Source organism: Protomyctophum bolini (genome assembly GCF_963924005.1).
Source record: "Protomyctophum bolini genome assembly, chromosome: 7".
In the NCBI taxonomy this organism is placed as follows: Eukaryota; Metazoa; Chordata; class Actinopteri; order Myctophiformes; family Myctophidae; genus Protomyctophum; species Protomyctophum bolini.
This window is the reverse complement of record NC_137868.1, coordinates 39,562,920-39,707,098: the sequence shown is the minus strand read 5'-3', so window position 1 is coordinate 39,707,098 and position 144,179 is coordinate 39,562,920. Positions and strand designations below refer to the sequence as shown.

The window sequence follows — 144,179 nt, the reverse complement described above, 5'->3', positions numbered from 1 at the left end:
TTGGTTCTGGAACCACTATTCACTATCACTATTCTACAGGTTGGAACATGCAGATGCAGATATAAACAGTGCATATTAGGCAAGCAAAAGATTTACACTTTGACCGGTCTTATTCAACACATTGCTGGCCAGGCCTGAAATCGAACCTGGGGCAACTGCTGCCACTAATTATACAATGGCTCTTTAATGGTAGAAACATGTTCAGCTTACTGTGGAATTATGTGCCAATCCAGTGTGCCAATCCAATACCAGTGTGTACCGTTGGCGTCTTTGGACTGAACCCATGCGTGTGTGGAACTCGGAGCTTCTTCCCTCTGGTGTTCGTTTGTTGAATTCACTGAGAACCTCCGTTTGTTTGTTGCTGCACTGTGGGAAGTGTTTTGAGCAGGTGCCGTGTTGAATAATATGCAAGATCCTTGGCAATAAAGCGCCATTCCTGAGTCTTAACGCAACGATTTCCCAGGAGCAGTGAGCAGCTGTGGGTTGTAGCAGAGTCGTATAGCAGAGTATAGCTGAGAGCATTATACGACAACTCTGTTCACTTCATGGGGCCAGTCCAATGGCGGCTCTTTCTACATAGACTTCTATTGGTGAGGAGTGACAAAGGACTGACCCGGGAAGTTTACGGAATGCATTGGAGCCTATAGTGGCTTTAGAGTGACAAATGAGTTGAACCACGTGACTGGGCTGTGTTCTGCCCCCTCATTGGCAGAACTCTCCTTTCAATGGCTCTGGGTTGTATAGCGCTCAGGGAGTAGTTAGGGATACAGGGCTGTATTTTGCGTGTCTTAAGTACCAGGTCTTATTACTTAACTTAAGACCTGGAGGCGTGGTCAATGCTCTTTGGCCACTCAGAATAGCCAAATGGCATTGATCACGCCTCCAGGTCTTTAGTTTACTCAAGTTAGGTAATAAGACCTGGTACTTAAGACACGCAAAATACAGCCCTCAGTTTGACACATCGACACATTGCTGAGGCCGGGAATCGAACCTGTGACCTTTGCCTTCCCAGGCAGGCTCTCTTAACAGTCTAACCACAACGCGTCGCGCTGAGCTTGTAGATCGGCTATTTTCAGCAAGTGTAAAATCAGCCATTACGACGGCCTCAAGGCCCGCACCAACATACATTTTAGTCGACTAAATCAACTGTAGATTTAGTCGACTAATATCTTATGACATTAAAGTCGACTAAAACTAGGCTAACACTAAAACATTCCAGGTAACTAGAATGTGACTGAAACTAAATGAAAACTATTCAAAAGACTATTATGAGTCTGACAAACTAAAATCAAAATTTGCTGTCCAAATCAACACTGGTTAGAACCGCCAGAGAGAGAGAGAGAGAGAGAGACACTGCCGTCATAACCCGCCTGCTATACCTACAGATCAGTCCAGAGTCTGGAACACAATCTGGATTCTGAAGTACATTTACTTAAGTCATTTTACTTTCTACTCCATTACATCTCAGATCCAAATATTGCACTTTTACTCCACTACATTTATTTGAAAACTTTATTTACTAGTAATCTGAGTTCCCAGAAGTTGTTTTTTTCGCCACTAGGCTAGTACAGTAGATTTAGATTACTATTATAACATAGCCCTATATATATACACATACACATTTTGGCCGTTTGACAATAGCAGATGTACAAGATGCGACGCATTGTGATCTTGTAGGTCTGCTGTTTTCAACAGATGATTATACATTTGGAAACTTTAAATGGAACATTCTGCACAATGAGTATACTTTTAAGTATGTTTTGAATCAAAACATCGGCTTCCTTCAATCAAAACTTTTGATTGAAGCCGATACTTTTGTACTTTTACGTCTAAATGTTGAATTCCGGACTTTTTTTTACTTGTAACAGAGTATTTCTATGTTGCCGTATTGATACTTTAACTTTTTCCACCACTTGGTTTCAGGCATTTTATTTAGTGAGCTTGCTCTGCAGCTACCTGCCCTGCAGGAGTTGACCAGTGAGTTAACAGCCCTGTGGTGCGTGTACAGTACACCGCGGTCACGGTAGTCTAGCTGCCTGCAGGAGCCTGCAGGAGCCTGCAGGCGCTGAAGCTGTTTTGGATAATAATAATAACATGGTTGATGCTGTCACTTCTTCACTAAAATGTAAGTTTTCTTTAGAGGTTATACTCAAGTGCTCAAAATTAATTGAAAATGTAATTTGGTCTGGAGTGAAGTAGTATATTGCCAGGCAATACTATAGCTTGAAAAGTAGTGTTGCCATGGCAATACTGATAACGACGGTGGGAACAGCGCATGCGAAGTGATGCAACTTGTGTTTTAGAAGGAAAATGGTCAGTTACTATACATGATTTAACTTGCAAACCAACAATGAAATCATCCCTCACAGACCTGCATAATTCAGTGTACTGCTTGTAATTAAGCGGTGTACACGCAAGTCACTATTCTCGCCCGGTTCATTTGCCAAATATGCATGCATATTATGTTAATATGTAGCCTACTCGGGCATAATTATTGAATATACACAACATTTTCATTCTTCATTTTTTGTCTGTCTCCAAACTCATTTTGACCTGAGACCAGATTCTAAAAATGTCTTCTACATCCTGACAGTTTACTGAAAAAGCTATGTTTCTATGTCAGTCGTTCTTCGATTTAAACAATAATAGCAGACTTACAAGCTCGTAGCGCGCCACTCGGTGGCGCGCTATGAGCTTGCAGATCTGCTATTTTTCAATAGCTAAAGCATAACATAATGCTAACACCAAAAGGGGTTCCCCGCCCAAAATGCGTTAAGTCTGTATTTTGGGTGTACCATAGTCTTTCAGCGATTACAAAAAGATCCAGTACAGTACAGTAAAAAAAGTATTTCACATAAACAAATAATTGGGCAAACACTACTAGATCTAGATGTATTGTGTTCATGCATAATTAAGGCAACCGCCGACCCAAATCTTGGGACTGGAGTGAATGAGTCTCCTTTAAAGATGTTGTTGGTGATTATTCCGTTTGAACAGTGCATGTATAGGCTACGAAAGAGCATAAAGTGTATTTTCATCATTCTGAAGAGGCTTGTGGAACTTCTGATGCTAATAATGTACTGTAGACTATACCCAAATGCATTATGCATTCATTATTCAGCGGAGCTTGGTGCTGATTTAAGCAACAATGAAACAAAAACCCCATTGCTAATCCCACATTTAATGTCGCCGTGTTGCATAAATACATGTAGTGAATGTTGGTTTTAGCATACGTTGCTGTCTATTAGCATAATGTGGTCGTGGAAGAACTATCACTGTTTTAGCGCGTTAGCGAAACTACAATCCTCTGTGTTAATTAAATTGAACCAAATGGACCCTTATTATGGGTACATTTGGTTCCAATTGGACACACTCGGGTGGGGTTGAATAAATGCTGAGGGATTTTTGCGGTGTAATAACTTTGTGTACACCCTTAGTTTTTCTCATGCATGTTTGAATGCTGAACTGTGTTACTTGACCTTAGCCCGGGTTAGACCGTAGGCCAAGGACATTGAGGGCAAACATGCATAAACAGTTACGCCACACACAATCATGCATTATGCATGCGTGCATGCCCACACACATCCATGGACGTCTATACTTGTTAGGAGTCGGACTTTGAAATGATTTCAATTGACTTCATTAAGTTCCTGCAGTAGTTCTCAAAGTTGGGTCCTCGGACCCTCAGGTCTGAGGCGACTTTGTGCTTTGCGCTATAGTTAGCTTGTAGATATACTATATCTTTTTTTAAATCATGAAAACTATTGGGGTTTTTTTATGCGAACATTCGTAACTTTCTTCAGGGGGTCCCTTTGTCACCTGGTGTCACCTGGTGTCACCTGGTGTCACCTGGTGCCTGAGCTGTAATTCCGGGCGCTACTGCTCTCCCTCTGCCAACCTGGGGAGAGCCTGAACTGAGCTCATGCTTCCTTCAATGCATGAGGAGTCGGAGTGAGCAGGCCACTCACAGTGAGGGTATACCTCCCCTAGTGGACAAACTCCACACAGAAAGGCCCTTTCGCCAACCCCACCCCACCTATAGGGTATGTGAACACGCCCCCAGGCAGGAATCAAACCCGGGATCTTCCGGTGTAGCTCTGAAGCGACAGCGCTATACCGTCTGCGCCACCGCGCCCCTCGGGTCTTAATGGGTTAATAGCACAGCTCCTGTTGGACTCCTCTATCACTACATCTGCGTTCCAGGGCTGCTCTCCTGCTGCACGGGGCTGAAAGGAACATGGTTTATGTAGTGACTTGAAAAGTCCTTTAAAAAAGAAAAATACAACCAATTTCGAGTACTCATCTGCACTGATGCGAAAGAACATTAAGCGTTGATGTAAAGGTTGACTCGACGCCCAGATACCAAGAATTTATTCGTCTTCAGCCAGCGGTTCTCTTTTTTTTTTTTTTCTTCATTTAATTTTAAATAGGGTTTTTGTGTGCGTGCGTGTGCGCGCTACCCGTGACATTTTCCTAGGGCCGTTTTCTTTAATATATACGTATAGAGTAATTCATTCAATTATTATCCCCTCCAACGTGTATTTGTAAAGAAAACAGCCGGTGGAATTACGTGCGGAAGAGTTCAATAACCTGGAATAGCTTTACATTCTGTCAGCCGGCAAACTCCTCACTGGCAGCAAAAAGAAGAAGAAAAAAAAACTCATCACATTTTTTGTGATATACTCGCGGGTTGTATCTCAAAGAAAAGTTTTATGTTGAAGAGGCGTGCATGAACCTCTGGCAAAAGAAAAAAGATGCATCAGCCTTTCAAAGCAGTGTTGTGAGACCGCGTGGGACATGCTGTGCATTCGTTTGTTATGCTAAGTAGCGTAACCTTCTCAGTATACCGAGACTCTGTTGCTGTATGACTGAAGTCCTTTTCAGATGTCTGAGAGGCACCGAGATAGGCCCTTATTGATGGGGGGAAAAGGAAAAGGTGACTTTTCTTGTAACAACCTGCGCTCTGACTTCTGGTGCGCTATATCAAAAGGTATTGGGTCGCACAAGTGAATTTTTATTTTTTTTATACAAATGAGTCAGTGATGAAGGCTGGATAGCCAAAATGTCTGTCAACTCATTTTTGATTATAGGAAAAGCCTTAAAGGGACACTTCATGACATTTAGAGGATTTAGCACACTTTCCTGGGGGTCTTTATGTGTGTAATATGTGGTTCTCCCTATTGTTCTCACTCTTCTCTTATAGCTTGTTGATGTTTGGTACCCAGAATTGGCTGGGTTGTATGGTATAACTAGCATTGGCTGGGTTGTATGGTATAACCAGCATTGGCTGGGTTGTATGGTATAACCAGCATTGGCTGGGTTGTATGGTGCCCAGCATTGGCTGGGTTGTATGGTGCCCAGCATTGGCTGGGTTGTATGGTGCCCAGCAGAGACAAAATGTTTTTATAATCGTCATGGAGGCCCGCCCTCTCCCCCCGCTTATATTACCCCCCCCCCCCCATTTAGGTCCTAAACACTTATAGTGCTACTCCTTCTCATTGTGAACAAGTAGCCTATTGCAGAGTACAGACTACAGTACTATGCATACCCTACCTGGCAGGTGAAAACAAGCCACTAGATTAGCATTTGAATGTCTGATCTGCATGTGTACAAGTGGACAGGCAACGCGGTCCACCCCCCACCACCCCTCTGCCCCCGGGCCAGGACAAAAGAGGTGTTAAGGTGCCAGACTTGGATGGTTAGAGCGGCGCGATCACATACAAAGTCAATGCAAAGACGAGAATTGTGCAAACGGTCGCGACGCGACCTGGCGCGGTACAAACGGGACGGACCGAGGCGAATATATTCCATAGAGTAATGATATATTCAGGTCTAATTCTTCATGGGGGCTCGAGCCCCGCCGCCCCCACGGAGTCTACGTTGATGGTGCCCAGCATTGGCTGGGTTGTATGGTGTAACCAGCATTGGCTGGGTTGTATGGTGTAACCAGCATTGGCTGGGTTGTATGGTCTAACCAGCATTGGCTGGGTTGTATGGTGTAACCAGCATTGGCTGGGTTGTATGGTGTAACCAGCATTGGCTGGGTTGTATGGTGTAACCAGCATTGGCTGGGTTGTATGGTGTAACCAGCATTGGCTGGGTTGTATGGTGTAACCAGCATTGGCTGGGTTGTATGGTGTAACCAGCATTGGCTGGGTTGTATGGTGTAACCAGCATTGGCTGGGTTGTATGGTGTAACCAGCATTGGCTGGGTTGTATGGTGTAACCAGTGTTGGCTGGGTTGTATGGTGCCCAGCATTGGCTGGGTTAACGCCACCTGAAGTAGCAGGATTTTGGGGCGGAAGTATACCGCTCAAGGAAATGACGTTGACGCTTTACAAATCTGTTTACATTCTCTGTGTATGAAACAAGTGTTGTGTTTGATGGAAAAATATCGTATCCACCGGGGGGAAATAAATCTGACGGATGTTCCGGCTCGACATTTCCGGCTATGTATACTCTATATATGCCTTATATTGTGACCAGGCTTTTCTCTTCACAGATGAGTGAGCCTTGCATGGGACTGAGGCTACTTACTGTAACCACGTAGTGACTGTCTAGTCTACTCTAGTGACTAGTGTCTGTCTGTCTGTCCTTCACACATCTCGAGAAGCGTTAAGCCCATCTACTGCCAACCTGCCGCGGGTATTGCTCGGGACCCAGAGGGGCATGCATGTGTCCACGAAGGGGCTGTTTTCATTAACATAATAACATTGGCACAAAGGATTGTGACATTGACCAAGTCTCTCAGTCTGTGCCCAAGGGAATGTCAGTCTGTTCCCAATAGACGATATAAGTCCCTTGGGCAAAGAAGGACCCGAGTCTTAGTGAGTGTTGATGTGGACAGCAAATTCTGAAGTGGTGGAAAAGTACTCAAATGTTTTACTTAAGTAAAAGTATGAATACTGCAATGTAGAAATAATTATAGAGTAAAAGTCCGGAATGCAAAATGTAGGCCTGCTTGAGTAAATGTACAAAAGTATTCATATCAAAATGTACTTAAAGTACCAAAAGTAAAAAGTACTCATTGTGCAGAATGTCTTATTTCATGTTTTCAAATGTATAAAAGTAATTTGAAAAAAGCAGATCTACAAGCTCAATGTGTCCCTCCGTTCACATTGTAAGCTGTAGATCGGCTATTTTCGAATAGCCAAAATGTAGGGCTGAAGTGGTTACTGTATGTTTTGTCATACCAATCAAAATCGGGTACAGTACTTAGTTTAGAGTCAGTACTTGGTCTAGTCATTTGGTTAGACCAGTCATTAGTCCTACAACTACAACCTATCTCAAACCCTCACCCTAACCCTAACCTCCCACGGGGCAGCACACCTAAACCTAAGTACAGTAAATGTACTTACTGTATTTTCCTCCCACGGTCCCACCACTGCTGCTCACCGGCTAACGTGACAGGCTGCCCTGCAGTCTGACACACTGGGCTCTGCACATGGGTGAAGCAGTGTTGTTTTTACCAGCACATTTTGATTTTAGTTTTGGTCATAGTCTCTTGAATAGTTTTCATTTAGTCTTAGTCACATTTTAGTCACCTGGAATGTTTTCCTGTTAGTCTAGTTTTAGTCGACTAAATATCATAAGATTTTAGTAGACTAAAATCTACAGTTGATTTAGTGGAACAAAATGTGTTTTGTCGGGCCTTGATGCTGTCGCAATGACAGATTTTTTCACTTGCTGAAAATAGCACATCTACAAGCCCACAACGCGTCGCGGCTTGTAGATCTGCTATTTTCAGCAAGTGAACAGTGTACCGTGGTTCTCTTGTCCACTAGTCCCTTGTTGACAAAATTGTCAGTATATTTAGTCTTAGTTTTAGTCATCATAGCTTAGTTTTCATTTAGTTTCCATTTAGTTTTCCTCAGTGGAAAAAGGTAGTCGACGAACACTTTTCGTCTTAGTTTTAGTCGACGAAAACACCACTGGGGTGAAGGTATAGCGCCATGTGGATAGATTTACTCACACAAACGTAACCGTGTTTCTTATGCAGGAACCGAGCCTGTCATTTTCCTCTGACCAGCATGACATTATTCACCAAAGAAATGTCAGTATACTGCTGCCTGGCACAGTGGCACTAGCACAAAGTAAAGTACCGCAAGCTATTCTGGCCACAGCATGAACAAATACATTTATTCTTCATTCATGTCTCCGGCCACACACAGCAAGTTGAGCTGTCGAGTGGTTGTCAGACGGAGCAAGAGTTACCGTAGAAACAAAGTAGATGGTTTTCGGCTTCTTTATTTAAAGCTGCAATTCCTGGGTATTATGTCCTTTCCCCCGAGTCCCGGCGAAGATAAGTAATTGCAACTTGCCTATGATTCTAAATGGTAAATGGTGCGTTTATATAGCGCTATATGCTTCACAATGATTGTGCATAACATTCACCCATACGCATTTATACACCGATACACAATGCAAGCCACCAACCTGCTCACCGGAGCAATTAGGGGTTCAGTGTCTTGCTCGTTATTCGTTAAAAAGAATATTGCAGCTTTTAAATAAAGACCCACCCACCCACCCACATCTGCACTCAATGAAGTTATGGAAGCATTAGCAGGAGTTATTCTTTCCTAGGCCCCATGGCTTTAGCTGCACAATAAACAGGCCTACTTAAAAGATAGACGTTCCTAGTCTACGCATACACACTTTTATGTGGTTGAGCACGATGCGTTAATGCTTAGCATCATCGTCATAACACTTTGTGACACCACCTCAACACTGCACTTTTAGCAAGCTCATCCATTCTGCTACCTTTATGGGCTGCTCACAATCCTAATGCATTTTAAACAATTATGTCATTAATCCTATTCTATTCTAAATTAAGCGTTTAATAAAGCTGATGTAAGTGATGTTTTATTTGTTTTAATAATTGTTAAATAGCTCTGTAATCACTGCCGTTGAGTGTTTGTACAGTACAGTGTTTGTACAAATGTAATCCAAACCAATTTTCTGTTAAAACTCAATCCCTGCTGGGATTAATTAATAACATGCTATGATATCGCCCCGTTCAACCCTTATTTTGAAGATCCAAAACACCGCGACCGGATGTTGTGTCAGCTTATTGGTGTGTGTGTGTGTGTGTGTGTTGTCGGAATCGATTACTACACTGTTTCACAAGCTGAGGAGAAGTACAGGCCGGCGCCATTACTGCGACCGCTAGGCTCCGTGCAATAAGCCTTGTTTTGACCAGAAATGCCGCCTGGGAGGGGGATTTGGAGACCAAAGCGACTGAAAGCGTGCGTGCGTGTGCACAATCAAGATGCTTCAGTCCAATGTCTAAGCTAACAACCGAAGCTAATGTGAGCTGTAGCCTTTCCACTAGATCGGTAATCAAACACATTTATACAACTGAATAAACGTCTATAGCAGTAATTATTATTATTATTATTTACAAAATAGTACATCACTGTTAATTTGTCTGCAGGGGAAAATATTGATCAAATAAACACGTACTTGAAGTAACACTTGAAGATGTGATGAAGTGCTGCAAGTTGCACAAATCCAAAATTCATCTTATCAACATTTCAAAACCATAAATGATTCAAGCTTCAAAGCTTCAAAGCTAAGCAAAGGCTCTAGAAAGACTCACGGCTTTAATGCCAGCCCTAATGCGCATTATGTTCACAACAGCAGTTCTCATGGATGTATAGGAGCATTTCATTTGAAGTTATTTTTTTGCTACTTTTGTGTAACACTGAAGTATGGCATATAGAGTAGAGCATTCATTTACGGAAAAAAGTAAAACATGACAAAGTTACTTTTTATAACCCTGGCATGATTGTACATTTAGAACAAACTGCTGTCGTATCCAAAGAAACCATGGCTTGTTTTTTTTCCCATTGTTATTTGAGAGTGCTTCGTCTTTGTAGGTTCAGTGTGAACACTGCATTGTTCTCTCTTTGCATACTAGCTGCTCTGCCAGTGAGATGAGGTCCCTTGTAGATGTTCATGCAGCCACAGTGTGACAAATAATACAGTCAGAGAGAGAGAGAGAGAGTTTCTGTTGCCTGCAGGGTCAGTTGAGAACAAACATGCTGTTGAGCATGCTGTTTTTTCTGCAGTGCAAATTAGCAGACTTGGAAAGAAATGCCCAAAGTCTCACATGTACAGACGCTTGATGCGCAAGTGCTTTCAGCCTTTCACACTGAGCAGCTGTGCGCGCGAGTGTGCGTGTGTGTGTGTGTGTGTGTGTGTGTGTGTGTGTGTGTGTCTGTGTGTGTGTGTGCGTGTGTGCGTGTGTGTGTGTGTGTGTGTGTGTGTGTGTGTGTCCTTTCGCCTTTTGTGATTCTCTGACCTCTCCAGTCAGTCAGTCCACACACAGTCAGATATAATGAAATGAAAAGAAGATTTCGTGTAATGGACCTCAGAGCAAGGTGACTCCTCTTATAAATCGAGACAAGCAGTTTTACTTTGATATGTTGTCGCTGTATACCAGTATATCCAAGACTGTTACTTTTCAGTGTACTTTTTATTTTATTTTATTATTCACACATGCTCTTGTTAATACTTTTAATTGGTTAAATATTTTTGAAGAACCCACAGACAGACACTTTGACATTCACTGTCAAAGTCTTTTACTAAAAAGCTGTCGATGCGATTGTTTGCTTTGTGAACTCAGCAGCGATAGTTCATTGCAGAAGGCAGGAGGCTACTTCTAATTATCTCTCCCCGGATCCCCCCATTCATTCGCTAATAGTTAAGACATATATTATATTCCCACTAATCAGTCTTTCTCATTCGCTTCAAGCTAACTCACAAATGCCCACAGTACGTCAAGGTGCCGGCGGTCCATTTTAGCAGTCACTATTCTGCGTTCACTTCACATGCCAGCAGAGATAGTAGTTGTTCTGATGACAGCGTTCAAAATGTTGTGATTGTATGTGATATATGGTTTGTACCATGATATGTGGTATCTAGTTAGTTCTGTGATGGGTGATTCGAGTCGGATTGTTCTATATTTGATATGTATCATATGTATCAATGTGGTATATCATGGCATACATTGAAAGTTGTTATGTTGTTCATGTATCTAATGCTCTGCTCTGAGGGGTTGTGATCTCAGATTCTGGATGTTGCACAGGTAATCTAAATCTGTAATATCTCATGAGCAGAGCCACACTGCCATACTAAATGCAATAGCTTTGCAATAAAAGGTCAATCCTGAGCTGAAGAGTCTTAATGAAATGAAGTAGGGCATTATTTGACAAAAAAATAAATAGATGCACATCTTCAGCCTGATAGCACTTGTTTGTTTGTTGGTGACTGACAAGGGCGTCACAATGTTCTGAGTCTCTGTCACACGCGCACACTCACACACTCACGGTAGCATCAGCGAAGCGCTGCTTCAAATGACCAGTGGGTTCTACCTCTCGACTCTCATTTACCTGTTCCATTATAGCCTTCTCTCTCTCTCTCTCTCTCTCTCTCTGTCTCTCTGTCTCTCTCTCTCTCTCCTCTCATCCTCCACTCTGTTGCCACGGCAGCACAATGAGAGAGATAGAGAGAGGGAGCAAAATGCCATCTGAATCATTTAAGTCCTCAACCTGTGGACAGTGCTGTGTGTGCGTGTGTGAGTGCGTGCGTGCGTGCGTGGGTGTTTTCAGTGGGCGAGTTGGTACATCAGTTCATTACGGAGTCATGGCGGTGCTCTGTCTGTCTGATGCTAACACCCTTTTGGTGTTGGCATCATGTTATGCTTTAGCTATTGATACGAGCTTGTAGATCTTCTATTTTTGAAAAATGGAAGAACCGCTGACATAGAAACATGTGCTCTGTCTGTCTGTCTGACTGTGGTCTGTCTGTCTGTCTGACTGTGGTCTGTCTGTCTGTCTGTGGTCTGTCTGTCTCACTGTGTAGAGGAAGGCTGCTACAGTACCAGAGGTGTTGCATGTGAATTGCAGTGGTGGAAAAAGTACTTTCATTCTTTACTTAAGTAAAAGTATCGATACTGCCATATAGAAATACCTATAGGCCTCACTCAACACCCTTACAACAGACTGGTGATGTATGCTTGTTACAAAGGGTGTGATATACATCTTGCCCCAATGCATTTTCAATGGGAGTCACATGGTTTGACACAACATTTGTGTTGTATGAGGGGGAGGGGGGGCAGTCAAAACACAGCCGAAAGCCATGCAACAGCTTGTAGTCCAAAATGTTGTATCAAACCATGTGACTTTCATTGGAAATGCATTGGGGCGGCCATGACACTTACATCTTGCATGCATCAGTGTTGTATGCTAGATCGAAAGGTGTGAGTGAGGCCTTAGTTATACAAGTAAAAGTCCGGGAATTCAAGATATACTTGAGTAAAAGTGTTGGCATCAAAATATACTTAAAGTACCAAAAGTAAAAGTAGGCCTACTCATTATGCAGAATGTCCCATTTCAATGTACAAAAATCGGCTATTTTCAAATGGCAAACATATAATAATGTGAAAATCTGGTGAACAGCTGCTAATCAACTCCAAGGTCTGCTAGTCATACCGGCTTCTGGTGTCTTTTTGGAGCCTTTCTGTGTCCTGAATGTTAAGAAAACCATTAGGAGAATATACAAGCCTTTGTGTATATAATATATTTATCATGATTCATGATACCTACAGTATATCGCTATACAAATTAACAATAACGTCATTACTTTCAAAATAAGCTGATAAAGATTGTGTGTGTTTGAAAATATAAACGTATACAATGCAATCTTAAAGGTGCATGCAGATAAGAAATTCCTTGTGTTTATACAAGGATGCAGTTTGTTTAAAACGGCATAAATTTAATTGCCATTCAATGGCCTACATAAGTTGCTTTGAAATAGACGAGTAAGAATTGTCCGCTTGTTAAAGACCGAAACCTTGTCAACATGTATGAATTTTCAGTTCCTCCACTGGTCAAGGTCGTCTTACTGAGACACTTCTGTAATTCCTTTTGTCAATGTTATTTCATGACAAGTTGATATTGTAATTACTTACATCTACTGCCACATTTTGAACAAGTTGTATAGCCTGTCAGTTGCTTTCTTTGGCAGGCCCGAAAAAAGTGCATTAATTGCATTAATTTTGCATTAATTTAAAAGTGCAGTAATCAAGCCGAGAGAAAACAAAAGCGTGGTTTCGCATCGTCTAACAACAGTTGTTAGGCTGTAATTCACGTTCATTTTTCTAAAATCAGATTAAGGCAATCTTGGTGGCATGATTAATTTGCCCTATACAAAATCCAATTCAGGATCAATAATGACCCCCAGGTTCCTGACTGTGTTACTTCCTATACAGTCTTATTGATTCTCTCTGTTCACTATAGAACCAATTATGAGAACTTCAGTTTTTATCCTCATTTAAAGCTTGAGAAAGTTCTCACTCACCCAGCATTCAATGCTGGATGTACGACGGGGTCAACAGCGGGTCAGGAGCTCTGAGAAATAGATGATAAATATTCAGAGTCTGGCTCTGTATTATCCTGCAGTGCTGTAATAAAATAATGATTTGATTTCACGTCGCTGTCGGGTGTAAAACCTCATTATGTTACTTCTCAGGATTCACATTCAGGAACATCAAAAGCAGCAGATAAAGACAAGCCTAAGTCGTGCTGTGTAGTGTGATTAAAGCAGGGCGTTACTTTATGAAAAACTACAAAAAGTTAAAATATGCAGTTAAGAGGGTTATACTGCCCCCGACAGCAACGGTAATGCAGTTTTGGTCACTTACAGACTACAGTATAGAATATAGATTATACCATAGACTTACAGTTGACCCGGGGTTCCCCCAGGCGCCTTCCCCAATCCCACCGATCCAACAAGCGCTTATGTGAGCAGCATGTGCTTATGTGTAACCCTGTACAGCTTGCTTCAGAATATATAGGGACACGGTTTCACGTGGTTAATTTAAATCTGTAAAGTATTTAAATCCAGAGTTGGACGCCCCCCCCCCTCCCCAGAGCACAGCGGAGGAGATCCAGTATTTCCAACGCCTGAAGTGGTTCCTCATAATCATGTGCTATATACTGTATATAGCTATAGTGTTTATTTTATTTTAATTGTCTTTGATCCTCGACACTCACGAGGAAACATTACAGTGAGAAAAAGGGCTCAGAGCTGTTTAGTGTCCAGATAACATTCCTGTTATCACAGAGTGATTATGCACTGTATAGAGTGGAGGATTCCCTCCTTATTGTATTCCACGTAAATAAATGAATAATCGGATCCAGGGCACTCGCAGCCTCGCAGGCCGACCACGTATGAAAAGACTCGCTTATTTATTCCCATCAGTCCCGCGGACAAGCCATCTCATTAGCGGTCTAAAGTGTCTAAAGTGAGTGAGAAGAGAACAACACACACTCATGCACACACACACACACACACACACACCACTGCCACCGCAGTCGCTTGCCAATTACAGTCCAACATGGCGGTGATCGCTGTGATATCACTCTTTCCAAAGACTAAATGTTAGATCTCCCAACAAACGTGTGTGTGTGTGTGTGTGTGTGTGTGTGTGTGTGGTGCAAGTAGGTAGGTGTGCACGTGTCTAGATGTACACCACGTATGCATGCGTACTGTGTGTGCGTACTGTGTGTGCGTACTGTGTGTGTGTGTGTGTGTGTGTGTGAGCACGCGGAGGAGAATATCCATGTCCAATGAATGAACATAGACAGAGAGAGGGAGGAGGGAAAAGAGAGAGAGTGCGGGCAAGAGAGATAAGATATGGTCAGAGAGAGAGAGAGAGAGAGAGAGACTGGTCTGAGGTGGGAAAGCAGCAGTGTGCTGCAGATGAACAGAGAAGAGGAGAGATTGAAGGAGAACAGACAGCTAGGGGCACAGTGTGTTCCCGAGGAGACGGAGATAGAGGGTGAGGGTGGGGGGGGATTGAGTAAGGGGTGATGCAGAGAGGTGGTGATGAACAGAGAGAGAGAGAGAGAGAGAGAGAGAAAGAAGGAGGCAGAAGGCTGTGAGAATGAGAGATCAAAGTGTCTGCGGCGCGGCAGAGAGCTCGCCGAGGACATGAGAGGCAGCGGCGAGCCTGTGGAGAGAGAGAGAGAGAGAGAGAGGGAGAGGGAGAGAGAGAGAGAGAGAGAGAGAGAGAGAGAGAGAGAGACATGGAGAGATAAATAGAGGCAGAAGTGTATGTAGCTCCTCTTAGTGCTCACACTCTAGAGTTTGGATATCAACTGTTTTCTCACGGGTCCATTTGGTTCCATTTGTACACTCTCAGAGTTAATAAGGGGTTCCTTGCAAATGAAACAAATCCACTAGTTGGACTCCTAATTATATGCCATATTGTGTCGTAGTGAATCAGTGTCATACATTATTCTGAAGAAAACCTTGACATTTAGTTACTGGGTTTTATGATCCAAATAAGAACGTTATGCATGGTTTCCTTTGCCATGTGTGTGTGTGTGCTTTTCATTGTATAAAGCGCTTTGGAGAAAGGCGCTATACAAATGCAGCCCATCTACCATTTACCATAATTCCACCGCAGACAGAAACCCAAACCTCACAGCTAGAAGGTCCTCCTCATGCATAGAAGGAAGCATGAGGTCAGTCCGCTGCCCCCTCCAGGTTGGCAGAGGAAGTGTAGCGCCCAGGATTACATTAGATAATTGACACTGGGGCGGGGAAAAAATGGGTTACACAATCGTGGGATAAAACTTTTGAATGAAAGAAACCCAAATTATAAGAAAGTAAAAAGGAAACACAGTGCAAAGAAACATATAACCAAACAACATGTTTAAAGGTATATGGAATGTATTTAAGGGTATCTTTTATCTTGTACAGTAGCTCTATGAACCGCAGAGATCAGCACAGTAGAAGATAGTGCAGGGAATACACACGATGATTGACAGTCTTGTTTTTCTTACATTCCGTCGGTGTGCTCTTCCTGTCACAACAGCTCACAAATCACTCCGTTTACACATTGTTGTGTACTTTCACCCGGCAGATATGGAACTTTTCTTATTAGTCATGTTTGTCAAACTCTTTTTGGCTGTTTGCAATCTGTGGAAAGTGTTTGTCTGTGATGGTCTTTCTTAGTATAGTTGTAGTTCTTTTGTGTATAGTTGATTTAGTCGACTGAAATGTATTTTGGCCGGCCGTCAAAATGACATATTTTACACTTAGAAATAGCCGATCTACAAGCTCACAACATGTCATGCTGCGGCGTATTGTGAGCTTGTAGAATCTACAAGCATCTACATTCTACAATGTAGATGTTATTGTAGATGCTATTCTGAGCATGCAACCAAGTGTAAAATGACTCATACTGGATCTCTTATCCACTAGATTTTTATGTGTTGACGAAATTGTCAATAGTCTGAGTTTAGTCATCATAGCCTAGTTTTCATTTAGTTTCCATTTAGTTTTCGTCAGTGAAAAAAGGTAGTCGACGAACATTTTTCATCTTAGTTTTAGTCGACAGAAACAACACTGCTTTCTCCATGTGCTCAGTCTGTATTGTACATGCAGTAGAGTTGAGGATTTCCTTTGTTTTAGATCAGTCACAGAGCTCACAGTGCTGTTTATACTGTTGCATTGTTACACAGCTCTGTCTACAGGTTTATTCTAGTTGGAGTATACAGATCCACTTCCAACTCGATTGGAAGTCGATGCCCTGCAGGTTATATTGGCTTGGATGAGCGGTTCTTATACAGTACTCTTCTGGGTAACATAGTGGCATTCCGACGCACCGCCACTCCGACTACGTGATGGCCACACCAGTAGCCTGGACTCTTTTCTTTTTTGTTAAATGACGGGAGACGCCATAAGGATGAGGAATGGAGATGCGAGCAAGCTGCATCCTATACAACCACCACCACCACCGTTCCAGAATGCTCCCAGAGCTCTCCTTCTTGGCTATGTTCTTAATGAGAAAACATCCGCTACGGAATTATATTGCGCTAATTATTTGAGTTCTTAATTGTCACTCTCTTAACACTCTTTACTCATCACCGGAAGTCCCCTATACGTGCAAAGCATCCTGGACCTTGTAGTCTATAGCATACTATATAGCCCTACTGCCACATTTCTTTGGTTTATTAATTAATTAATATTTATTTTCAGCACTACATTCTACAAACTTCACACAAACGGTTAAGCGGCATAAAGTCACAGACTGCAGTGTCCATCCATCATGGACAGAGTACATTCAAGTACTGCACTAAGCACTCTGACAATGGGAATGTGCACAGCTGGTGTTGCATAACCGAAGGGGGCATGCATTCCCAACGGGCATCTTTAATTGTATACAGACTTGTGTTGTTTTTGTTCTTTTTTTACACTTTATTTGGAAATGTTAACATATGTTTCCCGAAGAAGCAGACAAGAGTACAGTGGACGCATGCACGTGCACGCACGCACGCACACACGCACATTGTTGCGGCTCACGCTTGAATGTCTCGGGGCTAACAAATACACTCTAGAGACGCCCCGACCATTCCGTGCACTCGCTGAAGGCTGGCCAGGCATCACCGACAGGCCCCGCTTTAGCCAACAATGACTATTAATTGTGACAGAGAAAGAATGCGTCTCTCCAGCATAATGGCTGCCGCTATACAGTCTTCTTAAGTCCACGGCTATTGAAGTCCTTTCCACTGGCAAATTCAATTACGGGAATGATTCATCCCTCCATTATGATTACTGTCAGACCCCCTTGTGTCTTACAATAAGCCCCTCTCCTCTTCTCCAATCGTCTTATGCTTGTCTTTGTCTGTATCTCTCTGTCTTCTCTGCTCTCCTCCCCGGAGTGCTTCTCAAGAACCCCCGAATTAACCCATTTAGACCTGAGAACGATTCTACAAATGCCTTCTAAATTCTGACAGTTTTCTGAAAAACCCATGTTTCTATGTCAGTCGTTCTCAAACATTTTCATGTCAAGGACCCCCACAAATATAGGTAATTGGCCCCATCTGAAAATATGTTGATCCAGGGACCCCGCGGAAGCAAAGATTTTAGTTAACGTTTGCTCTCAAAGAATATATATTTAAAGATTTTCACGATTGTTCAAAAATAGCAGCTCGTAGCGCGGTGCCGCACTAACTTATAGATCTGCTATTTTTCAATAGCTAAAGTGTAACTCAATGCTTAAAACACCAAAAGGGGTTGGATTTGGCCCAAAACATTGTGTGCCAGGGACCACCATGCCAGATGTGTCAACTCTTAACTATAATCTTAAAAAAATACGCTGATCTACAAGCTCACATCAGGCCACTTGTAGCTGTTGCTAAACTTGACTTTGTTGCTATTCATTTAGCTGGGGACCCCCTGGAACCAGTGCTGTATAGCCTATAGGTTTTTCTTCAGACAGTATACCCATAATTATTCCCTGTGTGACATGCACACAAAGATGAATGCATGCAGCAAACAGCTAAATCTCCAGCTGGGATCCAGCTCTCTCTCTCTCTCTCTCTCTCATGCATACATACACAAACACAGCGAGTCGGGCGGGGGTATTTATGTATTTTGCTTTGTGTATTTCTCAGCGGTGCCAGTGAACTGGGTGACTTACAGCAGGGTGCAGAATGAAAGGGAGAGAAGAGATGTTTCTCCTCCCCTCTGCTCCCCTCTGCTCTGCTCTCCTCTCAGTCAGACTAATGTGATGGTTGCTACAGGGTGTCAGCGGTGTACATTAACAGCACACAATCACTACTTCAGATTAAACACTTCAACGGCCTCTGTCTGTCTGTCTGTCTGTGTCTCTCTCTCTCCCCCCCCCTCTCTGGGTCTCCCAACTCCCTATCTATGTTTCTGGTATTCTCATTTACTCTCACACACATCACTCTCTCACTCATTTTCCCATATCTCTCTCTGCATCACATTCCCTTTCTATCTCACACATACTCTTTCTATCGTGCTCTCTCTCTCTCTCTCTCTCTCTCTCTCTCTCTCTCTCTCCGTCTGCCTCTTTCTCTCACTCCCCATTCTCTCTCTTTCTACGCCTTGAGGTCACACCGTCCCACATTCTCTGGGTGTCTGACATGCAAAGATTTATGGACATGGCCGTCAAAAAAAACAAGAAAGAAACAGGCCAAAGCCACTTCAGGACACACCACAGTACATGCAAATGAAAATAGCAGATATGCAGGTGCACTGCGAGCTTGTACATCTGTTATTTTTGAACATTTTAGCTAAATCTTGAGAGTGTGACTGACAGCTACTGATCTATAGAAGGCATTTGCACAGACTCGGGTCTTAACGGGTTAACTATCGCGTCTGCGGTGGCTGGAGGTGGTCTAGATCCTGGTGTTGGGAAGGACACCTATAGTGTTTGACAAGTACAATAGTATACGAGCACATCAAATTCGAGCACATCACACCCATCCTCCGCTCACTCCACTGGCTCCCTGTATCATTTCGCACCGAATACAAGATCTCCCTGCTCACACACCAGTGCATCCACGGCAACGCTCCCTCCTACCTCAAGGAACTTGTCACCCCCCCCCCCCCCCCCCCCCAACCCTCCACTCGCTCCCCCCCCTCCTCAAACACAAACCGCCTCAAACCCGTTAAGACCAACCTGCGCACCATGGGCGACCGGGCCTTCTGCTCGGCTGCCCCCGAACTGTGGAACGCCCACCTGAGAGCACCACAGTCGGTTGACTCATTTAAGAGAGGACTTAAGACTTTCCTTTTTAACAAAGCGTTTTTATAGCATGCCCTTTTGTTTTAAATGGACGTGTTCCCTTTTCCTAGATGGTTTTAATGGTGTAATGCTTCTTGTGTTTTTATTTGTATTCTTTTGCATTTGCTCACTGTAGCACTTAGTAGTAGTACAGTACTGTACCCAAAGTGCAATGCAATTGACAATGATATAATGATAATCATGTAAGACCATAAATGAAACGAAATAAGGAAATATGAAATATCCTACCAGGGCCTCTGTCTTGTCAGCACCCTGGCCTATCCTACCAGGGCTTATTGCAGCAGTGTTGTTTTCGTCGACTAATACTATGACGAAAAATGTTCGTCGACTACCTTTTTTCACAGACAAAAACTAAATAAAAACTAAGCCATGATGACTTTTACGCTGAAAATAGCAGATCTACAAGCTCACAACGTACATCGGCTATTTTCATAAAGTGTCAAAACAGTCATTACGACGGCATCAAGGCCCGTCAAAATACATTTTAGTCGACTAAATCAACTGTAGATTTAGTCGACCAAAATCTCGTGATATTTAGTCGACTAAAACTAGACTAACACTAAATCATCCACAGGTGACTAAAATGTGACTGAAACCAAAATGAAAGCTATTGAAGGGACTATGACTAAAACTAAAATCAAAATGTGCTGCCAAAAACAACACTGCATGTCAGCACTCCGGCCTATAGCCTATACCAGGGCCTCTGTCTTGCGAGAGTGTCGTATAAGTTTGGCCCCCCCATGGTGGGAGACCTGGGGTTTCAAATCCTGGGTATAGAACATCAAACGTACGTTTAGAAGCTATACCTAGAGTGGTGATTGGCCGCTAATTCTATTTCCCCAACCCTGTCTCCCTGCTCTCTCCTTCTTCCTCTCGTTCACTGTGTCTCTTGTTACTATACGTCTCCATTATGGTCTCTGTCTCCCCCTGAAACACCGCTTCTAATCTCTTTTCTCTATATTGAATTTAATCCTTTTCTTCCCCTCAACGCCTCCCAGCCGTTCCTTCTTATATTTTACTATACTATCACAGCCTTTAATCTCTCTCTCTCTCTCTCTCTCTCTCTCTCTCTCTCTCTCTCTCTCTGTCTCTCTACCAGACCCAGGAGGCATACAGTATAGAGCTATAGGTGCTGTAATCTTCTCCTTTCAACACAGTCAATAGCCCTCAATAATAATGAAATGGCCCCGGGTCGGACCAATCATTGATTACCGCACGGGGCCTCAGTCAGCATCTTATTGGCCATCGCAGCAGTCCGCGGCCCGGTAATAGCCAATCAGGTGGCTCCTGTGGAACGATGGTCTCCCTGACAGCTTCTCCATTGTTTTGATTGACTGCACCTGAGGAGCCACTTCTCTCTGCCCCCAGCCCACCCCCCCCCCAATCGATACACCATCACACTCTCACGCACAGACGAACCCCGGCACGCACGCACGCACACACACACTTATGTATAGTGTACAGACTTAAGTCCAGAATGTTATGTTCACCCTTGCCAGAAACACATACAGTTAAACACACACACCCGCACACACACGCACACACACACACACACACACACACGCACACACATTCAATGACATTGAGTGTCACGACACACTCCCACTATATGGTGAACTATAAACTGAATGAAAATGTGGACGCTCCCAGAATGCATCAGCATTCAGCAGTCGCACACGGCGCAGGGTTATTGGGCCGGCAGGGAGGCCATCTAGGGGTCAGCTCCTCCTGACTCTATAGTGTCCTTATTTATCCCAGTGGTGGAAAAAATGATATATTAAAGTAATAAACTCGCCTTGTGGTTAGAGTGTCCTGGAAGTGGGAGGTTGGGGGTTCGATCCCCGGCCGGGTCATACCAAAGACTGTCAAAATGGGACCCAGTGCCCCCCTGCTTGGCACTCAGCATCAATGGGTTGGATTATTAGGGGTCAAATCAACTAATGATTCTGGAGCGCGATACACTGCGGCTCACTGCTCCAAGAGATGGGTCAAATGTGGAGAACTAATTTAACTGCGGTAACGTGTGTGCCTAATCGTACTTTGACTTTCACACACACAGTGTGTCTGTCTGTCTGTCTGTCTGTCTGTCTGTCTGTCTGTGTGTGTGTGTGTGTGTGTGTGTGTGTGTGTGTGTGTGTGTTGTGCGTGCGCGCAATTGGAAAGGTCCATTTGTACACTCTGAGTCACAGACCCACAAGGGTCTATTTGGCTACTATTACTCATTTGGCTGGGGACCCCCTGGACAGTTAACGAGACAGTTCATATGTTGTATTCTGTAATCTCTCGGGCCGACGGCGCAGTTTGGTGACCTGTCGGTCAAATGTGTCATTCTGATGTATGGAGCATCGCCATAGTTTTAGGCAGTTTTAGTCAGGCTGCTCAGCTCTCACAGTACGTTTTAACAGCCAGACGAATTTCCCGGAAGTGCATTATTTGTCTATGGGACCCGGCGACTACTGGCGATAGCAGGCGAACAGGCGATGGTCGAAAAGTGGGCGGGTAATAAGCTAATACATATAATTATGCCATCAACCCTAATGGACAATCAAAGTTAGAACATGGTCAACTGATGCGCAATATTGAAGCTTATAACGATTGATTGATGTAATAGTTTATTCAATCAATCTTTATTCATTTTAATACTGTGGGGACTGAACAACACCAGGACACTCTGATGGATACAGGATATCGTCAATTCGGCTATTTATTGTTCACAGACCCGTGGGCATGGGCTTGATAAACGAGAGCAAACTGAAATGCACAAACTAAACACAAATGTCACTCGTTGTTGGGAGCTCCAGGCTTTCCCGTCTATCCCTACGGGTGGCGCTGGCCGGCTCTGTCCCTATACAAGAGGCTCACGGTGAATGTCTGTCATAATGTCACTGTTCACTCCTGGCTGTGACACAATGACGGGTACTTCTTTCCCCGTCTCAATCCAGCCAGGCGAGTGGTCTATGTTCCAATTCATAATCGGGAGCGGGTTACCTATGTGGAAGAGAGACGTGGGGATTAGCGATTGCTTCATATATCAATGCTGTGAGTCGTGTGTGTGTGTGTGTGTGTGTGTGTGTGTGTGTGTGTGTGTGTGTGAATGCGAGTGGAGTCGCTTACCGCCAGAGCATGGCCCGACCTGTTCCTCGTCTGCATTTTGTCTGTCTGTCTGGCCGCACAGGTGGCCTTGATGAGTAGGCATGAACTTGAGACAGAATGTAGGCGGGTACGTAGCGAGCGTCTGTCTACCAGCTGGCCGAGTGGTAGGCGTGGTCTTCTCGGCTGCACACTCTGCCTCTCTCCCACTGGCTCTCTCGGGACGCATGCTTACCTGGCGGCCTGTTTCCTATAGCGACATGCCACAATACTTTTAATGTAATACTTTATTCAATCAATCTAAGCTATTCTCAGTGCCACAACATGCATTCAGCACCATGGCCAGAGTCACAGCTAGTCCCAATGCAACAACATGCATTCAGCACCATGGCCAGAGTCACAGCTAGTCCCAATGCAACAACATGCATTCAGCACCATGGCCAGAGTCACAGCTAGTCCCAATGCAACAACATGCATTCAGCACCATGGCCAGAGTCACAGCTAGTCCCAATGCAACAACATGCATTCAGCACCATGGCCAGAGTCACAGCTAGTCCCAATGCAACAACATGCATTCAGCACCATGGCCAGAGTCACAGCTAGTCCCAATGCAACAACATGCATTCAGCACCATGGCCAGAGTCACAGCTAGTCCCAATGCAACAACATGCATTCAGCACCATGGCCAGAGTCACAGCTAGTACGCAACATGAATAGTAAATTGTGCATTTATACAGCGCCTTTATCCAAGGCGCTGTGAATTTAACGCAATATCAACGGTCTTATCTTGACAAACACTGTGTGACGGTTGAAGCGTGTGGTGTCTCCTCCCGTCCTGCAGGTGGGGGTACAGGCAGCCAGCAGACCGTTCTCCATGAGGAGGAGTAGAAGATGCCGGCTCTGCCAGCGCTGCTGCTGTCGACACACTTCCTGTCCTTCCTGCTAGTCACCATGGCGCCGCTCTCCGCCAGCCAGGCCCCTCTGCTGTCCTCCGTTCGCATGGGTGAGCACGGGACACCCAAATCTGGGTTTACTGTTTTTATCATCCGTTTTTTCAATACAATAATAATTAAAAACTAAAGGGATATTTTCTCGTGACCCATAATAATGTGTAACCTTTCCTCTGTCGCTTCCCCATATCCCCTCCCTCTCTCCCTCCCCCCATCCCTCCCTCCCTCCCTCCCTTCCATGCAGCGGCCATCCTGGACGACCAGTCTGTGTGTGGCCGTGGGGAGCGTCTGGCGCTGGCCCTGGCCAGAGAGAACATCAACAGCGTGATGGAGGGTCCGTCGAGGGCCCGCGTGGAGGTGGACATCTACGAGCTGCAGAGAGACTCCCAGTACGACACCACCGACACTAGTGAGTGGACACGTTCACTACATTATAACACCACCGACACTAGTGAGTGGACACGTTCACTACATTATGACACCACCGACACTAGTGAGTGGACACGTTCACTACATTATGACACCACCGACACTAGTGAGTGGACACGTTCACTACATTATGACACTAGTGAGTGGACACGTTCACTACATTATGACACCACCGACACTAGTGAGTGGACACGTTCACTACATTATGACACTAGTGAGTGGACACGTTCACTACATTATAACACCACCGACACTAGTGAGTGGACACGTTCACTACATTATAACACCACCGACACTAGTGAGTGGACACGTTCACTACATTATAACACCACCGACACTAGTGAGTGAACACGTTCACTACATTATAACACCACCGACACTAGTGAGTGGACACGTTCACTACATTATGACACCACCAACGCGATGCGTTGTGTGCTTGTAGATCTACTATTGTCACTAGTTTGGGTCCCGTAGAATTTCAAACGTCTAATCTCTCTTTCGAACAGAAAAGTTTGGGAAGCACGGATCTAGACGCAAGGGTTCCCAAACTTTTCAGTCCGTGACCCCCCTAAAATAATCCTATTTGACCCCCCACCCCAACCCACTCCGATAAGCACTTGAAATGGTAGCAGTCGAATTTAGTTTGACTTGGTTCTACAGATACTGTATATTGTGAAAATAGCCGATCGTCTGTTTTCACATTAATGGTCCACTGATCTAGAGAAGTGGTTCTCAAAGTGTTCGGGGACCGCAGGGCTCCCTGGCAAAATGAGGAAACGTTTAAACACTTAAGCCCTACTGTATTTTATAGCCTGTACTTACAAAAGAATGGTTTTAAAAGCTTACAATGCATCACATTGTGAATTGTGAAAAACTGTTTTGCCCATAATGAGGTTTGACGTGGTTAATTCCACAGTTATTTCCCACGGCTTAAAGTTGGCACAGTATCAGAATGACACAGCATAGGTTTAACTTTTTCCATCTACAGTAGAATTATGCGAATCTAGAATTTAGTCCAAAAATAAATCCCTTCTTTAATGTTCGTTGCCAGCACAGAATCTTTTCATTTGAGGGTCTGCGGCCTTAATAAGTATTGGGGGTCCTTGACATGAGAATGTTTGGGAAGCACTAGCCTCGCCTGCCTCGCTACCGCAGGCTTTTATTTTCGTTCAACATTTTTCTCAAAAAGAAAAGCCTGGGAAACCCATTGGGAAATCTGGTATAGGAAGTGAGAGTCAACTTGTATTTGGCGAACCAATAGCAGTGCAAAGGAGCGTCGCTCCAAGTTTGGTGACGTCAGTGTGAACCAATAGGATCCTATACGGCTGTTTCAGCCGGTACCCGCCCCTCTATACCAGAAATCACACGGGCTGGGAAGGTAGGGAAGCACTGACCTAGAGGGTCACGTGTCGAGAGTGCCACCATCAGAGCAGATCAAAGCAACAGCAGACCCAGGAGGCCAGCATACTGTATGTCTTTGATATGGGATATGGAAGGGTGTGTGGGACACTTAACAGGTACTGTCACCATCCTGGAGCCCTGGTTGTACCTCAAATCCTTGATGTCGGGTATAGTGACCTCGTGTCAACAGACGTTCCGCCTCAGAGGAAAGCTTGGTATTCGCTCTAAAAACTAGCCGTGTGATCCAGTTTAGAAGTAAAAAATATATATAGTGGTTCCGGTGTTTGGTTCTGGTTGGCGTCGCTTTGCTTTTGTTCCCCACGTAATGTAAATTGTTTAGTCTCGCTAGTATATAAGGAGGAAGAATGTTTAAAAAATACTGTACAGTATTTTGTTAAAATTATGTTTTTATGTGGACATGCCCACCAGTTCATTAAGTATGTCTGGGGAGGGGTTAGAGGAGGGGATGATAATGTGATTGTGATATCAGTTTATTTAAATTTTTATCATTGGCACGTTTGACTGTCAAGGTTTCAGCCTCCAGGAATAAACCCTAAATACAAAGAAAAGACATCATTGCACATACCAAGGGCTCTAATGAAGTACTGTCACCTCATAAACACATGAAAAATACAACAATCACGGCACTCCGTCTTTAAAATCAACACACAACACAACACACTGCAAAATCACTTTTATTCTGAGAGTGTACAAACTGATGTTTTTATTTTTTACCATATCAGAGTTCAACTGTCACCATGCATTTCATAGTGAACACGTGACTGAGTCAGCCTGCGCTCCATCGCAGCAGGTCACTGACCCTGCCACGGGCTACTGGCAGAGCTCTGCGTTAGGAGTTCTGTGTGCATTATGTGCATGCCTGAGTGGCGTGCGAAAGAAAGAAAGAAAGAAAGAAAGAAAGAAATTGACAGGCTTGTTCTCCTGTGGTTTTGTGGGAATTACAGTGGCTCAATTCCAAAATGTTGTACACAGTATTGACTCAAAGCCCTAAACAAAACAAAACTCATACCGTGGGTTGAGTTTGTTTGCACCATAATTAACTTTACCAGTTCGAGCATCAACGCAAGGCCAGGTCAAAATAACAAAAATGACAAAACATGGAAGCAATGCAACCACGATTCAGTTGATAGTCAGACACATGCACTCACACGCAGGCACATGCACACTCGCATGCACACACCCTCACACATACACACGCAGGCAGGCCAGTGGTTTGGTCTCAGTGAGGATGACTGAGTTGATCATTTGAAATGCCACCCAAATGGCATGAATTGCAAAAGCCTGATAACTACTAGAGTAACACAGTAAAGTTGCATGACCTATTTTCATTGTATCCTGATATGCTTCATTCACTGGACAGGCAGCCAGTGGCGACTCACTAGGACCGGGGTTCTCAACCCGTGGGCCGCGACCCCTCGGGGGGTCGCCAAGTTATTTTGGAAATTATTTTCAAATTTATTTTTGGCAACTGAATGGCTGGAAAATGGAAATTAAGAGTTTACAATAGTACATGGTTAATGCATACACTTTCCTTAATGATTACATCTGGTTTGAGGATTCATTTATGATATATTTTCTCTATTATTAAAGGGATAGTTCAGATTTGTTTAACTTAAGCTGTATGAAATATTTGCCATTAATATAGTGGTTGCAACTGTATTAATTGATTGCCTGAGTCCCGTTGTGGGAGTTCTGCTCTGGTTTTAGTGAAATATTAAGTAGTTTTGTGGGGGCACAGGGGACCACGCATTAAAAGTAAATAAATCCACAAAACTAACGTCATTTGTATTGTTGGCCTATTTCTAAAATATTAGTGCAACTTTCGTTCATTTTTTACCCCTCTATCACACGGAACTATGTTTTCATGTTCATATCACTACGCCCAAAAACTAGTTCCATGTGATAGAGGGGTCAAAGCATATCTGATTGCATTAAACAACGTTAAACAATGTTAAACTCACATTTGCATTTTGCTTTGCCACTAGATTTTCCACTCCATTCACTTTAAAGATGGAGTGCCACATTTTATTTTATTTTTCCAGTTTTTCATGTGTCTATGAGGTGACAGTACTTCATTAGACACCCTGGAGTCGTTTTTATGTGCAATGGTGTATTCACTTTGTATTTAGGTTTTCTTCCTGGAGGCTGAACCCTTGACAGTCAAACAGGCCAATTAATTAAACAGTAATATAGTGACATCACACTATCAGCCCCTCCCCTAACCCCTCCCCCTTTATCATACAGCTGTGGGTGCGGCTTCAGTTCAGGTGGATCACCACCCATCACCACCCACCAGGCAAACCAGGCATACTTAATGAACTGGTGGGCGTGTCCACATAAAAGCATGATTTGAACAAATACTGTACACTTATTGGAAAAAGTTCTTCCTCCTTATATTATAATAATACCTGATGATCATGTTTTATGGTGGAAAAAATCGCGGCACTCCATTTTTAAGCATGCACATACTCTCTATAATCAGCCGTTCTGTTCTGTTCACTATATATACTGACAGAAGGAACATGTTCTCCCCGTTAGTGTTAACTATACTGACAGAAGGAACATGTTCTCCCTGTTAGTGTTAACTATACTGACAGAAGGAACATGTTCTCCCCGTTAGTGTTAACTATACTGACAGAAGGAACATGTTATCCCCGTTAGTGTTAACTATACTGACAGAAGGAACATGTTCTCCCTGTTAGTGTTAACTATACTGACAGAAGGAACATGTTCTCCCCGTTAGTGTTAACTATACTGACAGAAGGAACATGTTCTCCCTGTTAGTGTTAACTATACTGACAGAAGGAACATGTTCTCCCTGTTAGTGTTAACTATACTGACAGAAGGAACATGTTCTCCCCGTTAGTGTTAACTATACTGACAGAAGGAACATGTTCTCCCCGTTAGTGTTAACTATACTGACAGAAGGAACATGTTCTCCCCGTTAGTGTTAACTATACTGACAGAAGGAACATGTTCTCCCTGTTAGTGTTCACTATACTGACAGAAGGAACATGTTCTCCCTGTTAGTGTTAACTATACTGACAGAAGGAACATGTTCTCCCTGTTAGTGTTCACTATACTGACAGAAGGAACATGTTCTCCCCGTTAGTGTTAACTATACTGACAGAAGGAACATGTTCTCCCCGTTAGTGTTAACTATACTGACAGAAGGAACATGTTCTCCCCGTTAGTGTTAACTATACTGACAGAAGGAACATGTTCTCCCCGTTAGTGTTAACTATACTGACAGAAGGAACATGTTCTCCCTGTTAGTGTTAACTATACTGACAGAAGGAACATGTTCTCCCCGTTAGTGTTAACTATACTGACAGAAGGAACATGTTCTCCCTGTTAGTGTTAACTATACTGACAGAAGGAACATGTTCTCCCCGTTAGTGTTAACTATACTGACAGAAGGAACATGTTAGACACTCCAGGCTTATTGATCAGTGACAGAGGCTGACAGCTGATCAATTAGATAAGTATGATAAGTATGGCACGCACGCACGCACGCACACAGCCTCTGGTCTACCCAGCCAGACACTGGTCTGTGTATCATTCACTGAGGGAATGATGTCGAGCAGTAATGCAGTAGTGCAGTAATTCCTATTACATTTTTAAGTAACTTAAGTACCCTACTTAATTGTTTTTTCCAATGTTCAGTACTTTTACTTCTACTGCTGATCTCAGAGGCAAATATTTGTATTTGTATATCTGTTTGTATTATGTGATGTTTATATATCAACACATCTTAGTGTTTTGCCAACTATTTGTGTGTCCTCAAGGCCACTGAGACGCTCTGAGACTCCCAATATCCTCAAGGCCACTGAGACGCTCTGAGACTCCCAATATCCTCAAGGCCACTGAGACTGAGACGCTCTGAGACTCCCAATATCCTCAAGGCCACTGAGACGCTCTGAGACTCCCAATATCCTCAAGGCCACTGAGACGCTCTGAGACTCCCAATATCCTCAAGGCCACTGAGACGCTCTGAGACTCCCAATATCCTCAAGGCCACTGAGACGCTCTGAGACTCCCAATATCCTCAAGGCCACTGAGACGCTCTGAGACTCCCAATATCCTCAAGGCCACTGAGACGCTCTGAGACTCCCAATATCCTCAAGGCCACTGAGACGCTCTGAGACTCCCAATATCCACTGAGACTGAGACGCTCTGAGACTTCGGAGATTTTAATCCCAAGCGTGTCAGCGTTTACCTCCATTATTTCCACATTACTGACATTATAACAAGACAGATTATCCTGCTACAGTGGCATTGAGGGATGAAATGGAATTGCAATTACCCGCACCTTCTTGCCGCATTTTAAAAAGTCCACATCTTATACATCTTTCCCCATCGCTGTGCATCCGCCCACGACAGCTATGGTATATATCGTTGCTGTGTCTCCATATTTCACCGTGTTTTTTTGTATATTACTGCCCTGCTTTCTTCATACAAGAGTGTCGCACGAAAGTAGTCAAAGTCGGGGGAGATCACAAGAGCTTGTATTTCGTCTATTTCCTCAATTTAAAATAATAACAAAGAAGCTGTTTTGGACATTTCCACCCGACAATATTATCAACCAGTGTTGGAAGAAGTAAAAGTCCTAGTGATCAAAATGTCACTTGAGTGGCATCAAAATATATGCACCTACTGGAAGTAAAACTTATTTTGGACAGCCTGTAAACAAAACAAAACAAACATACAATCGATGGTTTTGAGAATTGTTGCGTCCTATTGTAGATCTAGGTCTATTTTGGAATAGCCTAAGTGAAATATAAAAGGCATACATTTACATGCATGTTTTTTTTTTTTACTTGAGTAAATGTACTTAGTTACTTCCCAGCACTTTGTAGAATGGCATTTCATTTTCAATTTCCTTTAGATCACACAGACTACATAATGTGCCTACATATCTGCCTGTCTCAATATGCAGACCAAGTATGCCAGCTCTAATTTGGGCACATAAGGATCGCTTCTAATCGTTTTAAATATGTCCATTAATTTCACGTTATAATATTCACATATTCTAATCTTAAATATGGGGTCAGAGCCCCCTATGATACGGGAAGTAAAGCAAAAGTAAGTAAAGTTGGCCTCTCTTGCTAATTTACCTCTTGGGTACTATATTCCCAAACACAAAATGGCTACCTGAACAACAACTACAACTCCCAGGGTGCCTCAGCACACGCACAGGTGTAGGTGTGTGAGGCACCTAATTGAGGCAGAGAACAAACAAACGGTGCATGAAGAGAGACAAAGAGCTGAGGGCTGGACGGAGCTGGACCCAAGGATGGAAAAGGACTGAGAAAAGGACTGTGTTAAGTAACAGTGTGGACATTCTTTGAATTTAAGAATATTTCAGTTTGGACAACATCTGGGATGTTTTTCGTTGCCTTTGCAAATTGCCTCATGTTGGCCTATCTGAGTTATGAGCCTGTGGGAAAATAAACCTAATTTCAATGTATACTGTATTTTCCTTCCTTTTATTCTGCGCTGCCTCACACTATCCCACCCTCGTCATAGGCATCCGTCCGTCAGTGATGACGATGGATTGCGCCTGGGTGGTCATGTTTTCTTGCAGCGACGGCTGTGGCTGGACAGCCCCGCTCCGGAGTGGCAGTCCCTAGCGCAGTTGGTGCAGACAAAACGAGAGGGGCCTGGCACAGGAGTGCCAGGCCCCTCTCGTTTTGTCTGCACCAATACCTCTCTGCACCTATACCTCTCTGCACCTATACCTCTCAATACAAATGACACTAGTTGTGTGAATTTATTTACTTTTAATGCGTGGCCTCCAGTGCCCCCCAAAAATTTACCGGAACTACTTAATATTTCACCAAATGATATTACAGTGGTTAAACTGAAGCAAGCCCAAAATGAGCGACTTTACAGGAAAACCAGCCCAAAGTCACTTAGAAGAAGCAGGCTTGGCAACCCTGTGTGTTCTTATACTTTCCCTCTTTTCTCATCAGTGTGCCAGATTCTACCTAAGGGCGTCGTCTCTGTGATAGGCCCCGCCTCCAGCCCCGCCTCCGGCTCCACTGTCAGTCACATATGTGGCGAGAAGGAGGTGAGTGACGCACACACACGTGCACACGCACACACACTATATCAATAAGACGCCCTGAGGGCGAGATGCGTGCATACACCCTGAGGGCGAGATGCACACGGTGCATACGGCCTGAGGGCGAGATTAGAGAATGTAGAATAATTGTTACTTTGATCAACGTTTGCCTGTTATCTTTCCTAATGGTATGACATCAATACAGCTGGTCAGAATCTTATCCAACGATAACAAAAACTTTTGGGTCTGATAAGCTTATCAAATGGTGGTCCGTGGCTCAAATGCCGAATAAGTAATGAGCGTTGTTGAAAACCACTGATGTACACCAGGGGTTCTCAACCCGTGGGTCGCGACCCCTAGGGGGGGTCGCCAAATTATTTTGGAGGGTCCCCAAATTATTTTCAAAAAAATATTTTTTTGCAACTGAATGACTAGAAAATGTAAATGAAGAGTCTACATAGAACACATAGTACATGCATAAACTTTCCTAATGATTATATCCGCGGTTTCAGTATTAATTTATGATATATCTTCTCTAATAAGGTTATATTTGTTATCAGGTTATCAGTTTGTATTGGGGGTGGGGCGGGGGTCGCGAGACATGGCCAAAGAATTTCTGGGGGTCCCCAACCAAAAAGGTTGAGAACCCCCTGATGTACACTGCTGTACAAGTGCACCCCCTGGACATGACATGGCTCGTGTGTTGACTACACCCTCAATCCAACCCTTGATGCCGAGTGCCAAACAGGCACCGGGTCCCATTTTTATATATATATGACACGTCCAGGGAATTGAACCCCAATGCTCCCAATCTCAAGTCCAGACTGCACCAATGATTCGCCGGCACGCAACTCCTTGCGTGCTTGGTGTTCTCTGACCTTAAAAGAGTTTTGTTGCAAGGAGACTATAGTTGGTGTCGTTTGGGACTTATGGGCAAACACTATAGCCACAAAGGCCAGGCCACTGAGCTGTTCAGTATACTTTTAAGATCCTCATTCAATCAGCCGTTATCCTCACAGCCCACCAGTGGGAGAGAGCGTCTACAACCTAATATCATGAATTGCATCTCTCTCTCTCTCTCTCTCTCTCTCTCTCTCTCTCTCTCTCTCTCTCTCTGGCAGAGTGTGTGGATGTGGATGTAGCCTCCCCTGTGTGTTGAAGCCCATCTCATGTAATTAACCGTCAGCCACCTCCTCCGTCTGTTGGCTCCATTCGTCTCTTGGCCTTTCACCCTCTGTGCTCTCATAGGTCCCTGTGCATGCCTCTGTCTATAGCTATAACCCCTTATCACTCTCTCTTCGTGCGTGCGTGCGTCAGTGTGTGAGTGTGTGTGTGTGTGTGTGTGTGTGTGTGTGTGTGTGTGTGTGTGTGTGCTGTCTTTTTTCCCTGAGATTCATTATGCGGGTTGCGTTATCGTTCTGTTGTTTTAATTGTTTGCACGCTTCATGCTGTTTTTTCTTTTTTTTTTAAAACATGTTTATTGATTTTTCTTTACAACGTAGTATTTTCAAAGCAATTATTCACATATATCCCCCCCCCACCCCCCCCCCCCACAACCACATGGCAGCACAAATGCTAAACAAATTCTTCAAAGAAACGTCAGGAAATGTCCATGAATACAAAACAAATAAAACTAAATCTACATGCTGTGTTTTAATCCTATATACATCTCTACAGCCATGCCCTGTATTATGGACGTGTTCCAGAGTTAAAATGGATCCATGTTGATTCCATGGGCGTGGTATTTTGTAGTAGTTTCTACAGGAGTGACATATTGGCATAATTAATATAGCCTGGAATTGTTAATGAGGGTTTGCCCTCATTGACGGAGCCAAGTTCATGGTGCTATAAGACTAATTTATAGTTGACAGGGGCATTATTAATCAAACGTCTTATATTTCAGACCAAATTTGGACGCGAGAACTGAAACTTAAAGTGGGATGCCATATCAGCGCAGCATGAATATCTTGGAAATATTGTGTGCCTTGTGATGATTGGGTCCAGCATTTAGTGCAGTGACCATGGAGTTAAGGAACGGATCATAAGCTGTGTTCACGTTCACTCTCCCATTGGAAATGAATGGACTCCAACATTCTTCCTGTCTCTTAATAATGTTACCGCCCACCTCACGCAGATACAGGAAGTAATGCAAAGTTGGCCCCTCTTGCTATTGGCCTCTTGGGTGCCAAGCAGGGAGGCATTGGGTCCCATTTTTACAGTCTTTGGTATGACCCGGCCGGGGATCGAACCCCGACCTCCCAGTTTCAGGACGGACACTCTAACCACAAAGTCACTGTAGGTCATGTTTGCAAATCAATATCAATATTCTGATAAACCTGAGGGCCACATTAAGTGAAGGAGAGGGCCGCATGTGGCCCCCGAGCTGCCCATGTATGCAATATGTGAATAAAATGTCTCTCCTCTCCTCTCCTCTCCTCTCCTCTCCTCTCCTCTCCTCTCCTCTCCTCTCCTCTCCTCCCCTCCCCTCAGATCCCTCATGTGAAGATTGGTCCAGAGGAGACTCCTCGCTTGCCATACCTGCGCTTCGCCTCAGTGACGCTGTACCCTAGCAACGAGGACCTGAGCCTGGCCATCGGAGCCATCTTACGCTCCTTTAGCTACCCGTCTGCCAGCCTGGTGTGTGCCAAGGCAGAGTGTGAGTACACGCACGCACACACGTAAGCACGCACGCATGCGCATGCACACGCTTCCCACTCCCACAAAAAAAGATCCCATCCCGTCCCATTCCCAGTCACGGGCCAGAGTAAAAAAGAATAACAATCCCAGGCTATGGGGTAGCAGAAACCACACAGGCTATGGGGTAGCAGAAACCACACAGACTATGGGGTAGCAGGCTAGACATTTAGAGGGTAGGTTTGAAGGGTTGGGCTTGGACTTAAACTTTAGTTCAGAAGTTTTTAACGTACTGTAAGTTGTACATGGTTGTAACTGTATTTATTGATTTTCCCCCCGAGTCCCGTGGTGGGAGTTCTGCTCTGGTTTTAAAATCTAAAAGATGGCATTCATAAAATAGCTGTGCGACTCCTCAAATGTAGGTGGCCTACTAATGTTGTACATGCAAGTGTGTGCGTGCGTGCGTGCGTACACACACTATGTTTGTGTGAAAAACGCTTCTGTGGGAGGGCCTGGTGACTCACTGGCACATTGTGTCTGTCTGGGCGGATGCTAGGCACTCCTTCTAACGGTCTGCGTTTTGAAAGTTAGCTCGGCTGGTCAGAGTTCACCCGCATGCGTTCCGTCTCTCTGTCCTACACAGCCTTCCTGTATTACTCATATGCCCAATTTCTGTCTGCGTTCTTGTAAGTGTGCCTCCTATGCGTGCGTCACACAGGCTGCTCTTCTCAGTGATACAAAACCGTTTTCATTTCATGGGCCGCCCCAGGTTGAGGACCCCCATCAACCCCCATGTTTCTTTAACCCATTTAGGCCTGACGTTGACATTAAAAAAAAAAATCTTCTAAATCCTTTCAGTTTTCTGAAATACTTATGTTTCTGTATCAGTGGTGCTCAATATTTCATGTCAAGGACCCCAACAATTATTATGTAATTGGCCACCAACCCCCATCTGAAAATATGTTATTCCAGGAACCCCTCAGAAGCAAAGATTTGAGTTAAAAACTTTCACTCTGAAAGAATATATATTCAAACATTTGCATCATATTTTCACGATAAAAAAAGAAAAAGCAGATCTACAGGCTATCCACTCGGTGCCGGATTCGTTTGGGTCTGTACGTGCGTTTGTGCTCCCAACACTGAAAGGGTGTGAATGATGTCATAGTATTTGGTCACTCACACAACACACACAAGACAAGGTTAACCAGATCCTTAACGCGTTTTAAATCTAAACACATTTATATATGTTGGCCTACTTAAGTCATTTCTTGTATTATTGCTCATTTGTGTTTTTCTATCATTATTATTTTTGAGTGGTGCAACCACTCCAAGGAACAGCAATGTCCGTGTTCACCTATGTGCCTATGTGTTGGTTAATGAGCACTATGAGTACCAGTAGGGGCGCTGTTGTGCCAGAAACAGAGAGAGGGATAGTGCTGCACTGTTGCCTGCTAATAAGAGAGAGGGAGAGAGAGAGAGAGAGAGAGAGAGAGAGGTATACTATACAAACAAGAATGTGTGTATAGTATATTAGCATTTCATAATGTCAGATGAGTGCATGACCTTTCAGCCTGTAGTTTAAATAGCTTATCATGAAGCAAGTGAAACTGTGTGGGTTGAAATATATTTGGATGAAGCTCAACCTGTCGGAACCATCTATACGGACCTCCTGATCAGAGTTATCTCTATGATTATACTGTGCTTATCTGGGGAGAACGCTGCCGAAAACAATTCCATCGGTGACTGGAACACGGACATGCTGCAAAAACAAGCATCCATCTTCCAAACCTTCAGTAGATTCTGTGATCTGCACGGCCTCAGTCAGCTAATTACTCAACACACAAGGGTGTGTGAGTCACTCTACTCAAACCACCATAGATCTTATTCTAACATTGGACGGGGTCCAGAATCTCCAAGAGTGGGGATATTGTCTGTGGGCTAAGCGATCACTTTATCATCTTTTGTACCCGTACAAAAAAAAAAACCTTAAAAGAAAAACGCTTAAAACCTATAGCGAGGCCTTTAATCACGTTAAGACATCAAAACCAGATTAAATTCCTATCAATATTAAATGGCATTGCTCCCATGAAAAAAACCCTGTTCAGAGCCATGGATGATGGATGCAAATGCTATGAAAGTCGGTGATAAAAATTCTCTGAAGTCCATAAGATTAGATTGACAAATGCTTCAACAAGCTGGATCTCAAAACCGATCATGTGAAACTCCAAAAACAGAGCAAAAAATATATAAGGTAACTGCCATGACCAGCTCGGCTACATTTAAAAAAATAATGTGGCTGAATGCATGGGCATTGCTTCTCCGTCCATGAACACTCCCCTCATCTTCTGTATAGGGAAGGTTCTGGCCTCGTATCCTAGTAGTTAATCACTGTACGCAACTTTGAAAACTCAGGTGGTGACTGTTTGCTCCACATTAAATCCATAATTTGTGGCATTCACTGGGTCAAGGTGGCCGCAGGCAGCCTTGAAAGCACCAGGGAAATGGCAGCGTACATGTGTAGCTCGAGTCACCACCAGTAAGTGGTGCCACGTAATTATAAATAATAAGGGTACTCAGTCGGCATAAATCAGAAGAACCACCAGAGTGGTTTAATTCAAGCACCGTCTGTAACGACGTTGTCGAGGTACAAGACTTCGGTTTTGCAAAAGAGAATCAGATTGCTGATTTAATAGTTGAGTCCTCTTTAGGGTGTAATACAAGCAATAAAAGGGTGAGGTCGCGAGCTTCTTAATACGGCACAGTTGAGAAGCAGGAGTTAAACTATTAATCTGGTGTCAGTGAGGTCAGATGTAGAGTTCCTGGCCGGCTCCATATACTGTATGCAGATCTAGGCCCTCGTTTATCAATTGAGTGTAAAATCTGCCCCGAATTCGAGTGTAGGTTTTGTAGTACACTCACGTCGCCACGACAGTTATAAAGTGATGCAAACAGCTCATCCTTCCTTAATTTCATTCCTAGCAGTGATAAATGTGACGCAGACAGACGCACCCACGCACACGCAACTTGCTAGCCCAACTGGTGTGTTGTATCTTAAATGAATAAAGAACGAACACCTGCATGAATTAAATAATAGCTATCGTCCTACCTTACACTGTTTCCCTCTTGCCCCGCTTGTCTGGCTTGTCCACGCACGCACGCACGCACGCACATACTTGCAAGCAACTGTCACTGTGTGTTGTTAGTTGTGTATTTATACAATTATTTTAATTATAAGTCTTTATTCATTTAATATACAACAAGATTAGTGAACGGAAACCTCGACCTGTGATTCTGTGAAGCATTAATTAAATGACATTGCTCACGTCAATGGAATGAGTTTGGAGCGCACAGCCCGTGACAAATTCTGTTTTGCAAATAGCTGCCAGCCTGCATCTCCTCCTCCTGTTCTGTCTGTCACTGTGGTGACCTTGCATGTTTATGACAGACAGTCTATATTAGACTGCCTCCCTGCGCAGCCTAAACCTTATGTGGTACTGGTGGTGGTGGGCTGGCTGGGTAACCTACCTATAGATGTGGATGCACCGATGCGGTCCCCACTTGCGCTGGCTCGGCAGTCACATTTATTGGCATTCGATTTCGAGCGCGTCGGGTTTATCCGTAATTAAAAGGACGAGACGTAACGCGAGAAAGGCATGGCTGTAGATTGCAGTAGCCTACCCGTTGGTTGGTATAGACTTGACTATAGCTGCAGCACTGCAAATGCCTCTCGATCCATGTCATGGAAGTGAACTGGGTCGGGGGGGGGGCTCCCGACCTGACGTGAAATGCACAGGAAAACCAACGGGAAATGCACGTTTTTTTACAAATTGAGAGGCGTGTGTTCAATACACTGCTGAAGTTATATATACTGTATACGTATATCTTTTTAGCAATTGACATTAATATGCACACGGCTGCCATATCTTGCCAGCAAGGTGCTAACTAGGTGCAACTTCCCATAGACAGCCCATTCATCCAAACAGAAAGGTCCTATCTAATTGTATTAAGTACTCTGAGGAGAGACAGCGAGATCAATTCGTGGCGGTGACGACTCGCCACGACCTATTTTTTTACGCCATGGCGTATTCTTCATTTTCCGCCATGACAGAACAGAATCCGCCGTGGCGAGTACAGAATCCGCCGTGGCGGAGACTCGCCACGACCTATTTTTTTACGCCATGGCGTATTCTTCATTTTCCGCCGTGGCGAGTACAGAATCCGCCATTGTTTTTTTTTTTTTTTGCGTGCCGTTGTGCAGGTTTTATTGTCCTAGTAGTACTATTCTCGGAATTATTTCATCCTCTTCTAGCGTAATGGTTAGCGCTCTCGCCCCTATAGTCAAGGCACTGTGCCGACGCAGGTTCGATTCTTGCAAAAAGCAAAGTTTTTTTTTTTTAAGTTTTTTTTTTACCCGTACATACAGTGTGTGTGCGTGCGTGCGTATACAGTGTGCGTGCGTGTATGCGTGCGTATACAGTGTGTGTGTGTGTGTGTGTGTGTGCGTGCGTGCTTCATCGTATTTATTATTATTATTATTATTATTAATATGCAGGTAATAATAATAAATACGATGAAGCACGCACACACGCACGCACACACACACTGTATACGCACGCATCCGCCGTGGCGAGTACAGAATCCGCCATTGTTTATTTTTTTTTTGCGTGCCGTGGTGCAGGTTTTATTGTCCTAGTAGTACTATTCTCGGAATTATTTCATCCTCTTCTAGCGTAATGGTTAGCGCTCTCGCCCCTATAGTCAAGGCACTGTGCCGACGCAGGTTCGATTCTTGCAAAAAGCAAAGTATTTTTTTTTTAAGTTTTTTTTTTACCCGTACATACAGTGTGTGTGCGTGCGTGCGTGCGTATACAGTGTGCGTGCGTGTATGCGTGCGTATACAGTGTGTGTGTGTGTGTGCGTGCGTGCTTCATCGTATTTATTATTATTATTATTATTATTAATATGCAGGTAATAATAATAAATACGATGAAGCACGCACGCACACACACACACACACTGTATACGCACGCATACACGCACGCACACTGTATACGCACGCACGCACACACACTGTATGTACGGGTAAAAAAAAAACTTAAAAAAAAAAAACTTTGCTTTTTGCAAGAATCGAACCTGCGTCGGCACAGTGCCTTGACTATAGGGGCGAGAGCGCTAACCATTACGCTAGAAGAGGATGAAATAATTCTGAGAATAGTACTAATAGGACAATAAAACCTGCACCACGGCACGCAAAAAAAAAATAAACAATGGCGGATTCTGTACTCGCCACGGCGGAAAATGAAGAATACGCCATGGCGTAAAAAAATAGGTCGTGGCGAGTCTCCGCCACGGCGGATTCTGTACTCACCACGGCGGATTCTGTTCTGTCATGGCGGAAAATGAAGAATACGCCATGGCGTAAAAAAATAGGTCGTGGCGAGTCGTCACCGCCACGAATTGATCTCGCTCCACCTGACTCTGAGTACAGAGTTTGGAACCACTCGTTATCAGTGAAACTCCTCACTGTCAGGTCAAAAGAATCGTCTACTCTGCATGGCGACGCCATGTGCTTGTTTGCACCCTGAAAAAGCTAGGGATGTCCGCACACTGAGTTGTCGCTCCCAGGAAAAGTCTTTATTTAACGTTTCGACCTCTGTGGGTCTCCGTCAGGTACAGTATGATGTGCGTGCTTCCTGTCGTATCCTATCTCTTGTTTGCACCCTCCCACGTGATCAACTGTAGGGCTGTGACAGTGACAGGGACTTGAAATTGAGAGTTGGCATATAATAATAATAAGGGTACAATCACACTGTGCATGTGTACTGTACATGTCACGACTCATGCGGCTATACCGCTGTGACCTCACCCACTTTTGCCCATCCAAACGACATTTTCATACCATAATCACTCACGAGCCCCCGACAGTCCACACATCAACCCAACCAGAATTCTCAGTATTGCAGAGAAAATACAAAAAGTAGGACACTCAGCATCTATGTGCACTTTATCACTGGGAGTGTAAAAAAAAGGGGGGGGAAGGGGTAGATTTTGGTCTTGAGCATTAAGAAAACCACACAAAGCCCCATTCTGAATAATTGATTCATGTGATAGATGTGTTTTCATTATCCGCTTGATTTTCGCTTGTTTTTCCCACCCCGGAGAACGATGTTTCTGCACTTCCTTGTTTTCCCACCCCGGAGAACGATGTTTCTGCACTTCCTTGTTTTTCCCACCCCGGAGAACGATGTTTCTGCACTTCCTTGCGGGCTTGTCGCTGGCGGAGCTTTGAAAGGACATCAAACGTTCCCTTCACAGTTTTGATCATCAACTAAACGGGTCATATACGTATACTGTATATGAGCCTCTCGTGGCGGCTAGGCGCTCCATAGCTGGACACTTGTGGGTCCGTTAAACCACTTAGAGTTTACAATTTCGGCGTATACAGTAGCAGAGGCTCTTTATCCAGAGCGACTTTTACAGTGAGCAAGGTAAACGCATGAGTATACACCAAATGCAGACAGACAGTTTTGGGTGTGAGTGGTTAACTCTGTGAGTATAGTATACGGAACCAAATGGATCCCTTACAGAAGTGGTTCTCAAACTTTTTCAAGCCAAGGACCCCCAAATTGATATGCTTTTTTTGGCCACGTAGCTACGAGCTTGGATCTAAACGGGATGAACAAAGCTCTTCTCTTCTCTTCTCTTCTCTTCTCTTCTCTTCTCTTCTCTTCTCTTCTCTTCTCTTCTCTTCTCTTCTCTTCTCTTCTCTCTTCTCTCTTCTCTCTTCTCTCTTCTCTCTTCTCTCTTCTTCTCTTCTCTTCTCTTCTCTTCTCTTCTCTTCTCTTCTCTTCTCTTCTCTTCTCTTCTCTTCTCTTCTCTTCTCTTCTCTTCTCTTCTCTTCTCTTCTCTTCTCTTCTCTTCTCCTCTCCTCTCCTCTCCTCTCCTCTCCTCTCCTCTCCTCTCCTCTCCTCTCCTCTCCTCTCCTCTCTTCTCTTCTCTTCTCTTCTCTTCTCTTCTCCTCTCTTCTCTTCTCTTCTCTTCTCTTCTCCTCTCCTCTCTTCTCCTCTCCTCTCCTCTCCTCTCCTCCATTCCATGGCCCAATAGGGGGATCCTTGAACTTGAAAAGGTTGAGAATGACTGAGCTACTGTACTGTATTAGCTATACTGAAAGCCCAGTCTGTAGACCCATAAGAGTTAGTTTTGGGGCCACTGGTGGGGTCCCAGACCAGACGATGGAAAACAATGATGCAGTTATCATGACTGATGTTGAGATTGCGTGGAGTTTGTGTGTGTGTGTTATTTTTGGTTTAAAGGTGATCTCTACAAGGTTATCGCACTCAAAGACTCTGACCCACTTGGCTCATGCGCTACAGTATCTATCGCCATGGAGCCGGTTGCCATGGCTACAGAATAGGTACTAAACTGCCACTCAACAGGCTTGTTCCACAGTACGCTGAATGCTTGTGTGGGCTTGATGTGCAGGTGGTGGAAGTAACTAAGTACATTTACTAGTACTGCACTCAAGTACGATGTTGAGGTAGTATACTTTTCCTTGACTGCTATTCCTTTCTGATATGCTGCAGCAGTGTTCAACCCTTTCATATCAAGGCCCATTATTTATTCAGCATTTGGAGCCACAGACGGAACACCATTTCCTGAGATTTAACCTCTCAGACCCAAAATGTTGAATATTTTTGCCATCGTCGGATAAGATATTGTCCACAATTCCATGCTGTACTGTACCATAGAAGAGAAAACAGGCAAAATAACAATTCATCTACGTTCTCTAATCATGTAGACTTCTTGTAAATGAAGTAATGCAGATGCTTGACTCTCTCTTTGAGAGTGTAAAATGAGTTAAATATTAATAAAGTGTTAAAGATCTTATAAGGGTCCATTTGCAGCTTTAAACGGGTTAATTTGCAGCTTATATGCAGATTATTTTCAGAGCTTCCGTGCTCCAGACTGTATGACGGAAGCTTTTGAAATTTGTGGGAGGCACATGTAACTACTATATTCCACTGCAATTATTTGACAGCTTTAGCTGTGTGCGTGTGTGCATGTGCATGTGCGCCTGTGCATGCGTGCGTGCCTGGTTGTGCACATCCATCTGACTGAGTGGGTGGTGAGGGCGGTTTAACCACTTACCCACCGATCCTCTACAAAATGTTTTTAATTGTTTGTTTGTTTGTACGCTTCAACTATTGATTATTTTCTTACTGATTAGTATCGATTAGGCCTACAACATGCAAAAAATGTGAAAATGGTCAATCTAAAAGCTCACACAGCGCGTCGCATTGTGATGCGTTATCTATTTTCGTTATCATATCGTGCATGGCTTTCGCCTTTATTTTATATTTTTTATAGAGGGACAGACAGTAGGCTGACAGGAAATGGGGGAGAGACATGCAGTAAGGGCCGTCGGGATCGGGAATCGAACCCGTGGCACACTGCCAGACTCGGGCTACCGGCCAAGGTGCCTGGACCGCTGAGCCATGGCCCTGCAGGCCTCGTTATTCATTTTCTATCTATTTTCTATGTATCTATTTTCATAATTTTTGAAAGCTTTCTTCCAGTTATTGGCACTTTTCGCCTACAATAGTATGTCCAGAATAGGGATCAACTACAAAGAAATATATTGATCGTAACTGTCCCCGTTACAAATAATGCACTTGACCCCTGGGAGATGGAGTCTGTCCCCGTTACAATGCACTTGACCCCTGGGAGATGGATGATGAGGTGGAGCGCCACACCTACCATCAGCTCCCAGTACTTACCGCACGACTTGCTGCACCCAAGCCTCAGCGTATGAGTAGCACACTCGCATGCTGAGTTGGCTGTGCCTGGGATCAAATTATCATCATTTTTCTACCGCAGTCGAGATCATGGATTTCACAATGTCATGCCAAACTTCCCGGTCCTTCATTGCCATCCCTATAGTTCCTGCTTACTGATGCATGTGTCCCTAATATAGCATCATCATGATACATCAGGGAACGACAGTTTTGTACCTCTGGTCTACTTTGAGGTATAGGATACCAGAGAAGAAGGGAAGATATAACCTCATGATCAGCTCTGAGTGGCCAGTGTTCTTCTTCTGGATTGGACTATAGTGAAGAAACACGGGGAAGGTTGCCCATTATAGAGGTCGATGGGTGGCTCTTCCGAGAGAGATTTTGCGCTCTCATTAGAAGCCATAAACTTGTGGTCCAAAGTCGAGAGCTCTACCGACTGAGTTACCCGGACACTATTTGTGTTTTAATTTCCGTCCGTGCGTGCGGCCAAACTAGGGAAGCGTGCATGTGCAGTGAGTGGGAGTGTTTGTTCCTGTGATCTCCTCTGCCTTTGCAGAGGTTGAAAACAACAACAAGACAATGTTTACCACCAGTCCACTTTGATTTTACTGAAAAATGCAGTGCAGAACTTATTTAAACCATTTTGTACATTAGTCAGAAATACTGTAGCCGATCTGCAACTCAGTCCGTTTCACTAAGAAGCAGGTTTAAGTGGTTAACTCTGGATGCCAAGGAAGAAGTGTATCGACCTTTTTCTTCTATGGTTCTGCCAAAGACAGAAGGTGTTTGTCGCCACCATCTGATTGATCCCCGGTTACTATAGGACCGACCGGGTGAATGGTAGCCCCACTACCATCCACTCATAGACATGCTGTTTACAGGGGCTATTAGTATAGCCCCACTACCATCCACTCATAGACATGCTGTTTACAGGGGCTATTAGTATAGCCCCACTACCATTCACTCATAGACATGCTGTTTACAGGGCTATCTATTAGCCTCGCTACTGTATTGATTTTAAAGCGACCCTCTCTATGGTCTCTTAGAAGTCTCCATCTAAACCTTTGGGCTGGTGGGTGAGGAAGGATCCATCAAGTCGCAGGCGTGGAGAACATACTGTAGTGTATGCCAACACACAGTCATGCGTTACATGTACATACATTATGACGTTTATTACACACATGGAAGATATATAGTGCTCCCGTATTAGGATGTTGATATTCATTCTGTATTCATCTTACAGGGCCCCAAATCACACCTTAGAAAGCACGAGTGTCTATTTCAAACACAAAGTGTATAGTTGACTGGGGGGGGGGGGGGTCATATTTTGACCCCGTATCTAATCATTGTTCAGTAATAGTGCCGAGACAGCAAGATGTGCGACATAGGAACTTACTGGACAATCTATTTTTTTTAATTTATATATAATTCAAAATTGTATTTGTTTGCCAAAATCGTAGAAGATCTAGGTTCAGTACAAAGCAGCATCAACATTTATTATTATTATTATTATTATTACTGTCCAGGCTGACCTTATGGGCGCCATCTAACATAATGCCTCACATAATCTATAAAGTACAATGCAGGCAGTGAAACACATCAAAGCACACTGTATCTCAAGTTCAAGTACACAGACTTACTTAGCTGTCCATGGACAATATTCGTAACATAATGTGTCGTTTAGTCAGGCCGCTGAGGCCGCGTCGTAACCGCTACCATCCACTCACATGGTGTTTATAGGGGCTATCTATAGCCTCGTTACTAGTATCCACTCATAGACATGCTGTTTACAGGAGCTATCTAATTAGCCTCGCTACCATTAGCTGTTAGCTGATTGTGAGTGTGACACTTGGTCAGATGTTGCTCAACTCTACTGTAGTCAGTATAGCACCTACTGTATAGCCATTGATGTCGTTGGGCTGTCGTTGTTGTTTTTGAGCGGCTCTATAGCCATTCCTATGCACAGCTATGTCCGTTTGTGCACGGAATGTTTGTCTGTCTGTCCGTTTCCGCACGGAATGTGCTCATATTATTGGGCATCGTGTTGTTGACGACATCAGACATGAAAGGCGCCGCACACTTTGCACAAGTTTGATTTAATTTATTTGCCGTTAAATTTGCCACTTAAACCCTATACTTGGCTGGTCCCTCAGGGTTCTGCTAGTGACGCTTCTGTTTTCACTTTACACTAAATGCTACTGTCTGAGAGAGAGAGAGTGTGTGTGAGAGAGAGAGAGAGAGAATATGCACAATCTTTTTTTTATAGGCCTAGTTTCTCAAAGTGTTGTGTAATGTAACACAGCTCTTTTTACAACTTTATTTAATTCCTATTTATATCCAATATTTATTCGTAAATACATTGTTTTATTTTGATTGTCTTGTTCCACTTCTGCTTTGGCGATGTAAACGTACGTTTTCTCATGCCAATAAAGCTCCTTTGAATTGAATTTAAATTGAATTGAATTGAATTGAGAGAGCCAGGCATGTAGAGGATGGGTGGAAAGCCAAAAATGAACGAAAGAGTGACAGAGAGTGAAAGTATAAAAGGAGAGGAGCGTGTCCATGTGAGAGAGAGAGGGAGTGGGGGGATGTGTATGGAGAGAGAGGGGGGGGAATGTGTATGGAGAGAGAGGGGGGGGGGGGAGTGTGTAGGGAGAGAGAGGGGGGGGGAGATGTGTAGGGAGAGAACAGCAGAGTACTGAAAGAGCTGTAAAGTACATTGATTTCTCTCTCCCCCCCCCCCCCCCCCCCCACACACACACACACTTCCTGAAAAACTAATTAAAGTTTTGGCCTGGTTCAGTGATTACCCCACCGCACGCAGAGCGACCCTCTCTCTCTCTCTACCGCTGTAGGGTCTCCTCTCTTCTCCTCCTCCTCCTCCTCCCTCTCATTCCCCAGATGCCTGCCCCCCCCCCCACCACTTATGTACATAGCTACCGGCCTTCGAGGTTTACTATATAGAATTGCAATTAGCAAAAGCGTGGGGACTCCATTTCTTTTGGAACAACCAAAGGCTTGCGTGGAGTGGACTGTGTGCCTCCAGGAAGTGCAGAGCGGTCTCCAGCTGAGGTGGATGATGGAGGGTTTCAGTTGTATATAGTGCATGAATTGTCCCCAGCATACCGTCCTCTCTGTACGCTTTGCCCTGCGTCTCCTCTCCGGGCCCTCTTTTCTGTCCTTGGTGTTCTCGGGTAATCCTATACACTTTCACTACTTACCAATACGAAGACGGTTTTGTGGAGTTGACAGCCCACTTTCCCTAGTGGGAGGGAGCACTCCCCACCCCACCCCTTTTTATACGTGGGGCCGAATTGGGGGGGCTGCGATTGGCTGGAAGGTGTGTCAATCTGCACCGTGATTGGCTGTGCATTGCATAACGGAGGTGACACAGGGGACACCCTAGCCCCTCTCGGAACCCTCCGTAAAGCTTTTATGAAATTTGGATTTTAACTTGCTTTACGTTGGGTTCCTGGACATTACTAAATTTTCGAATGCGAATGTTGGAACGCGGACATAACAAACTCATTATTAAGTCGCTCTGCGCACTATGACGACGTTTTTTCTTGTGATGGCTTCTGAATGTGCGAACTATAAGTACCTATACATACCTCTGAGAATATCACCTGTGTCGCGGAAGCCGTTAAGTATTTTTAATCCATGTTTGATTAAAAATGTCGCTTTGATTCTTCTTGTTTATTTACCGTTTATTGTACCGCCTCCCGATGTGCGGTTGGCTTGTGCCGGCTACGTCATAGCTATAGCGCCACTAGCTAGCCAGATAGGCTGTACAATGAGGTGTCAATAAACAAGGTAGGAAGAAGCGACATTTTTAATCAAACATAGATTAAAAATACTTAACGGCTTCCGCGACACAGGAGATATTCTCAGAGGTATGTATAGGTACTTATAGTTCGCACATTCAGAAGCCATCACAGGTAAAAACGTCGTAAAACTGCGCCGATTCATTTCTCCGAACGTGTCTACATGTATTTCTGTGTGCGTACCTGGTGGCAGCCCGACGGTGGACCAGGACCCAATGGTGTAAAGTCTTAAAAATGTCAGAAACTTTACTACCATTGGGTTCTGCTTGTGGGGCTAGGGACACCCCATTATATACAGTAAGTGGCAGATAGAGGGTTGAGAGAGACAGAAGGGTGAGAGAGAGGGGAGCCGAGATGGAGAGAGAGATAGAGAGAGAGAATGGGGGGTTTGGATATGTCATATCCCTGAACGGGTATGGACTATAGAGCGTCGCAGTCCCGCCCCCTTTCAGAACGACGAGTGGCCCAGGAAATGATTCTCCATTCATTTTCTCCATAGGCTTTTCAAAACGTATTTATTTTGAAGACCTTTTTGTCACTACAAGAATTGGCTTTGTCCGCCGCGTAAACGTCTTTAAATGAAAATGAACAGGGATTTCTTTTCCAGGTCTCTCGAGGGGGGGGGGGCGGGACTGCGACACTCTATTGTATTCACAAATAAATTCTAAATTGTGCATTTATATAGACTATAGAGCCTTTATCCAAAGCGCTTTACAATGTGCAGTACAGATTGACCCATTCACACACCGATGGCAGGGGAAACCTTGCAAGGCACCAACCAATTAGGAGCAGTTTGGCCTTCAGTGTCTTGCTCCTTTTTTTCCTAAGTGGCCGCTCTATCTCCTGACTGAGTTACTGCAGTCCCTGAATGACACATGGTGAAATGTGCAAAAATTGTCCGTCTGTCCGTCCGTCCAGCCTTCCTTCCGTCCATCCCCCCCTTGTGTACTAGTGTCACTTGACAGTGACACTGACTTGGAACGGGTGGCTAATAGAATGGGTCACAGGTGTAGCGATGTCACTGCATATATAAATGTCTGTCTGTGAACTGAGTGGTGCAACTCCACCTCTCTCTCTCTCTCTCTCTTATTAGCAGGCAACAGTGCAGCACTATCCCTCTCTCTGTTTCTGGCACAACAGCGCCCCTACTGGTACTCATAGTCACATACTGGTGCTCATTAACCAACACATAGGCGGACACATAGGTACATATAGGTGAACACGGACATTGCTGTTCCTTGGAGTGGTTGCACCACTCAAATATGCTTGGGAACAGTAATTGGTAATTGTTATTTTTCATCCAGCACCTAGCCTATAGTAGCTTTTGGATGTGTGTGTCTTTCAGCCTCTCTTTCAACTTGAGGCACAGCATTTTTACCGATTACGTGTCCTTTTTTTTTAACACGAGTTACTCCTAAATTGAGTTCCTTCCGTCCTTCCCTCCCGCCCTGCTCGCTCCCTCCGCAGGTCTGCTGCGATTGGAGGAGCTGGTGCGTCGCTTCCTCATCTCCAGGGAGACGCTGTCCATCCGGATGCTGGACGACAACCTGGACCCCACCCCTCTGCTCAAGGAGATCCGAGATGACAAGGTGGCGACCATCATCATCGACGCCAACGCCTCTGTCTCCTATCTCATCCTCAAGAAGGTCAGCCGTCACCTGGGGGGGGGGGGGGGTTTAACCCATGTTGTGCGGGAACCCCTTTTTGTGTTTGTTATAATTTAGCTATGCCGCAAATTTGGAATATATATTTTTTCAGAACGAACATTTTTAACTCAAATCTTTGCTTCTGGGAGGGTCCCTGGAACAACATTATATTACATATAATTTTGATTATAATAATGAAATATTGAGAACCACTGATACAGAAACATGAGGTTTTTTTCAGAAAAATACATTTTAGGATTTAGAAGACAAAATGTCTTCTAAATCCAGTTTTCTGAGAAACCCTATGTTTCTATTCAGTGGTGCTCAAACATTTTCATGTCAAGGTCCCCAAATATTTTATGTATTTGGCCGCGGACCGCCATCTGAAAATGTGTTGTTCCAGGGACCCCCACAAGCAAATATTGTATAAAAACGTTGAAACTGTGAAATAATGTATTTGCACACATTTTCACGATCTTTCAAAAAGAGCAGGTCTACAAGCTCGTAGTGCGGCACTCGACGTGCATACGAGCTTATATATCTGCTATTTTTCAGCAGCTAAAGTTTAACCATATTAATATGCCAGGAATGCCTGGCATGGAACGCCGAATTACGTTAATTTCTCCACCGCCTGTGCCAGAACGTGAAATTCCGTCTTTCTTTAACGTACTTTAATCCGGTAATTAAAAATATGTTTATTTTTAGTTTTGTGCTAAAAAAACCAAACATAAAACCTTCTACTGGATCTCTTCTCCACTACTCGACGAAATTGTCAATATATTTAGTCTTAGTTTTAGTCATCATGACTTGGCGTTCTATTTAGTTTTCGTCAGTGAAAAAGGCAGTCGACAAGCATTTTTCGCCATACTTTTCATAGTCTACGAAATCAACACTGTCACAGCTTCAGCAGGAGGCAGTGAAGGAAGGAGAGAGTCACTTAAGGCTCATATTTTTGGTGATAGGTTATCACCGCGGTGTAGTTTTTAAAGGGTTGGGAAACTACATCATTACGTCAGTCGCGGTGATGATCAGCTATCACCGCGGACACAGACCCATCTCTCTGTTTTTACTATCAGACAAGTCTTTTCACTCTGGAGCTATCACCCCGTTCACTGATTGGTCTAGAAGTTGGGTAAACCACAGGGAGGCGGGGTCAATCCTTAAGGACATCACCGCGAGTATGATGGCCTCAACTCTTATCACCAAAAACTGGAGTATGTATGAGCCTTTAGTGTACAACATTGCTACATGTGGGTGCATAGCCGGAGGACTTTAGTGTCAACGGCTTGTTGTGGAGAATATACTGCACTCACAGCGCGCGTTAGAGCGAACCTATACTTCACTGTAACACAATAATGGGGGATAGCCTTGTTTATGTATGCGTGCCTGTGGGCTCCATCATAACTCATTCCTTGCTTACTAGGGGTTGTTTCAAGTAAAGTGGGTCGAGTCTACTCTACACTTTGTATTTTAGTGAATTCACGATGGATGGTTTACACACTGTTGAGGGGAGTCAGTAAACGGGAGTCACTGGCAGAATTCGATCCCTGTCTCGTTAACCCATTCTGACCGGGCACCCATTTTGGTGTTAGCATCATGTTATGCTTTACCTATTGAAAAATAGCAGATCTACAAGCTCATATCGCGCCACCGAGTGGCGCGATACGAGCTTGTAGGTCTGCTATTTTTGAAAAATTCGAAGAACGACTGACATTTTTAGAATCTGATCTCAGGTCAGAATGGGTTCATCAGACCAGTGTGTGTCCAGTGGAAACCTCGTATGAATCTGATCTCAGGTCAGAATGGGTTAAACGGGACTTATCTGGCTTTTTTCCTTCGTTCTGTCATATTATATCACAATCTCAGCTGTCCATATTCACCTAAGAGCTAATGCCAATTCTGCAAATGCCCTCTAAACCACTATAGTTCTCGCACTTTCAAGATAAAAAAGAAATACAAAGTAGCAGATGATATTTTTTCTAAAATGACACGGATGCTTTCCTCGTTTTAACCCATTCTGACCGGGCACCCATTTTGGTGTTAGCATCATGTTATGCTTTAGCTATTGAAAAATAGCAGATCTACAAGCTCATAGCGCGCCACAGAGTGGCGCGCTACGAGCTTGTAGGTCTGCTATTTTTGAAAAATCGAAGAACGACTGACATTTTTTAGAATCTGATCTCAGGTCAGAATGGGTTAATCAGACCAGTGTGTGTCCAGTGGAAACCTCGTATGAATCTGATCTCAGGTCAGAATGGGTTAATGGGTTTAAATGTGGCCAAAGTTTCAAGCGGTGATGTAAATTCACTGACGGTTCATTCCGAACGATGAAGTTATCCCTGTGAATTCTACAACAGGAGCTCTCTCCTTTCTAAATGTGTTGACGTCAACTCCTGATGGATTCCTTGATGTGACCATCTGCTCTGCCCACATTACCTCTCCACATGGTTCCCATGATCCAATCATCCAACCAAAAGAGGCAGGGATCAATATGGCTTTGTTCAGAGGTTATAGTCTTGCGTGGCCAGACTGTTGCCTCCTGCAATTTTCAAATGCTTCTGTCTGGAGCGAGGGAAGCTCTGATCATCAACAAGCGATAGAGCAGATGTGAAGCCTCCTCCCCACTTCCGCTTGACGGTCACGCAAACTTATCCTAATCGAAAACATGGGAATGGAAATGCCAGCTTCCTTGCTCGGATTTCAAGAGGTGTAGTTCCAGACTCTATATATAGTTCCAGACTATATACTGTAGCATTCAGAGATTGTGGAATAGTTTATTAAGAACAATTATGTACTTAAAGGGTTGGTTCGGATTTTTGGACATGAAGCTGTATGAAAAGCTTACCATAAATATCGCGGGTGTAAAGGTATTAAATGACTGGCCGAGTCCCTCTGCTCCTGCTTGGTTGGATATCAAGTAGTTTCCAGGGTCACTGGGGGCCACGCATTAAAAATAAACCAATCTACAAAACTACCGTAATTCGTGTTGTTGACCTATATCTAGCATTATAGACTAACTTTCGCTCAACTTTGACCCCACTGTCACATGGTACTATTTTCTTTGTGTCCGGTATCACTGCGCCGCATAGAACACCATTGAGCTGCCGCGCCGCGGAAGCTGCGGCGGGATACAGTACCAAAGCTAGATGCTATGCAGCTGCCCCAGGTCAGCTATAGTTGGCTAGCTACGGGGTTTCAACGCGACGGCGCATACGTCCGGTTACTTTATAAGTTTTGTTTTGTGTCATAGAGGAAAAAAATAGTTGTTTCAATTCTTTCAAAGTATATCTAAAAATCAGCGGGACTTCAACATGTCAGAATCAGACACTTCAAACCCAGAGTACGAGTCAGACAACGACAGTGATGAAGATATTGCTTTCACTGCACAGCCGATGGGATATATGTATGAACCGGAATATACCGATGATGAACTCCGTAATATGGACATAGAAAGGGCAGAGAGAGAGGAGAGAGCTAGGGAAGCTCACTGCATATGCGAAACTGTTAAATTTTTCTCAAGATTGTATGGACGTTCAAACCCACTGCAGCAAGCCAAAGTTGTCTCGTTCTCGTATTATTAGGGAAACGGTGGAAGAAATGTTTGGATCCAGACGTACTCTTGTTAGGACATCCCGGAAAGTTGCAACTTCGTACCATTTTGATCTATAATAAAGTGTTGTCAACACCTATAAAGTTACCGAACCGTCAATGTTTTGAATAAAAAAAATCCTCGTATGCGCCGTCGCGTTGAAACCCCGTAGCTAGCCAACTATAGCTGACCTGGGGCAGCTGCATAGCATCTAGCTTTGGTACTGTATCCCGCCGCAGCTTCCGCGGCGCGGCAGCTCAATGGTGTTCTATGCGGCGCAGTGATACCGGACACAAAGAAAATAGTACCATGTGACAGTGGGGTCAAAGTTGAGCGAAAGTTAGTCTATAATGCTAGATATAGGTCAACAACACGAATTACGGTAGTTTTGTAGATTGGTTTATTTTTAATGCGTGGCCCCCAGTGACCCTGGAAACTACTTGATATCCAACCAAGCAGGAGCAGAGGGACTCGGCCAGTCATTTAATACCTTTACACCCGCGATATTTATGGTAAGCTTTTCATACAGCTTCATGTCCAAAAATCCGAACCAACCCTTTAAGTATACTTTTTTTTAAAGTTTTTATTTAATTTACTGGAGTATTTCCCATTTTCAGTACTTTTACTTCTACTCCACTATACCTCAGAGGTAAATATTGTACTTTTTACTCCATTACAATTATTTGACATTTTGAGTTACTAAAACACTTCAGCTATTTGAAAATAGTCGATCTACAAGCTCAGTCGTGAGCTTAAAAGATTTGTACACATTTTATACATTTGAAAACTATAGTGAAATGGGACATTCTGCATAAGTACTTTTCCTTTTGGTATACTTAAAGTATATTTTGATGCCAGTGCTTTTATACTTTTACACAAGTAAACTTTTAATGACAAACCTTCTACTTATTTTTATCATTTACTTTACGTATTTCGACACTGCGGTATTGATTATTCCAAGTAGCCCAAGTCAAATACTTGAACGCTGGTTCTTCCACCGCCGGGTTCAGGCGGAGGTGGAAACAAGGTGCTGCATATATATATTTAAATTATAGGCTCCAGGATAAAGAGAAGTATAAGTGAGGGTTCTCAACTGTGAATCGCCCACTTTAAGGCTAAAATGGGTATTCAGAATCGGAGGTCTTAGCCACTTGACCAACAATAAGCCGGTCAAGTGCTGGAAGCTATTGTCTCGAGTCCTCTAGTCTACAGTACTGTATGTGTACATATACAGTATGCGTCATATTGCAGTGGCCTTTTTAATATTCTATAACCTATGGGGCCAACTCACACACAAAAAGGCTATTATGGTTTGCTGGCCCCACATGCTGTTATGGATTTGGACCGCATACACAGTACAGTATGTTCTGTGTAGTAATATTTTCAATGATTATTCACCCCCTGGGCTGGCATTTCTTCTCCAGAGAGGGCCCCCCCCCCCCCCCCCCACGCATACAGTATGAGCCGGCGTGTTGCTGACCTGGGCATTCGATGAGGCGCCGTCGCGGGAATGCAAAAGCTATCCTTTTCTCCGTCTTGTACCCGACGGGTGAAGATTCAGGCTACGTTAGTGTATAGTCAAGGGCACGCGGGCTTTATCGGACGCCAAAACATGTCTCCACGCGTCCGGAGGCTACCTGATTTGCGATTGTTTTCTTAGAAATAACATCTATTTTAATTTGTTTTACATTCAGCGCCCGCGGAGTTCTTAAGGAGAGAGAGAGAGAGAGAGAGAGAGAGAGAGAGAGGCTTGTACCAGAGGGAGTCTGCGAAAAAGCAGTAACGATGACTTACACTACAGAGTGTAGTGGAAACACACACACACACACACACACACACACATCTCTCTTCATTGGGGATGCGGTGCAGATGTTACCAAAGGACCGCGGGCTGTGAGTGATTCATGCCTGCTGGCCTGCAGTGGAGCGGCAGCAACCTGCGCCGTGTGAGTCCGTCGGCGTGGGGCTGCAGAGAATCACAATCAACATGTCACATCACAGTTTTACATGTAAAAAAAATGGGTGAACATTTTTTTTTGTGCATACCGGTAGTTCCCATCGTATACCGCACCGCACTCACCTCAGACAAAATGTCCCACCACCTGCCTGATGACGGAACACTGTGATTAACGTAGTCCCCCAATTGTCTCTTTTGTTCACTCTCCCCGTCTATCTCTCTCTCTCTCTCTCTCTCTCTCTCTCTCTCTCTCTCTCTCTCTCTCTCTCTCTCTCTGCCATTGTCCTCCTCTCTTTTGCCAATTCTTTCCATATCTCACTCAATGCTTTCATCCCCGTTCTTATACCTCATGCTTTTTGCTCTTTCTGTGTTCCCCCCCCCCCCCCCTCTCACCTTATCCTACAGGCATCAGAGCTGGGGATGACGTCAGCGTTTTACAAGTACATCCTAACCACCATGGTAAGAGCACATCAGTCCTCCTCTCCTCTCCTCTCCTCTCCTCTCCTCTCCTCTCCTCTCCTCTCCTCTCCTCTCCTCTCCTCTCCTCTCCTCTCCTCTCCTCTCCTCTCCTCTCCTCTCCTCTGACTTGCACTTCCAGTCTGCCCACTCATTCTATCAGTGCCTCTGTGAGCTGTGTCATGCAGGTGTCATTTCAGGAAATAACGATTGTGGGTGTCCAAAAAACTAAAACGTAAACCCTCTAAACTTAGTAAGCTGTACCTGAGTTGGCCCTGTGCTTTTTTTCTGTCTACACCAAATGTCTTCGGCTTCGATTTTACAAGCTCGGCGCATTGGTCTTTTCAGTAATGGTAATGGAATTACTGAAAAGTTTATTCCAAGCAAATGCTGTTATTGATAAAGCAGAGGAAGCCTGTATACCTCCATATAAACTATAACTTTATATGTATATATATATATATATATGTATATATAATTTAATTTTGCCCATAGTGAAAGTGGTTAATACATTAAGTGTATGATTGCAGACAAGAAAACGCACTCGGAAATGATCTTTAAATGAGATTAATCTGTAAAAAAAAAAAGATCATTCAGAGAAAATGTGCATAGAGAATTTTAGGGCAATGTAAATGCTAAGGGAGAGGCCGTTAGCATCCCTTGGGACCCATGCAGAATGAATGACGCCTCTGAGGTGATGTACAGAAGGAAGAGGAGAGAGAGAGAGAGGTGGTGACTGATGAGAAAGGATGATGCAAGAGAGAAGAATATTGTACTTTTGACTTCATATTTCTATAGGAAGGGACAATTGGGACCTAAAGTCACACAAACAAAATGCATTAACCACTTAAGGCCTATTTCATACTGAAAGTAGCCGATCTACAAGCTCAACTCACTGTGAGATTGTGGATATGCTATTTTCCTTGTTTCTTTCATTTTTCAGATATTAAGAAATATTCAAAATTTCAATACATTCTTTTTTTTAAACCTACAACGAGCAAAAAACACGCCAAATGGATGACACAATGAAAGCCAGAGGCTTGATTCCACTGTACATTCAACACTTAAACAAAACCAACTTCACAACAATATAGCAAAACTAAATGTACAGATAAAATTCATGAGACAGAGAGAGAGAGAGAGACACGCAAGGAATGATGGCACAAGGCTGTGTAAGTGGGCGAGTAGGGAAAGATAAATTGAATAAATGTGAGAATGAATGGGAGGTTGTGTGAGGTGAAGGCGACCGCAGACGCTCTCTGTCTCTTTTATCTTTATTTGCCGCTATGGGCGAGCTCTGTTACTGTGGGCTCTGTTACTGTGGGCTCTGTTACTGTGGGCTCTGTTACTGTGGGCTCTGTCACTGTGGGCTCTGTCACTGTGGACTCTATCACTGTGGGCTCTGTCACTGTGGGCTCTGTCACTGTGGGCTCTGTCACTGTGGGCTCTGTTACTGTGGGCTCTGTTACTGTGGACTCTATCACTGTGGGCTCTGTCACTGTGGGCTCTGTCACTGTGGGCTCTGTCACTGTGGGCTCTGTTACTGTGGACTCTATCACTGTGGGCTCTGTAACTGTGGGCTGGGCTCTGTCACTGTGGGCTCTGTCACTGGGCTCTGTCACTGTGGGCTCTGTTACTGTGGGCTCTGTTACTGTGGGCTCTGTCACTGTGGGCTCTGTCACTGTGGGCTCTGTTACTGTGGACTCTATCACTGTGGGCTCTGTAACTGTGGGCTGGGCTCTGTCACTGTGGGCTCTGTCACTGTGGGCTCTGTCACTGTGGGCTCTGTTACTGTGGGCTCTGTTACTGTGGGCTCTGTCACTGTGGGCTCTGTTACTGTGGGCTCTGTCACTATGTGGGCTCTGTTACTGTGGGCTCTGTCACTGTGGGCTCTGTTACTGTGGGCTCTGTCACTGTGGGCTCTGTCACTGTGGGCTCTGTCACTGTGGGCTCTGTTACTGTGGGCTCTGTCATTGTTGGCCGCCTCTGTCTCTGAGCCCACCTTAACATAGGGTTGAAGTGGTTTTAAAGTAATGACCTTTTGGCGTTGCGTTCCCAGGACTTCCCCCTGCTGAGGCTGGACGACGTAGTGGACGAGCAGTCCAACATCGTGGGCTTCTCCATGTTCAACACCACGCATCCTTTCTACCTGGAGTTCATCCGCAGCCTCAACCTGTCCTGGAGGGAGGGCTGTGACCTCACCTACCCCGGCCCTGCGGTCAGTACAGTATACACTCTCCCCTAACGCACGCACGCACACACGCACGAGTGATGTAAAAGCCTGGTTTACTCGCCAGACAGCAGCGTTTAACACATAATGTCTAATTACATCATTTCCACCATCAGTAATTCCATTTTGCAGCTAAGTAGATTCAGACCAGGCGTTTGGCGTGAACATAATCTGTATTGATGTACTTCTTGTTTCCCCCCCGCCCCTCTCCTTCTCTCCCCTCCACTTCTTCTCATCCCCTCTTCCCTATACCCTCTAATCATGAGACGTTCCCCTCTTCCGCTGCCGGTTCATTTTCGTTCTACCCTCCCCCGTGCTCTCCCCTCTTCCTCCTCCTCCTTCTTTTCTCACATCGCGACACGTTGAGAGCTTGTAGATCGGCAGTTTTTGTTGTCATTGTTCCGACATTCCGCTAGTCCGACCGATTACTAACACTATCCCAAAGCCTAGCCCTAACCTCAATCTTAACCGGCCACGTATAGGTTGCTAACCCTAAACTCAGTCTTAACCGGCCACGTAGGTCAGTAGCCCTAACCTCAATCTTAACCAGCCACGTAGGTTGCTAACCCTAATCTCAATCTTAACCAGCCACGTAGGTCAGTAGCCCTAACCTCAATCTTAACCGGCCACGTACAGTAGCCCTAACCTCAATCTTAACCGGCCACGTAGGTCAGTAGCCCTAACCTCAATCTTAACCGGCCACATAGATCGGTAGCCCTAACCTCAATCTTAACCGGCCACGTAGGTCAGTAGCCCTAACCTCAGTCTTAACCGGCCACATAGATCGGTAGCCCTAACCTCAATCTTAACCGGCCACGTAGGTTGCTAACCCTAACCTCAATATTAACCGGCCACGTAGGTTGCTAACTCTAACCTCAGTCTTAACCGGCCACGTAGGTTGCTAACTCTAACCTCAGTCTTAACCGGCCACGCATCAGTGTTAACCGGGCACATAGGTCGCTAGCCCTAACCTCAGTCTTAACCGGCCACGTAGGTCGGACTAACGGGAGGTCGGACTTATGGGCAGTCCCTGTGGTTGCTAACAGCAACAATATATTATGTATAGATACAGGGTATTTGCATGTGTTAGAAAAATACATACAGTATGACACATTTTCAGTTTATTGTTTTATTTTTTTATTGTGCCACTAAAAACATAATCTGTCTTGTAATTTAAACTAATTTTAATTGCAGGTTTTATTTTTATTTCAGTAAACTAAAATGTGATTTGCAATTCTATGTTTAATTATCTCATTATAGTTTCAGTGAACTACACTAACCCTGGTCTGTCTCTCTCTCTCTCCTCGTTAACTCACAGCTGGTCTGTCTCTCTCTCTCTCCTCGTTAACTCACAGCTGGTCTGTCTGTCTCTGTCTCTCTCTCCTCGTTAACCCTCAGCTGTCGTCGGCGCTGATGTTTGACGCGGTGCACGTGGTGGTGGGGGCGGTGCGCGAGCTCAACCGCAGCCAGGAGATCGGAGTGAGGCCGCTCAGCTGCACCTCGCCTCAGATCTGGCAACACGGGACCAGCCTGATGAACTACCTGCGCATGGTTGGTTTGTCTTGTTTGTTTGTTTGTTTTCACTTGCAAAGCAGTTAAAAATATCACACCCGTGTGAAGTGAGGGGCGCTCTTATCATCTTACAACATCGAGGACAAAACAAACATTAAACTCTGTCCATTGCCAGTGGCGTTTTTAATGTTTGTCTAAGGAAAAACTAGCGCCCTTCAAAAATATGATGTGAAAGTGTGAGGGAGAATGCCTGAAAAGCCTCCAGGGGCAGATATGTAAATTAGAATTATACACACATTTTACACACAATCACATCCGTGTGAAGCGAGGGGCGCTCTTCTCTCATCATACGTCATCATACATCATCTCATTGTGGCCAATTTGCGTCCTCACTTTTGTCTTGTCAATGTTTGTGTTTACACACGTTTGTCTTCAATGTTCCTATGCTTACGTAGGATTATTGAGGAATCACAGCTATGCAACATCGATCTCGCTTTGTTGATTTCTCAAAGGCTTTTGATTCAGTGGACAGAGCCAAAATGTTTGAAATATTATTATATGGTATCCCCCATAAAAAGGAGCAATGCCATAAAAGTTCTATATACAAATACCTCAGCGACCATCCTTACTCCTGACAGAGAAACACCATCATTCCCCATCCTTGCTGGCATTCTCCAAGGCGACGCGCTTTCCCCGTTTCTAGTTATTATTGTTGTTAATTATGTTCTCCGTATGTCAGTTGATTGATACTATCAATGATAAGGGCTACCAACTAAACCCTAGGTAGAAGCTCTCGAAGCTCTCATCGCGCTTATTAGTCAATCATTGGAATTCGCTCAGGCTCTCCTTCAGTCTCTTGAGCAGGCCTCCAACTGTGTTGATCTTTATCTCAACGAGACGAAAACTGAATACGTAAACATATGCAAATCCAGCAATAACCACATTATAAAAACACTATAGCAACACTCCTCTGAAACAGGTTGATGACTACAAGTATTTGGGTTCATATATATATATATATCTTCTTCCCAAAAGGACTTTCAAACTAGGAAGGGTATGGCCTGGTCAGCCTGCAATGACATGCATAAGATCTGGTCATCCCAGCTTAGTAAAAGTAAAAATATTTAGGACTACCGTCGAGCCGATTCTACTCTATGGCTCCGAGACATGGACACTTTCAAAGAAATTAGAGAAACGGTTGGATGGCCCTTACACCCGCCTTCTAATGAGAGCGCTGAATCTGTCTTGGAAGAGCCACCCACCCCCCAAAAGTATGAACATGAACAGTGAGGTAGGTAGTTATCAGCAGTAATTGGGAGCAATGTAATGTGCAGGGGGCCAATGGTTTCAAAGAACAGAGTTCCCAAAGATACAGGCTCCAGTCCAGCTGTTTACATCTGACTGTCACTTTAGAATTTAGATGTTACCTAAACCCTTACATATTCTCATCCATCAGTGTGCATGGTTGTCATGGCAACACAGAGTGTTTGTCAGGAACCAATTAGCCTAACAAAACGTACAGTCAAAGGCTTTTATTCCTGTTCAAATAAAAAACTATGAAAATAAATGATAAACTAATCAAATAAACAAAGCAAGCAAGCAATTGACTACTAATAATTATGTCTATGTATTGTCTGCGGGGACAGGTCGATTTGTAAAAAGTGTACCCCTGAAGAAAATGTATGTACCCTGGTATAAAATGCCTAATGCTCTTATGTAACTGGGGATAAAACTTACACCTGTGTGTGTGGGGGTCCCCGGGGGCAACATCCAGACCCCCGGGAACGCGCCCAGGGGGCTCTGCCCGGTTCCGGCGAGCTTTCCCCCGTCCGAAACGGTCGATAAATGACAGTTATTGTGTTGCAGCTTTCGGTGCTCATCTATGCTAGGACGCATAGTCATACATACATAGGGACACGGGCCCCCCGGAACATCATGATATAATTTTTATGTTTGTTTTTATATAATCTGTATAATCAATGTGTTTTTATGCTAATAGATAGATGGATAGATGGATAGATGGATATATGGATAGATGGATAGATGGATAGATGGATAGATGGATAGATAGATAGATGGATAAATTGTTGCTCATGGATGGATGGACAGACAGACAGACAGACAGACAGACAGACAGACAGACAGACTATCCGTTTCCATCCTGCTGTTCTATCATGTGACATTCAGTACAGGGCAGGCTGCTCGATGGTGAAGTAGTATTGTAACATTCTCTTTGGCTTTGACTGCTTCAGTTCAGACAGCATGGGACATATACAGCTACAGTAGTGGATTACTGAATTATATAGTCTGCTACGCAGAGGGTGGTCGGACAACTAGGGAGGAGGAGGAGGTGGGGGGGGACAGATATTTGACTGACTGATATGTATGTATCCAGCCAGGTCGGTCATTCGTATTATCATTCACGCTGCGCACACGCTTTTGTTTTGTGAGCGAGGTGCTATAGGCAAGGGTTGTTTTTGATAGACATCGATCCGTCCACTCCATGTGCGTGCGCGCGTGCACTCTTTGCGTGCACGCTGTTTCACCCGCGTTTGGGTAAAAGTTATATCAAGTTACGTTTGTACATTACAAACTTTGCAAATAGGGTCCAAGGCAAGCTATTCCATCTGTGCTATCATGCTGTCCTGCTGCGTTCACTGCAGTCTGCCGTTGCTGACAGGGAAGCTGGCAAGACTATAGGCTAACCTTAACCCTGAAAACATTACGTAGGCCATTAGTTTAAGAATGTGCGTAGTCTGTTGATGTACGCACTAAGTGAGACTGACACATACTGTACATACATATGTATAAACAGTAAACACATACACATTGTTGCTATCAGGCAGAAACCTCACATCTCAACTTGTAAATGAATCGCCTACTGTATGCTTCGTCATTAGGAGTGTTTGTGATTCTTATTATCAACGATTCACAATTTACTCTACGGTGTGTGATGTGTGTGTGATATGAAATATAATCTTACCATAAGCTGCGGTGCTCGTTAAAGTTACTTGCATCAAGGCACTTATGCTGTGTTTCTGCATCAAACAGACAACCTTTAGAGCCGAGAACCGAGAATCGTTTTGAATTGAATCACCAAGAAGAGTGCTATTGTCACACATTTGTGACAATAGACGATCTACGAGCTCACAATCCGTTAACGTCCGTAGAGATTGTTGAGCTTTTGAAAATAACAATATATACACGAGAATAATACACTCGCACAGGGACAGAGATGGTACGGTACGATGTCACAGGGACCTTGGCATGGTTGCTCGCTGTTTGAAGTGGGGTTTAAATGAATTCTTCACGTCTTTCTCTTCTAGTGCCATCCACATCCACTCAACACACGTACAGTAGCACATGCATTAACCTCAGCCCACTCTCTCCATATGTTCTTGTGCTGTCGGCACGCCGCTGCATGTACAAAGGGTTCACTGCAGCACTATACATGCTGGGTGACGTGCAACAATCTGAAAAAAAAACAACAGATAAATATTTTTGCTAGCTTAAGGCGGATGAGAATTCAGAAATAAAGCGGTATACTAAATATCCATCCGGTCAAAACCACGGAGAGCGCCCTGGAGTAGCGGATACGAGGCATTCTTTCTGCCGCGCTGACGGCTAAGTGAACGGGACGCTAATATGAACGAAGAGCGAAGCGTACGGTGGCCTTAGAGTCTCACTCAAAAAGAAAAAAGAAAACAAATCGGAATATTATTCTCTCGCCTGATATCATTGAAGATGTGCCATAGGACGTGTATACACACGTCATTGCAACCCGTCGGTTGGATTCCCTATAGGACGTGTGGACGCGTCGGACGGAGGGATCCTGTTAATAGGAATGCACTGGGGCATATGATACTAATGTACCACTGCTCTGCACTGGGGCATGCGATACTAATGTACCACTGCTCTGCACTGGGGCATATGATACTAATGTACCACTGCTCTGCACTGGGGCATATGCATATGATACTAATGTACCACTGCTCTGCACTGGGGCATATGCATATGATACTAATGTACCACTGCTCTGCACTGGGGCATATGATACTAATGTACCACTGCTCTGCACTGGGGCATATGCATATGATACTAATGTACCACTGCTCTGCACTGGGGCATATGCATATGATACTAATGTACCACTGCTCTGCACTGGGGCATATGCATATGCAGTAGGGGCGGATGAAGTGTGGCTGCACCAGGCTAACTGGTAGTATAGGCTCTGGAGGTAGACAGAGTGGTTGTGTAGGAATGGGAAGGCAGGCAGGCAGTGAACTGGGGAGGTAGACAGAGTGGTTGTGTAGGAATGGGAAGGCAGGCAGGCAGTGAACTGGGGAGGTAGACAGAGTGGTTGTGTAGGAATGGGAAGGCACACATCTTAAGTCAAACTACTGAGGACAAATCCAAAGCAATCCTAGTAGCCCTGGATTCAAGAAAAGCCTTTGATTCCGTAAGGTGGACCTTCCTTTACAAAGTAATGGCGAAATTTGGTTTTGATGAAACATTTATAAAAGTTATTCAGACCCTATACGACAAACCTACAGCTCGTATCAAGATTAATGGAGATTTGTCTGATGCTTTCGTTTTGAAACGTGGTTCGAGGCAGGGGTGCGCAATCTCGCCTCTCCTCTTCGACTTATTTATTGAACCCCTAGGCCAATTAATAAGACAGAGTGAAGCCGTCAAAGGCATAAGTATGGGGGGTATCGAACACAAGGCTGCCATGTTCGCAGATGATGTCCTCGTGTACTTAGGGGGGGACCCTGAGAGGTCATTTAACGAACTGATGTCACTACTAACAGGTTATGGTGAACTATCCGGTTATAAGCTCAACACTTCTAAAACACAGGTCATGGCTCTAAACTTTAATGCCCCAAGGGGACTGAGGGAAAAATATGATTTGAAATGGGACAACGAAGAAATCAAATACTTGGGAATAAATGTGACAAAAGATCCTTCAAAGTTAAGGCAAGCTAATTATGGTCCCATATCGATGAAAATTAAATCTGATTTACATAGATGGAACCTAATCCCCTTCCTAAGCCTAAACTCAAGAATAAGTTCAGTCAAGATGAACATTCTTCCCCGCTTACTTTACATCTTTAGAAATCTCCCAGTAGAAGTGGACGATAAACAATTCAGAGAATGGGACAAATGGATTTCTAGGTTCATTTGGCAAGGGAAGAAACCAAGAATTAAATATAGCACCCTACAACTGAGAAAGGACAAAGGGGGCATGGCTCTTCCCTGTTTAAGAAATTACTATTATGCAGCCCAGATAACTCCTCTGTTATACTGGAGTAACAGGGGGTATAAAGCGAGATGGAAGGAGTTGGAGCTTGGTCTAGTTGCTGACTTCCCTCTGCAGGCTGCAATAGGGGACAGGGGTTTGGCGGACCGATTAGAGAGGATCAATAACCCATGGATAAACCATACGTTAAATGTGTGGCAAAAGGTTGTGAGGTCATGTGGTTTAAAAAAAATGTTGAAACTTTTCAGATGGTGTGCCTTCGACACAGACTTTGTCCCAAATAGAGGCGACATTAGATTTAAGTCATGGATAGAGAAAGGAATCACAACTTACATGTCATTTATGCAAAGAACTGAAATTGATAGTTTCAGATCAATACAAGTCAAACATGATCTGGAACAGGCTGACTTTTACAGATACCTCCAGGTGCGGCACTATATCAATCAAGAATGCAAATTCAAAGAGTTTTCTGCAGTTGAATCAGAATTCTTTTTCATATTAAAGTCAGCTCTCACAGTGGAGCCAAGTAAGTCCATCTCTGAGTTATATGGCGCCATTTCAGATGCTAAGAATGAAAGCACGTTGTACATCAAAGAGAGATGGGAGAGGGACGCAGGAGTTGAACTCTCAGAGGAAGTATGGGGAGGGATCTGGGAGTTCCAGTCTACCTCAACTTGTTCTATGGACTGGAGAGAGCACTGTTGGAAAAATATTATTAGATATTTTAAGACCCCATACCAGGAAAAATACAAAGGGGACGATAGGCTGTGCTGGAGGCAGTGTGGGGCAAAGAAAGCCAACCACTTCCACATTTTCTGGGGGTGCCCCAAATTGGGGGTGTTTTGGAACAATATTCACAAATCACTGTGCTCAGTATTTAATACTCCAATACCTTTCAACTTCACAACCATGTACCTGGGCCACATTGAATGTCTTAACCAGTCGAGATACACAAAGCTACTGCAGATTCTCTTGGCAGCCAGCAAAAAGTCAATAACAAGAAGATGGCTATCCCCAATCACACCCACAATGGACGATTGGCATGGAATAGTCCTAGACATCTTCAAAATGGAAAAATTAACATACATGTTAAGAACTAGATTAGACAATTTCTACCAAATTTGGAACAACTGGATTGTGCATATTGCCCCCCTGAGAGCGGACTTCGTGTAATCTCACTGGTTCATTGCCTGCTGTTTGATTGTATAAATATAAAATGTATAAGACACCTCTCCTCCTCTCGTGGTCGAAGACCAAAGCTATATTGTTTTTGTCCCCCTCAGCATAAATGTATATACTTTAGTTGTTGTTGTTTTTTGTTTCTTATGTCTTTTCCGCCCACTCTTTCTTTTTTCTTTGTCCTCCTGAAATGTACCACCTGAAGTATTACTGCCGTGCCTGTCTCTGTTTGAGTGTGGACTCGATGTCTTATATAGGAAAAAGGACTATATTATACAGAGACATTGGAGATGTTGCCACATGGAGGGGGGATGAGGGAGGGAAGAGGGGTGGGGAAAAAAAAGAAAAGAAGAAAATCTTGGGAACTGCTCTTATATCGTTTGTAGAAATGCTATATGTACAATTATACTGCACTTTCCGAATAAAACAAATATTATAAAAAAAAAAAAAAAAAAAAAAAAGGAATGGGAAGGCAGGCAGGCAGTGGACTCAGGAGGTAGACAGAGTGGTTGTGTAGGAATGGGAAGGCAGGCAGGCAGTGGACTCAGGAGGTAGACAGAGTGGTTGTGTAGGAATGGGAAGGCAGGCAGGCAGTGGACTCAGGAGGTAGACAGAGTGGTTGTGTAGGAATGGGAAGGCAGGCAGGCAGTGGACTGGGGAGGTAGACAGAGTGGTTGTGTAGGAATGGGAAGGCAGGCAGGCAGTGGACTCAGGAGGTAGACAGAGTGGTTGTGTAGGAATGGGAAGGCAGGCAGGCAGTGAACTGGGGAGGTAGACAGAGTGGTTGTGTAGGAATGGGAAGGCAGGCAGGCAGTGAACTGGGGAGGTAGACAGAGTGGTTGTGTAGGAATGGGAAGGCAGGCAGGCAGTGGACTGGGGAGGTAGACAGAGTGGTTGTGTAGGAATGGGAAGGCAGGCAGGCAGGCAGTGAACTGGGGAGGTAGACAGAGTGGTTGTGTAGGAATGGGAAGGCAGGCAGGCAGGCAGTGAACTGGGGAGGTAGACAGAGTGGTTGTGTAGGAATGGGAAGGCAGGCAGTGGACTGGGGAGGTAGACAGAGTGGTTGTGTAGGAATGGGAAGGCAGGCAGGCAGGCAGTGAACTGGGGAGGTAGACAGAGTGGTTGTGTAGGAATGGGAAGGCAGGCAGTGGACTGGGGAGGTAGACAGAGTGGTTGTGTAGGAATGGGAAGGCAGGCAGTGGACTCAGGAGGTAGACAGAGTGGTTGTGTAGGAATGGGAAGGCAGGCAGTGGACTCAGGAGGTAGACAGAGTGGTTGTGTAGGAATGGGAAGGCAGGCAGTGGACTCAGGAGGTAGACAGAGTGGTTGTGTAGGAATGGGAAGGCTCCACAGTTGGATGGATACCCACTGCTCCTGGCATCATGTCCTAGTGTCCTTGGAACAAGACACTGAACCCACGGCATGGTGCCTCGCATGGCTGAATGGAACTCACACATTGTAGAAAATGCTTTGGAGAAATGAATGACGCCAAGTAAATGCAGACTGTTTAACACTAGGTTGAGGTAACAGGAGTGGCGATAAAAGCAGTACGAGTATTTAGTTGTATTCAATTGTCTTCTCTCTAGGCCAACGTTATTTAATTGTATTTAATTAACCTTTATTTAATTCTTGGAGGGCACATTGGGGGCTGAGCTATCCCAAGAATAATAACTGAGACGAGTGCCAACTGAAGATTATTCCATGCTGTGCGAGGGGCATTCTATTCATGAGCAGTTTTTCCCAAGTCTGAGCTAACTCGAGGAACCTGGAAAACGGGTCCATTGCTTTGAGCGATGGTAGTACTGTAGGTCCCAGAGTTCCTATTTACTGTAGGTCCCAGAGTTCCTATTAGGAGAGAAGTCTATACTGTGTGTGTGTGTGTGTGTGTGTGTGTGTGTGTGTGTGTGTGTGTGTGTGTGTGTGTGTGTGTGTGAATATGCAGGAGGCTGGAGGCAGCAAAATGTGTTTTTGAAAACAAGCATTTCTAAACTCTGACACTTAGAAAAATAATCAAATGCAGGGCATTTCTTGACAGAAAGTAGCTCATAACGTTTCTATGGTGGATTTTTCTGAAACAAAAACTTTCGCAGATAGAAAGAGGATATTTCAAGCTTTTCGTACAGCCGCAATGTTGGTGAGTTTAACATTGTTTAATGCAATCAGACAGGACTTTTCTTTTTGGATGAGAATGGGCTGTCAAGGCATTTTCTTTTTGCCACTCAGTGGGCGTTCCCGCATAACTTCCATGTCGATGATGTCACGCACATACCTTCTATAAAATAGGGCTTAAAGGACCACTTCACCACTTTTGCAACCAGAGCTTATTTTAATGATGTTTAGTACACAAGAAACACTTCCCTGCGGTTTTTATGTGTTTAATATATTTTTTAGATCAGTCATGATGCCATGTTCATGACCAAATACTTGTCATGAAAATGTGGTCTCACTTCCTTCTTGGACTACAATGTCACACCTCCATGCAGCCTGCCCCCTCTCCACAAGCAGGGGAAGTGCACTAAAGCCTTATGGGCATTGTAGGAATTCAGCAATCCAGTCCAACCCTATTCAAACACACATTATTTTTCTGTTCATAGTGTGCAAATTTCAAATTGTGCTACTGTTATCTACTACAAATACATTAACATTGAGGGACTGCAGTTTCTTTCAGCGGTGAAATGTCCCTTTTAAGTGGTTCATTCATAATGTATTTTTCTAAGTTTTAGACAAAAGAATATATATTTTGGGTCTCAGCTGACAAAGTTTGGAAACCCCTGTATAGACACTAGAGTGCCGATTTCATTTGCTTCTGTCCACAAAAGCCTGTCTTAATTGTGTCTCTGTTGTCATCTCCCGTGTGTGTGTGTGTGTGTGTGTGTGTGTGTGTGTGTGTGTGTGTGTGTGTGTGTGTGTGTGTGTGTGTGTGTGTGTGTGTGTGTGTGTGTGTGTGTGTGTGTGTGTGTGTGTGTGTGTGTGTGTGTGTGTGTGTGTGTGTGTGTGTGTGTCCGTCCGTGTGTGTGTGTGTGTCCGTGTGTGTCTCTCGTGGACGACCTGTGTGGACGGACTGGCCTGCGTTCCATCCCTCATTGTCTCCAGCCCACCTGTCCCACATCAGTCTCTGTTAGCCAACCGCATGGTTGGGGTTCCATTGTCATCGCCTCAATATTCATCTCACTGTAGCTCTAGCGCCAGCATTGCCTTGCATGGGGCACGGAGTGTTATTGAGTGAGTGAGTGAGTGAGTTTTGACCCACTGTGTATGTCAGTCTATTTGATTATGTCTCTCTCTCTCTCTCTCTCCCTTCAGTCTAATTCATACTTCATTGCACTGCGGTCTTGCTTGCCATAAGGGACAGATTCTCAAGCCACTCGTCATTGTCGTTATAGCTTGAAAAGCGGTTATCTTCGCCGAGTGACACCACCGCACGGCAATAAGTACAATAGGCTTTACAATCACTTTGTCCCTGGATTTCTGATCTGATATCTTTCTCCGAGAATAGGATTATCTCACCTTAAAGCCCGATTCATACGTGTCGAACATAGCCGTCCTACAAGCTCATTTTGCACCGCCTTGTGAGCATGCAGGTCTGCTATAGGTTCGGCAAGCAACACGCTGTGTGACGGAGAATAAATGAGGCTTTGGACTACACACACCTCTCTCTCTCTCTCTCTCTCTCTCTCTCATCAGACTACATACATAGTATCTGTTTACTTAATCAGATGCATGGCGTGCAGAACATTAATTGTTTGACTTCATGCAGAATGGTGCAAGTCAGGCATTTATCTTGTAATCTCTTGTCTTTTCCTTTGTTTTCCTTCAATACCTCTCTCCCTCACTCCCTCACTCACTCACTCACTCACTCCCTCACTCCCTCACTCACTCCCTCACTCCCTCACTCACTCACTCACTCTCCTCACCGCTGCTCCCATTCTCTCTGTACCTGCTTCACATACCTCTCCCTTCTGCTCATCTCTCTCTCTCTCTCTCTCTCTCTCTCTCTCTCTCTCTCTCTCTCTCTCTCTCTCTCTCTCTCTCTCTCTCTGGGTGGTGCTAGGTGGAGTATGATGGTCTGACGGGTCGGGTGGAGTTCAACAGTAAAGGCCAGAGGACCAACTACACCCTGAGGATCCTGGAGAAGCACCGTGGAGGACACAGAGAGGTGAGGAGGATAAAGTACTCACATATTATACTTAAGTAAAAGTACCAGTAAGAAGATGCCCTGAGGTGTCCTAAAGGGCGAGGTCGCTTTGGCATGGGGGGGGTCGTACTGACGACCATATATGGTGGCGTGACGGCGTGCAGGTTTTCATAGTAATCTGCGACCTATATGGTCGCAATCAATACTGTAGTCCGGCTATTTTCAATTTTCAATTTTATTCTAGTGGAGTAAAAGTACAATATTTGCCTCTGAGATATAATGGAGTAGAAATGGGGCCAAAAGCATAGTGACGAGGGGGAGGCACGGTTGTGCAGTCGCCTCAGAGCTAGAAAGAAGGTCACGGGTTCGATTCCCGCTGGGGACGCTGGTGGCCTGTTCTCTCCTCTGTCATCAGTGCCCATGCTGATGACAGGTGGGGTTGGGCCAAAGGGCCTTTCTGTGTGGAGTTTGCACGTTGAGGGGAAGGAAACTGGTTGAAATACCGCGTTCCTTCCACACGCTACTTCCTACCGGAAGAAGCGCCCTGCTCACTCCTCATGCATTGACTAGAATCATGAGCTCAGTTCGGGGCTCTCCCCAGGTTGGCAGAGGAAGAGTAGCGCTCAGGATTACATCTTAGGCAATTAATTGGCACCAGGTGAAAAATGGGTTACAAAAGTTATTATAAAAAAAACAAAAAAACATAGTGACATTAAACTCTTAATTATCTCCTAGGGTTTAACTGGTTAATCGCAATCGAGACAAAGGTATGAAATGATGGTGATTGATTGGAAGTGATAATATCCAGTCCTACCATGGTCTAGAACTATTTACTCTTCTATATTTACTCCCAATCTTCCGCCGCAGTCTGAAAACGCATCTCTTCAGACTCCATCTTAGCCCACAGCACTTGCCGTAGTACTTGCCCTAGCCTCGACCTCCTACAGGCGTATGTATGCACAGGCTCGACTTATGTAACTTAAATAACACTTTATGTAGACATAGCAATCTAAAGTGTATACACATACCGTAGTTTCCTTAGATAGATATTCCACCGTTCTTAAGCTTACGTAGGATTCACAATGACTTTTCATGGCTCTCAATGAAATCACAAACTGAATTAATTACTCCATCTATATTATAATCACAAAACTGCCACAACACTTCCATGGATACATTTAGCAAATGCGTCCACACATTCCACTACCTTATATCAACCATAGCATGTTTAAGCCATTTGGGGCGGGAACCCCTTTTGGTGTTAGCCTTATGTTATGCTTTAGCTATTGAAAAATAGCAGATCTACAAGCTCGTAGCGCGCCACCGAGTGGCGCGCTACGAGCTTGTAGGTCTGCTATTTTTGAAAAATCGAAGAACGACTGACATAGAAACAAAGGTTTTTCAGAAAACTGTCAGGATTTAGAAGACGTTTGTAGAATCGTTCCCAGGTCAAAATGGGTTAAGCCAAGAAGCATGCCGACACAAAGCTGTTGCTATGGTGATGACCATAATATAAACTCTAATCCATACAGTGTGCATGCAGTGTATAACATTAACCCCCCAGTGGAAAACAGAACCCTTGGGGAAGCCCACTGGTGGTGATGGGATCAAACAAGACATAAGTGCATAAAGCCCATAAAATGAAAAGACACATCATATGACCTGGAAAGATGTGATTCCTTGGAGACGGCTGAGGAATAGCGGTATACAGCAGAGATAAAGCGGTCAATATTTATCTCACTCATGCCCCATAGCACATCTCGTTGCTGCTGTTGACCCACACCACGTGATTACGCCAGACTAGACACGATAGATTTGATTGATTTATAGCCGGGCTGGGACTCGATACAAAAAATAATTAATTCGAGGCATTGTAATTAATTAATCAAAGTTAATCCAATTTTTATCGCATATCGGAGTTTTGTCCCATCCACTGGGCCAAGCAAAGCGGTCTTAGCGGCTTCTTCTCTCATTGCGTGCGGCAGTATGATCGGTAATAATGCCTGAACTTCGTCCAGTGAGCAAGGTTCCGTGGTGCACAAAACTAAGAGCGATTAAAATGCGTTAATTATGGAGGGGAAAGGAACTGGTTGGAATAACGTGTTCCTTCCACGCGCTACGTCCAACCAGGGAAACTCCCCCCTGTCAGGTGTAAAGGAGCAATTTGGACACTCGGCATAAGTTCAAGTCCGTTGCTCTCCCCTTGTCCCCCATACAGTATATGGGGACTAGGTTGGTGGAGGGTGTGTAGAGCCCAGGATCACATTAGATGATTGACACAGGGGTGAGAAATGGGTTACAAAATCGTGGGATAAGAAATATATATAAAAAATAAAATGTAATCACGTTATTTGTTTCTGTAAATGATTAACCAGTTAAAGTCTCAGCCCTGATTAATAAGATACGTGCGTTGATCTCACAGGATTTCAGGCGCCAGAGAAATAGCACAGCACTCTTGAATCCGAGATGGAGTGGAGTAGAAGTAAAAGTTTTGGAAATTGGAAATACTCAAGTAAAAGTGCTAGATAGCTCAAAATTGCACTCTCTCGGCTTTGTCGTGCCATGTCATTAGTGTGACGGGAACATGCCCATGTTTGGGCGTCTCCGGTCTCTGTTCGGAAAACACAAACAAACAAAGGTTTCTTATTGGCTGAGGGCCGGTGGCATCGTAGACGGCGGTGTGTGTGTATCATAATTAACTCACACGTACAGTAAGACACAGAGAAACGCTGCGGGGGTTGAATGTCACACCTCTCCGTTTCACCACGCGCATTTTCAGGGAGAATAATTATCCGGTGAAATAAGCATGTACTGTAGAGTATAATGTACGTACGGTATACTGTCAACAGGCGGAGCAGCTCGGTGAGCAGCGTGTAACAGTAAACAAGCTCCAGTGACACACAAACCAAGAGGAATAATAACGGCGCATTCGTGTTGATTGTGACGGCACATTTTGATGCACTTTTATCATCCTGCCTGGGTGGCAGTTCCCACATTTGTTGACACCAAAGCAGTTCAAATGAAACCCCACGGTATATATACTGTACTTTTTTTCCTTTTTTTTTGTAACCTTTTAATTTATCTAGGGAAAGGCTTACTGAGCGTACGCGCTCTCATTCAGCGGTGCCCCGGTTCAACCTTCACACACTCGCTCACGTTCACACCTGGGAGCTGCTCAGTACAACCGCCGTCTTCTAATGTCGCCCGCTAAGCGCCTTAACTGGAGCATTTGGGGGTTAAGCGCCTTCCTCAAGGGCATCCCCCCCCCACCCACCCACCCGCATTGTTGGCCTCCATAACTACTGAGAGAGTTACTACCAGATACCACTGGGAGACAGTAGTATATCCCCCCCTCCCCCAGATGATTTGGGGATTTGAGCCAGTGACCCCCTGACAAAGACAAAAGTTATGAAGAAATCACACCCGTGTGAAGTGAGTGGTGCAACTCCCCTCTCTCTCCCCTTCCTCTCTCTCTCTCTCTCTCTCTCTCTCTGCAGTGCGGCACTATCTCTCTCTCTGTTTCTGGCACAACAGCGCACCTACTGGTACTAATAGTCATAGTGGTGCTCATTAACACATTACATAGGCGGACACATAGGTGAATTTTTGCGTGGTTGCACCACTCAAACATTGTGAAGATATACAGTAACAGATACAAAGTGATCAAAAAAGAAACTAAAATAATTGGACGAAGGTGGTGAATTCCGTGCCGCAGAATAATTATCCACAGAGAGTCGGCTCCAGAGCAGATGAAAAGGCTTCAGAGCGCCCTTCACCCACCTGTCAAAAATAAACATTTAATGAAGCGGAGGCGAAAGGTGCACATCAGTGCACGGATGGCTTCACGCTCTGTCAGTTCTCAGAAAACACTCTGGCTTCCGTCTTACCTTAATATGCCTTAACAGGGTCTTTAGTAGAGCTATAACTGCCTATCCGTTTGACACTAAATGCCATTTGATAACAATACACCGAGTCTGGACTTCAAGAGCTCATGCTGGAGGGTTCCGTGCCAAATTGGCGACCATTAACATTTTAAGACGCAAGACACTCTACTACACCTTCCTGCCTGGCGAGCTTCCTTCCACGCCGTGGGAGGGAGGTGAGCGTTTAGTTTGCCGAGAAAGAAATACAACCCCTCTAAAATGTCAGAGGACGTGGAGGAGGGAAATGGAGTGGCGGGGAGCGTGGGGGGGGGGGTGGTGGGGGCGGGCGGCCGTGAATCTGTCAGCGGAGCTATTACCTCATATCTGACCTATTGAAAGACGTACGGCGTTATTTCCCAACGAAGTGAGTCGCAATTTCAAACACCTCCTGGTCCATAATCACACACTTGCGTTCCCTTAAGTGACTTCATTGTCCCCTCACTGCGCTGCAGAGAGATATAAATACCTGCAGTTCCGCACGCACTTTAACCACTTAAGCCCTTGGTAAACTGGACGTGAGTTGACTCTGTACTTGGTGCGTTCCTTTTTCCCCTCAACACCAAATCTCTACTGTAAGCTCACTACAATAACAAGCCCACGACGCCAAAGGATACATAATATAGTTAGGAACACATTTGTACCCTCTCAGAGTTAAGGATTCTACATATGTAGATAGATAGATATGGATCCATGGCCTATAATGCGTTTAAATGGGGGTCTTTGAAATTGGAATTATGATATACGTTCTTTTCACCTGCTGTACATTACAACATCCTCAGTGTTGATTTAACCATGAGTGTGATACTGTATAATATGATTGATTGATTGATTACTTTATTAGGAAGAAATGTAAACGGTACAGAGTCAAACACTTGGTCTAAAAGGATATCGCAGAAAAATGTCCTTGTGGTCTTGTTTGGATTCTGGTCCCAACTAAGCTCGGGTACAGGATGTATACTGTAGGTGGCGCTAAAGCAGCTTTCTTTCTACAGTAAATTAACCTGGTTGTTAGTGCAGGTCTATGCTTGGAGTGGGGAGAATGGAATCAACAGGGATGTATTGTACAGTATGCCATTGTGAGAATAAAATATGCAAAGCCAGTATTGTGCGTGCGTGCGTGTGTGCGACAAGTTAGACGAACTTGTAGAATAAGGATGCTGCATGCAGGGTTCAAGTGGTTAATAGAGCATTGTTTATTCTTTTCTTTTTTTTTTCCCCCTGTCAGATTGGGATCTGGTACTCCAACAACACTCTGTTCATGAATGCCACCAGCCTGGACATCAATGTGTCAGAGACCCTGGCTAACAAGACCCTCACTGTCACCACCATACTGGTAAGGTCACCACCACACTGGTAAGGTCACCACCACACTGGTAAGGTCACCACCACACTGCTTCTCAAATCTCAAATCTTCTATTAACAGCTAGGTGTGCTGTCGTGCTCTTTTCAGCAAGGCTGGATGGTCAGAAGAACTATACCTGTAGCCTAGTTACTGTATATAAATATTTCATTCCATTGTTGTCTTTTTTTCTCCTTTTTTGGGCGTCTCCTCTGTGTACCACCAGAGGCGGGTACTTTTTTCATTTATTTATTGACAGGGACAATGATCATTAATCAACATTTCAGTTTTCACTTCCATGTAAATGTGCCAGAGTTAGCCATAAGCTAATTTACATCTGTAGTCCCTGAGCAGGCTCCTAAAATGGTAGTAAAACTAAACATACAATGACACATATACAATGCGATACAATACAGATAAAAGAAAGACAGAGTGTACAGTATAGTGTGCCAGCATGCGTTGTACTTGAGTACCACCTGTGGTACTAGTAGTACCAGTGGTTGTTGAACCTCTGGGTTAGGTCACCACCTGTCACCACTGTCATGTTGAACCTCTGGGTTAGGTCACCACCTGTCACCACTGTCATGTTGAACCTCTGGGTTAGGTCACCACCTGTCACCACTGTCATGTTGAACCTCTGGGTTAGGTCACCACCTGTCACCACTGTCATGTTGAACCTCTGGGTTAGGTCACCACCTGTCACCACTGTCATGCTGACGAGGTTGGAGCTCTTTGCTGGCAGTGGTGGAAAGTATACGTTTACTTAACTACTGTAGCACTTAAGTACAATTTTGAGCTGTCTGCACTTTTACTTGAGTATTTCCAATTTCCAATACTTTTACTTCTACTCCACTCCATCTGGGATTCAAATGTTGTACTTTTATTCCACTATTAAAAGGATTTTGAGTACTTTTTCCCACCACTGTCTGCTGGTGACTGGCAGGGGGTCCGTATGTGACCCAGCTCACACTGTGCCGGGGTCTCTCTCTCTCTCTCTCTCTCTCTCTCTCTCTGTCATTGGAACTGATAGGAGCCTAGGAGGCTTAGGAATCCCCACTGTGTCGCTGTGTTTGAACAGTCACCGATCAGCTCCCGAAACATGTCTCCCGCCAGCCGTCATGTCATTGGGGTCACGTGTGTGTGTGTGTGTGTGTGTGTGTGTGTGTGTGTGTGTGTGTGTGTGTGTGTGTGTGTGTGTGTGTCCGTGCGCGCGGGGAACCCGACAGAGACTCTAAATACTGTATATATCTTGAGGATTCAAATAAAAGGATTAGAAAGAATAGCAGATCTATACAAACTCGAAATGCGTCTCTTTTGTGTGATGCATGTAACGTATAGGGCACTAATTTAAGTTATGAGTTTTCCGCCCGACAGAGACAATATACCGTACATACAGTGTGCGTGCGTGTAAATGCATAATGTGTTGGTGTTATGGGAACGGTATGCATGAGGGAGCTGGGGCGGCGCTGGCGGTGTACACTGTGCAGCTGAGTACCGCGGGCAGCAGCGCTGAAGCACCATCACAGCAGAGAATGTCCTCGCGGCTGTGCTATAATAGAAGGTGAAGAGGAGCTATATCAGCAGTCAGCCCCGGGAGGCCGTGGCGTACAGTGGTTTTAGAACAGCTAAATGGGGTGTTGTTTAATACGACTGCACAGCCGAGCACCTATACTGCCCTCGAAATCTGTGTAAGCCGCAGCCTTCCGGGGCTTATTGCTTTCATGAAATGGTTATACCGTCATGAAAATCATAGACTTGGCATCCAGTTTTTTTTAATACAAATGAATTCCCTTCGAGAATCACTTCTACCTGAAAGTGTATATAGTCCCCCGGCTGCCTGCGCAAACATGTTTCAGTGCTTTCTACAGTATGTACAGACTGTTAAACATTTGGAAATTGGTTCCACCCAGAGCCAGCCACCAGAGTGTAGAGCTCAATATTGTAGTCAGTGACCTTTGTTCTGCCTTGTCTGTCCAAGAGGGTCCGGGGGGGGCGGCCGTCCGGCCTTTGCGTGGTTTGCCTCACAAACCTAGCCTCACATAGCGATACTAATATCACGGCATGGATATTGTCCCTCTCAGTGTTAGATTTCTTTCTGCAATGTCCCGCCCCATATTTGCATACTGGGCCCTGGTTGGTCATAGCCTGGTTCCAGACGAACCTGGTTGGCTCGTCACCACTTAAAGTAAAAGTCCTTCCACAATTGAGAGGGGCCAGACAAGGGAACTTTCACACCGGACATGTTTGGTTCGTTTAAAACGAACCATGGTCCGCTTACCCCTTTGTTTCGGTTGGTGTGAACGTGCATGTGCATCCGAACTCTGGTGCGGATCAAAGAAACGGACCATTGTCCGCTAAAAAAGGCCGGACTCGGTTCGCTTCCAAACGAACCACGGTGCGGTTTGTTACTGGTGTGAATGCATTCGTACTTTATAGAGGACCAAATACAGGACGATAGCCAAAATAGCCGTCGGGCGTCGGCAGTTGTGAGGCTGCATTAATAATTAGTTCTAAAAGCATGTCTTTTTTTGATATGACAGCTAGCTGTCTGATTTTAATAGTAGACGCATATATGTCGAGGCGCAGCGGAAATTGAATGGCAGCGTATAAGGTTCACATGCGTAAAAATAACTGATGTACAAGTTATCGACACGGAATGGTATGCACGGTATGGTACACGATGTATGCTTGTAGATCTGTTTGTTTTAAGCATGCGCCACACAAAGTTATGCCGAAGCCTGCGATGCGACCTCTTTAAAATTTTTCACTATTTGGTTCGCTGTCGATGTCCACGTGTCATTTGTTTACATATTTGGTACGCTTTACAAAGTCCAGTGTGAACACCAAACGGACCAAAATCAAAATGCTAATATTTGGTCCTTGATCCGGACCTTCTAAGCGAACTTTGGGTGTGAAAACGGCCTTAATCTGCCTGCATCTGCATCTCGATTTGGTAGATCAGCAATGCAATGCAGCAATCTGACATAATCGATAATGGAAGCCTAAATATAATTATATAATATATCATTAAAATATAATTATAATACTGTATATAATATTATATATAATATTATTCTAAATAAAATATGTTCAGTATATCTGACTGCTTGAATTGACTGATGAAACACATTTGCCATGTTGTGCAGAAAAGTGTGATGCATTGCGATGCGTCGTATAGAATCAAATCGAACCGTTGCCCGGTGAATCGTAAATGGAATTGAATTGTGAGGGCAGTGCCAATGCACACCTCGTTAACGGCCCACCGGGCGAGGCCGGTTTCAGAGATTCAGGATGACCGCCAGCTTATTCTGGGGCGGTTGCCAGGCCTGCTGAGTCCATGCATGTTTTGGGCCTCTACTGTAGTAATCTGTCAGGGCGGCACACAGAGAGGAGAGGAGAGTGAAAACAGATATTCAGACTGTGTGAATATTCAAACTGTGTCTGGGATGGTGGGACGCCTTTTTCTCCACGCGCCGTGACGCTTGTAGTTCGGCTACTTTCACTATTTTAACCCATTCTGACCGGGAACCCGTTTTGGTGTTTAGCATCATGTCATGCTTTAGCTATTGAAAAATAGCAGATCTACAAGCTCATAGCGCGCCACCGAGTGGCGCGCTACGAGCTTGTAGGTCTGCTATTTTTGAAAAATCGAAGAACGACTTGACATTTTTAGAATCTGATCTCGGGTCAGAATGGGTTAATCAGACCAGTGTGTCCCCAGTGGAAACCTCGTGTGAATCTGATCTCAGGTCAGAATGGGTTAAACGGACACTCAACAGCGACGATGCAGGGCTTATATTCTTTGGCTCCCTTGGTGGATGTTGACTGCAGATGCCGTGGGGTTTTTACAGAGCAGCGGTGCGATGATGTATGGGATTTATATCTGGGACTTTGGCAGCATGCCCAGCAGAGGTTCATGGCTTCAGGCGATGCGACATGGTGGCCCATCGGTGACGGGCTCCACAACCAGCACAGAGGCTGGCGCAGCATGAGAAGAGGGTGATTACTAATAGAACCAGGCCTGCAGCAGAGGGCCATGCATGGATGGGGCTGTTTTGGGCGTATGAGGTCCTTAGCCTGTGAATTAAAACATTTCTTCTTCTAAATTTAAATTTAAAACAGTTTTCTTGATAACTGTACGTGCCCGTCGCATAGTCGGCCACCGGCCTACTTGGGAACGATGCAACTTGGGAACCTAATGATATACGTTGTCATAGCACCCGTTTTAACTGTCAGCCGGTGTCCCACATGGAGATCTGTGTATGTGCCTGTGTGTGAAGACTGCAAACTGAAAAGTGTACTTGGCAATCAATTATTCCCACTGGCAGAGCCTGATTGGGTGAGCCTCAATAGGCTGAGGCAGAGGCTGGAAATTGCACAGGTGAAAGGAGTTGACCTCATTAGGCCCGTGCACTGGCAGAGCCTGGCCCAGGTGAAAGGAGTTGGCCTCATTAGGCCCACTGGCAGAGCCTGACCAGAGCTTTTTGTGGTGGTTCTGGAGAACCGTAGGTCTGACCGACTCGATACCTGGCACTGGACTCCCTGTGGGGGTGTGGAACGCGTGTGTCGAATGTGAAGTCGGTGGGTCAAACGGTTCTCGAGTTACGTGCATTACAACCGTACACACACGTACGCACGCATACACGTACTGTAACGGTTTCCAGAGACGTTTGCAGAGACGTGGCGCATTATATAGTAGATATCAGATCAAGGTCATAGTGCGGCACGGAGTGACAGGTAGGAAGGCTAGAGTCCAAGAAGGCAGGGTGTTATACGAAGCCCAAAATAGGCAATCCTCCCAGGTACTCCACACAGGGGACCGCATGTAAATCCGACGGAGTATTAGTTCGACATGCGGACGCATGTCGGACTCAGTGTTGCCAACTCTCCAGTAACGGAAGTAGCTATACTGGCTCTTCGGAAAGTCTCTAGAAGTCGCTAGGCGACTAGCAACGAAAATATGGAGCCAGCCCAGAACACCATTTCCATTGCTCTGTGCACATAACCGAGCCGAGGAAGCCAGACGCGCCGAGCACTTTAGTGTTGCCAACTTTTTTGAGGCTGAGAGAGGGAAAATGAAGAAAAAGGAGGGTTTTATCTCTGACATCTATAATAATAATATAATAATATCTCAAACTTATATAGCGCTTTGTACCCAAAGACGCTTTACATGGGGGGGCTTTATAGAGGTAACAACAAATTAAAAACAGTTTGAAGGTGAGATGCTCAAATGAGGAGGGAACAGGAATATTAATTGGACTGATGTGTTGTTGGTGTATTAAGGCTATTCCACCACCACGCCGTCCCTCAGGGCGTGGTTTGTCCATGTATGCGTATCCAGGGGGTGTGGTTTTATTGAGTGAGAAATAATCCAGGGGCTTTTGCCAAGTTTCAGTTAAACAGATAAAGTCTACACGATTTGTCCCCAATTCACCAGAAAAAGTAGCTAGATTTCTCTCCAGAAGCTTTTCACTAATTCAGTCGCTAGGGGGGTCTGGAAAGAAGCTAAATATGGCGACCAAGTTGGCAACACTGGTCGGACTAGCGCCTGCTCCTGTGCTTGCGTTTATGGTTAGGTTAGGGTTTGAGGTGGGTTGTCGTTTGTCGGACCAATGACTAGTCTAACTAACTTACTGCACCCCTCAACACACCCACCCAAGGCTGATAGTATTTTGTCCTGGGCAGTGACAAAAGCTGTTAAAACTTCAAATATGTTTGTCCTTCCTTATTGAGTTCCCTCCTGCAAAGCACTGAAAGCAGCAGATGGTTTGTTTTTATTTGTATAGCTGCGGCCGTGAGAATGGAAGCTGGCAAGTAGAACACACATCCTTCTGAATTCACAGCCAGTCAGCTTAGCCTTCAGGCTACAATCAAATCCAAAGCCAAGCCAACAACAGCTATGGGCGAACCACAATCAGGCTGTTCAAGTCTGTAGGCCAAGTCAAGGGTAAAATAGGATCGGAAATTTAAAAACCTCAATTATGGATGAAATGAAAAACAAAACCTTGGACCTGAACGAACAAGTTCTCACCTGGTCACCTGTCCACTAATATCAGATTAACCACTTAATTAAGTGGACCTCAGTTGGCCACACTAACTCTCTTCTCTCTTTAGTTAGGTATAAAGTTAGCTTAAGTTTTGGCAAATATGCAAAATAATGCTTACCACTAGCTTTCTTCACAGATGTGTTCATAAAGGTGTCTACTATCACTGATGATCTGACTGATGATCTGTTTTTCGATTCATTATTAAAACACACTTTTATGTCTTTTTGGGATAAGATAAGACTCTCGTTGGGTTCCTTCCATCTAAATGTTCCAGGACAGAACTCTGCAGGGAGTGTCTGTATGATCTCACTTTCTACACTTTGGCAACACTGACTAATTAGAATTTGAAGGAGCTCCTTTTCATCTTTAGTTTCCCCAGAATTCATACTTTGTCTTACTGTAGTTTCTCAATCTTCTGAATGTACAATTTATTACAATTCATTACAATTTAATAATGCAATGCCCATCACCCTCACTGTATAATATCCAAGATAGATCTCCCCATAATGTCAAATGCCATGCCAAACTTTGCACACACTCTCCCTGGATGCCAACGACAAACCTCTGCCCCAAATATTTCCCATCTTCCATCCTGATTGGCTAAGATTGGCTTCCAAAGCTCACACGATTGGTCCGTGCTAAAAGAAAACATTAAAAGTCCATAGACTTGGATGCCACATGACGTCGCAGGTGGAATCCAGACATTGTTTAATTAACAATATTTTTCTTTCTTATCTTATGAGCGTCCCTGGCACAGTATGATACACTACTGTATGTACAATAACTGTATCAATTTGGGGGACCTTGTTTGAGGAGCACCCATACGGTCCTTTCAGACAGGGAGCGACTGACACGCCTCGTAATTAATTTTCAATGAGAGGCTATTTTGTACGCGTGGAGAAGTTGAGGGGTGAATCTTATGCAAGCGTATTTTCGTGGGTGTTATGCGCTATATGCTACATGTCCTGCGCAACTAGTCTATCAACCAATAGACGGGCACGTGACATGACGCACGTGACAACTTTCCTCACATGCAAAAACGCTGTTGTGTCCCCTGGTTGTGTGCTTCAGGAGAACCCGTACGTGATGCGCCGGGGCAACTACCAGGACTTCCAGGGCAACGACCAGTACGAGGGCTTCTGCGTGGACATGCTGAGGGAGCTGGCGGACATCTTGAAGTTCTCCTTCCGGATCAAGCTGGTGGACGACGGGCAGTACGGCGCGCCCGAGCCCAACGGCTCCTGGACCGGCATGGTGGGGGAGCTCATCAACAGGGTAAGAGTTCTATAGTGTATTAGTGTTGGGGGCGTGGTGAGACTCGTCACGTCAGTCGCTGTCGGGCGGAAACCTCCAGATTCTAACATTTTTTGTGGGGTTTTTTGTGGGGTTTTTATTGTAAATTAACACCCTACTTCACACGAAGGGACATCCACAAACTTGAAACGCAGAGCGAAGTGGCGCACGCACGCACGAACGCACACACTGTAGCCCAAAGCCCCAACTCTGCAGTAACTTCCATTGTGTGGAATTTCCCTCAGAGGGGAATAAGATATCTAGGACAAAATCTGACTTGATAATTCACAAAATGAGAGTGGTAGCGTTGCCTTAAAAAGTGCCTTATTTGCTCTTACCATAACTCTCTCTCTCGTTCGTGTGGGCGCATGCACGGAAGTCGCACACACGCACGCGCAGAAACACACACACACACACACACACACACACACACACACACACACACACACACACACACACACACACAGAAACACACAGTCACACACACACACACACACACACACACACACACACACACACACACACAGCGTCTCTCTATCTCTGTCCAGTCCCACTGTGTAATGTGTTAAGATCTCCAGTCTGGACTGTGTAATGAGAAGCCCCCGTGCTCTTAATTACCATGTGGTATACTTCAATTACCAGCCTCTGCTCCCTATGTGGAGACCTGCCACGCAGTGGCTCCCTGGCTCCCCGTGCTCTCTCTCTCTCTCTCTCTCTCTCTCTCTCTCTCTCTCTCTCTCTCTCTCTCACTGTATCTCTCAACCTTTGTAATGTCTGTATCTCTCTGTCTCTCTCTACTCTCTCTCTCTCTCTACCTCTCTCTGCTACCCGCTCGCCCCGATCACCCAGCTCTCATTAGTGGCCCGTGTTCATCAATTAGCGCATAATGGACGAGACGTGTGGCGAGGCAGCGACACCGCAGACCTGAGTGGCTGCTGTGTACAGGTGGAGCACCTCTGCATTGTAGTCATACACGTGCGTGCGTGCGTGCGTGCGTGCGTGCGTGCGTGCGTGCATTACTTCTTGAATCTTGCACACAGTGCAGTAGAAGTTGAGAAATAGACACTGCGAGGACAATTCTCCTGGTCCTCACAAGAGAAATAGATCGTTTTATTGTTTAAACAAAATAAAGATTCTACGGGGAGCAGTGGTCCTCAAAGTGGGTGCCTTTTGATGCAAGTCCAGGGGTGCCGTCTGCAGCATGCTTTTATAATATTTGGAACTTACCAATTTGATAATAGGCCGGACTCCGACGAGAGGCCGCGACCCTCGCACTTGCAAGGAAAGCCCAAGAACATGCCTGGAATATTATATTCTGCACGAAACAACAACTAAGGCAGCCAGCAATCCCATGCAGACCCCTACAACCGGACAGCAGTACAAGAGATGCTTGGTTCCGTCCCTGAGGACCTGTCTACAAGGGCATGGCCGGCAACGATACTGGAGGCGGGAATGGGAGGTGGCTGAGCTCACACGTCTGCACCACTACATCCATTGGAGACGGCTGAACCGAACCCCCCTACCGGGGTTGGTCGCTTCAAATCGTCCAGGAAGGAGCGGGGCCTGGCAGACTAGCGCGGCTTGTACGCGAGCGTGCCGAGCCTGAGCAGACTGCCGACCACATAATCACCACCTGTCCTGTCTGTACAGACTTCCATCAGAGGCCGGCCTCTTCCACGTGGGACCAGAGACAATGGCGTGACTTTGCGACACTGAACAAGACATATGACGACAATACACGAAAGAAGAAGAAGAAGATAAAGCCCTAGTAAGACGGAACACCAAACCTCCTCACTATAAAATAGCAGATCTACAAGCTCAGAACGTGTTGTAGATGGGCTATTTTCGGCAAATGTCCCCCCCCATCCCCCAGAATATGGATGCTGGGGTTCAAGTGGTTAAATTGTTATTTTCAATCTGTCGTAATGGAACCTAAAGGTTATATAAAGTAACAATGTAATGCCTTGGATGTAAATGTAATCTTTCTAATCACTTGAATCGGGTCATTTTGGTGCCTGTCCACACATCAGAAACGTTATCTCCAGATTTTAACTTTTTCGTGTGTTGTGTTGTGTAATGTAATGCCCTACTTGGTTTGTAAAAAGTAGCAGATCAGCAAGCTCAAAACGTGGTGCGAATCGATGCAATTTGAGCTTGTAGATCTGCTATGTAGATCTGTTATTCTTGAATTAGAATCCTGAAAAGTAAGTGTATATTTTGGGACATTATGAGGTTTCCACCCGACAGAGACAAACGGTGACGTTACAAAGTGAATTACAAAGTTTTAATCTAGCACTATATGTGTGAAAAAACCAAAAATATATAGATGGTTTACAATCAAAAGCTGTCTTCCAAACACCCGCCGAGCATCTTGTCTTTCCTTCCCCGCCGCCAGCTGTTCTTCTCAGGGATGACTGAGCAGGACCTCCCCGCTCGGCAACATGTCAGCTCTGGAGTAAATAACACATTTTGTTGACTCATAAATACCTAGCCTGGTGGACCATCCCAGGCACGGAATTATCATCTCATTTAGGTAGTGTTATGACCTGGCTCTTAATTGGACCATAACAAAGGAGGAAGACACACGGCTGTTTAAAAGTGCACAAACCAATATTTATTTACAATATAAACAACTTAATATGTATCAAACAATACTAACATACTAAGTGGGGTGTGTTAATCAGTAGTGTAAGTGAGTGGATGTATGGTGAGTGTACAGTGTGGGATGTTGAATGGTGCAAACACATGCTGCTGCTCTCATGGAAGGGGAGAGAGAGTGACGCCAGCCAACTCCCAGCCCTTCATAGAGCACACTGGGAACACTGGCCAGGTGCTCCCAATGCACTGATTGGCAATTCAGAACCTGTGGGAAGCAAAGACCTAGGCCTACCTAACGCCAGGGCTCCACCAGGCGCGTCCGCGTCGCGTCTCCGTCAGCGTTGGGAATGTTCCCTTTTAATCAATGGAGGGTGGCTCCACTGCCCGCGTTGCTTTGTGTTGTGCTGCGTTCGGTGACTCAAACATTGCCCCGGTTCGTTTTTTCACGCACGCACGTACCTACAATACATTATCCATAATGTTGCTGACGCACAGTTTTCAAAAGCCCGCGGTGGAGCACCTCTAGCGTGACGTTGACGTTGTCATGACGCGAGCAGGACGCGACGGAGACGCAACGCGTCCGGTGGAGCCCTGGCGTAAGAAACCACACAGGCCCTAGTAGGCCAAACTACAGGGGGCTGTGACAGTAGTTTTCCAGGCTATCAAATACAGAATATGGGGCCTTGTTGGATTTGTAGGCACATATTATATTAAATGTATACAGTCAGAGACGACCTCTATCGTTAATTTACTGGTGTTGTTTAACTCTGGAAGTCCACAAATGGAACGAAGTGGACCCTCAGTCCATTTGGTTCCATGCACTCTCTGGGCTCTTTTAACACGTGGTAGCATTAGCTCACGCTAGGGCATTAACGAGTTGAGATTTTTACAAGTCGACTTGTCAGACAGTAAAGTCGAAGTTGAGTCGATGCATCGTTTTATGACGGGGGGGACGGGACTTTAACAGGGGGGTGGGTGGAGGTGCGCGCGCTCAAATATGGAGCATGTCCAACAAAAGCACTGCGCACACAGTGGCCTCTCCAATATGGCAGAGTGTATGTATCATCTATTAGATGGCAAAGCGCTGATTATCAAAACATAGAAATGTAATAGTAAATACTAAACAGTGCAGGCACACACGCAATGGTACACAGACCAGAAAAGAGAACACAACAGGAGAGGGGGCATACTTGGCACACAGCTCAGCGCAGCGCAGCACAGCGGCCCGAGAACACAATACAAAATATAACATTAACACTAGTGGCAGTACAGCAGCCCGACCTTCAGAACACAATAGAAGACATAGGTCTATATTAACATTTCAAAAGAAAAAAAGTGTCTTCATTGATTGATCCATCGACACACACGAGCAACACCAAGACAAGCCCGACACGCTGGAGTATGATCAAGTATAGGCCGTTCATTTACAACAACAACAAAAGGTTTCAGTATGGCGAGTATAGCGACAACAGCGCTATATACTAACTGTATGTCTCTCAACCCTTCTCTCTCTCTCTTCTCCCCCTCTTCCCTGTGCCTGTCCATCATCCCCACAGAAAGCAGACCTGGCCGTGGCAGGCTTCACCATCACGTCAGCCAGAGAGAAGGTCATCGACTTCTCCAAGCCCTTCATGACCCTGGGGATCAGCATCCTGTACAGAGCTCAGCTGGTGAGCGCCGCCGCATGTGTGCGTGTGTCTGTGTGTGCGTGTGTGCGCGTGCACGCATACGTGCACGTGTGCGTCAACTTCTCCCTGCCCTCGCTTGACCCATGGGGATCAGCATCCTGTACAGAGTTCAGCTGGTGAGCGCCGTCGCGTGCGTGCGTGCGTGCGTGCGTCGACTTCTCCAACCCCTTGCATGACCCCGGGGATTCTGCACAGAGTTCATCCGGTGAGGCTCGTCACTACTAGGCCTGTCACAATTATTATACATAATCGCCTAATCGCAATTATTTTAGATAATCGCAATTTATTTCAGCATAATTGTCAATTGTTTCCAAGGTTGAAAAATGTCCACACATTTTCAAACATCTTCTCAAACATAGCAGAAAGAGCAGATCAGCTATATAGCTGCATCCCCTCCTCCCAGACGGCATTCCAACCCGTGCCGCATGTTCTGTTCCTTCTGCCATCATCATTATTTCCCGGCCCTCTCCAGGGGGGGCTAATACACAAATTAGCCAGAGATGGAGGGTCTCCGATTGGGGTTACAACCGGATATATAGAACTGAGATCAGAGCTCATTTCTTTGACGCTTGTCCTCGTGCCTTTTGGTTTGGCAGGCGTACGTCGGCTGTGTGCATCCATACGGGGCTTACATTAACTATAGGGGAGCACGTGAGAAGTTATGCTGGGAGCTGATTAGCTTTTATGGATACCTGGGATGGAATTCTTTGGTTTATAGGATTGGATTTCACTGCGGTTACATTCCCCTGGTGGAGATCATTCATGCTGCCCAGACTGTATACTTGTACTTGATTGATACGCCTATATAGCCTATTGAAAATAGCAGATCTACAAGCTCACCACACGTCGTGACACGTCGTCAAACTCTTGATATTGTGTGATGAAGCAGGGCATTCATTTACAAAAAAATACATCTAAACTTTAAACATGGAGATGTTCATTTGTAAATGAATGGTACGGGTTTACTTACTAATAGATGTTTATTCATAAATGAATGGTACGGGTTTACTTACTAAGAGATGTTTATTCATAGATGAATGGTACGGGTTTACTTACTAAGAGATGTTTATTCATAGATGAATGGTACGGGTTTACTTACTAAGAGATGTTTATTCATAGATGAATGGTACGGGTTTACTTACTAAGAGATGTTTATTCATAAATGAATGGTACGGGTTTACTTACTAAGAGATGTTTATTCATAAATGAATGGTACGGGTTTACTTACTAAGAGATGTTTATTCATAAATGAATGGTACGGGTTTACTTACTAAGAGATGTTTATTTGTAAATGAATGGACATACAAGGTTTCTGCCAAACATCGACAATATCATATTCATATTGTGGTTATATTTGAGGTTCAAGATGACTTTATTTTGTCGCTAGGCCAATACAATCTTGGACATAATATGCCCTACCTACTTGCACATAAAACGACATGCAATTACAGTGCAGTAACAGACACAGGCACATAACAAACAAACGCCCCTTCATGCTGAAGGTGCAGGAGATTCATGGGTAGAGTGTTTTGTGTATTTCACCCTATAGCGAGTTCATAGAGTAAACTGACATGGGGAGCGGTCAGCGATCATTTTCCTGGCCTGTTACAACCACTTTCATCGTGGCCTGGCATCCCTGTTTTTGGGCATATTGTTGTAGGTGGAATTTTATAGCAGATACGAGCTGTTATGAGAATATTGATTGATTGATTGATTGAATACCGTAGTAGTCAGAACTGTAAACAGCACGAGGTAAGTACAGTCAGACATTTAGGCTAAAAGCAAAGATACAAAGATACACATACACGGACGGTGTAGCGGTTAGGCACTGCTCCAAAATAAAAATCCTAGCACACAGAGATTTGGCGGCCCCCCCCCCTGTAGTAACTCTGAGCATCCCCAAGGGGTCCCGGACCCCCTGTTGAGAATAAATGGAGCTCATGAAGAATTACATGGAATAACACTAAGATTGAATCCATGCCGTTTCTGTTGCTTGTACCAGTTTTTTTTTTTAAGCCGGCACTTGTCTTTGATGTTATATCCTCACTCACACATTTTTGCATATTCATGTTGTGACTCCTGTATATTAGCTAGGAAGGTCCACAGTGAGAAGAATGCATTGCTATTTGCTGCCTAACAGACAGTGGGCAGCTTTGCATCGCTGATGAGGTTTAGGCTTCAGGCCAACTAGACAGAAAGCACTGGGTTAGCAGACTGTAGCGTTAAAGAGGAACACTGCCCTCCACTGGCGGGAAGGGGGACTTTCTGCGGTGTTGTGGCCTTGGACCACTTTTCTAACCCCTCTCTCTCTCTCGTAAATGGTGCATTTATATAGCGCCTTTATCCAAGGCACTTTACAGAGATTGTGTGCATTACATTCACCCATTCACACACACATGCATGCACGCACCGATGCCGGAGGAAACCATGCACGGCACCAACCTGCACATCGGGAGCAATTAGGGGTTCAGAGTCTTTTTTTTCTTCTCAAGTAATTCAACTGATTTTCAGTGTCGTCGAGTAATACAATATCATATAAAAAACATCACAATACATCAGAAGATCAGGAAAAGGAAAACAAAAGTTATACATAATATATTGTGAATTACATACATTATAGGTTACAAATAGAAGCTAAGACCATTTCAAAACGATCTCAGGGGTACCAATGTGGTCAATCTTAACCCATTCCGTACGGGAACCCCTTTTGGTGTTTTAACTATTGAGAAATCGTGAAAATGCGGCACAAATCTTTGAACACATATTCTTTCAGAAGACATTTTCTCGACGTCGGGCCTAAATGGTTTAATGTAGTTTGCAGGTCATTCCAATGGGTTTGAACTGGCGACCTTGCGGTTTCCACCCGGTCACTCTACCCCTGAGCCCACTGCACTCATCCTTCATTGTGTTCTACTCCTCCCTCTCTCTCTGGTTTCTCTCCCCTCTCTCCTTCACCCCTCCAGGGAAGGAAGCCGGGCTACTTCTCCTTCCTGGATCCCTTCTCTCCTGCAGTGTGGCTCTTCATGTTGCTCGCCTACCTGGCTGTCAGCTGCGTCCTCTTCTTGGCTGCAAGGTCAGTATGTACTATATATACAGTACACTCACTGTATAGTGTGTACACAGTACATTACATCACTGCTCCTCAAGGTGGGGCCCCGGCGGGGACCCTCAGGGGGGTCCTCGAGGGAGTTCCCGGCGGTCCCCCCCCAACAAAATGAGTTAATGTAGCGTCAAGTTTAACGATATAGGCCATTCGAAAATAACCGATCTACAAGCTCATCACCACTTGATGGTGGGTGATTAGACAAAGTATTTTCAGATTGTCAGGCCAGATATATACATTATTCATTTAAAAAAGTTTGAGAACCACTGCTGTACATTCAGTGGTTCATGTCAAGGGTCCAACAAACTGATATGCATTTCATCGCAGACCCCCGGCAGAGACCATGTTGTGCCTGGGACAGCCATAACAGAAGATTTGGGAGTTATTTATTAATACAAAGAAATAGCAGATCTACAAGATCAGAACACATCGCAACCCGACACGTGTGAGCTTGTACATCTGCTGTCTCTGAATAAACAATGTATGAAATAGATTTAAGTGGTTAAACTGATGTTGATGCTATGTATATCAACACTTGCTGCTGGGGACCCCCTGGAACCCCCGGACGCCAGAATCCCTGCATTATACGTTACTGTTGTTGTGTGCTGTGCTGTAGCGATACTCCTGTTCCGCACCTCTCCTGTTGTTGTGTGCCGTGCTGTAGCGACACTCCTGTGTCGACGCTCTATTGTCTCCTCCTCCCAGATTGAGTCCATAATGAGTGGTTACATCCTTGCTAGTTTATTTTCCTCCACTTAGTAGTATGCTTAAATTCAGCGGGTCTTATCGTCTGATCTAAGGTCGTTGGTGAGTGCCATGAAGATAATGGACTTTGCCTTTATTGTCTCCTCCTCCCAGGTTGAGTCCATATGAGTGGTACAACCCTCACCCATGCCTGCGGGACCGCAGGGACCTGCTGGAGAACCAGTACACCCTGGGGAACAGCCTGTGGTTCCCAGTAGGAGGCTTCATGCAGCAGGGCTCCGAGATCATGCCCAGAGCCCTGTCCACGCGATGTGTCAGCGGGGTGTGGTACGTTATACATACAGTGTCAGTATGTGTGCAAAAAGGTCCTCATCTTTCACAGCAGACCTTTTTTTAACTCATATCTTTGTTCTGGGGGGGGGTCCTTCCTGGAACAACATATTTTCAGATGCCAAATACATATATCATTTTTGGGGTCCTTGACATGACATATTTCGAGAACCACTGATATAGAAACAAACAAGACATTTTGTCTCAGGTCTTTCAATAATGTTTTTTTTTTTTAATATTTTTTATCCCACGATTTTGTTAACCATTTTTCACCCCTGTGTCAATTATCCAATGTGATCCTGGGCTCTACACACCCTCAGCCAACCTGGGGAGAGCAACGGACTTGAACTCATGCTTCCTTCATGCCTGAGTGTCCAAGTCGCTCCTTTACACCTGACAGGGGGGAGTTCCCCTGGTTGGACGTAGCGCGTGGAATGAACACGTTATTCCAACCAGTTCCTTTCCCCTCCATCAGGCTGGCCAGGGGGAGGCAGTTTAGAGACCAGGATTACTGCATGTTTTTTGTGAGGGTACCTACCCTATATATGTGTCAATAATGGGTTAAGATTGGTTGTGTCCCTCTCCTCTCTCCATGGTCTATAGGTGGGCATTTTCAAATCAGCGCCGTTGGATAAAGGCGCTATATAAACGCACCATTTACCATTTACCATGATTAAGACTGGTTGTGTCCCCTCTCCTCTCTCTCTCTCCATGGCCTCCTATAGGTGGGCGTTCACGCTGATCATCATCTCGTCCTACACGGCCAACCTGGCGGCCTTCCTGACCGTCCAGAGGATGGAGTCTCCCATCGAGTCTCCGGACGACCTGGCGGACCAGACCAACATCCAGTATGGCACCATCCACGGGGGGAGCACCATGACCTTCTTTATGGTACGCTAACAGAAACACCATGACCTTCTTTATGGTACGCTAACAGAAACACCATGACCTTCTTTATGGTACGCTAACAGAAACACCATGACCTTCTTTATGGTACGCTACCAGAAACACCATGACCTTCTTTATGGTACGCTAACAGAAACACCATGACCTTCTTTATGGTACGCTAACAGAAACACCATGACCTTCTTTATGGTACGCTACCAGAAACACCATGACCTTCTTTATGGTACGCTACCAGAAACACCATGACCTTCTTTATGGTACGCTACCAGAAACACCATGACCTTCTTTATGGTACGCTAACAGAAACACCATGACCTTCTTTATGGTACGCTAACAGAAACACCATGACCTTCTTTATGGTACGCTACAGAAACACCATGACCTTCTTTATGGTACGCTAACAGAAACACCATGACCTTCTTTATGGTACGCTAACAGAAACACCATGACCTTCTTTATGGTACGCTAACAGAAACACCATGACCTTCTTTATGGTACGCTAACAGAAACACCATGACCTTCTTTATGGTACGCTAACAGAAACACCATGACCTTCTTTATGGTACGCTAACAGAAACACCATGACCTTCTTTATGGTACGCTAACAGAAACACCATGACCTTCTTTATGGTACGCTAACAGAAACACCATGACCTTCTTTATGGTACGCTAACAGAAACACCATGACCTTCTTTATGGTACGCTAACAGAAACACCATGACCTTCTTTATGGTACGCTAACAGAAACACCATGACCTTCTTTATGGTACACCATGACCTTCTTTATGGTACGCTAACAGAAACACCATGACCTTCTTTATGGTACGCTAACAGAAACACCATGACCTTCTTTATGGTACGCTAACAGAAACACCATGACCTTCTTTATGGTACACCATGACCTTCTTTATGGTACGCTAACAGAAACACCATGACCTTCTTTATGGTACGCTAACAGAAACACCATGACCTTCTTTATGGTACGCTACCAGAAACACCATGACCTTCTTTATGGTACGCTACCAGAAACACCATGACCTTCTTTATGGTACGCTAACAGAAACACCATGACCTTCTTTATGGTACGCTACCAGAAACACCATGACCTTCTTTATGGTACGCTAACAGAAACACCATGACCTTCTTTATGGTACGCTAACAGAAACACCATGACCTTCTTTATGGTACGCTACCAGAAACACCATGACCTTCTTTATGGTACGCTAACAGAAACACCATGACCTTCTTTATGGTACGCTAAAACACCATGACCTTCTTTATGGTACGCTACCAGAAACACCATGACCTTCTTTATGGTACGCTACCAGAAACACCATGACCTTCTTTATGGTACGCTACCAGAAACACCATGACCTTCTTTATGGTACGCTACCAGAAACACCATGACCTTCTTTATGGTACGCTAACAGAAACACCATGACCTTCTTTATGGTACGCTACAGAAACACCATGACCTTCTTTATGGTACGCTAAAACACCATGACCTTCTTTATGGTACGCTACCAGAAACACCATGACCTTCTTTATGGTACGCTAACAGAAACACCATGACCTTCTTTATGGTACGCTACAGAAACACCATGACCTTCTTTATGGTACGCTAACAGAAACACCATGACCTTCTTTATGGTACGCTACAGAAACACCATGACCTTCTTTATGGTACGCTAACAGAAACACCATGACCTTCTTTATGGTACGCTACCAGAAACACCATGACCTTCTTTATGGTACGCTAACAGAAACACCATGACCTTCTTTATGGTACGCTAACAGAAACACCATGACCTTCTTTATGGTACGCTAACAGAAACACCATGACCTTCTTTATGGTACGCTAACAGAAACACCATGACCTTCTTTATGGTACGCTAACAGAAACACCATGACCTTCTTTATGGTACGCTACCAGAAACACCATGACCTTCTTTATGGTACGCTACAGAAACACCATGACCTTCTTTATGGTACGCTAACAGAAACACCATGACCTTCTTTATGGTACGCTAACAGAAACACCATGACCTTCTTTATGGTACGCTACAGAAACACCATGACCTTCTTTATGGTACACTAACAGAAACACCATGACCTTCTTTATGGTACGCTTTATGGTACACCATGACCTTCTTTATGGTACGCTAACAGAAACACCATGACCTTCTTTATGGTACGCTTTATGGTACACCATGACCTTCTTTATGGTACGCTAACAGAAACACCATGACCTTCTTTATGGTACGCTACCAGAAACACCATGACCTTCTTTAAGGTACGCTAACAGAAACACCATGACCTTCTTTATGGTACGCTACCAGAAACACCATGACCTTCTTTATGGTACGCTAACAGAAACACCATGACCTTCTTTATGGTACGCTAACAGAAACACCATGACCTTCTTTATGGTACACCATGACCTTCTTTATGGTACGCTAACAGAAACACCATGACCTTCTTTATGGTACGCTACCAGAAACACCATGACCTTCTTTATGGTACGCTACCAGAAACACCATGACCTTCTTTATGGTACGCTAACAGAAACACCATGACCTTCTTTATGGTACGCTAACAGAAACACCATGACCTTCTTTATGGTACGCTACCAGAAACACCATGACCTTCTTTATGGTACGCTAACAGAAACACCATGACCTTCTTTATGGTACGCTACCAGAAACACCATGACCTTCTTTATGGTACGCTAACAGAAGCACCATGACCTTCTTTATGGTACGCTAACAGAAACACTATGACCTTCTTTATGGTACGCTAACAGAAACACCATGACCTTCTTTATGGTACGCTACCAGAAACACCATGACCTTCTTTATGGTACGCTAACAGAAACACCATGACCTTCTTTATGGTACGCTACCAGAAACACCATGACCTTCTTTATGGTACGCTACCAGAAACACCATGACCTTCTTTATGGTACGCTAACAGAAACACCATGACCTTCTTTATGGTACGCTAACAGAAACACCATGACCTTCTTTAAGGTACGCTAACAGAAACACCATGACCTTCTTTAAGGTACGCTAACAGAAACACCATGACCTTCTTTATGGTACGCTAACAGAAACACCATGACCTTCTTTATGGTACGCTAACAGAAACACCATGACCTTCTTTATGGTACGCTAACAGAAACACCATGACCTTCTTTATGGTACGCTAACAGAAACACCATGACCTTCTTTATGGTACGCTAACAGAAACACCATGACCTTCTTTATGGTACGCTAACAGAAACACCATGACCTTCTTTATGGTACGCTAACAGAAACACCATGACCTTCTTTATGGTACGCTAACAGAAACACCATGACCTTCTTTATGGTACGCTACAGAAACACCATGACCTTCTTTATGGTACGCTAACAGAAACACCATGACCTTCTTTATGGTACACCATGACCTTCTTTATGGTACGCTAACAGAAACACCATGACCTTCTTTATGGTACGTTACAGAAACACCATGACCTTCTTTATGGTACGCTAACAGAAACACCATGACCTTCATTATGGTACGTTACAGAAACACCATGACCTTCTTTATGGTACGCTAACAGAAACACCATGACCTTCTTTATGGTACGCTAACAGAAACACCATGACCTTCTTTATGGTACGCTAACAGAAACACCATGACCTTCTTTATGGTACGCTAACAGAAACACCATGACCTTCTTTATGGTACGCTACAGAAACACCATGACCTTCTTTATGGTACGCTAACAGAAACACTATGACCTTCTTTATGGTACGCTAACAGAAACACCATGACCTTCTTTATGGTACGCTACCAGAAACACCATGACCTTCTTTATGGTACGCTAACAGAAACACCATGACCTTCTTTATGGTACGCTAACAGAAACACCATGACCTTCTTTATGGTACGCTAACAGAAACACCATGACCTTCTTTATGGTACACCATGACCTTCTTTATGGTACGCTACCAGAAACACCATGACCTTCTTTATGGTACGCTAACAGAAACACCATGACCTTCTTTATGGTACGCTAACAGAAACACCATGACCTTCTTTATGGTACGTTACAGAAACACCATGACCTTCTTTATGGTACGCTAACAGAAACACCATGACCTTCTTTATGGTACGCTAACAGAAACACCATGACCTTCTTTATGGTACGTTACAGAAACACCATGACCTTCTTTATGGTACGCTAACAGAAACACCATGACCTTCTTTATGGTACGCTAACAGAAACACCATGACCTTCTTTATGGTACGCTAACAGAAACACCATGACCTTCTTTATGGTACGCTAACAGAAACACCATGACCTTCTTTATGGTACGCTAACAGAAACACCATGACCTTCTTTATGGTACGCTACCAGAAACACCATGACCTTCTTTATGGTACGCTAACAGAAACACCATGACCTTCTTTATGGTACGCTACCAGAAACACCATGACCTTCTTTTTGACAATTGGAGTCAGGCCCTGTGTGTAGGTGAGACATGACCTTTGACCTGTGTGTAGGTATGACATGACCTTTGACATCTAAATGTATCGATAGAAGAGCAGGGAGACAAAATGCAAACACCCCTAGTATACAAGTTATACTGTATTTTAACATTCTCTAATCTCTACCATACAGATTGGACAAAATCATATTTTATTCACGGAAAAAGTTCCATAGTGCCACTTTTCGTAGACTATTACACAACATATTCACCGGCTAACTTATTTCACTGATGAAAAATAAGGCTAAACTAAGCTATGATGACTATTGACAATTTTGTCAACAGACACAAACAAGGAGGGACTAGCGGAGAAGATAGTCAGTAAAAATAAACCCAAACATGTTCATTATCAATAAAATCTGTGCGTGCGTGCGTGCGTGTGTGTGTGCGCATCTGTGAGTAGGTGTAGGTGCCTGTTATTTGGATAAGTGCCAGTTTCAGCGCCATAGCGACATGTGTTCAGTGTTTTTCGGTGGTTTTGGCTTCAATCTGTGTGTGCGTGCGACGTGCGTGCATGTGTGTGTGTGCGTGCGTTGTTGTTTTCTTTACGGCCGTTAGTGCTTGTGTAGTTAAGTGGCTGACTGCCTGTGTTTGCTTACATCAGCGCTTCAGGCATCTATGTCGGCATCTGTGTTTGTCAAGTGTGTGCGTGTGCGATATGTGTGTGCACTGTGCGCATGTGTGTGTTATATTTCGACTTAACATACGAGCGCCTGTTTGCTTCCACTGTTTGTTTACTGTAAGCCTCTGGCTGACATATATACTGTATCACTGCACACTCTCTGCCTCCGTCTCATTTGTGTCTGTTCACACATCCTGTAATGCAGTGTGGGCCGTGAGGATGTTGCAAGAGGGCCCCCAAAAGATTGACAAAACGTTAAAAATGTTTAACCCGTTTAGACCTGAGGCAGATTCCACAAATGCCTTCTAAATCAGTCGTTCTCAATCTTTCTCGTGTCAAAGACCCCCAAATTGATATTAATTTGGCCGCCGGACCCCCTCATCTGAAAATGTGTTGTGCCAGGGACCCCCAGAAGAGGAGATTTTCTAAAAAAAGAAAAGAATGTAAGCACTTTAAAGATTTTTCGAAACTGTTGTGACACGCTGTGAGCTTGTACAGCTGCTATTTTTGAATTGCCAACACTAAAATCTAAAATGACGCAGATGCTTTCCCGCTTTTACTACGTTAATGATAGTAGAATATTAACCTGAAAATCACACCCGTGTGAAGTGAGGGGCGCTCTAATCATCGTACAGCATGGTCAAGAATGGTAGTCCCTTATTGGCCAAGGGTTCTCACTGACATACAGTATATGGTGATTTGCTTAGACACATATGACGTAAATTCTCCGTTCATTGTCAATGGCATTTTGAATGTTTTGTTCAGACAACACAAACATTAAAGCTGTATATAGGAGGCGCTATAGCACCCCTCAAACACATTTTACATATGTGTAAAAAGTATCTTTGTATGTCTTCTTTACAACCTTGAAAAGTGACTTTTCACTGTGATAGCAATACATATGGACGTAGTTCCATAAAGTGAATTTTCACTGTGATAGCAATACATATGGACTTAGGGTCGATTCATACTCCTATTTTAGAGCCGAATAAAAGTCGGTTCGGCGCTGTAGAGCCTACAATTTGACGTCATTTGAGGTTCGGGGGGGCGGGTACCGTCCTAAAGTCGGCTCTTCGGTGCTACTGAAATTTTCTGACGAGCCGAAATCATTTCGGCACTACAGCGCCGAAACAGGAGTATGAATCGGCCCTTAGTTCCATAATGATCCAAGGTGGAACACAATCGATTGATTGATCACGAGAATAAACATGATCTGAAAATGCTCTTTTGCAGGTTGAGAACGACAAGTAAATAAACGACGAGTAAATAAATACAGTACAATATTTAACTGTAAAGGGACGTTCACACATGAGCACTATAACCAGAAAACTATAAAAATACAGTTTTAAATATCCTTCTAACGGGTCATTTGTGAAGACGACGACTATAAATATGTGGTTTAAAGAATCATTCTAACTCCAAAAATAGCGTCCACGGTTTTATAAACGATCGAAGCACGATCGAACAGACATGCAACATCCGACATCTGTGATCATCAATCTGTCACTCAGTGCCGCCGCTAGGCATACATACGCACTGTACGCACTGTGCGTAGTGCGCCACGGCGCACCAAAATGACCCAAGGCTCATTAATTGGCCGATGACATTTTCTCCGCTCTCGACGTGCGTGCGTCCTCGAGTTGCATGCATGACCATGCATGTGGATCTATACTCAAAGCTGAAGTGGCCCCTCCTTCCCACCCGGTCTGACAGCAAGTTTAAAGTGTTATTGGACAAATGAAACAGTGAAAGTAGATGATCTACAGTACGTGCAAACACGTGTCCCTCCGTCCCGCAATACATTACATAGGGTCATAGGTCATTTTTGCATGCTCGCACGCATGTCACTTTTCTTTGTTTGGGGAGGGGGGGGGGATATTATGACCCGTCACCCTCGGAAGGTTTTGTTGAAAATATCCGATCGACAAGCTCACAACGCGTGATCATCAACAGTGAATCCATTATAATAATAATAAAACTTTATTTATATAGCACCTTTTTTGACAGTGTCACAAAGTGCTTTTAACAATATAAAAACAACAGTGTTACATAACAATCATTAACAATAAAACGGCAGGCAGAATAAAATGACATTATCAAGGGGATTAAAAGCAAACATTGGTTTAAAAAGGCTTTCCTATAAAAGTGGGTGTTTAATTTAGTTTTAAAAATAGCCATTGGTATATAAGGTACTCTGTAGGTCCTGATGAAGATCACTGAGAGGGATCGAAACGTTGACGGTAATAAAAATAATGATGCTGCTGTTTCTCCTGCACCTGGACCTGGATGTTTTTCAAGAGTTGATCCATTCCCCTCATATAACCCGCCTCTCTCTCTCTCTCTCTCTCTCTCTCTCTCTCTCTCTCTCTCTCTCTCTCTCTCTCTCTCTCTCTCTCTCTCTCTCTCCTCCGTTCACGTTTTTCTTTGTTCTTCTTTTCTAATCTCTCCTTTTCATCTCCTGCTTAGTTTTTCCCTCGACCTTCTCTCCTCTCAGCCACATCCACACATTCTCACTCGGTTCTCTATTCTAATGTGGTTTATTTATCTTCCCGATGACCTTTCTGCTGCCTCTGTCTCTTGCTCTCTCTACTTTCTCATTCCTTTTCTCTCTTTTATTTTTTTTACCAATCATCTCTGTCTCGTTTCATTCAGTCAACTCTGGCCGAAAAGAGCACCTTTTCACTTTTTGAGATGAGCCATTCGAACACTTCAGGCTTTCCTGTACTTTCTAATGCCTTGCTAATTCTTCTCTTTTGTTACTGAAAACAAGTGACATTTTTCGACACTTCTTTTTATTGTAGCAAAGAATCTGAATAGCATTTATATAACGGCACCTTTGCAAATGCCCTCCTTTTTCTCACTTACAATGTTCTTACAATTTACTGACAATCACACTGTCTTACCAATGACATGACGTGTGAAGTTCTCAAATGGCACAGTATGTCTCCTCTCCTCTCCTCTCCTCTCCTCTCCTCTCCTCTCCTCTCCTCTCCTCTCCTCTCCTAACCACATTGATTGATTCATAATATTATTGAGGACTTCTAAAAGAACAGCAGTATAATACGCTATAAATGGATGCCACAAAACATTCTAAAGGCTAAGCTATCTCTATTGTAGTTCATTCAACTTTGAACAGTCAAACAACTATAGACAAACAACAACAGTGCAGATGTAATTTAGGCGACGAGCGACCAGAATGTCACTTCATTGAAGCATGGTCACAGAAGTTTCATTTTAAATTGTCTTATATAAGCATTGTGGTCCAAAAATAAATAAACGGTCGCAGCGATATTGTCAGGGATTTGTCGTCTAAACTGTCTCAGAAATTTGTAATAATTCGACGGCAGTAACATTAGCGTTTTCTCTCAAACAGTTGATTCAAACCACCGCGATCATGGGAAATGGATAGGAAACTCCCTGGCAATCAAAATGACTAAAGCGATCTTTATAATATTAATACTTTTTTACATTTGAGAACCACTAGTACTAGTTGGACTCCTAATGTTCCATAGTGTCATAATAAATATTATTCTGATGAAAACCTGGAGATTGACATACAGTAATTGGGTCTTATGATCAAAGTAAGAACATCATAATGGTCTGTAAAACAGAAATTCAAAAATGTGCCACGGACACATGTCCGTGTACAGACATATTTGTGACCCCTGTATTAGAGGTTGTGAGCCACTCTGCTACACTGACAGACCAAATCTAAACGTGGAAACAATTCATGATAAAGCTCACCTCCTCTCCTCTCCCCTCCACGACGTCTCCCATGCAGAACTCGCGCTACCAGACGTACCAGCGCATGTGGAACTACATGCACTCCAAGCAGCCCAGCGTGTTCGTGAAGAGCACGGAGGAGGGCATCGCCCGCGTGGTCAACTCCAAGTACGCCTTCCTGATGGAGAGCACCATGAACGAGTACTACCGCGGCCTCAACTGCAACCTGACGCAGATAGGAGGCCTGCTGGACACCAAGGGCTACGGCATCGGCATGCCTCTGGGTGAGGATATGAACAATGATTATGTATATTTATATATATCCATATTGACCCATTTTGACCTGAGATCAGATTCTAAAAATGTATTTTTCTGAAAGTTTTGACAGTTGACAGTTTTCTGAAAAAGCTATGTTTCTATGTCAGTTGTTCTTCGGTTTTTCAAAGATAGCAGACCTACAAGCTCGTAGTGCGCCACTCGGTGGCGCGCTATGAGGTTGTAGATCTGCTATTTTTCAATAACTAAAGCATAGCATAATGCTAACACCAAAAGAGGTTCCCACCCAAAATGGGTTATAACACGTAAATTGTATGCACTACTTGATCACACTACAGCGTCACACAAAAGCAATGAAAGTAGCAGATCCACAAGCTCAAAACGCAGCGCGAACTGAAGCCACGCGTTTTGAACTATAGCCGATCTGCTACTTTTGAGTTTTTAATCCTGAAAAAGAAGGGTCTTGGATATATGAGCATTACATGGGTGGAGTTAATGGGGGTGCCCCCTGGCAAAAAAAATGTTTTTTTTTTGTGTTTTCTTTTACCCCCTGGGGTTGAGAACCCCTGCTTTAAGAGACTATGTTACACTATGGTTACAAATCTGCCGTAAAGCAGGTCGTCTCTGGGTGACTAACGTGAGTTGTTAGTCACTCTTATGTAAATGCTGCTGTGTTGTTATCCTGCTGAAGCTTTTCAGCAAACTTTACTATTTTGATTATAATCATGTGTGGACATTCGAGACATATTACAAAGATGCCCCCGCCAGCCAGCCCCGCAATTAACTTATTTCCGCAGTTTTCTAAAGTATGAACTATAAGGCAACACTGACAGCAAGGTAAATAAACAAACCTGCAGGATTGCAGTGTCCTGTCAACGCCGGTTTCTGACTGTAGGAGGCTTCCACCCGAAGAGACGATATTATGTGACACGTCACACTGTGATTATTGTGAGCTTGTCGAGAACATCCCCCAAATTGGTGTATTTGGGGGTCGATTTTGTGCAAGGGACTCGCATACGAAAATTGCGTTTAAGAATTTCAAATCATAATTCCAAATCATAATGTTGCCAGGGACCCTCTGGAACCCCCTCAAGGACCCCTGGAGGTCCCTACTTTGAGAGCCTCTGCTCTGATCAATGTTGCTATAATACGGCAGCTTCGGCCATAATCTCAGTCTTTATCTCTCCCTAATCCTCTCTCTCTTTTTCTCCTATAATGACGTCACACACACTCATCTGTGCAATCTCCCACTCTGGCTGTGTTCTCTCTCTCTCTCTCTCTCTCTCTCTCTCTCTCTCTCTCTCTCTCTCCCCCCCCTGCTGTTTCCCCCCCCCTCCTCATCTGGTGGCGTTCCTTTCCTGCTCTGACTTCACCCTCCACTCTATACATCATCTTCAACTTCTCTCTCTGTTTCCATCTCGGCTCAGAGGACTTCTTGCCTTAAAGAATCTGGTCTTGGCTCTCAATGGCTTAAAGCTTGGACGCTTCGATGCATGGGACTCCGCTCTCCCGCCCCTCATCGTCTCCTCACCACTTCCACTATCTTTACATGTAGGATTAACCACTTGGACCCTGGCATCCCGATTCTGGGGGGAACGCTCATAATGTGTCGGCAATTTTTGGGAGATTTGGTTTTATTTGGTTTTACGAGTACCACCTAAACCCCAGCACCCGTATTTTTGGGAAAACTGGAAAGATGGTTAATGTAAAACAAAAACACTCTAGTACGGAACCTGTAACCTGTGTCCTGTCCTGTCCATTCAGAGAGGTGTAACGCTGTAACCTGTGTCCTGTCCTGTCCATTCAGAGAGGTGTAACGCTGTAACCTGTGTCCTGTCGTGTCCGTTCAGAGAGGTGTAACGCTGTAACCTGTGTCCTGTCCGTTCAGAGAGGTGTAACGCTGTAACCTGTGTCCTGTCGTGTCCGTTCAGAGAGGTGTAACGCTGTAACCTGTGTCCTGTCCGTTCAGAGAGGTGTAACGCTGTAACCTGTGTCCTGTCCTGTCCATTCAGAGAGGTGTAACGCTGTAACCTGTGTCCTGTCCTGTCCATTCAGAGAGGTGTAACGCTGTAACCTGTGTCCTGTCCGTTCAGAGAGGTGTAACGCTGTAACCTGTGTCCTGTCCTGTCCATTCAGAGAGGTGTAACGCTGTAACCTGTGTCCTGTCCTGTCCATTCAGAGAGGTGTAACGCTGTAACCTGTGTCCTGTCGTGTCCGTTCAGAGAGGTGTAACGCTGTAACCTGTGTCCTGTCCGTTCAGAGAGGTGTAACGCTGTAACCTGTGTCCTGTCCTGATGCGTGTCCACTGCAGGCTCTCCGTTCAGAGACGAGATCACGCTGGCCATCCTGCAGCTGCACGAGAACAACCGCCTGGAGATCCTGAAGAGGAGGTGGTGGGAGGGGGGCCAGTGTCCCAAAGAGGAGGACCACCGGGCCAAGGGTCAGTCACCGCATGGGACTCATATCTCCTATTTTCCTCTCCATTTGGGCCAAAATAGGGATGCCAGGATTAAAGCACATATAAGCAGTTTTCTCCTCACATAAATAAATAAATAAAATAAACGTAAAAAAACATTGCTTATGTCATAAGCAATGTTTTTTTACGTTTATTTTATTATATTCAGACGGCTAACAATGTTCCCAAAGAAATTCTCTGTGAATAAGTCTGCCTCCAAAACTATTATTTTATCTGTCAGAAGAAGTCATTGGTCGAGAAAGTGCGAGCCCGCTTACTACTACTAACCAATCAGGGTGCCTGATTGTCATAGAGACTAGATTTTAGGGAACATTGTAACAATATTTCGATAGAGTTTTTGGAATGCCTTCTTGTCATATTGTACTACAACCGCGTGACATTCTCTAATGGGATTGAATGTGATTATGATGAATATTCACTTCTGTAATTACAGATTAATGTGCTTATGAAGTGCTTCACGTGTTTACTCTACCTACGCTTTTCATTTGACACTGTGTGTGTGTGTGTGTGTGTGTGTGTGTGTGTGTGTGTGTGTGTGTGTGTGTGTGTGTGTGTGTGTGTGTGTGTGTGTGTGTGTGTGCGCGTGCATGTGCGCGCACGTGGGTTGTAACCATTGACGCATTGAATATCAAAATGCCTTTTAATATAAAAGACTGATGAAGGTCCGACTGCGGCCTGCCAGTAACCACATGAACCCCAGCCTCCTATAGAGGGTATGTGTGTGACATCATCATCTTACCCGGAAGCTATGCAGGAACGCCTACTGAGTGGTAGCCTCGGAAACCCAGACGTTTTTATTTCCAGGGAGAAAAGAAAGTCTGGGTCTGAGACTCTGAGTCCACTTCAATTCGGCATAGAGTAGCGCAAACATTGCTCACTCTCTGCTGATTTCTGATCTGATGTTTTTGCAAATGTTTTATGTTGTTAAAAACTGAAATTGTTTTCTTTAATGCAAAACAAATGAAATCACAAATACAATATTGTTGGTGTCCCTCCGTCCCTCCTCATTCAGGCCTCATTCGTTTGAAGCACGGCTGTTTCAACAAATCAGATTTCTTCCTCAAAAACGACCTGTTGTATAATACATGTTCTCCATGCCTAGGTAAACCCACTCCCCCTGCTGGACAACATTTCATTCTGCCAGGAGGGTTAGAATGAAATGTTCAAACGAGCATGATGGAACGCCTAATCAAAACATAGAAATCAGCTCCTCTGTTCTCCCAGAGCGCAGCCGACTGACTGGGTTGCTAGGCTAGCAAGTTTCTTGGGACATTTGCGGACGTAGTGGCTACCATCTGTCATTCATTCAAATTATGATTTTCTCAGCGAATATCTTAGTTTTAAGGGTAACTTGTATAATTGCAATATTAGACTTGAGGGTGTACTTTACCATCATTAATGCACTTCTGCGCCGCCTTTCGGAACTCTCCCTGAGTTCCTAATTAATGACGGTGAACCACACCCTCTCGTGTGATATTGCTTGGAATAGAATATTGTTGGTGACTGGCGTATACCTCCTCACTCAGGCCTGGGCATGGAGAACATCGGCGGTATCTTCGTGGTGCTGATCTGCGGCCTCATCATCGCCGTGTTCGTGGCCATCATGGAGTTCCTGTGGTCCACGCGCTGCTCCTCCGCCGCCGAGGCCGACGAGGTACGCCCCTCCCACAACACCTGTCCTCCTCCTCCTCCTCCTCCTCCTCCTCGCCACAGACACACCCCAGTAGGTCCCCACGGCGACGCGCCAATCCCCGTGCCGCTTATGCGTGCGTCTTATCGTGGCGCGTGTGCAGTGGTGGTGGTGGTGCACGCGTGTTTTGTGTGCGCGTGTTTTTTTTGTCTTCTTTTTTTTGTCTTGTTTTCTTGGGCTTTCTGCGTTCTGTGTGTTTGTTCTGTGTGTCAACGTAATGGTGTGTGTATGTGGAGGGGGGGGTGTACGTGTGGGGGGGGGGGGGGGGGGGGGGTTACGCGTGCTGGTGTTCCATGTGTTTATTGCATGTAAACAATTGAGGAATGATAATGTTGTTGTGTGCCCCCTCCCAAAAAACGAAAAAGAAAATAAGAACAAAAGAAAAGAGAGATGATAAATTCGAAGATGAAAGAAATTACTCGATTACGCAATTTGAGCTGCATGCCCTTGCCTGCAATTAAGCTATCGTGTTTTGGTTTGTTTTTGTAAGTATTGGTGTTTGCCATTATGAAATGAACAGTGTACTATATAGTGAATGTGAGCTATAAATTACAGTATGGGTATATAAGCAATATTGAGATTATGCCAAAGGCTCTCAAAGTGGGGTCCAGGGACCCTCTGGGACCTTCCTTGGAGGGTTCCAGGTTGTCCCCAGATAAATAATTGATAGTTAGATACCAAGTGGACCCTTTGCTTCCATTTGTGCACTCTCAGAGTTATGGATTTGCTTGAAATCGAAGAGGTTTGAGAGCCACTGGGTTATGCCAATATTTTCTAGCACAGTAGTATGATCTTTTTGTCCCTGGCATTAAATGTCCCGATGTATCTTCTTTTACATGCCTCACTTGTACGCTGGTATCCTTCGTTTCACCCTCTGATAACCCCCCCTCCATGTGTCTGTCCCCCCCCCCCCCCTCTCAAACACACCCCTCCTGCCATTAGAGTCTGTTCTCCGACAACGAGTACTGTGTCTGTTTGTGTGAGCACAATGGTTTTGTTTACTCTCGTCATAGTCGGGGCTGCAACTATATTATTTTCTTAGCGATTGTTCTATCGACTGCTTCTTCGATTAATCGAATAATCGAGAGGAGCTTTTAAAAAAATATATGTCAATGAATCAATCACACGAGCATTGTTTGTACTAAAACAGTTTAAATGGCAGATCTACAGGCTCACAACCTGTCACAATGTCACGTATTGCACCCGCTTCGAATGTCGTCAACCGACAATCACCAGTGTATGTTCTTATCTGGAGGACCATGCAATGAAGGCAATGTGGACATTTCCACATACCATACTGCCTCCCACGAGTAGGCGACTAGGACATGTGAAAGTGAAATGACATAGTCAAAAAAAACAAAAAAAACATAGTGAAAATGACTTGCATGGATGCTAATTAAGACTGATATGAGCTTAGGGGACGAGACGATAAGACTGATTATGAGGTCCCTAACCTCATATCAGTCTTATCGTCTCTAGGGACCTCATATCAGTCTTATACCGACTCTATCTCTAACCCTAACCTCAGTCTTAACCGGCCACATAAGTCCCCTAAGCTCATATGAAGGCCGGACTTATACGTGGACTTACGTGGCCGGTTAAGACTGAGGTTAGGGTGTTAGAGATAGAGACGCTAAGACTGATATGAGGTTAGGGGACTTACAGTTACGACTAAGGCACTTAGTTTTTATTTATAATTTTATGTATAAGTGCAGAACAAGGAATGTATGCTTTCTCCATCTTTGTTGAAGAAAGGTCTGGGCAAATTATGTTTTAGTTTATTTTATGCCGGTGTTCATTTTTTGTTGGCTAAGACTAGATTAAAACGAAATAGTTTAAGTAGCCTATAGGCAGGCCTAAGGTTCAATGGTGTGTTCAAAGACTGAGCTTAAATCAGAATTTGCTACTATAAGAGTAACACTAAGCCTAAGTTGCTAAACTACTAGTCGAGTTACTAAAAGTTTCTAAATCATATATTTAGATATTGGGCTATATCTTGCGCCTTATCCCTTATCCCTAAACTAATTTGCCATTTTTTACTATTTAAAAAAAAAACCTTTTAAAATAGTTCAAATAGCCGATCTACTAGCTCGCAATGTCTCGATGTAGATCGGCTAGTTGAACTACTTTAAAAGGTTTTTTTAAATAGTGAAAATTGTCTAATTCGTTTTGGGATAAGGGATAAGGGATAAGGGATGGAGCCCCCAGTGTCTGAGGCTAAATCTAGTACCCTCTGAGGTTGATGGATTAGATTTAGGGTTTGCAGTCACCGGTAGTAATAGTTGGACAACGCGACAAACGCCACGTCGGACGTTGGCTGCAGCCAACAACGTCGATATGTGTAAATGTCCATACTGGCTGCATTGCATGCTGTTGATGAGGGCTGATGACGGAGATTAAACCATCCGATGACATCCGAAGCCGCTACGTGTTGTGACCTTTTTTAATTTGGTTTGTTTATTTATTTTTATTTTAACCTTCAACGGAATGGCCAAAACAGCGATTGATTATTAATCGATTATTTTGTCAAATTATCGATTAATCCCCTTTTTTTTTCGTAGCAGAATATTTACTGTTGCACCCCTATGTATTAGTTGATCTGAGATGTGTGGGTGTCGTATGTCTGTGTCAACGCATCCTGTGCAAGTCGCTCATGCTGTTGGAATGTGGAAAGATGTTTTGCGTGCGCGAGTGTGTGTGTGTGTGTGTGTGTGTGTGTGTGTGTGTGTGCGTGCGCGCCTGTCTTTGTGCGCCTCTGTTTGCAGGCCTGCCTGTCCGTCCGTACGTCCGTCCGTCCGTTCATAGTGCATATACATGGCATTTTATTTGACATTTTAAAATCAACACATGGTGTGTTTGTATTGTAATAACTCTCTCTGCTCCTCCTTGGATATTCTCCCATCTATCTATCTATCCACCTCCACGCTACCTCCCCCCCCCCCCCCTCCCCCAACCACCCCCTTGTTTCTCTTTTCAACATTATCCCTCCATCTCTGTTGGTCTCTGTCTCTTCCCCATGGTCCTGACCGCCTCACCGCACCTCACTGTGTGTCATGGCCTTTCTGTCTGTACTGCCCTGCTTTTTTGCCCTTCCTTCCTTCCTTCCTTCCTTCCTTCCTTCCTTGCTGTCTGTTATCCTGCCTCCTCCCTGTTTCTACGTCTTCTGCATTGTCCCGCCGTTTGCCTATACTTTGCTTCTTTCTGTGGCTCCCTCTCCTCTCCTCTCCTCTCCTCTCCTCTCCTCTCCTCTCCTCTCCTCTCCTCTCCTCTCCTCTCCTCTCCTCTCCTCTCCTCTCCTCTCCTCTCCTCTCCTCTCCTCTCCTCTCCTCTCCTTCTCCCTCTCCTCTCCCTCTCCCTCTCCCTCTCCTCACAGGTGTCTGTCTGTCAGGAGATGCTCACAGAGTTCCGAAACGCCGTCTCCTGTAAGAAAAGCTCCCGCTCCCGCCGCCGCCGGACCCTCAGCGGCTCGGCCGCCCTGCGCCACCACCCGGCCCGCGTCGCCCTGGGGGCCCCGCGGCCCCTCCGCCTGGTGCGGGAGATGCGCCTCAGCAACGGCAAGCTGTACAGCGGCTCCGGGCCGCTGACGGGCGGCGGAGGAGGCGGAGCAGGAGGCGGAGCAGGACCCTCAGACCTGGGCCCTGGGCCTCAGAGGCTCCTGGACGAGCCCCTGGGGGCCAACGCCGCCGCCTCTCCTCCTCCTCCCCCCACCCCGGTGATGCTGCCGCTGTCCCGCGGCGGCTGCACCCACGTGCGGATCTGCCAGGAGTGCCGGAGGATCCAGAGCCTGCGGCAGCAGGGCGCCGGCCTGGGCTTGGCGAGCTCCACCAGGATACCCCCGTCCTCCTCGGCGCCGCTGCCCCGGCTGCCGCCGCCCCCGCCCCCGTCCTCCTCCAACACAGACAGCGAGGGCGCAGGAGGAGGAGGAGGAGGGGGGGGGCCCTGCAGCCCGAGGCGGCTCCGCCACAGCCCCCCGCCTCACACGCCCAGACCCGTACCACCCCCTACACAGAGCAGCACTGCCACAGACCTTATGCTGGGAGACCAGGACTGAACTGCATGTGGCAGCGGGAGAGAGGGGAGTGCCAGGCAGGGCCCCGAGGCAGGGAGGGGGCACGTTACACTATGAGCTGCTTAGAGAAACACCTGTACGTCTCTGTGGAGTTTATGCTGGGAACTGAAAGACAGGAAGATATGGAGGGAGGGAGAGGGGACGGAACATGAGATGAACTCTATGGAGGGCAGCCAGAGACACAGAGACCCTTTCTCCAGCCGAGCATGAGTATCGACTTTTCAGATGACTGCAAGTGTCTACAGTGTCTTCTTAACCACTGGTTCTCAACCTCTGGTTCTGGGGACCACCAGGGGGTCCAAATGGAGCCTTATACGGGTCCATTTAGTTCCATTTTTGTACACTCTCACTGGGGATTTTACAGTGTAGTTTGGGTTCTCGGAGATGAAAGGTTGTATCAGATGGGGGGGGGTCCGTGAAAGAATCACTGTTGACCATGCTTAAAGACTATAGTTTGACCTGTGCTGGACGTTGCTGATTGAGATAAAGCATCGTGTTGTTGTACTATACCGGCTGACATAGACCCTCCCCTTTATTCCTTAATCCCCCCAACATTCACCGTATGATGTGATTGTTCTTCACAGTCAGACACTTGTCTCGAGGCTAGCTGTACCTCTCCGGACATACAGTATAGCAAAAGGGAGCCTTTGTGGAAGACATGCAGGTACAGTACACTGTTGTGATCTTAAAACGGCAACAAAAGGACAGATGCAGAGATAACTTCCTGTTGTTGTTGTTTTTCTTTTGGTTCATTTTTTGTTTTGCTGTCTTTCTCGTTTTGTTACCATTGTTCTAAGTGGGAATTACAGAGAAAAATAAAGACCATTTGTGACAAGTGCAGTGGATTGTGACATGCTACGGAATTGCGATCGAAAGCTAATGGTGTGGAAGAGATGTGTGTCCCTCCCTGCTCCTCCTGTAGCTGCTTTATAACGGTGGGTAATGTTACAGGAAATGGCAGAGAAGTCCTTTGGGTATTTGCGTTTTGTGTCATGTGTGGGTATGCGTGCATAAATGTGTGTTTGTCAGTCAGTAATTGCCTAGCCTGAAAGAGCCCTATGCTTTTCTGGGCATAGAGGGGCGGAACAAATTAGCGATGGAAACCGACGGCAACCTATGAACCCGCCTCCCCTATGGACCCGTCTCCCCTATGAACCCGTCTCCCCTATGAACCCGTCTCCCCTATGGACCCGTCTCCCCTATGAACCCGTCTCCCCTATGAACCCGTCTCCCCTATGAACCCGTCTCCCCTATGAACCCGTCTCCCCTATGGACCCGTCTCCCCTATGGACCCGTCTCCCCTATGGACCCGTCTCCCCTATGAACCCGTCTCCCCTATGGACCCGTCTCCCCTATGGACCCGCCTCCCCCATGAACCCGCCTCCCCTATGGACCCGTCTCCCCTATGGACCCGCCTCCCCCATGAACCCGCCTCCCCTATGAACCCGTCTCCCCTATGAACCCGTCTCCCCATGAACCCGTCTCCCCTATGCACCCGTCTCCCCTATGGACCCGTCTCCCCTCACCCCCGCTCCTCTCCTCCTCCCCTCCTCAAAAACAACCAGTAATAATAATAATACATTTTATTTATAAGGCGCCTTTCAGGGCACTCAAGGTCGCCGTACAGATTAAAAGCAGTACAAGAACACAGTTAAAAGCAGGAAAAAAATAAAACTAGGGCACAGCCTGCAGCAGAAGACACTAGAGGTCACACAGAGTTATAGGCCTGCCTAAACAGGTGGGTTTTGAGGTGAGTTTGAAATATAGTCCATGTTTCTGATGTCAGGGGGGAGGGAGTTCCAGAGGTGAGGGGCAGAGCGGCTGAAGGCTCTTGAGCCCATGGTGGAGAGACGGGCTGGGAGGACTTTCAGGGTGAGGGAGGAGGCAGACCTGAGAGACCGGGTGGGGATGTTGACGTGGACAAGGTCATACAGGTATGGGGGGGCGAGGTTATGGATGGCCTTGAATGTGTGGAGAAGGATTTTGAAGTCGATACGGTATTTGATGGGGAGCCAGTGGAGTTGGTGTAAAACAGGGGTGATGTGACTGATGACAGGGGTTCTGGTGACGATACGGGCAGCAGCATTCTGGACTAGTTGGAGTTTATGGAGGAGTTTGTGGGGGAGACCAAAGAGAAGGGAATTACAGTAGTCCAGGCAGGAAGTGACAAGAGAGTGAACCAGGATAGCGGCACTGTGGGGAGTGAGTGAGGGGCGGAGGCGGTTGATGTTTCTGAGGTGGAAGTAGGCGGATCGGATGGTGGTGTTGATGTGGGTGTGGAATGAAAGGGTATTGTCGAGGACGACACCCAGACTCTTAACCTGAGGGGAGGGGGAAACCGAGGAGTTGTCAAATGGTGAGAGTGAAACCAGTGACGTTGGAGCGACGTTATTGGCTTAGCAAAATACAAGGTTCACCCACTATGCCACTTTTCCTGCTGTGCTCGCCCAGGCTTTTTTTCTTTTCAACACAAAACGCCTACGGTTTTCCGAGGCTAGTAATTGCCCAACGTCGTGAGACCACCCATGTGGCCTGTGATTGCACCATTCTCATCCCTGTGTCATTATCAGACAAACGGAAGCAGAGAGTGAGCGAGGGGCTTTGAAATGTGAAATGAATGTTCCTCGTTATCCCCCCCCCCCCCCCCCCACCACCACCACCACCAGCTCTGTTCACACAGCATAAAAAGATAGACCGAGAGAGAGAGAAGCGGAGTGGGGTTGCCTTGCCACTGTATCTGAACGACAAATCCTTAATTGAACTACTTCCATTACTAGATTTGTCCTGGTCTGGTGATTGTGTGGGCTTCTTTTAGCCGGGATTCATTAGAGTGCCAGCAGGGCTTAATTCTCCCCTCTTTAGCAGACGGATAGACTTTGCTGCCAGAGTCGAGCATCGTAAACACAGCCTCCAACGTACTCATTTATATGCTTTTAGTTGTGCGCGCTGGTGTCACGAACTGAATAGCAGATCTACAAGCTTGTAGATCTGCTATTCGGCATGCAAAAGCAGTGAGCAAACGATGTAAAAGCAGGAGCGGAGAGCAACAAAAGGCTTTGATAGAAATGGATTTGGTTGTATTAACAGGATTTTCACTCGGGCAGAGAGGGGGAATCTGTTCCGTTTCTTAGGTCTTGGTGTCATTAATGATGTGCTTAATGTCGTATGCAGCCGCTGGTTCAAAGCCAGTTTACTGTGCCACGGTACGGTCACCATGATAACAAGTCCCAAGCGTGAATATTCCTGTATCTTTTCTGCATTTTGCATAATGATTCTCTGTTGGATGTTATATAGCATTACCAAACGGGGATTATTCAATTTATTATCAAACTGCGCCACTATATGAGGGGGGAAATATATATCGTTTTTCAAAGAAATTGCACACGGAGATGGAGCAAAAACTACTAGCGCTTATAGGCAATCATTTCTTACAAAGTGGGACTTTTATGACTACTTACGTTGCTGCTTCATTGACTGTTAATAACCCCTTCGTCTGAGTTTGGGCTTGTATGATGTCTGTCTGTATTTGCCGTATTTGTCATGCTATCTGTGTATGCTAAACTGTTAATTTACGCAGGGGGCACCGACATGGCCTTTTCTATTAAATTAGGCATTTTCCAATGAAAAGAAAGGGTTGGTTTAGGCTTTGATGTCCCGTAAAATGAGTGCTAACAGTGTTTATGCTGTTCAAATGATTAATGTCAGCTGAATCAAGTCAGGATTTGACGTGACTCTTTATCAGCAGAACGCACACATGCGCACACGCACACACACACACACACACACACACCCCCACACACATGCACGCACGCACACTCACACATTCACAGAGACACATGATACACTCCAAGTTATTATTTTTTTGCGTCACGTTGTTAACCCCCAGGTTCTATTGAACATCTCCAAGTCTTCTCTGTCATAGGAGACCTGATGGGCAAAAGCAGCACGTCGTGGATGCATATTGCATTCATTATTTTGGATGTCTTGCAATAAAGACATTATTAAGAGGAGGGCATGGAAAAGAGAGAGGGAAAGGTAGTTCCAAAATACAGGAATTTGCACTGGTACACCGTAAAATCCTGAGTTTAAATTTAACTTTGATATGGGTCCATTTTTCACATTCTCATATTTAGATTAACCACATGAACTCTAATATAATCTAACCTGACCTACAGGCTCACAGTGGGTCACTCAAACAAAAACAAAACAATTTCTGTTCTTTCCTTTGGCATTTTTTTCAGATTTCTATACTAGTGCTAAATGGATTATTAAAACAATGTCCATGAATATTAATATAATTAAATTGTTATTATTCCTACTGAAGACAAGAGGTGTGTTGGCCAGTGGTGTAATGTATAACTATAGGCCTACATTTACTCATGTACTACCATAGTACCTACTGTACTTCAGTGTACAATTTTGAGGTACTGTACTTTACTGGAGTCCAATTTTCAATACACTACATCTCGGAGACAAATATTGTAGTTTTTACTCCACTACAATCATTTGAAAACATTAGTTGCTAGTTACTTTGAAGATTTTAATTATTACAAAACATACATTTACCATTTTAACCGTATCCTTTGGCTATTTTGAAAATAGATCTACAAGCTCACAACGTGTCGAACTAAGAAAAGCTATAAAGCTCTACAGTGTATATTCTGACAGAAGTCATTGGTAACAGGGGTCTCCCCATCTCTCCCCATCTTTAGTAAACTAAATGTAATTTGAGGTTGGAATAAAGCGAAATAAATATAAAAACATGGAGAGACCTCGATCCACACAGATCATTTATCAGCTTCAGTTTCATAGTGTTCCAGTTCCATGTTTTCGGGCTCGTTTCTTTTCACTTGTGTGTTCATGTATCCTGTATATAGAGTTCTCTCACCGAATTCCATCACATTGGTTTCCCGACCTGGAAATGTATTTTCTGTACACTGAAGAGAGACGGGGAGAACACTCTTCGATTTTCGCTAAAGCATAACATAATGCTAACACCAAAAGGGGTTCCTTCCCAAAATGGGTTAAGTCACTCATTTTAAGTCCTACTTTCCAAACAACTTGGTGGTTAAGAGCTATAGGCCAGACTCACCACAGCATGTCGTTGTTGAGTCACAATAAATTCATAGTCTTGATTTATCGCCGGTGGTGAGGTGACCACCGCTCCGGTGTTGAGCTGACCACCGGAGCTGAAATAACGTTGAGCGGTGTCGAGTAAATACAGAGAGAAGGGCTGGAGCGGTGGCGGTGGTTTGCTCTTCACAGCGGCTCGTGACGTCATGCTGTATGTGGTTGTCACCTCGCCACCGAAAATCCAGACTATGTATGAGCCTTAATTCATTACAGCTCCGGTGGTCACCTCACCACCGGAGCGGTGGTCACCTCACCACCGAAAATCCAGACCATGAATAGGCCTTAAGTGGCATGTCAACAAAATAACAGGGTATACAAAGAAAACAATGTAATACTTGTTGATACTTTGTATCATTTGATGTTTACCTGGTCAGGTAAACATCAAACCTAGCATCTGTCTAAAGGACAACAGCACTATCTAAATAACATGGGCTACTTAACATCTGCACAGTGCACACAAGCAACATAACATGAACACGTACGTAACCAACATGCAGTACATCTGGATATTATAATTTGCATATTGGAAATAAGAAACAGGAAGTGATACAATGAGGTGATAGCTGGCTATCTGCCTTAGGTTATGTATATTGTGCCATATTGAAGGACGTTCATTTATTATATTGTATTCATAGACAGATGGAAAGGTAAGTGCAAGACAGTACACAGTAAAATCACAATTAAAAACACATTTAATTTGTCCATTGAACTCTGAGTGTTTTTTCTTTTCTTTTGTACACACTGTGCAGGAGTGGAAAGCTTGCTTGGGTGCTATACAGTATGGTGTATTTATTGTCAAAGTGAGTGAGGCCGTAGGCTTCTGTATGTGGCGACGCACTGTTGAAGAAACGCCTTCAAACGGAACTCACAATAATTGCATTGACGGTGGCGTGACGGAGCTTTACTTCCCGAAAGAAGGACAAACAGAAGCAGAAACTTCTTCAAACTAAAAAGAAAACGGAAAGGGAAATGCACAAGGTATTTTGCTTTCAATGCAGCTTAATTTGGAACTAGACAGTGGCACCCAGCACTGAACTATAGTGACAAAGAAACTGACACAGTGGGAGCCACGGTGCCACCTACTGTATGTATGGATGCACTGCGGCGCGACAGCTTGACTAACAACACTGCAGAGCTCATTACGGTCAATTCCAGCCGAGTTCCAGACTTAGCACCATGTAATAATTAATCTCTGAAGATATGTGGGAGTTCTAAAAAGAGTGCTGAATCGCTTTATCTCCATTCAACAGGTCGGATGGCAAGAGGCCAGAGATTGGTGCAGCTATGAATGTAGAGTTAATTAGGCCTACTTCTTTGTTGAAAGATATTCATAACTGTTTTTTATTGTCATGATCCGTTGACCATGATCCTTGCGCAGTAGTAAGCATTATGGGCCGGGAGTGGGCGGTGGTGGTCATTTCGGACAATAAAACGAGGTGGATATGAAACTAAAATCCAGATCTGTCTGAAATATTAATACAAGGAGAGGGGTGTCTCAACTCTATTCACACTTTTTATAATTCAGCTTACTGTGGAGATGGTGGAACTTTTTACTTTGAAATGTTTTGTAGTTTCTGAGTTATTTAACTTAAACGCCCAATGCATTCTCAATGGCAATAGCACAACCTATTTAGGTGCATCTTTGGTGGACATGTTTGCCTGAAAAGGGATCTTTGAAATGTTTCATAATTTTAGAAATATAGTGCTTTTAAATTTGAGAAATGTACAATGGGGCTCAATGGCAGACACACGGGTTTCTAGGTGTAAGTATGTAGGACTATAGTAGCATGCCAAAGTTTGTTCTATTGCCATTGGGAATGCATTGGGCGAGGTCACTTTTTGACCTCTTATTCCCCTCTAAAAAAAGAAAACTAATAATAATGGTTGTATTGTGTGTTCCATTGCTATCATTGTTTACTTTTGTATTTCCTTGGTAGAGTGAAGTTTTACAAGCGACTGTTGTTGGTTGTTTTTTTATTGGTGCTGATCAGTGCTGAATGACAGCTTCACGTCCTCCCAGTCAGCCCTCCCCCACGTTGTACCAATATAATTCTCTATAAAACCTGACACGGTTAATTTCTTCTTTCTTTCACTGTCTTCTAAGGGCTGCATAATATACAGCATCTGTTGCTGTCGGGCAGAAATCTCCATGTCTCCATATTCTAACGATTTGTGCTTTTCAACAGCGGCACGTGAAAGCATCAAAAGTAGCAGATCTGCAAGATTTCATTTTGAGCTTGATGATCTGCTACTTAAGCTTTTTTCTCTTTTCTTATTCCTGAAATATAACAGTTTTCGACATATGAGGATTCCACCTGACAGACGATTTAGAATTTAGAGTGTAATGCATTGTCTATTCAAATGTCACATTCCTCAAAGACTTAAATCTTGTGTTTGTCGTGCAAAACTAATGCTTGCAATGGATTCAGAATCATGAATACTGGTAACCTAGTTTGACACGTTACATGCTACTTAAAGCATAATTAAAATTAGACATTTTTGCCTTATGTATACTGTAGATGTTAATGGTACCCAAATTTCAACCACTGAATTGACCATGATCCAAAATGTATATAATTAACTTTAATGATTGGTGCAGGCAAATGAGGAGATACGGTGCTGTTTCTGACAGACAGACAGACAGACATTGTTAGAATTATAGTATGATGATGATGACGACGACGACCCTAAGGATCATACAAAACCTTTAATGAATACTGCATACGGACAAATCTTAGATTGACTGGCCTAATGACTGATCAGCTCTATAACAGACATGTTATGCAAACATTTACAGGTGCATGAGCATATGGGAACAGACAGCCCTATGAGGTACATGAGCATATGGGAACAGACAGCCCTATGAGGTACATGAGCATATGGGAACAGATAGCCCTATGAGGTACATGAGCCTATGGGAACAGACAGCCCTAGAAAAATGCAGACTAAAACCAACACTTTACTATAGATTTCTGGATGATATATTTGGGATATGGGAACATGGCAAAGAAGAATTCCAGGAATGTATTGATGTGTTAAATAGCCATCATATCCCTATCAAATTTATGTGACGCACACGGAAATGATTGACTTTCTTGATGTCACAATCTTCAAGGGCCCAAACTTTAACACAAACGGGAAACTAGACTTAAAAATATTCTTTAAAGAAACAGACACTCACGCCTTACTACACAAAACGTCATTCCACCCACCGCACTGTTACACAGGGATAGTCAAATCACAACTGCTAAGATTCCATAGGATTTGAACGCAAGGAAGTGATTTCAAAATAGCCTGTAAAACGCTATTTAATATGCAGACTACGAGGGTACACCAGGACATTCCTTCGAAAAGCTCACAATACCTTCTTAGATGAGAAGAGTGCGGGATCAAGGCCCAAAATTGGCCCTGGTAACCAATTATTAAATGGGGTTTCTAGGTGTAAGTATGTAGGACTAGTAGCATGCCAAAGTTTGTGCTATTGCCATAGAGAATGCATTGGGCGTTTAAGTTAAATAACTCAGAAACTACAATACATTTAAAAGTAAAAAGTTCCAGCATGTGTCTCCACAGTAAGCTGAATAATAAAAAGTGTGAATGGAGTTTCTAGGTGAAAGTGACTTTTGACGTGCCTAGAGCTGCCATTGAGCCCCATGTTAAATGTCTCAAATTTGAAAGCACTATATTTCTAAAACTATGAAACATTTCAGATTCCTTTTCAGGCAAACATGTCCACCATAAGATGAATTGCGGAGTGTTCGCCCAATCCTAGGGCTCCTTACATTGTCTCCTCCAATCAAATGGTCGCAGACCCGGACCACTTCCTTGTTTACAACTGGATGAAATACTCTGGCCTGTTTTAGATTTGTAGTGATTCTTCAACTTCATTTTCTTCATTTTCACAGTTTTTTTTTAATATAATTGATCATTCTAGATCACTGCTAGATCCGTAACAAAATAAAGTGTAAATTTGGGGGTCCTTGACAAGAAAAGGTTTGGGAACCACTGTTGTAGAGGGACTATAGAATAGATAGATGTTGATAGTATTAAGTTAGTTACTTTGACAGTGTACAAATGGAACCGGTTTTCAGCAGTTCAAATGAGGTACAGAAAACCGTATCACTCCCAGGCTGATCTGGGGGAAAACTCTATGAGTTTATTTGTTTAAGAACTAACAATCAATTGAAAAATATATTCTGGATGTGACACTTACAAGCTGAAATAGTGCAGTTGGTAGAGCATTAGACTAAAGATCTGAAGGTCCCTTGTTCAATCCCGGCTTTCGGCAGTTGAAATTAGGTACAGAAAATCCTATGACTCTTAGGCTGATCTCACTGGGTGAAAAACTTTATGCGTTTTTTTGTTTAAGAAGTAACAAGTAACAGTCAATGTAAAAATAAATGCTGGATTTGACACTTGCAAGCCGAAATGGCTCAGTTGGGAGAGCGTTAGACTGAAGATCTAAAGGTCCCTGGCGCGCAGGGTCCGGCCCATTCCTCTCTGTTATGTCATATGACGAGCATTTAACTTTTAATATCACAATTATTGTAGCTAATCTTTAACTGAATCTGGAAGTATTCCTTTATTAAATGATTCTTCATAGTCTGGAATTGTAACTGATCAATTTTCTTTTGTGACTTTCGCCTTTATTTTATATGGAGGGACAGTCAGTGGTGTAAACTTTATTTATATAGCACATTTCATACATAAAATGTAACTCTGTCACATTCTGTCTCTCCCTCAATCTCCACACTGGCCTCCCATAATATCCCATTCCAGCACACCCAGTTCCATTTACACACCTGTCAACTACCTAATCAGCCCAGCAGTGAACACTTCTCCAATCAACCTGCTCACTATAAAACTGGACTCAGTACAAACACTCATTGTCAGTTCATAACCTGTGTCACAGATGTCCTGCCTGTTCATGTGTTGACTTTGATGTCATTCTGATTCATGCCTGATTCCTACCTGCATTCCCCTGTGTAAGATATCTCGTAATTCTTTATTAAATACTTTATTATTATACTCTAGTTTGTTGTGACTTTGCTCCTGGGTTCAACTCTGTCTGCATCCTTGACAACTAAAGTACTTCACATATTAAACTTTATTTATATAGCACATGTCATACATAAAATGCAACTCAAAGTACTTCACATGAAAATAAAATAAAAAATAACAAGCAGCGGAATGCCAGAAACAAAAAGTAGGTCAATCTACAACTAGCAAATAAAAATAGCAATACAAAACTAAAACATTAAAAATGGTAAGGAAATTTGTATTGGATAATACATTTTAAATTGATATTATTAGATATTCAACTTTATTGACATTTATAATTAAATTGGTGTCTTTACACTGTAGAATCCATTGTTGTTTGTTTCTGTTGCTTAACTCTGTTGCTTTAACTACATATAAGTGTCTATTTGTTTGTCTCTAAATGTTTTGATGAATTGAACAATGCCCTTTGTTCAATTCATGCCATACTATAGCATGCCGTTTTTCATCAATTTTGAGGATTTGAAGAAAATTCAAAATTTCAAAAAACATGGGTTATAGCCCATCGTTTTTTGAATTTTTGAAAAAATGTTATCCTCATTTTTCATCATTTTTGAACATGGGCTATAGCCCCTACCGTACGGCATACTATAGCACGCCGTTTTTCATCATTTTTGAGGATTTGAAGAAAATTCAAAATTTCAAAAAACATGGGTTATAGCCCATCGTTTTTTGAAAAAAATGTTATCCTCATTTTTCATCATTTTTGAACATGGGCTATAGCCCCTACCGTACGGCATACTATAGCACGCCGTTTTTCATCATTTTTGAGGATTTGAAGAAAATTCAAAATTTCAAAAAACATGGGTTATAGCCCATCGTTTTTTGAATTTTTGAAAAAAATGTTATCCTCATTTTTCATCATTTTTGAACATGGGCTATAGCCCCTACCGTACGGCATACTATAGCACGCCGTTTTTCATCATTTTTGAGGATTTGAAGAAAATTCAAAATTTCAAAAAACATGGGTTATAGCCCATTGTTTTTTGAATTTTTGAAAAAAATGTTATCCTCATTTTTCATCATTTTTGAACATGGGCTATAGCCCCTACCGTACGGCATACTATAGCACGCCGTTTTTCATCATTTTTGAGGATTTGAAGAAAATTCAAAATTTCAAAAAACATGGGTTATAGCCCATCATTTTTTGAATTTTTGAAAAAAATGTTATCCTCATTTTTCATCATTTTTGAACATGGGCTATAGCCCCTACCGTACGGCATACTATAGCACGCCGTTTTTCATCATTTTTGAGGATTTGAAGAAAATTCAAAATTTCAAAAAACATGGGTTATAGCCCATTGTTTTTTGAATTTTTGAAAAAAATGTTATCCTCATTTTTGATCATTTTTGAACATGGGCTATAGCCCCTACCGTACGGCATACTATAGCACGCCGTTTTTCATCATTTTTGAGGATTTGAAGAAAATTCAAAATTTCAAAAAACATGGGTTATAGCCCATCGTTTTTTGAATTTTTGAAAAAAATGTTATCCTCATTTTTCATCATTTTTGAACATGGGCTATAGCCCCTACCGTACGGCATACTATAGCACGCCGTTTTTCATCATTTTTGAGGATTTGAAGAAAATTCAAAATTTCAAAAAACATGGGTTATAGCCCATCGTTTTTTGAATTTTTGAAAAAAATGTTATCCTCATTTTTCATCATTTTTGAACATGGGCTATAGCCCCTACCGTACGGCATACTATAGCACGCCGTTTTTCATCATTTTTGAGGATTTGAAGAAAATTCAAAATTTCAAAAAACATGGGTTATAGCCCATTGTTTTTTGAATTTTTGAAAAAAAAATTATCCTCATTTTTCATCATTTTTGAACATGGGCTATAGCCCCTACCGTACGGCATACTATAGCATGCCGTTTTTCATCATTTTTGAGGATTTGAAGAAAATTCAAAATTTCAAAAAACATGGGTTATAGCCCATCGTTTTTTGAATTTTTGAAAAAAATTCAAAAAACGATGGGCTATAACCCATGTTTATAACCCATGTTTTTTGAAAATCCTCATTTTTCATCATTTTTGAACATGGGCTATAGCCCCTACCGTACGGCATACTATAGCATGCCGTTTTTCATCATTTTTGAGGATTTGAAGAAAATTCAAAATTTCAAAAAACATGGGTTATAGCCCATCGTTTTTTGAATTTTTGAAAAAAATGTTATCCTCATTTTTCATCATTTTTGAACATGGGCTATAGCCCCTACCGTACGGCATACTATAGCACGCCGTTTTTCATCATTTTTGAGGATTTGAAGAAAATTCAAAATTTCAAAAAACATGGGTTATAGCCCATCGTTTTTTGAATTTTTGAAAAAAATGTTATCCTCATTTTTCATCATTTTTGAACATGGGCTATAGCCCCTACCGTACGGCATACTATAGCACGCCGTTTTTCATCATTTTTGAGGATTTGAAGAAAATTCAAAATTAAAAAAAACATGGGTTATAGCCCATCATTTTTTGAATTTTTGAAAAAAATGTTATCCTCATTTTTCATCATTTTTGAACATGGGCTATAGCCCCTACCGTACGGCATACTATAGCACGCCGTTTTTCATCATTTTTGAGGATTTGAAGAAAATTCAAAATTTCAAAAAACATGGGTTATAGCCCATCGTTTTTTGAAAAAAATGTTATCCTCATTTTTCATCATTTTTGAACATGGGCTATAGCCCCTACCGTACGGCATACTATAGCACGCCGTTTTTCATCATTTTTGAGGATTTGAAGAAAATTCAAAATTTCAAAAAACATGGGTTATAGCCCATCGTTTTTTGAATTTTTGAAAAAAATGTTATCCTCATTTTTCATCATTTTTGAACATGGGCTATAGCCCCTACCGTACGGCATACTATAGCACGCCGTTTTTCATCATTTTTGAGGATTTGAAGAAAATTCAAAATTTCAAAAAACATGGGTTATAGCCCATTGTTTTTTGAATTTTTGAAAAAAATGTTATCCTCATTTTTGATCATTTTTGAACATGGGCTATAGCCCCTACCGTACGGCATACTATAGCACGCCGTTTTTCATCATTTTTGAGGATTTGAAGAAAATTCAAAATTTCAAAAAACATGGGTTATAGCCCATCGTTTTTTGAATTTTTGAAAAAAATGTTATCCTCATTTTTCATCATTTTTGAACATGGGCTATAGCCCCTACCGTACGGCATACTATAGCACGCCGTTTTTCATCATTTTTGAGGATTTGAAGAAAATTCAAAATTTCAAAAAACATGGGTTATAGCCCATCGTTTTTTGAATTTTTGAAAAAAATGTTATCCTCATTTTTCATCATTTTTGAACATGGGCTATAGCCCCTACCGTACGGCATACTATAGCACGCCGTTTTTCATCATTTTTGAGGATTTGAAGAAAATTCAAAATTTCAAAAAACATGGGTTATAGCCCATTGTTTTTTGAATTTTTGGAAAAAAAATTATCCTCATTTTTCATCATTTTTGAACATGGGCTATAGCCCCTACCGTACGGCATACTATAGCATGCCGTTTTTCATCATTTTTGAGGATTTGAAGAAAATTCAAAATTTCAAAAAACATGGGTTATAGCCCATCGTTTTTTGAATTTTTGAAAAAAATTCAAAAAACGATGGGCTATAACCCATGTTTATAACCCATGTTTTTTGAAAATCCTCATTTTTCATCATTTTTGAACATGGGCTATAGCCCCTACCGTACGGCATACTATAGCATGCCGTTTTTCATCATTTTTGAGGATTTGAAGAAAATTCAAAATTTCAAAAAACATGGGTTATAGCCCATCGTTTTTTGAATTTTTGAAAAAAATGTTATCCTCATTTTTCATCATTTTTGAACATGGGCTATAGCCCCTACCGTATGGCATACTATAGCACGCCATTTTTCATCATTTTTGAGGATTTGAAGAAAATTCAAAATTTCAAAAAACATGGGTTATAGCCCATTGTTTTTTGAATTTTTGAAAAAAATGTTATCCTCATTTTTCATCATTTTTGAACATGGGCTATAGCCCCTACCGTACGGCATACTATAGCACGCCGTTTTTCATCATTTTTGAGGATTTGAAGAAAATTCAAAATTTCAAAAAACATGGGTTATAGCCCATCGTTTTTTGAATTTTTGAAAAAAATGTTATCCTCATTTTTCATCATTTTTGAACATGGGCTATAGCCCCTACCGTACGGCATACTATAGCACGCCGTTTTTAATCATTTTTGAGGATTTGAAGAAAATTCAAAATTAAAAAAAACATGGGTTATAGCCCATCATTTTTTGAATTTTTGAAAAAAATGTTATCCTCATTTTTCATCATTTTTGAACATGGGCTATAGCCCCTACCGTACGGCATACTATAGCACGCCGTTTTTCATCATTTTTGAGGATTTGAAGAAAATTCAAAATTTCAAAAAACATGGGTTATAGCCCATCGTTTTTTGAAAAAAATGTTATCCTCATTTTTCATCATTTTTGAACATGGGCTATAGCCCCTACCGTACGGCATACTATAGCACGCCGTTTTTCATCATTTTTGAGGATTTGAAGAAAATTCAAAATTTCAAAAAACATGGGTTATAGCCCATCGTTTTTTGAATTTTTGAAAAAAATGTTATCCTCATTTTTCATCATTTTTGAACATGGGCTATAGCCCCTACCGTACGGCATACTATAGCACGCCGTTTTTCATCATTTTTGAGGATTTGAAGAAAATTCAAAATTTCAAAAAACATGGGTTATAGCCCATTGTTTTTTGAATTTTTGAAAAAAATGTTATCCTCATTTTTCATCATTTTTGAACATGGGCTATAGCCCCTACCGTACGGCATACTATAGCACGCCGTTTTTCATCATTTTTGAGGATTTGAAGAAAATTCAAAATTTAAAAAAACATGGGTTATAGCCCATCATTTTTTGAATTTTTGAAAAAAATGTTATCCTCATTTTTCATCATTTTTGAACATGGGCTATAGCCCCTACCGTACGGCATACTATAGCACGCCGTTTTTCATCATTTTTGAGGATTTGAAGAAAATTCAAAATTTCAAAAAACATGGGTTATAGCCCATCGTTTTTTGAATTTTTGAAAAAATGTTATCCTCATTTTTCATCATTTTTGAACATGGGCTATAGCCCCTACCGTACGGCATACTATAGCACGCCGTTTTTCATCATTTTTGAGGATTTGAAGAAAATTCAAAATTTCAAAAAACATGGGTTATAGCCCATCGTTTTTTGAAAAAAATGTTATCCTCATTTTTCATCATTTTTGAACATGGGCTATAGCCCCTACCGTACGGCATACTATAGCACGCCGTTTTTCATCATTTTTGAGGATTTGAAGAAAATTCAAAATTTCAAAAAACATGGGTTATAGCCCATCGTTTTTTGAATTTTTGAAAAAAATGTTATCCTCATTTTTCATCATTTTTGAACATGGGCTATAGCCCCTACCGTACGGCATACTATAGCACGCCGTTTTTCATCATTTTTGAGGATTTGAAGAAAATTCAAAATTTCAAAAAACATGGGTTATAGCCCATCGTTTTTTGAATTTTTGAAAAAAATGTTATCCTCATTTTTCATCATTTTTGAACATGGGCTATAGCCCCTACCGTACGGCATACTATAGCACGCCGTTTTTCATCATTTTTGAGGATTTGAAGAAAATTCAAAATTTCAAAAAACATGGGTTATAGCCCATCGTTTTTTGAATTTTTGAAAAAAATGTTATCCTCATTTTTCATCATTTTTGAACATGGGCTATAGCCCCTACCGTACGGCATACTATAGCACGCCGTTTTTCATCATTTTTGAGGATTTGAAGAAAATTCAAAATTTCAAAAAACATGGGTTATAGCCCATCGTTTTTTGAATTTTTGAAAAAAATGTTATCCTCATTTTTCATCATTTTTGAACATGGGCTATAGCCCCTACCGTACGGCATACTATAGCACGCCGTTTTTCATCATTTTTGAGGATTTGAAGAAAATTCAAAATTTCAAAAAACATGGGTTATAGCCCATCGTTTTTTGAATTTTTGAAAAAAAAATTATCCTCATTTTTCATCATTTTTGAACATGGGCTATAGCCCCTACCGTACGGCATACTATAGCACGCCGTTTTTCATCATTTTTGAGGATTTGAAGAAAATTCAAAATTTCAAAAAACATGGGTTATAGCCCATCGTTTTTTGAATTTTTGAAAAAAAAATTATCCTCATTTTTCATCATTTTTGAACATGGGCTATAGCCCCTACCGTACGGCATACTATAGCACGCCGTTTTTCATCATTTTTGAGGATTTGAAGAAAATTAAAAATTTCAAAAAACATGGGTTATAGCCCATCATTTTTTGAATTTTTGAAAAAAATGTTATCCTCATTTTTCATCATTTTTGAACATGGGCTATAGCCCCTACCGTACGGCATACTATAGCACGCCGTTTTTCATCATTTTTGAGGATTTGAAGAAAATTCAAAATTTCAAAAAACATGGGTTATAGCCCATTGTTTTTTGAATTTTTGAAAAAAATGTTATCCTCATTTTTCATCATTTTTGAACATGGGCTATAGCCCCTACCGTACGGCATACTATAGCACGCAGTTTTTCATCATTTTTGAGGATTTGAAGAAAATTCAAAATTTCAAAAAACATGGGTTATAGCCCATCGTTTTTTGAATTTTTGAAAAAAATGTTATCCTCATTTTTCATCATTTTTGAACATGGGCTATAGCCCCTACCGTACGGCATACTATAGCACGCCGTTTTTCATCATTTTTGAGGATTTGAAGAAAATTCAAAATTTCAAAAAACATGGGTTATAGCCCATCGTTTTTTGAATTTTTGAAAAAAATGTTATCCTCATTTTTCATCATTTTTGAACATGGGCTATAGCCCCTACCGTACGGCATACTATAGCACGCCGTTTTTCATCATTTTTGAGGATTTGAAGAAAATTCAAAATTTCAAAAAACATGGGTTATAGCCCATCGTTTTTTGAATTTTTGAAAAAAAAATTATCCTCATTTTTCATCATTTTTGAACATGGGCTATAGCCCCTACCGTACGGCATACTATAGCACGCCGTTTTTCATCATTTTTGAGGATTTGAAGAAAATTAAAAATTTCAAAAAACATGGGTTATAGCCCATCATTTTTTGAATTTTTGAAAAAAATGTTATCCTCATTTTTCATCATTTTTGAACATGGGCTATAGCCCCTACCGTACGGCATACTATAGCACGCCGTTTTTCATCATTTTTGAGGATTTGAAGAAAATTCAAAATTTCAAAAAACATGGGTTATAGCCCATTGTTTTTTGAATTTTTGAAAAAAATGTTATCCTCATTTTTCATCATTTTTGAACATGGGCTATAGCCCCTACCGTACGGCATACTATAGCACACCGTTTTTCATCATTTTTGAGGATTTGAAGAAAATTCAAAATTTCAAAAAACATGGGTTATAGCCCATCGTTTTTTGAATTTTTGAAAAAAATGTTATCCTCATTTTTCATCATTTTTGAACATGGGCTATAGCCCCTACCGTACGGCATACTATAGCACGCCGTTTTTCATCATTTTTGAGGATTTGAAGAAAATTCAAAATTTCAAAAAACATGGGTTATAGCCCATCGTTTTTTGAATTTTTGAAAAAAATGTTATCCTCATTTTTCATCATTTTTGAACATGGGCTATAGCCCCTACCGTACGGCATACTATAGCACGCCGTTTTTCATCATTTTTGAGGATTTGAAGAAAATTCAAAATTTCAAAAAACATGGGTTATAGCCCATCGTTTTTTGAATTTTTGAAAAAAATGTTATCCTCATTTTTCATCATTTTTGAACATGGGCTATAGCCCCTACCGTACGGCATACTATAGCACGCCGTTTTTCATCATTTTTGAGGATTTGAAGAAAATTCAAAATTTCAAAAAACATGGGTTATAGCCCATCGTTTTTTGAATTTTTGAAAAAAAAATTATCCTCATTTTTCATCATTTTTGAACATGGGCTATAGCCCCTACCGTACGGCATACTATAGCACGCCGTTTTTCATCATTTTTGAGGATTTGAAGAAAATTAAAAATTTCAAAAAACATGGGTTATAGCCCATCATTTTTTGAATTTTTGAAAAAAATGTTATCCTCATTTTTCATCATTTTTGAACATGGGCTATAGCCCCTACCGTACGGCATACTATAGCACGCCGTTTTTCATCATTTTTGAGGATTTGAAGAAAATTCAAAATTTCAAAAAACATGGGTTATAGCCCATTGTTTTTTGAATTTTTGAAAAAAATGTTATCCTCATTTTTCATCATTTTTGAACATGGGCTATAGCCCCTACCGTACGGCATACTATAGCACGCCGTTTTTCATCATTTTTGAGGATTTGAAGAAAATTCAAAATTTCAAAAAACATGGGTTATAGCCCATCGTTTTTTGAATTTTTGAAAAAAATGTTATCCTCATTTTTCATCATTTTTGAACATGGGCTATAGCCCCTACCGTACGGCATACTATAGCACGCCGTTTTTCATCATTTTTGAGGATTTGAAGAAAATTAAAAATTTCAAAAAACATGGGTTATAGCCCATTGTTTTTGAATTTTTGAAAAAAATGTTATCCTCATTTTTCATCATTTTTGAACATGGGCTATAGCCCCTACCGTACGGCATACTATAGCACGCCGTTTTTCATAATTTTTGAGGATTTGAAGAAAATTCAAAATTTCAAAAAACATGGGTTATAGCCCATCGTTTTTTGAATTTTTGAAAAAAATGTTATCCTCATTTTTCATCATTTTTGAACATGGGCTATAGCCCCTACCGTACGGCATACTATAGCACGCCGTTTTTCATCATTTTTGAGGATTTGAAGAAAATTCAAAATTTCAAAAAACATGGGTTATAGCCCATCGTTTTTTGAATTTTTGAAAAAAATGTTATCCTCATTTTTCATCATTTTTGAACATGGGCTATAGCCCCTACCGTACGGCATACTATAGCACGCCGTTTTTCATCATTTTTGAGGATTTGAAGAAAATTCAAAATTTCAAAAAACATGGGTTATAGCCCATCGTTTTTTGAATTTTTGAAAAAAATGTTATCCTCATTTTTCATCATTTTTGAACATGGGCTATAGCCCCTACCGTACGGCATACTATAGCACGCCGTTTTTCATCATTTTTGAGGATTTGAAGAAAATTCAAAATTTCAAAAAACATGGGTTATAGCCCATCGTTTTTTGAATTTTTGAAAAAAATGTTATCCTCATTTTTCATCATTTTTGAACATGGGCTATAGCCCCTACCGTACGGCATACTATAGCACGCCGTTTTTCATCATTTTTGAGGATTTGAACAAAATTAAAAATTTCAAAAAACATGGGTTATAGCCCATCGTTTTTTGAATTTTTGAAAAAAATGTTATCCTCATTTTTCATCATTTTTGAACATGGGCTATAGCCCCTACCGTACGGCATACTATAGCACGCCGTTTTTCATCATTTTTGAGGATTTGAAGAAAATTCAAAATTTCAAAAAACATGGGTTATAGCCCATTGTTTTTTGAATTTTTGAAAAAAATGTTATCCTCATTTTTCATCATTTTTGAACATGGGCTATAGCCCCTACCGTACGGCATACTATAGCACGCCGTTTTTCATCATTTTTGAGGATTTGAAGAAAATTCAAAATTTCAAAAAACATGGGTTATAGCCCATCGTTTTTTGAATTTTTGAAAAAAATGTTATCCTCATTTTTCATCATTTTTGAACATGGGCTATAGCCCCTACCGTACGGCATACTATAGCACGCCGTTTTTCATCATTTTTGAGGATTTGAAGAAAATTCAAAATTTCAAAAAACATGGGTTATAGCCCATCGTTTTTTGAATTTTTGAAAAAAAAATTATCCTCATTTTTCATCATTTTTGAACATGGGCTATAGCCCCTACCGTACGGCATACTATAGCACGCCGTTTTTCATCATTTTTGAGGATTTGAAGAAAATTAAAAATTTCAAAAAACATGGGTTATAGCCCATCATTTTTTGAATTTTTGAAAAAAATGTTATCCTCATTTTTCATCATTTTTGAACATGGGCTATAGCCCCTACCGTACGGCATACTATAGCACGCCGTTTTTCATCATTTTTGAGGATTTGAAGAAAATTCAAAATTTCAAAAAACATGGGTTATAGCCCATTGTTTTTTGAATTTTTGAAAAAAATGTTATCCTCATTTTTCATCATTTTTGAACATGGGCTATAGCCCCTACCGTACGGCATACTATAGCACGCCGTTTTTCATCATTTTTGAGGATTTGAAGAAAATTCAAAATTTCAAAAAACATGGGTTATAGCCCATCGTTTTTTGAATTTTTGAAAAAAATGTTATCCTCATTTTTCATCATTTTTGAACATGGGCTATAGCCCCTACCGTACGGCATACTATAGCACGCCGTTTTTCATCATTTTTGAGGATTTGAAGAAAATTAAAAATTTCAAAAAACATGGGTTATAGCCCATTGTTTTTGAATTTTTGAAAAAAATGTTATCCTCATTTTTCATCATTTTTGAACATGGGCTATAGCCCCTACCGTACGGCATACTATAGCACGCCGTTTTTCATAATTTTTGAGGATTTGAAGAAAATTCAAAATTTCAAAAAACATGGGTTATAGCCCATCGTTTTTTGAATTTTTGAAAAAAATGTTATCCTCATTTTTCATCATTTTTGAACATGGGCTATAGCCCCTACCGTACGGCATACTATAGCACGCCGTTTTTCATCATTTTTGAGGATTTGAAGAAAATTCAAAATTTCAAAAAACATGGGTTATAGCCCATCGTTTTTTGAATTTTTGAAAAAAATGTTATCCTCATTTTTCATCATTTTTGAACATGGGCTATAGCCCCTACCGTACGGCATACTATAGCACGCCGTTTTTCATCATTTTTGAGGATTTGAAGAAAATTCAAAATTTCAAAAAACATGGGTTATAGCCCATCGTTTTTTGAATTTTTGAAAAAAATGTTATCCTCATTTTGCATCATTTTTGAACATGGGCTATAGCCCCTACCGTACGGCATACTATAGCACGCCGTTTTTCATCATTTTTGAGGATTTGAAGAAAATTCAAAATTTCAAAAAACATGGGTTATAGCCCATCGTTTTTTGAATTTTTGAAAAAAATGTTATCCTCATTTTTCATCATTTTTGAACATGGGCTATAGCCCCTACCGTACGGCATACTATAGCACGCCGTTTTTCATCATTTTTGAGGATTTGAACAAAATTAAAAATTTCAAAAAACATGGGTTATAGCCCATCATTTTTTGAATTTTTGAAAAAAATGTTATCCTCATTTTTCATCATTTTTGAACATGGGCTATAGCCCCTACCGTACGGCATACTATAGCACGCCGTTTTTCATCATTTTTGAGGATTTGAAGAAAATTCAAAATTTCAAAAAACATGGGTTATAGCCCATTGTTTTTGAATTTTTGAAAAAAATGTTATCCTCATTTTTCATCATTTTTGAACATGGGCTATAGCCCCTACCGTACGGCATACTATAGCACGCCGTTTTTCATAATTTTTGAGGATTTGAAGAAAATTCAAAATTTCAAAAAACATGGGTTATAGCCCATCGTTTTTTGAATTTTTGAAAAAAATGTTATCCTCATTTTTCATCATTTTTGAACATGGGCTATAGCCCCTACCGTACGGCATACTATAGCACGCCGTTTTTCATCATTTTTGAGGATTTGAAGAAAATTCAAAATTTCAAAAAACATGGGTTATAGCCCATCGTTTTTTGAATTTTTGAAAAAAATGTTATCCTCATTTTTCATCATTTTTGAACATGGGCTATAGCCCCTACCGTACGGCATACTATAGCACGCCGTTTTTCATCATTTTTGAGGATTTGAAGAAAATTCAAAATTTCAAAAAACATGGGTTATAGCCCATCGTTTTTTGAATTTTTGAAAAAAATGTTATCCTCATTTTGCATCATTTTTGAACATGGGCTATAGCCCCTACCGTACGGCATACTATAGCACGCCGTTTTTCATCATTTTTGAGGATTTGAAGAAAATTCAAAATTTCAAAAAACATGGGTTATAGCCCATCGTTTTTTGAATTTTTGAAAAAAATGTTATCCTCATTTTTCATCATTTTTGAACATGGGCTATAGCCCCTACCGTACGGCATACTATAGCACGCCGTTTTTCATCATTTTTGAGGATTTGAACAAAATTAAAAATTTCAAAAAACATGGGTTATAGCCCATCATTTTTTGAATTTTTGAAAAAAATGTTATCCTCATTTTTCATCATTTTTGAACATGGGCTATAGCCCCTACCGTACGGCATACTATAGCACGCCGTTTTTCATCATTTTTGAGGATTTGAAGAAAATTCAAAATTTCAAAAAACATGGGTTATAGCCCATTGTTTTTTGAATTTTTGAAAAAAATGTTATCCTCATTTTTCATCATTTTTGAACATGGGCTATAGCCCCTACCGTACGGCATACTATAGCACGCCGTTTTTCATCATTTTTGAGGATTTGAAGAAAATTCAAAATTTCAAAAAACATGGGTTATAGCCCATCGTTTTTTGAAATTTTGAAAAAAATGTTATCCTCATTTTTCATCATTTTTGAACATGGGCTATAGCCCCTACCGTACGGCATACTATAGCACGCCGTTTTTCATCATTTTTGAGGATTTGAAGAAAATTAAAAATTTCAAAAAACATGGGTTATAGCCCATTGTTTTTGAATTTTTGAAAAAAATGTTATCCTCATTTTTCATCATTTTTGAACATGGGCTATAGCCCCTACCGTACGGCATACTATAGCACGCCGTTTTTCATAATTTTTGAGGATTTGAAGAAAATTCAAAATTTCAAAAAACATGGGTTATAGCCCATCGTTTTTTGAATTTTTGAAAAAAATGTTATCCTCATTTTTCATCATTTTTGAACATGGGCTATAGCCCCTACCGTACGGCATACTATAGCACGCCGTTTTTCATCATTTTTGAGGATTTGAAGAAAATTCAAAATTTCAAAAAACATGGGTTATAGCCCATCGTTTTTTGAATTTTTGAAAAAAATGTTATCCTCATTTTTCATCATTTTTGAACATGGGCTATAGCCCCTACCGTACGGCATACTATAGCACGCCGTTTTTCATCATTTTTGAGGATTTGAAGAAAATTAAAAATTTCAAAAAACATGGGTTATAGCCCATTGTTTTTGAATTTTTGAAAAAAATGTTATCCTCATTTTTCATCATTTTTGAACATGGGCTATAGCCCCTACCGTACGGCATACTATAGCACGCCGTTTTTCATAATTTTTGAGGATTTGAAGAAAATTCAAAATTTCAAAAAACATGGGTTATAGCCCATCGTTTTTTGAATTTTTGAAAAAAATGTTATCCTCATTTTTCATCATTTTTGAACATGGGCTATAGCCCCTACCGTACGGCATACTATAGCACGCCGTTTTTCATCATTTTTGAGGATTTGAAGAAAATTCAAAATTTCAAAAAACATGGGTTATAGCCCATCGTTTTTTGAATTTTTGAAAAAAATGTTATCCTCATTTTTCATCATTTTTGAACATGGGCTATAGCCCCTACCGTACGGCATACTATAGCACGCCGTTTTTCATCATTTTTGAGGATTTGAAGAAAATTCAAAAATTCTAAAAACATGGGTTGTAGCCCATCGTTTTATGTTATCCTCATTTTTCATCATTTTTGAACATGGGCTATAGCCCCTACCGTACGGCATTTGTAAGTGTAAGGCTTAATTGGGTCGTCCACTCACAGTTAACAGTCTTTGTATTGAGTTTGTGCTTGAAATGTAGGCCTACTGTAATTCTGCAAACTGTTAATAAATATTTCAATCAATCAATCAATCAATCAAAATTGACATTTCAACTATTGATCAGACGCTGTGCATTGACGACACCTAGTGGTCATTCATTTGCATGCATGCAGAGAAATCACAACATTGTGAGACGCACTGGGTCGTTGCCATGTTTTGCCACGGAAACCAGCGACCTGCCTTGTGTAAGTAAGTAAGTACATTTTATTTATAAAGCACCTTTCTTAACAATGTTACAAAGTGCTGTACAGTGACACAATAAAATCAATCATAATTAAAACAGGACAGTACAACAAGCAAATAAGAACAACATAATCAAGTCAAATAAAATCAGAAAAATGTTTCAGTGGACGAAGCCAGGCTTGATACGAGCAGACGTGGCAACGCGATCGAAACACAGGGGCAATCTCCCGTTGGCCGAGAGGTTGGAACTCACGGGCCAATGGGAGCCTGTGTCGTGTCATTTCTCCCTTTACACTGACTATAATTATATCTATTTGAGACAGAAACGGCTAAGCAATACGGCAGGCTGTAGGCTGTAGTCAAAAGCACCGGACGAATGAAGGCAGGCAGAGAGTGTTCTGAAGTGTAGTGTAGAGTCGATCATTTTATTGCAACCGAGACCAAGACAGAGAGCTTCGCCATTGTCCCTGAGCCTGGAGCTCAGGGACTCCCTCGTACTGAACCGCTGCCGCGGCCAGTTTAAGACTCCCTAAACCTTGCATTTTACAGGACATATATACAGTGTTTTTGCATAGACACAGATATACGGAGGTGGAGACTGAAACTTTACATACCGGTATTCATCAACATATTGCCACTTGGTAAGCAAAGGTCTCTCCTGAATAGAATGCTAAGTTCCCTATCACACCTGGCCAGGCCAAGCTACTTGACTAAGGCCCACGACACCTTGACTTTAAATATCAAAGACAGGCCTCTGCAGACACAGTGACTGCAGATAGTGACAGTTGACTTATTTAGCATGCCCTTAGCACAGTGACCAAATGTATAAGTCGGACATTTTAACATGGCTTATATATGAATATCATGAAATATAGATACCACACCTGCATGCTTTTGGGCGGCCAATAAGGGCAGGGGTAAAACAGAGAGAATTGTTCCGGATCCTTAACATCAACTAGCACAGAAAAGCTGTGTTGTAGTAACCAGCAGTTTAGCTCAGTGTGATGAGTGTCTGTGTTTGTGATCCACAGGTCCAGGGTTCAAATCCCACATTATTCATGTGTCTCTGTGATGCTTTGCTTTGCACACTGACTTTCAGAAGGACAACTTTAAAGCAGCACAGAAATTCCCAATGATTGTGTGCCTCAGTGGACCAACGGATAAGTCAAATGATATCCGAAGTATACCTAGTAGAAGTGTGCCGGTTCGAACCCCGACATACTCAAATCTTTACTGACACTTTGCATTCCACACTAACATCAACTAGCACAGAAAAGCTGTGTTGTAGTAACCAGCAGTTAGCTCAGTGTGATGAGTGGCTGTACTTAGTTGTGATCCACAGGTCCACGGTTCAAATCCCACATTATTCATGTGTCTCTGTGATGCTTTGCTTTGCACACTGACTTTCTTGAATAAAAAATAAAAACTCAAAAGCACCAGGAGACATCGGCTGAATGCCCCAAGGTGCCTTGGCTCAATGGTGTGGAGCGCTTGACCCAGTTGCCAGCTTCAGACAGTTGGCCGGTTCAAGTCCCATGTCATGACATCAAGGTGCTGGGAAGGACCATCGGGAGACGGTGCTCTCTCCCCCTGTTTCCTGAAAAGTAACGGTTGGGGGTTATGCCGTACGATATAGGCTATAGCCCACGGTCCAAAATGATGAGAAACGAGGATAACTTTTTTTTTCAAAATTTAAAAAAACATGGGCTATAACCCATCGTTTTTTTTTCATTTATTCCGCAATTTCCGCAATTTCCATTTCCACAATTTCCATTTCCGCAATTTCCGCAATTTCCATTTCCGCAATTTCCGCAATTTCGCAATTTCCGCAATTCCCGCAATTTCCGCAATTCCGCAATTTCCGCAATTACAATTTCCGCAATTTCCGCAATTTCCGCAATTTCCATTTCCGCAATTTTCATTTCCGCAATTTCCGCAATTTCCATTTCCGCAATTTCGCAATTTCCGCAATTACCATTTCCGCAATTTCCGCAATTACAATTTCCGCAATTTTGCAATTTCCGCAATTTCCATTTCCGCAATTTCCACAATTTGCGGAAATTGCGGAATAAATGGAAAAAAAAAAACGATGGGTTATAGCCCATGTTTTTTGAAATTTTGAAAAAAAAAATTATCCTCGTTTCTCATCATTTTGGACGGTGGGCTATAGCCTATATCGTACGGCATAACCCCCAACCGTTACTTTTCAGGAAACAGGGGGAGAGAGCACCGTCTCCCGATGGTCCTTCCCAGCACCTTGATGTCATGACATGGGACTTGAACCGGCCAACTGTCTGAAGCTGGCAACTGGGTCAAGCACTCCACACCATTGAGCCAAGGCACCTTGGGGCATTCAGCAGATGTCTCCTGGTGCTTTTGAGTTTTTATTTTTTATTCAAGAAAGTCAGTGTGCAAAGCAAATCATCACAGAAACACATGAATAATGTGGGATTTGAACCGTGGACCTGTGGATCACAACTAAGCACAGCCACTCATCACACTGAGGTAACTGCTGGTTACTACAACACAGCTTTTCTGTGCTAGTTGATGTTAGTGTGGAATGCAAAGTGTCAGTAAAGATTTGAGTATGTCGGGGTTCGAACCAGCACACTTCTACTTGGTATACTACGGATATCATTTGACTTATCCGTTGGTCCACTGAGGCACACAATCATTGGGAATTTCTGTGCTGCTTTAAAGTTGTCCTTCTGAAAGTCAGTGTGCAAAGCAAAGCATCACAGAGACAAATGAATAATGTGGGATTTGAACCCTGGACCTGTGGATCACAAACACAGACACTCATCACACTGAGCTAAACTGCTGGTTACTACAACACAGCTTTTCTGTGCTAGTTGATGTTAAGGATCCGGAACAATTCTCTCTGTTTTACCCCTGCCCTTATTGGCCGCCCAAAAGCATGCAGGTGTGGTATCTATATTTCATGATATTCATATATAAGCCATGTTAAAATGTCCGACTTATACATTTGGTCACTGTGCTAAGGGCATGCTAAATAAGTCAACTGTCACTATCTGCAGTCACTGTGTCTGCAGAGGCCTGTCTTTGATATTTAAAGTCAAGGTGTCGTGGGCCTTAGTCAAGTAGCTTGGCCTGGCCAGGTGTAATAGGGAACTTAGCATTCTATTGTATCCAGGAGAGACCTTTGCTTACCAAGTGGCAATATGTTGATGAATACCGGTATGTAAATTTTCAGTCTCCACCTCCGTATATCTGTGTCTATGCAAAAACACTGTATATATGTCCTGTAAAATGCAAGGTTTAGGGAGTCTTAAACTGGCCGCGGCAGCGGTTCAGTACGAGGGAGTCACTGAGCTCCAGGCTCAGGGACAATGGCGAAGCTCTCTGTCTTGGTCTCGGTTGCAATAAAATGATCGACTCTACACTACACTTCAGAACACTCTCTGCCTGCCTTCATTCGTCCGGTGCTTTTGACTACAGCCTACAGCCTGCCGTATTGCTTAGCCGTTTCTGTCTCAAATAGATAGAATTATAGTCAGTGTAAAGGGAGAAATTACACGACACAGGCTCCCATTGGCCCGTGAGTTCCAACCTCTCGGCCAACGGGAGATTGCCCCTGTGTTTCGATCGTGTTGCCACGTCTGCTCGTATCAAGCCTGGCTTCGTCCACTGAAAACGTTTTTATTTCGGGAACATTTTTCTGATTTTATTTGACTTGATTATGTTGTACTTATTTGCTTGTTGTACTGTCCTGTTTTAATTATGATTGATTTTATTGTGTCACTGTACAGCACTTTGTAACATTGTTAAGAAAGGTGCTTTATAAATAAAATTTACTTACTTACTTACACAAGGCAGGTCGTTGGTTTCCGTGGCAAAACATGGCAACGACCCAGTGCGTCTCACAATGTTGTGATTTCTCTGCATGCATGCAATTCAAATGAATGACCACTAGGTGTCGTCAATGCACAGCGTCTGATCAATAGTTGAAATGTCAATTTTGATTGATTGATTGATTGAAATATTTATTAACAGTTTGCAGAATTACAGTAGGCCTACATTTCAAGCACAAACTCAATACAAAGACTGTTAACTGTGAGTGGACGACCCAATTAAGCCTTACACTTACAAATGCCGTACGGTAGGGGCTATAGCCCATGTTCAAAAATGATGAAAAATGAGGATAACATTTTTTTCAAAAATTCAAAAAACGATGGGCTATAACCCATGTTTTTTGAAATTTTGAATTTTCTTCAAATCCTCAAAAATGATGAAAAACGGCGTGCTATAGTATGCCGTACGGTAGGAGCTATAGCCCATGTTCAAAAATGATGAAAAATGAGGATAACATTTTTTTCAAAAATTCAAAAAACGATGGGCTATAACCCATGTTTTTTGAAATTTTGAATTTTCTTCAAATCCTCAAAAATGATGAAAAACGGCGTGCTGTAGTATGCCGTACGGTAGGGGCTATAGCCCATGTTCAAAAATGATGAAAAATGAGGATAACATTTTTTTCAAAAATTCAAAAAACAATGGGCTATAACCCATGTTTTTTGAAATTTTGAATTTTCTTCAAATCCTCAAAAATGATGAAAAACGGCGTGCTATAGTATGCCGTACAGTAGGGGCTATAGCCCATGTTCAAAAATGATGAAAAATGAGGATAACATTTTTTTCAAAAATTCAAAAAACGATGGGCTATAACCCATGTTTTTTGAAATTTTGAATTTTCTTCAAATCCTCAAAAATGATGAAAAACGGCGTGCTATAGTATGCCGTACGGTAGGGGCTATAGCCCATGTTCAAAAATGATGAAAAATGAGGATAACATTTTTTTCAAAAATTAAAAAAACGATGGGCTATAACACATGTTTTTTGAAATTTTGAATTTTCTTCAAATCCTCAAAAATGATGAAAAACGGCGTGCTATAGTATGCCGTACGGTAGGGGCTATAGCCCATGTTCAAAAATGATGAAAAATGAGGATAACATTTTTTTCAAAAATTCAAAAAACGATGGGCTATAACCCATGTTTTTTGAAATTTTGAATTTTCTTTAAATCCTCAAAAATGATGAAAAACTGCGTGCTATAGTATGCCGTACGGTAGGAGCTATAGCCCATGTTCAAAAATGATGAAAAATGAGGATAACATTTTTTTCAAAAATTAAAAAAACGATGGGCTATAACCCATGTTTTTTGAAATTTTGAATTTTCTTCAAATCCTCAAAAATGATGAAAAACGGCGTGCTATAGTATGCCGTACGGTAGGGGCTATAGCCCATGTTCAAAAATGATGAAAAATGAGGATAACATTTTTTTCAAAAATTCAAAAAACGATGGGCTATAACCCATGTTTTTTGAAATTTAGAATTTTCTTCAAATCCTCAAAAATGATGAAAAACGGCGTGCTATAGTATGCCGTACGGTAGGGGCTATAGCCCATGTTCAAAAATGATGAAAAATGAGGATAACATTTTTTTCAAAAATTCAAAAAACGATGGGCTATAACCCATGTTTTTTGAAATTTTGAATTTTCTTAAAATCCTCAAAAATGATGAAAAACGGCGTGCTATAGTATGCCGTACGGTAGGGGCTATAGCCCATGTTCAAAAATGATGAAAAATGAGGATAACATTTTTTTCAAAAATTCAAAAAACGATGGGCTATAACCCATGTTTTTTGAAATTTTGAATTTTCTTCAAATCCTCAAAAATGATGAAAAACGGCGTGCTATAGTATGCCGTACGGTAGGGGCTATAGCCCATGTTCAAAAATGATGAAAAATGAGGATAACATTTTTTTCAAAAATTCAAAAAACGATGGGCTATAACCCATGTTTTTTGAAATTTTGAATTTTCTTCAAATCCTCAAAAATGATGAAAAGCGGCGTGCTATAGTATGCCGTACGGTAGGGGCTATAGCCCATGTTCAAAAATGATGAAAAATGAGGATAACATTTTTTTCAAAAATTCAAAAAACGATGGGCTATAACCCATGTTTTTTTAAATTTTGAATTTTCTTCAAATCCTCAAAAATGATGAAAAACGGCGTGCTATAGTATGCCGTACGGTAGAGGCTATAGCCCATGTTCAAAAATGATGAAAAATGAGGATAACATTTTTTTCAAAAATTCAAAAAACGATGGGCTATAACCCATGTTTTTTGAAATTTTGAATTTTCTTCAAATCCTCAAAAATGATGAAAAACGGCGTGCTATAGTATGCCGTACGGTAGGGGCTATAGCCCATGTTCAAAAATGATGAAAAATGAGGATAACATTTTTTTCAAAAATTCAAAAAACGATGGGCTATAACCCATGTTTTTTGAAATTTTGAATTTTCTTCAAATCCTCAAAAATGATGAAAAACGGCGTGCTATAGTATGCCGTACGGTAGGGGCTATAGCCCATGTTCAAAAATGATGAAAAATGAGGATAACATTTTTTTCAAAAATTCAAAAAACGATGGGCTATAACCCATGTTTTTTGAAATTTTGAATTTTCTTCAAATCCTCAAAAATGATGAAAAACGGCGTGCTATAGTATGCCGTACGGTAGAGGCTATAGCCCAGGTTCAAAAATGATGAAAAATGAGGATAACATTTTTTTCAAAAATTAAAAAAACGATGGGCTATAACCCATGTTTTTTGAAATTTTGAATTTTCTTCAAATCCTCAAAAAGGATGAAAAACGGCGTGCTATAGTATGCCGTACGGTAGGGGCTATAGCCCATGTTCAAAAATGATGAAAAATGAGGATAACATTTTTTTCAAAAATTCAAAAAACGATGGGCTATAACCCATGTTTTTTGAAATTTTGAATTTTCTTCAAATCCTCAAAAATGATGAAAAACGGCGTGCTATAGTATGCCGTACGGTAGGGGCTATAGCCCATGTTCAAAAATGATGAAAAATGAGGATAACATTTTTTTCAAAAATTCAAAAAACGATGGGCTATAACCCATGTTTTTTGAAATTTTGAATTTTCTTCAAATCCTCAAAAATGATGAAAAGCGGCGTGCTATAGTATGCCGTACGGTAGGGGCTATAGCCCATGTTCAAAAATGATGAAAAATGAGGATAACATTTTTTTCAAAAATTCAAAAAACGATGGGCTATAACCCATGTTTTTTTAAATTTTGAATTTTCTTCAAATCCTCAAAAATGATGAAAAACGGCGTGCTATAGTGTGCCGTACGGTAGAGGCTATAGCCCATGTTCAAAAATGATGAAAAATGAGGATAACATTTTTTTCAAAAATTCAAAAAACGATGGGCTATAACCCATGTTTTTTGAAATTTTGAATTTTCTTCAAATCCTCAAAAATGATGAAAAACGGCGTGCTATAGTATGCCGTACGGTAGGGGCTATAGCCCATGTTCAAAAATGATGAAAAATGAGGATAACATTTTTTTCAAAAATTCAAAAAACGATGGGCTATAACCCATGTTTTTTGAAATTTTGAATTTTCTTCAAATCCTCAAAAATGATGAAAAACGGCGTGCTATAGTATGCCGTACGGTAGGGGCTATAGCCCATGTTCAAAAATGATGAAAAATGAGGATAACATTTTTTTCAAAAATTCAAAAAACGATGGGCTATAACCCATGTTTTTTGAAATTTTGAATTTTCTTCAAATCCTCAAAAATGATGAAAAACGGCGTGCTATAGTATGCCGTACGGTAGAGGCTATAGCCCAGGTTCAAAAATGATGAAAAATGAGGATAACATTTTTTTCAAAAATTAAAAAAACGATGGGCTATAACCCATGTTTTTTGAAATTTTGAATTTTCTTCAAATCCTCAAAAAGGATGAAAAACGGCGTGCTATAGTATGCCGTACGGTAGGGGCTATAGCCCATGTTCAAAAATGATGAAAAATGAGGATAACATTTTTTTCAAAAATTCAAAAAACGATGGGCTATAACCCATGTTTTTTGAAATTTTGAATTTTCTTCAAATCCTCAAAAATGATGAAAAACGGCGTGCTATAGTATGCCGTACGGTAGGGGCTATAGCCCATGTTCAAAAATGATGAAAAATGAGGATAACATTTTTTTCAAAAATTCAAAAAACGATGGGCTATAACCCATGTTTTTTGAAATTTTGAATTTTCTTCAAATCCTCAAAAATGATGAAAAACGGCGTGCTATAGTATGCCGTACGGTAGGGGCTATAGCCCATGTTCAAAAATGATGAAAAATGAGGATAACATTTTTTTCAAAAATTCAAAAAAACGATGGGCTATAACCCATGTTTTTTGAAATTTTGAATTTTCTTCAAATCCTCAAAAATGATGAAAAACGGCGTGCTATAGTATGCCGTACGGTAGGAGCTATAGCCCATGTTCAAAAATGATGAAAAATGAGGATAACATTTTTTTCAAAAATTCAAAAAACAATGGGCTATAACCCATGTTTTTTGAAATTTTGAATTTTCTTCAAATCCTCAAAAATGATGAAAAACGGCGTGCTATAGTATGCCGTACGGTAGGAGCTATAGCCCATGTTCAAAAATGATGAAAAATGAGGATAACATTTTTTTCAAAAATTCAAAAAACGATGGGCTATAACCCATGTTTTTTGAAATTTTGAATTTTCTTCAAATCCTCAAAAATGATGAAAAACGGCGTGCTATAGTATGCCGTATGGTAGGGGCTATAGCCCATGTTCAAAAATGATGAAAAATGAGGATAACATTTTTTTCAAAAATTCAAAAAACGATGGGCTATAACCCATGTTTTTTGAAATTTTGAATTTTCTTCAAATCCTCAAAAATGATGAAAAACGGCGTGCTATAGTATGCCGTACGGTAGGGGCTATAGCCCATGTTCAAAAATGATGAAAAATGAGGATAACATTTTTTTCAAAAATTCAAAAAACAATGGGCTATAACCCATGTTTTTTGAAATTTTGAATTTTCTTCAAATCCTCAAAAATGATGAAAAACGGCGTGCTATAGTATGCCGTACGGTAGGAGCTATAGCCCATGTTCAAAAATGATGAAAAATGAGGATAACATTTTTTTCAAAAATTCAAAAAACGATGGGCTATAACCCATGTTTTTTGAAATTTTGAATTTTCTTCAAATCCTCAAAAATGATGAAAAACGGCGTGCTATAGTATGCCGTATGGTAGGGGCTATAGCCCATGTTCAAAAATGATGAAAAATGAGGATAACATTTTTTTCAAAAATTCAAAAAACGATGGGCTATAACCCATGTTTTTTGAAATTTTGAATTTTCTTCAAATCCTCAAAAATGATGAAAAACGGCGTGCTATAGTATGCCGTACGGTAGGGGCTATAGCCCATGTTCAAAAATGATGAAAAATGAGGATAACATTTTTTTCAAAAATTCAAAAAACAATGGGCTATAACCCATGTTTTTTGAAATTTTGAATTTTCTTCAAATCCTCAAAAATGATGAAAAACGGCGTGCTATAGTATGCCGTACGGTAGGGGCTATAGCCCATGTTCAAAAATGATGAAAAATGAGGATAACATTTTTTTCAAAAATTCAAAAAACGATGGGCTATAACCCATGTTTTTTGAAATTTTGAATTTTCTTCAAATCCTCAAAAATGATGAAAAACGGCGTGCTATAGTATGTCGTACGGTAGGGGCTATAGCCCATGTTCAAAAATGATGGAAAATGAGGATAACATTTTTTTCAAAAATTCAAAAAACGATGGGCTATAACCCATGTTTTTTTAAATGTTGAATTTTCTTCAAATCCTCAAAAATGATGAAAAACTGCGTGCTATAGTATGCCGTACGGTAGGAGCTATAGCCCATGTTCAAAAATGATGAAAAATGAGGATAACATTTTTTTCAAAAATTCAAAAAACGATGGGCTATAACCCATGTTTTTTGAAATTTTGAATTTTCTTCAAATCCTCAAAAATGATGAAAAACGGCGTGCTATAGTATGCCGTACGGTAGGGGCTATAGCCCATGTTCAAAAATGATGAAAAATGAGGATAACATTTTTTTCAAAAATTCAAAAAACGATGGGCTATAACCCATGTTTTTTGAAATTTTGAATTTTCTTCAAATCCTCAAAAATGATGAAAAGCGGCGTGCTATAGTATGCCGTACGGTAGGGGCTATAGCCCATGTTCAAAAATGATGAAAAATGAGGATAACATTTTTTTCAAAAATTCAAAAAACGATGGGCTATAACCCATGTTTTTTTAAATTTTGAATTTTCTTCAAATCCTCAAAAATGATGAAAAACGGCGTGCTATAGTATGCCGTACGGTAGAGGCTATAGCCCATGTTCAAAAATGATGAAAAATGAGGATAACATTTTTTTCAAAAATTCAAAAAACGATGGGCTATAACCCATGTTTTTTGAAATTTTGAATTTTCTTCAAATCCTCAAAAATGATGAAAAACGGCGTGCTATAGTATGCCGTACGGTAGGGGCTATAGCCCATGTTCAAAAATGATGAAAAATGAGGATAACATTTTTTTCAAAAATTCAAAAAACGATGGGCTATAACCCATGTTTTTTGAAATTTTGAATTTTCTTCAAATCCTCAAAAATGATGAAAAACGGCGTGCTATAGTATGCCGTACGGTAGGGGCTATAGCCCATGTTCAAAAATGATGAAAAATGAGGATAACATTTTTTTCAAAAATTCAAAAAACGATGGGCTATAACCCATGTTTTTTGAAATTTAGAATTTTCTTCAAATCCTCAAAAATGATGAAAAACGGCGTGCTATAGTATGCCGTATGGTAGAGGCTATAGCCCAGGTTCAAAAATGATGAAAAATGAGGATAACATTTTTTTCAAAAATTAAAAAAACGATGGGCTATAACCCATGTTTTTTGAAATTTTGAATTTTCTTCAAATCCTCAAAAATGATGAAAAACGGCGTGCTATAGTATGCCGTACGGTAGGGGCTATAGCCCATGTTCAAAAATGATGAAAAATGAGGATAACATTTTTTTCAAAAATTCAAAAAACGATGGGCTATAACCCATGTTTTTTGAAATTTTGAATTTTCTTCAAATCCTCAAAAATGATGAAAAACGGCGTGCTATAGTATGCCGTACGGTAGGGGCTATAGCCCATGTTCAAAAATGATGAAAAATGAGGATAACATTTTTTTCAAAAATTCAAAAAACGATGGGCTATAACCCATGTTTTTTGAAGTTTTGAATTTTCTTCAAATCCTCAAAAATGATGAAAAACGGCGTGCTATAGTATGCCGTACGGTAGGGGCTATAGCCCATGTTCAAAAATGATGAAAAATGAGGATAACATTTTTTTCAAAAATTCAAAAAACGATGGGCTATAACCCATGTTTTTTGAAATTTTGAATTTTCTTCAAATCCTCAAAAATGATGAAAAACGGCGTGCTATAGTATGCCGTACGGTAGGAGCTATAGCCCATGTTCAAAAATGATGAAAAATGAGGATAACATTTTTTTCAAAAATTCAAAAAACAATGGGCTATAACCCATGTTTTTTGAAATTTTGAATTTTCTTCAAATCCTCAAAAATGATGAAAAACGGCGTGCTATAGTATGCCGTACGGTAGGAGCTATAGCCCATGTTCAAAAATGATGAAAAATGAGGATAACATTTTTTTCAAAAATTCAAAAAACGATGGGCTATAACCCATGTTTTTTGAAATTTTGAATTTTCTTCAAATCCTCAAAAATGATGAAAAACGGCGTGCTATAGTATGCCGTATGGTAGGGGCTATAGCCCATGTTCAAAAATGATGAAAAATGAGGATAACATTTTTTTCAAAAATTCAA

General features: G+C 42.7%; 1 protein-coding gene across 2 annotated transcripts; it reads left to right on the top strand.

Moving 5' to 3' along the window:
* Positions 1 to 23,596: 23,596 nt before the first annotated feature.
* Positions 23,597 to 108,109, top strand: grik5 (glutamate receptor, ionotropic, kainate 5; the record flags this gene model as incomplete). 2 transcript variants are annotated; one of them, XM_080767667.1, is made up of 19 exons in its annotated part: positions 23,597 to 23,723; positions 23,915 to 24,079; positions 31,497 to 31,594; positions 34,079 to 34,244; positions 48,309 to 48,487; positions 54,438 to 54,491; positions 56,548 to 56,706; positions 58,117 to 58,269; positions 68,721 to 68,825; positions 73,953 to 74,060; positions 81,185 to 81,388; positions 85,561 to 85,674; positions 88,656 to 88,765; positions 89,654 to 89,827; positions 90,556 to 90,721; positions 99,675 to 99,900; positions 102,204 to 102,332; positions 103,895 to 104,022; positions 107,432 to 108,109. In XM_080767667.1, exons 1-19 carry the CDS (start codon positions 23,612 to 23,614, stop codon positions 108,107 to 108,109), a joined length of 3,228 nt encoding a protein of 1,075 aa, XP_080623793.1. In that variant the 5' UTR covers positions 23,597 to 23,611. The 2 variants fall into 2 exon arrangements, with proteins under 2 accessions (XP_080623793.1, XP_080623792.1); XM_080767666.1 differs by having other exon boundaries at positions 103,895 to 104,091.
* Between the last annotated feature and the right edge of the window lie 36,070 nt (positions 108,110 to 144,179).